At 45.2% G+C, this 137,845-nt stretch overlaps 4 protein-coding genes across 11 annotated transcripts; all 4 read right to left on the reverse strand.

Moving 5' to 3' along the window:
* Positions 1 to 1,200: 1,200 nt before the first annotated feature.
* Positions 1,201 to 64,218, reverse strand: LOC129340250 (von Willebrand factor A domain-containing protein 5A-like). 8 transcript variants are annotated; one of them, XM_054994926.1, is made up of 23 exons: positions 63,904 to 64,122; positions 59,667 to 59,758; positions 59,143 to 59,345; positions 58,063 to 58,285; positions 57,024 to 57,196; positions 55,534 to 55,648; positions 55,220 to 55,398; positions 54,848 to 54,936; positions 53,585 to 53,729; positions 52,845 to 52,924; positions 50,603 to 50,717; positions 49,708 to 49,872; positions 49,438 to 49,541; positions 48,322 to 48,527; positions 46,416 to 46,508; positions 45,324 to 45,365; positions 43,710 to 43,745; positions 40,564 to 40,593; positions 38,993 to 39,034; positions 37,323 to 37,349; positions 36,506 to 36,654; positions 35,980 to 36,103; positions 1,201 to 1,721 (listed from the first exon to the last, which is right to left on the reverse strand). In XM_054994926.1, the coding sequence occupies exons 2-23, from the start codon at positions 59,704 to 59,706 to the stop codon at positions 1,642 to 1,644; spliced, it is 2,460 nt and encodes an 819-aa protein (XP_054850901.1). In that variant the 5' UTR covers positions 59,707 to 59,758; positions 63,904 to 64,122; the 3' UTR covers positions 1,201 to 1,641. The 8 variants fall into 8 exon arrangements, with proteins under 8 accessions (XP_054850901.1, XP_054850906.1, XP_054850900.1 ...); XM_054994931.1 differs by lacking the exon at positions 1,201 to 1,721 and adding an exon at positions 33,776 to 34,729 and having other exon boundaries at positions 64,063 to 64,218; XM_054994925.1 differs by lacking the exon at positions 1,201 to 1,721 and adding an exon at positions 33,776 to 34,729.
* LOC129338447 (von Willebrand factor A domain-containing protein 5A-like) lies at positions 2,236 to 27,943 on the reverse strand. The gene is made up of 17 exons (XM_054992690.1): positions 27,886 to 27,943; positions 27,346 to 27,548; positions 26,264 to 26,486; positions 23,086 to 23,258; positions 21,669 to 21,783; positions 21,355 to 21,533; positions 20,969 to 21,057; positions 19,985 to 20,129; positions 19,443 to 19,522; positions 18,552 to 18,666; positions 17,730 to 17,894; positions 16,584 to 16,726; positions 15,669 to 15,874; positions 7,867 to 7,923; positions 5,243 to 5,394; positions 3,867 to 3,990; positions 2,236 to 2,402 (listed from the first exon to the last, which is right to left on the reverse strand). Exons 1-17 carry the CDS (start codon positions 27,923 to 27,925, stop codon positions 2,236 to 2,238), a joined length of 2,376 nt encoding a protein of 791 aa, XP_054848665.1. The 5' UTR covers positions 27,926 to 27,943.
* Positions 64,219 to 66,609: 2,391 nt separating the features above from the next.
* Positions 66,610 to 88,837, reverse strand: LOC129340252 (von Willebrand factor A domain-containing protein 5A-like). Its single transcript, XM_054994933.1, is given in 18 exon segments — positions 66,610 to 67,117; positions 69,306 to 69,429; positions 69,823 to 70,013; positions 70,582 to 70,662; positions 71,824 to 72,029; positions 72,850 to 72,992; positions 73,128 to 73,292; positions 73,959 to 74,073; positions 74,681 to 74,760; positions 75,198 to 75,342; positions 76,265 to 76,353; positions 76,661 to 76,839; positions 76,971 to 77,085; positions 78,301 to 78,473; positions 79,230 to 79,452; positions 84,056 to 84,258; positions 84,605 to 84,690; positions 88,726 to 88,837. Coding segments are annotated over 17 exon segments (2,352 nt in total). The 5' UTR covers positions 84,645 to 84,690; positions 88,726 to 88,837; the 3' UTR covers positions 66,610 to 67,037.
* Positions 88,838 to 91,661: 2,824 nt separating this feature from the next.
* On the reverse strand, positions 91,662 to 118,879 carry LOC129338612 (von Willebrand factor A domain-containing protein 5A-like). The gene is made up of 19 exons (XM_054992979.1): positions 118,822 to 118,879; positions 115,240 to 115,325; positions 114,706 to 114,908; positions 110,017 to 110,239; positions 108,456 to 108,628; positions 107,105 to 107,219; positions 106,783 to 106,961; positions 105,850 to 105,938; positions 104,697 to 104,841; positions 104,198 to 104,277; positions 102,063 to 102,177; positions 101,316 to 101,480; positions 101,046 to 101,149; positions 100,037 to 100,242; positions 98,057 to 98,167; positions 97,311 to 97,343; positions 96,251 to 96,402; positions 94,471 to 94,594; positions 91,662 to 92,171 (listed from the first exon to the last, which is right to left on the reverse strand). The coding sequence occupies exons 2-19, from the start codon at positions 115,277 to 115,279 to the stop codon at positions 92,092 to 92,094; spliced, it is 2,337 nt and encodes a 778-aa protein (XP_054848954.1). The 5' UTR covers positions 115,280 to 115,325; positions 118,822 to 118,879; the 3' UTR covers positions 91,662 to 92,091.
* Between the last annotated feature and the right edge of the window lie 18,966 nt (positions 118,880 to 137,845).

Genomic DNA, 137,845 nt, shown 5'->3' on the forward strand with positions numbered 1-137,845 from the left:
CGAAAATGGATTGGAAAACATTTTCATAAAAATTTTCTCATGTTGTTTGGCACATATATTGTTGCTAGTGTGTAAATCTTGCCTTCCAGGAACCTGATTTTCAAAACCATGTATCTTCTGTCAGAGTCTCTTAATTCTTCTGTAATATTTGTTTGTACATTTTTTATATAAGCCGCAATTCCTTTTTTAAATGATAAATTCTTAATAAACACACAAATACATTTGAGCGAAAAACAGGAACAAAGCCCCAAAGAATCATGGAAATTGTAACATGATACAACAGGAGGGGTGGACAGTCCTGTGCTTTATCTGCCGTTGTAACTGAGGGCCAAACTACAAGTGACAAATGACACAGGTTGGACACTTGTCAGCTTCCCTCAAGTTTTGATGGGAAATGTAGGCAGCTTGGCAGAATGTTGGACAAGTAACAGTTGAAAAGTCCATTGGACAGCAGTCGGAGAGCCAAGCTGCAAGACCAGGACGCCTACATTCCCCATCAAAACTTGAGGGAAGCTGACAAGTATCCAACCTGTGTCATTCGTCACTTGTAGCTTGGCCCTAAGTCCCTCATGTGAGCTTGTCACTGCTTGCCCCCCACGGCCAAATCTGAGGGGCCTTGAACTCCTCATCCCCCCTGTAGTACACTGGTTGCCCGGGGGGGCTAAGCTCTCTGTGGCCAAATCTCAGGGGGGGCTCAAGCCCTTCACCTCCCGCCCCCCGTAGTTTACATCTATGTACACCAACACACCCACTACAACAATGGCCACTGGCCTAAACATTCTGTCTGCCTGGCTGGAGAGTGGAGAGTCACGTGGCCTTCTAACTGGCACATGCTCCCCCTAGTGGAAGAACTTGAGAACACAACGTAACAACAATGTAAAGGATAAAACTATGCTATGTAGGCCAACAACGTAAGATATAAATGATAGTGTTCATATGCAAACTGCATGAAACTCTTGGGCCCCCTTTGAGCCCCCTCTGGACCCATGGGCCCTGGTGTGATGCACCTGCTGACCCCCCCTCTTATAGGGCCTGTGACGTAAGGTGGTTTTAGACTGGCTTTAATGGTTTTATATCTGTTGAATACCTTTGTTTTATAAAGTTGTTTTTACATTGTTCTTAACCTCCTTGGATCCTGAAATCCTTGAGAAAGACAGGCATATAAAAGCTTTTTTAAAAGATACACTTACACAAATGGAGGAATGTGAATTTTCCATTTTATTTTTCTCTGAGCCATTTGCCACATTATGTGGTCTATTCTTTGGTACACCGAAGAGCAGCTATATAACTTACTTAAGATTTGTTCCCAGTATTGCACCAATGCTAAGCATTTTCTGCTGGAGAGCTTACGAAGTGCAGAGTTTAACTACTAAGCCTGCCACGTAGCAGGTTTACACACAGAGTGCTGAGGAAAGAGGACTCGGGATCATAAGGCACCTCACGGCTGGGGAAGGAGCAGCAGCATCCAGGCATGGGGGAGCTCCAGCAGGGTGGCAAGGAAGACTCTCAGGCACGAGAGTGAGTACCATCCAAGGAATTCAGTCAAGCCCTCCATAAAAGCAGCCAGTTATACGTGGGCAAGACAAAAAGAGACAGGGAAGCAGGAACGCCAGTTTCAGGCACAAGGGAACAGAGAGGAGCTCAGAGACCAAAAGTCTGGGGGCTCACACTGCTGCCCAGCATGGCATTGCCAGTCTTCACACAGTCTGCTAGCCAAGGCCCTACAAGAGACAGAGAAAGAGTTGAGTCTTTTCCCACAAGTACAAACTACTCATATGGCATTTTAGCATCTCTCTGTGAAAAGCCAGAAACATTTCAATGAAGAGAACTAGATCCCCTCCACGTTTAATGCTCTTGGGTGTACAGAAGATCTTATTTCATGTTTCTTATTTAAGAGTGTGGAGCTGCGTGAGTAGGTGTAACTCCTTCAAATATCAAAATAGGACCCCCCCCCATTTTTAACCAATTTAAACAAGAGAGTAGCAAAATACCACGTGTCACAATTTATTTATTTGTTGGATTTACATCCTGTCCTCCCTGCAAATGCGCTCAAAGCGGGTCACAAAATCATAAAACCACCAGTTCAAAAGATATATATACAATACAATAAATTACAGTTTAAAATCATAAAATAATAAAATACCAATGCATATTCTGGGTATGCACAACAGATTTCATTAGATAGCGGAGTGGAACAAAACAGGGAAGGAACCAGCAGGATAGTTCACGAGCTCCTCAATCACTCTCATAGGCCTGGTGGAACATCTCTGTTTTACACACCTGGTAGAACTGTAATAATAAGTCCCGCAGGGCCTGGGTCTCAACTGGGAGCATATTCCACCAGGCCCTGGTTGAGGCCACGGAAATATCTTTGGGGCCAGGGACCACCAGCAGATGTTGATCTACAGAGCGTAATGCCCTCTGGGGAACACACAGGAAGAGACGGTCCCAAAGATATGTAGTTCCCAGTCTGTTAAGGGCCTTAAAAGTTAGCACCAACACCTTGAACTTGACCCAGAATTCATCCGGGAGCCAGTACAGCTGGTGCAGTACAGGCTGAATATGCATCCTAAACAGGGTTCCTGTGAGGCACTGTGGCATTTGGATCGGTTGCAGTTTCTGGGTCAGTTTCCAGGCTAGCCCGATGTAGAGTGAGTTACTGTAGTCCAATCTGGAGGTGACTGTTGCGTGGATCACTGTTGCTAGGTTCCTCTAGAATGGGCAAAGGGGAAGCACAGATGGAGGACCCATCTTCCCTGAATTCATTAGGCTATTGTTTGCCCCTGATATAGCCCAACAATAGCCCAAATATGCTCGCCAGGTATCTGCCACCACCTTTCACTTAGGCAGAGTTTGACAGACCCACTTTTGCCTTTCTCTCACACATCCCTCATTTAGTTAAACACGTAAACGGGCACACTAAGAACGGACACATAAAACCCAGTCTTTTACACCTGAGTGATCTGAGGACAATACAGGTTCTCATTAACACAATCAATTTTTAACTTTATTTGGGGGAAACAGAGTAAGAAAGGGAGTGCATGCAATTATTTGTAGGGGAGAAATTTAAAAAGGAAGGATTTCAGATATATCAGTGATTCCTTTTGGAGGAGAAACCCTGTCCCTCTGTTTGGGGCTTTGGCATTTGCTGTCTTGTTCCTGCTCTTGCACGAGACCCTAGCTTGAAGGACACAACCCCCCCTTTGCCTCCACTCTTGTAAAAATATTTTTAGAGGATACTAGATTGGTACCGAAAAGAAGATTTCAAGAGTTCACAAAGGCTGTACGATTATTTCCAAGAGCATGAAATTAGTCATTTTTAGTCAAGGTTCTTTGCTCACAGGGAACGTTCTCCTCCTGTCTTCTAATTCAAAGAAACAACCCTCTTATTATGAGACCCTCTTAGAAGTCCAGGGCCATAAGGTGCTGCAGATGAGTGGGGAAAGAGAGAGGCAAAAGCAGGGCTCTTTCCCCAGAACTTCTAGGTGCTGGGAAGGGGATGGGGGTCTGTGGAGGAGATGCTACCATCCTGTGTCTGTGTCATAAACAGGGGAGCTGGGCTTAGTTTATGTATGTTTCAGGCATGCATATCTGTCTTGACAAAGCCTTAGATGCTTTAAAAAAAAAACCCTGGATTTTGACAGCCACACAATACTGTCCAGCTTGGCGTGAAGGAGTATTGGGCTATGGTCTGAGAAGCGGTGAAATAGCTGCCCTGCAGAGAACTGGAACCCTCTTTGGGGGTTAGCTGGACCAGAGGCTGCTGTCCGAGTCCCACTCCCCAAACTCCAGCCTCTGCCTTCCCTGTCTCTCCCTCTCTGGTCTCATTCTTGGGATCCCTTCATCCACCTGCTTCAAACTCTCACCTGCGTTTCCTTGAAGCCACCTGAGTGCTTTCGCTTCCAGGAGCTGCCACTCATCACTCTGCTCTGCAGCTTTGGAGTGGAGCCAGAGGATGGCCAGCACGGTTGCCCACACGTTGGGGGTCACCTGGTAAGTTTTGGGAGGAGAGACTGAGTGCTGCCCACACACAGGCCACACGCAGGCCTAACACTTAGCTATGGTCAGGCAAGAAACATGAAGCCATGTTTTCCGATAAAGCACAAATCAAGATGTGAAAACCTGGAATACGCTAACTATGGTTAAGCATTGCCATTGTCACTGTGTAGACTGCAGCAAAGTCAGTTTTTAAAATCTTTCCCCCTTTCTCTCAAACTGAAATCCTGACCTCACTGGAGGTTTGGAAGGCAACAAATAAAGTTCTCCACCCTGAAACCAGGCAAACGGATCCCCAGGAATGCTGAATTGTTAGCAGTCCTACCCCTTCTCCTTACTGAAAGGGTAGCTTATGAGTATGAACTATTATAAGCCCCTTCCTTATGTGCCTTAAGCACATGGCACTGCCTGGCTAGGCAGGACAGATGCCAACCCTGCTGGAGTTGGAAAATTACCAGAAGGTGCGGCAGGCTGACTAGCTGCCCCTCCACGCCCTGGAGAAGCACTTAAGTAAAACAAAGAGGTCTTCCAGGAGTTCCTGCTTTATCTCATCAACACCCTTCCGTACCTTCCTCACCCCTCCTTCCTAATATGGGCTGTTCAGGCACCTGATAAGCCCTTCCCATCTGGCGGTTGCAGGACATCAAGCACTTGTCTCAACTATAGTTCCTCCCAGATATGATCAATCATGCCTTTCTCAATTTATTATTTCACCTTTGGTCAAGGCATCAAGCTATTATTTTGGGGGCAAATGACATAATTCTGCCCCAGGGTACATTTTACACTATAATTGGGCTGCTCCCAGACCTATGTCGTGTGTATGTCCTTGGATCCACTCGCATACCCTCAGACGCATGTCGGAGCCTTCCTGCTGCGAAATGCTGGTGGCTCAAGTTGCTGCCCCCCCACGGACTTTCTCTCATAGACTGGTAAATAATGCCCTATCCTAAACCTCTCCCCCTCTTCCACACTGATTTACTAGTTAGCCTTGAGTGTGTGTTGTGTGTATTCTGTGCAAATGCTCTTTTACTGCTCCCTGTTTGTTGAACACTTGCCGGGTTCATTCACAGAGTTCTCTAAGTTAACAATCCTGATACACATTAGTAGAGATTCCAGTTACCCCACTCACTGCTTCTCCTTGTATATTAATTCCCACAAATTGAAGGGAACCCCCCATTTAGGGTAACAGTTTCCTCTTCTCCGCACACATTCAAATACCAGGCTCTGGCCTTGCCACAGAACTTACCTGGTCAGGTGTTTTGCTAGAGATCTCAGCCTCGCTCAGGCCCAGCAGATCGGCCAGGCTAGAATCAAGGACCCAGGAGCCATCAGCATTCTGAAGAGAGACCAGCCTCAAGAGAGGGGGTTCCTCTTTCTTGGGTGTGGGCAGTTGTTCTTCTGCAGGGGGTGAGAAGGGCAGCTAGAAAAAAATACCAGGTACTGGGTATCCACAAACATCTCCCTTGGCTTTGCAATTTTGTTCTTAGTACTGCCATATCTTATTGCTTATTTGGGGAAATCACCATCTTAACAACCAAGCATGGTCCTAAGGAGAGAAGTGCTTTCTACCTAACTTATGAGGCTCTACATCACAAAGGTTTGGAGGCAACACATTTCCAGGGCAGGAGCTTTCAAGAGTCAAAGGTCCTTTTCACCAGACTCTTGAAAACTCATACCTTGGAAACTGGGTTGGTATCCAAGTTACTACCAGATTGAAATCTTGCTGTTCTATAACAGACTCACAGAGGTGCCCCCCTGAATCAATGCAACAGATCAATAATTTATGGAACTTACTGTTCCATAAAGTGGCATGAGCCACTTATGAATATGGTCTCAGCTAATGTCCTATCAGAAATAACTCTGTCTGTGATGGGAGTCCACATGGTTCATAGTGGTGCTTATAGTGGTGATTATAAATTCCCTCCCTTCTCTCCTTGCACAGGTCACTAATGCTGATTAATAGAGACGTCAGAATGTGGATGGCTGGACTAACTGGGGCTTGTTTCCCTGACAAAGATTCTTAACTACATTTGAATTCTGGATTCTTATCCATGTCACTGAGCAGAATATGAAGCCCATTTATTAGTCCAGGTCAACTTTTGGTAGCTGTGACTTACTCCAGTCTTTAGTCACACAGGAGGAGGAAATGGCACGTGCCTGATTACTACTCTCAATCACGTTCTTGCCTGTCATTAAAAAACAGATTTATAATGAACAATAACAAAGAAGAATAAAAAAACCCTAAAAGATGAAGGTAAAAATACACAGTGGCTAATTATAATCAGAATTGACTTAAGGCTGAGAAGTGAAATAAAGGCAACAAGTGGAATGATCAGGGACCTAACAGTATTTGAAAAATTGATCACACAGCACAAAGAACATCTGCTGGGACAAATGTATAAAATATTATTGCAATCAAATACAAAAGAAGAACAAGTAAAACCACATATGATCAAGTGGATGCAGAATCTTGGGAAAAAATTACTGAGCAACTGTGGGAAACTATATGGACAAAAACTTGAAATTTACAAACAGTCCAATGTTAAAAGAAAATTGATATGTTTTCTGATGGTATATCACATTGAAAGATATAGAAAAAAATGGATAAAAATTATAAGGGAAAACGTTGGAAATATAAATTACGTGACAATACCTTTTATCATATGTGGCAGACCTGTAAAATAACTAAAATATTGGAAAAAATACATGACATCACAAAGGTTTGGATGCAATACTTACTCCAGCCTTTAGTCTTCATGCAAGAAGAGGAGAAGGCATGATAACTACTTTCAGTCACGTTCTTGCCTGTCATGAAAACAGAGATTTGTAATTAACATCTGAGTGCAGTCTAAAAAGGAATCTCTGCGTCCAGAGAAAGCATTCTGAAGTGTTGGAGGCGAACAAGAATGCGCTTGTCTTCAGCTCAAACTTTCCATTCTGTTAGAAGCAGCCCTGGGTTGGCCACTGTGGAGAACAGAATATTGAAGGAAATGGACCTTTGCTCTGATCCAACAGGCAATTCTTATCTTCTAAGGGCTTCATAGGTCAATACTGATGGAACTGGGCCTGGGAGCTTCCAGGAAGCCACTGCAACTGGTATAGAGCAGGAATGACAAGTTCTGCCTTTGCAGTTCCCAAGCGGAGGGACAGTGTGGTGTAGTGGCTAGTGTTAGACTATGATCTGGGAGACCCAGGTTCATATTCCCACTTGGCCATGGAAGCTCACTGGATGATCTTGGGCCAATCCCTCATGCTCAGCCTAACCTACCTCACAAGGTAGTTGTTAGGATAAAATGGAGGAGAGGAGAACAGCTGTTTTGGGTCCCCCACTGGGGAGAAAGACAGGGCATAAATGACACACCTGAAATTCTAAACCCTTCTACTGAAACATGTAAGCTCTTTTCGTAGGTAGCCCCTGAGAGAGCTTTGCAGGTTTCTTACAGAAGCACAGACAATGATTCCCTTCATCCATATGTTGGACAACGACATCCTTGGCTATGCTTTCTACTGATTTTTGTGGGGGAGACATTAAGCCAATGGGCTTTTATTTCTTACTCCTTCCCCTTCAGCCACCTGATGGGTTAAGTTTAATGGCATTGTACAATTTGTATTTTGTCTCAGGCAACAGTTAGACAAACTGACATGATATTATCTAGCTGGTCTTTCAGTTCTTCAAAATACTTCCAATGCATTACCTGAAGAAAGGAACGGAAGAATATGTTGTGTTTCTGTGAAAACAGAAAGAACGAACTCTGCTTCACAGCATTTGCTCTTGCTTTCTCTGAATGTTCCCTTTATGCTGATGTCCGTCCTCACTTTCCGCCACCAGCTTCCTGGGTCAAGGAGAGAAGCACCCTGTTCCACACGTACCCTGACTGGGCTTCTTCAGTTCTGGAACACTGGCCTGGAACTGACCAAAGAGCAGAACTACACGATACAAAATTCACATGAAGGACACGCAAAAGAACTCCGTCTGTCTGGTCTTACCGTCCCGTGTATCTTGCTAACTCGTGTCCGATCTTCTGCTCCCTGCACGTTTACATATATCGCGGCACGAGTAGTCAATACCATAGTCGCCAGTAAGAAGTGGTGATCCTGTTGTGAAGCAGCAGTTGGCTTCTGGCTCTGTGTCCTAAAGCCAACTGCTGCTTCACAACAGGATCACCACTCCTTACTGGCGACTCTATGGTATTGACTACTCGTGCCACGATATATGTAAACGTGCAGGGAGCAGAAGATCGGACACGAGTTAGCAAGATACACGGGACGGTAAGACCAGACAGACCGAGTTCTTTTGCGTGTCCTTCACGTGAATTTTGTATCATGTAGTTCCGCTCTTAGCCATAGCTCCAAAGTGGACCCACAACATTCAGCTCAACCTATGATGTTCAGCAGATATATACATATAATCCTTGAATAATTTCAAAGCTCCATTTTGATGAGTAGGTTTCGAGACCTCACAAATTCCTGGGGGAAAAAAAACTGAGCTAGAAGGTCTTCCATCACTTGTGCGCTCTGCATCTAGCGGTGTGTTGCCCCTGCACATGAACTAGCATGGCTAAGAGCCACCAGAAAAGCTATCTGCCATGAATCCCTTTCTTTTCTGGTATGAGTCATGAGAAGCTAAAATAACTACGACTTAAGGGTTGAGAGAACTGAGAAAAATCTGGCGATTGACAAAGTAATTTCTCTAATCTGCCTCCTCACATGAATTAGATTAAAAATATTTACACAAAGCAACATCTAAAGATTTTAGTAAATGGAATGTTATCCAAGGGAATACAAATTGAAAAAGACCCCTGTTAAGGATGCCCGATATCACCATTACTATTCTCTCATAGGAGGCTTTGGCTGTGAGAATTAGACAAGATACAAGAACAAAACAAGATTTTAAAGTGGATGGGGAAGGTTTTAAAGTGGACAGAGATAAAGAGTTATGCAGATGATGTAGTAGTAATAAATATCAATCCGCAGACACCAATGCTGTATGCTATGAAACACAGAAGAATTTGGATGCCTTTCAGAATATAAGATTAATAAGAAAATGAAAGCAATACTAAAAAATTTAACACAGTAAGAAGTAGAAGTTAAGAAAATTACAGAATGTACAATAATTTCAAATCCAATAAAATATTTGGGAATAAATATGACTGGCCAAAATGACATACTTTTCAGAGAATTATTACAGAACTTGGAAAACCGTACAAGAGGATCTATGGTGGTGAACAAAGTTGAACATTTCATGGTTGGACAGAATTGCAGCAATGAAGATGAATGTATTACTGAAATTGAATTTTTTATTCCAGATGTTAACAATTTATATACAAGAAAAAACTTTGAATGAATAGCAGATACAAATACATAAATTTATTTGGAATGGAAAAAACCAAGAATAAGGTTTCAAGTATTACAAGATGATAAAAATGGGGAAGATTAGGAGCACCAAATATCAAGCAGTCAGATTGGTTTGGATTGCAGATTACGGTGCCAAACCAAAGAACAATAAAACTTGAACAGGCAGATTTAGAAGAAGAAACACTATTATTTATGGACTAAAAAGAACACAAACATAAATTCAGTTAGAAAACAAATATAACCCAATAACAGAAGGATTATTTAAAATCTGGGGAAAATGTCGAAGAAGAATTAGCATCTCCATTAATGTCCCCATTGGAGGCATATTATGATAAAAATGTAAGAAAAAGTAACGACTCAATAACTTATGGCGAAACGAGTAATTCACAAGAAAGAATAAAAACTTGGCAAAACCTAAACGTCGGTGAAAATATACACTGGCTATTATATTCACAACTGACTTCAAGGCTGAGAAACAAAATAAAGGCAACAAGTAGAATAATGGGAGACCCAATAGAATTTGAAAAATTGATCACACAGCACAAAGAACATCTCCTGGGACGAATTTATAAAATATTATTGAAATTGGATACAGAAGAAGAACAAGTAAAACCATGTATGATCAAGTGGATGCAGAATTTGGGGGAAAAAATTATTCGGCAGCAGTGGGAAACTTTATGGACAAAAAACATTAAATTTACAGTCAAATGTTAAAAGAAAATTGGTATAAGATGTTTTTCCAATGGTATCTTACTCCAAAGATAGAGAAAAAATTGATAAAAATTACAAGGGGAAATGTTGGAAATGTAATGAATATGACGGTACCTGTAAAATAGTGAACCTGTAAAATAACTAAAAAATACTGGAAAGAAATACACATCACAAAGGTTTGGATGCAATAGATTTTCAGGGTATGAGCTTTTGAGAGTCAAAGTTCCCTTCATCAGATTCTTGAAAACTCGTATCTTGGAAATTTAGTTAGTCTCCAAGGTGCTACTAGACTGAAATCTTGTTCTTCTACTGCAGACTGAGGTAGCTGCCCGCCTGAATCTATGCAACAAATTGTTAACTTATGGAATTTACTGTTGCAATGTTTAGGGATAGCCATTAGAGGGCTCGGCTATGATTAAAGATTAGAAAAAAGCCACAAAGGCATTAGCTAGCTATAGCTACAGTCTCAGCTAATGTTACATTTAGACATCAGTAATAAATGTCCCTGGTGAGAGCCCACCTGGTTCATAGTGATGCTCATAAATTCCCTCCCTTCTCTCCTTGCACAATGATCATTATCTCCCACTAATGCCGATTAATAGCGACATCAGAATGTGGATGGCTGGACTAATTGGGGCTTGTTTCCCTGACAAGGATTCCTAACTACATTTGAATTCTGGATTCTTATCTATGTCACTGAGCAGAATATGAAGCTCATTTATTAGTCCAGGTCAGCGTTTGGTAGCAGTGACTTACCCCGGTCCTTAGTCTTGATGCCAGAGGAGGAGGAGGAATAATGACTACTTTCAATTACATACTGGCCTGTCATGAAAACACAGATTTGTAATTAACATCTGAGTACAGTCTAAAAGGAATCTCTGTGTTCAGAGAAAGAATTCTGCGATGTTGGAGCCTAACAAGAATGCGCTTGTCTACAGCTCAAACTTTCCATTCTGTTAGAAGCAGCCCTGGGTTGGCCACTGTGGAGAACAGAATATTGAAGGAAATGGACCTTTGCTCTGATCCAACAGGCAATTCTTATCTTCTAAGGGCTTCATAGGTCAATACTGATGGAACTGGGCCTGGGAGCTTCCAGGAAGCCACTGCAACTGGTATAGAGCAGGAATGACAAGTTCTGCCTTTGCAGCTCCCAACTGGAGGGACAGTGTGGTGTAGTGGCTAGAGTGTTAGACTATGATCTGGGAGACTCAGGTTCATATTCCCACTTGGCCATGGATACTCATTGGATGATCTCGGGCCAATCCTTCATTCTCAGTCTAACCAACCTCATAAGGTTGTTGTGAGGATAAAATGGAGGAGAACAACGTAAGCTGCTTTGGGTCCCCCACTGGGGAGAAAGGCAGGGTATAAATGATATACCTGAAATTCTGAACCCTTTTGTTGCAAAACTGAAGCTCTTTTCGTAGGCAGCCCGAGAGAGCTTTGCAGGTTTCTTACAGATGCACAGACAATGACTCTCTTCATCCATATGTTGGACAATGACAACCTTAGTTATGCTTTCTACTTATTTTTGAGGGGAGATGTTAAGCCAATGGGCTTTCATTTCTCACTCCTTCCCCTTCAGCCACCTGATGGGTTATGTTTAATGGCACTGCACAATTTATATTTTCTTTTCTTTCAGCAACAACCAGACACACTGATATGGTATTATCTAGCTGGTCCTTCAGTTCTTCAATATCATTCCAATACATTATCTGAAAAAAGAAAGGGTGGAAGACTATGTCATGTTTCTGTGAAAACAGAAAGAATGAACTCGGCTTCACAGCATTTGCTCTTGCTTTCTCTAAATGTTCCCTTTATGCTGATAAAGGGAACGCAGAGGATGCAGCTTCCTCATTCAAGGAGAGAAGCACCCTGTTCCACAAGTACCCTGACTGGGCTTCTTCAGTTCTGGATCATTGGCCTGGAATTGACCTTGTTTATAGCTCCAAAGTGCTAAACATAATGTTTAGCAGATATCCTACTATATAAAAGCTGAGCAGTATTGGCGACGACTCCCCCCCCCCCTGAGGGGCCTGTGGGTGCTCCTACACTAGGAGCACCATGGCCCGATGACCTGGCAGGGCCGCTGCAGGGCCTTGGGAGGTCCATGCTGGGCCTCTGTGCTGCCTGCAGCAGGCCACTGAGAGGCCGCAGAGCTGGTGGGAAGGCATGGCACACATTTTTCCTAAGGCTCCGCTGCTAGAGCCCATTGTGCTTCTTCTCACAACGGGGTCTGTTGCTAGTATATATATAATCCTAGAATGATTTCACAGCTCTATTTTGATGAGCAGGTTTTGAGACCTCACAAATCTCAAGATTTAAAAAAGAAAACTAAGAGTTGCTGGAAAGCTGTGTTGGTGATATCTTAGAAACAGGAAGAAGAGGTAGTCATTAGTATGGGCTTGGAGATTCTTTGGACATGAACTCCAGGCCTCTGTCTATGGGCTCCACCATACTGTGTTTCATGCTCTATCCCTGGGCATTTACCTCCCTACACTTAATTCCAATAGTTTTTTTTTAACAAAGCACCAGATTTCTCCAGCTAGTCCATTACAGAAACCCCACGCCCAGAAGAAACTCTATAGCAACCCAGATTAAGACTGCAACTGAGTATCCTGATGTTATGATATTTCTCTTGTACCCTGTAACACAGAGGGATGTTCTCACATAAAACTTGGAAGTCTAGAGCCTAGAGGTACTGATCAGAACACCAATTGGATGGTTGCACTGCATCTGTTACCTGAATTGCACATTGCTGAATACATTATGATGGGGGCAGACTCAACTTCATGTCTGTATTGCTTCATAACTTGTGATGTTACTGCATAGGAGCCTGGATTGAGGGGGGAAAAGACAGAGTTAGTGTGACCAGGCAACTGAACTGAAAGCAGCTCCTGGCAGTGGATGCAGGTTAAGCATCACTTTAGATACATGGAACAGAAAAATCCCAAGAGCTCTCAAGGGCTAAGATTCCCCATCACAGGCTAGAGACCTGTCTTCCTGCTACCTTCTGTATGCTGACTGAAGAAAAACATACACAGTTGCTGACTGGATCAAGTCAAGAACTGTGCCGCATTTGGCCTCCAACTCGACCTAGGCAGATGTCCACAGGAAACAGTGGAGAGACTGCCACGGGTAAACACAACCAACACTCAAGGGTATAAAACCCTCCTGTGGTGCAAGTTCAAAATCAATCCACAGAGTCTGCTGTTTAAATTTTAAAGTTCCTATAACAGTACAACAAGATAAAGTGCTCTAGCGCAATAAATATTCATTCACAACTGGATATACCCATCCTTAAATAAATACAGTAACAATCGTAGATTACAATAACGAACATCAAATACATCAATACAGTATCAAGAAATCAGTCTAGCATTATAAGCCTCCTGCTCCCGCTTACCTTATAAGTAGCAAGTCTAATTGTAACCCTTTTCAAGGGCGTCTCTAACATCAAAGAACCTACCATAGAATACACAAACATATTGCCAGCATTTTTTTCATATTTACCAATGAATTTATCGATAGAAAATCTCCATTACAGAGATGTATTACTCACAGAAATTCTCTTTCCTTGAATGTATACACCACCTCTAGAGCTGTTAATGGCCACTCATCATGCCATTCACACTAACTACTCTTGAATTAAGGAGCGCTTGTCAGTTACTGCACCAGGATCCCTTAAAGGGATACTTTCTACTTTGAATGACCTCTTCTTAAAGCGATAACATTGATGCCCTCCTGCTCCCGCTTGCCTTATAAGTAGCAAGTAAGATCTAAGCTCTGATTCAGAACCTTGGGTGTCATTGTGTCTAGCTCAAATATCTAGAAAACTTTCAAAAAGAGTCCAGTAGCACCTTTAAGACTAACCAATTTTATTTTAGCATAAGCTTTCGAGAATCAAGTTCTCTTCTTCAGATGCCTGATACAGAGACTGGTCAAACACAGAAGAGCAGAGGGAACAGGCAATTAGGAGGGGAGGGGGAGGGAGCAATCAAAACATTCCTTTGCTAGTATATGTAAACATCTCCTTTTGGTGTGTGTATCAGTTGGCTTCAAAGGAGTTTGCCCTGTTAGTTTGTAGAAGCCAAACAGCTAGACCATCCAATTCCAATGTAGTATGGGCCTTCGATAACCACAGCTCTCCCTGCCAGATGCATCTGACAAAGAGATCTGTGGATCCCGAAAGCCCACGCCAGGTACCACTGAGCTCCCCCAGACCCCACCTCTGTAAAGGAAATCTGTTACCTGTGGTAATGTGATAACCATTCATAGTCCCTATTCAGTCCCAGCTTGACAGAGTCAAATTTGCATATGAATTCCAGTTCAGCAGCCTCCCGTTGGATTTTGTTTTTGAAAGGTTTCTGTTGAACTACAGCGACCTTTAAGTCTTTGATGGAATGTCCTGGTAGGTTGAAGTGTTCTCCCACTGGTTTCTGGACGTTTCCATTTCTAATGTCAGATTTGTGTCCATTTATTCTTTTGCGTAGAGGTTGGCTGGTTTGTCCAATGTACAGAGCAGAAGGACATTGTTGGCACATGAGGGCATATATCAGATTGGAGGATGAGCAGCTTACAGCTTACAGCTCATCCTCCAATCTGATATATGCCCTCATGTGCCAACAATGTCCTTCTGCTCTGTACATTGGACAAACCAGCCAACCTCTACGCAAAAGAATAAATGGACACAAATCTGACATTAGAAATGGAAACGTCCAGAAACCAGTGGGAGAACACTTCAACCTACCAGGACATTCCATCAAAGACTTAAAGGTCGCTGTAGTTCAACAGAAACCTTTCAAAAACAAAATCCAACGGGAGGCTGCTGAACTGGAATTCATATGCAAATTTGACTCTGTCAAGCTGGGACTGAATAGGGACTATGAATGGTTATCACATTACCACAGGTAACAGATTTCCTTTACAGAGGTGGGGTCTGGGGGAGCTCAGTGGTACCTGGCGTGGGCTTTCGGGATCCACAGATCTCTTTGTCAGATGCATCTGGCAGGGAGAGCTGTGGTTATCGAAGGCCCATACTACATTGGAATTGGATGGTCTAGCTGTTTGGCTTCTACAAACTAACAGGGCAAACTCCTTTGAAGCCAACTGATACACACACCAAAAGGAGATGTTTACATATACTAGCAAAGGAATGTTTTGATTGCTCCCTCCCCCTCCCCTCCTAATTGCCTGTTCCCTCTGCTCTTCTGTGTTTGACCAGTCTCTGTATCAGGCATCTGAAGAAGAGAACTTGATTCTCGAAAGCTTATGCTAAAATAAAATTGGTTAGTCTTAAAGGTGCTACTGGACTCTTTTTGATTTTGCTACCACAGACTAACACGGCTAACTTCTCTGCATCTAGAAAACTTTGTGTTTCAATCATTCCCTCTACGGATTGGGGGATGTGTGAGCTTCGAGTACATACAGGATGGCGAAAGGCAAATCTCATTCTTGTGCTGTTGTAGGAAGTGTGCTACTAAAAAGGCATCCAAATTCTGATTTCTAATTTAATAAAAAGTACATTTGTTTTCTAGAAGGAGGGCTTGGCTCAATCTCCCTTGGTTCAGGTAATGAGCACATCTGTGAACAATGTTTTTACTCACATGCAAGGGGGACATCTCGGTGGATAAGGGGGCCTTGCACTGGCTGGCCCAGGGCTGTGTTCACCCCCACGTAGGCTGTCTGTGAACACACCACCCTGGAGCTCAGGCTCGTCTCCAGAGCCTGGCGCTGCTTTTCTTCATCCTTCTTTCCAGTACCCTCCAGCTCCTGCAACAGGGCTCGAGCTGCCAGGCGATGAACAGGGAGCCTGAAGTCAGAGCAGAAGAGAAACGGAGTGTTTGGCACAGTTTAGGTTGTTGAGAATGAACTGGCAAATGACGTCAGTGGGCATGCCTGGCATGCCCACTGTGCAAAGACTCAGCTAGCAAGACTGATACGGTGTCTGTTCCAATGACGAAATTCTGTACTCTCACTTAAACTCACATTTAGCACATACACTGCTTTCTCATCACTTAGGAAGCTGCTGCAAATGAGTTATTTTGGAAAGTCACCCCCAATGTGGTGAGAATGAGACCTCGCACCCACCCTGGGCCGATTCCCCCAGCCTCCAAGGACACTGAACGGCAGCACTCAGGGTTCTAAACTCAGCTTTAAGAGTATATGAATGTTGGTTGAGGGATTGGTTGAGGAGATGATGAGGGATGGTAGCATACAATGACATCAAATGTGATTGCCGACCTCACTATGGAGTGCTTGAAAAGCATTCTGCTCATTAAAAAAAGGTTTCACAGGAGATTTTTGTTTTCAGTGCTCCTCTGCAAATTGCTAACCTTTCCATCAGAAAAAAACTGCTGTTAAATAAAAAACATAACCACCCCCAGAAATAAGTCCTCAGCAGAAAAAATAGAAAAAACACGCCCCCCCATTACTGTATTGTTCTTCAAGCCTTCACCTCTCTATACCAGGTTCAATTCTTTCTCACTGGCCAATGAGATATGCACAGGAGTGGATCCTACCCATCACTCTCCTGAGCTTGGAGAGGGAACTTCATCGTCTCCGTGAAGGTCTGGTCTTGGAAGATGTACTGGAGCACAACAGCCCCCTCCGAGGCACCAGAGGACTGCAGAGCACAACAGCCCTCTCTTAGGCACCTGAGAAACTGGCAGAGCAGAAAGAAAGGAGGAATACATTCTGGCAGGGCTTTTTTTCTGTGGGAAGTGGTGGGGAAACTCTCACTCGGAGCAGCTCCTGGCAGGAGGTGATGCCCCTGTCACTACATGTGCGTGTGCAAAGCATGAGCTTTGAGCTTTTAAAGCTTCTCTTTCCCCCCTCCCCCCAATGGGAGGGGATAGGAGGAGGTTCCCTCATCTCCTTCCTCCCTCTCCCAGGGGGAGAGGGGAGGGAATCCCCTCCTCTCCCTTTCCATTGGATGAAATAAGTGGCTGGAGCTTCCCCTGGCTTCAGCTGGGAGGGGGGGAATCCCCCTCCTCTCAGCTGAAGTGTAAAGCACGTTTGGGGCTTCCTCAGCTTCAGCTGGAAGGGGGAATCCCCTTGCAGCTGAAGTTTAGTTTGGGGCTTCAGCTGGGAGGAGGGGAATCCCCCTCCTCTCAGCTGAAATTTAAAGCTTGGGGCTTCCCTGGCTTCAGCTGTGAGGGGGGGAATCGGAAACCAATTGCACACCTCTAGGGGACTTCCCCAGGCCAGCTGAAGCAAGCTGGCATGGGGTTGCAAAGGGCCCCTTTCCCCACGGGTTGAGAGGGGAAGGGGCTCTTTAACTTTTAAACCCCTGGCTTCAGCTGGCCCATGGGGACTTCCCCGCAGACCAGCTGAAGTAAGCCAACATGGGATTGCAAAGAGCCCCTTTCCCCGTGGCTTGCAAGCTGAGGGGGACGGGGATCTTTAACTTTTAAACCCCATGGCTTCAGCTGGCCAGTGGGAAAGTCTTGGGCTACATGGGAGAAAACGGAATCAGATGGGCTGGGCCACCAGACACGTGATGACTTTGAAGAGGTGCCGGAATGCCATTCCACCACGTTCCAGCTGAAAAAAAGCCCTGCATTCTGGGAATACAGATGCCAAAAATTCTAAGGCCTCAAAAGATCTGAGGGCTTCCTTGGCCAAGGGAGAGGGATAGGGATGGATAGTCAATGGAGATTGCTTACCTGATGCTGCCCACGGATCTGGGCATAAATGAGGCTGCGCTGTCCTTCGAAGATGACCTTGGGGCTGGGCCCCACAAGGATGGCCTTAAGACTGGAAGGCAAATCCCAATGGAGTGAGATCCCTGTTGCTGATGGCTGCAGGGCCTTCTTCAAAGATTGCAGTGCCTGATGGGAGAAAAAAGGATATAAATGTAAGCAACTGGGTTCCCTGACAAGGAGACTCAGCTTGCACTTTCTAATGCAAGATGCTAACAAATTCAAAAACAGTTTAAAGATAGGGTTGTGTATGCCTTTTGAAACCAGAACAATTGCTGAATAAGACATTCTCGCTCTCTGTTATCCTGAAACTGTACATGGATTGGCTGTCAAGCACCTAGTATTCAACATTCAAGTCCAGTAGCAACTTGAAGACCAATCAGATTTTCTGAATATAAGCTTTCGAGAGTCAAAGCTCCCTTCTTCAGATACCATGCAATAGACACTTAATTTTCAACATAAAAAAGCCAGCAACTATGTTGACTTTTAAACAACAGTACTGAACATCGCCTACAAAAAAAAAATTCCTAGATCTAAATCCTTTGGGCATTAGTAGCTGTTGAAGGTGGAAACAAGCAGGCAAACGGAACAAGAGGAGAGTGCCAAGCCAAAACAGGAAGCCAAGGAGCCATTATGTAGCATGCTCTAAGGAAAGAATGAGAGGTGCCTTGTTTCTTTTAAAAATTTGTAGGTGCTCTTAGAGAAGGGAACCTGGCAAGCTACCCAGAGCTCATGAGGGAGGAGTGCACCCTGTGATGGAGGGGAGGCCAGGCTCCTGGTCCTCACCTTGGCCTGCATGCGTTCCTTGCCCGTGATGAATTCTGCACTGCCCCCGGCTGCTCGAGCAATGCCTTTGATGAGGGCTGTGGAGGCCCCTTCGCCAATGCCAAAGGAGAAGCACCTAGAAGTAAGGGTGCAAAAAACGAAATCCCCCCCAAATGTCTGGGGTTTAAAAAATTTAGTCTCCAATAAGAAGAAAAACCATGTGATACCCTTTTATTTAGTCCCATCACAATCACACACAACATTGCAAGCTTTTAAGTTTTCAAGAACTCTTCAACAGGCTGGATGTTAGAAAAATAAAATGGAAGGGGGTATTTTTGTAGTATGTAGTGACTTGCACACAGTTTTTTTTTAAAGTTTTATTTGAAAAAAGAAATGGAAATGGTAATAGAAAGTGCATAGAAACTTATACAGAATTCAAAATACTACATTTGGGCTACAACAGAAAAGTATATTCAAAATATGTGGCAACTGGTAATACAACTAGCTTATGGGATAATTCTCGTCTCCCTCTTGATTGCTTATGCCTAAAATTTAATATCACAGTTCTTTGTGATTTTGCTTGATCCCACTAAAAGTTTTTTTTTTTTTAAATTTTTTGGATTTTGTTGTGGACTCTTGTAGCTACCTTCCAACTTCTTTTTTATGAATGTTTTTTTTAAAATTAAACTTGTTTTATTCACTGTTGGGTGTTAACACTAAAGCATTAGTTATTCAATTAGATTTTCATTTCCACTACTTTTGATGGGAAACACACTTCCTATATGATTTAGGTTACATTTGATTATCTCTTAATTGATAGAAGTGTCAGGGGTGCAGAGATGAGACAGGGCAGAGAAGGTGATGCACAGGATACAGGGAGAGTGTGGGCGATCTCTTGTCCTTAGTTCCTACCTGTGGGAGCTGCTGTGACGTTGAACTTCGGCAATGACCTCATCTGTGTTAGATACCTCTCCATCTGTGAATACAAACAGCTGAACGAGGGAAAGAGGGAAGTGAGAATGGCAGCTAAAGGAGAACCACTAGGACAGAGGAAGTTTTATCCATTCTCTCTATATCTAGTTCAGCCTTGTGAATAGATATGTGACATCCGTGTCTAGAGTTTATTATGCCAGTTTTCAAACTGGAGTCTACTTCAAGACATTCAAGAACCTGCCTCTGGAAATCAAAGAGTTCTGTCTTGGCAACATGACACCAACCGCCTAGCCCTTGGAATGAACGTTACCATCCCTATCTGTTCCCACTGGCAGAGCCACAGAAGACATTTCTGATTCCAAAGGCAGCTTGGGGAGATGTCAAGATATCTAGCAGCTGTTGGCTGCTCACTACATGGTGGGAATGGCAGACTTAGATAATAAGGAAAATAGGACCTTGTATCCACAGAGTTGTCATCCAGATACATCGTACAGAGGGAAACTGGCTCCTAGTGTCAGTACCTGGCGTGGATGTCCTTTTCGGCCAGCCTGGCTGTAAATGGCCTTCAGTGGTCGTAGAATCTCTGTGCCCCCCAAGTCAGCCTGTAGGTCTTTCACACGCTGGAGACATTCTGACATGGTCTGCTGGGTGTACTCTACGCTCTGCCTGACGAGGGTACAAGAAAGTGTCAGAAAGTCAAGAATACAAAGGACCTGATTTCTACGGGCTTTTAACCATGTTATCTACTCTGCTCCTTGCTGACTCAAGCTGACCCAAACCATTCTTTCACTCTTGAACACCCAAGTCTAGTAACAATCCTCTCCCACTCAAATTCAAGCTGTTAGCAACCTGTTACTGCCAATAAGACGGCATTAACTGTGCAGAACAGGAGAAAGACATGCGGCTCTGAAGAGCCCTGGGAAATGCAGACACTGGAAGAGGGAAAACAATAGTAAGAAGCAAAGGCGCAGAGAATTTCTATGGGCCATGATACACCTTGCAGAAGAAGCAGGCTTGAAGACAAGAATGAAAGGTCATGGTTTGTGCAAAGCCCAAACGGACTTGTTTTCTCTTTTCCTTCTACCACATTTGGTGACCATTATTGTGGTTTTTAACCCTTCCTTTGTCAAAATGATTATTTATTTAAAACGTTCCTGCCAAGAACAGTGAGTGGGAGAATGCCAAACAAAACAAAGGAGTCTTCATCCAGTGGTGGAAGACAAAGTTATATATAGAGAGAAGAATCTTCATTCAGAGGGAATCCCAAAAGTTTGCGGCCAGGGCTGAGAAGGCCCTTTCTTGAGCTGGCACTCACGTAGCCTCAGATGGCAGGGGTACCCAAAACAGGGCTTCCGAAGATGATGGGCGTGGATGAGTACTACTTTATTTTGTCTTGACTGTAGCAGTATCTCCTTTAGATTCAGGAAGGCAAGATGGAAAGAGGAGAGAGTGGAAGGAACAAGGAGTGAAGGAGGCTGACAAGCATACAACACTCTCACACTCACGGATAGAACGAGTCATAGGTGGATCCAAATCTGTAAATGTTGAAGTAGCAGCCCAGGGGGAGGCTCTTTAGCAGCAGAATCAGGGTCTCCTGAGTAGGGGGAGAGGAAAGGTAGCGTCACCTTAGATATCCCAACCAGCCCTTCAGAATTTGGTTTAGTATTATCTCCAGGCTTCCATAGAGCACTTCCTGTCTCCTTGTCACTTGTTTCCTCTCTCATGCAACTAGGCTCCAACAATCTTCTCAAGTTTGCTTCCACATCACAGCATATCCTCCCTGTTTCCACAGATGCTTTCTCTCTCATTCTCTACTCTGCCTCCTTTCTTGTTTAACCAACTCCCACATCACTCTTCCACAGGCTCCAGCATTTAATCTGTTCAAATGTACCTTGGCGCTCTGAATACGCGGTGGTGCATCAGAGCTGTTGTTATCAGTACTGCAATGCATGCTGCAAGACTGATCCAGCAGGAAGATGAACTCCCCGGTGGCATTCAGGCCTGGTTTGGAGGCACATTGCAAGTTGGGGTACAGGGTAACCAGAAGTGCTGGGTCCCCCATCAGGGAGCCTGTTTGGCACAGAAAGAAAGGAGAATCAACAGGTATTTCCATCCTCACCAAGTATTGTGCTGACCGTCACTACCCAGGCCAAAGGTGTCTCCCAGACTCCCTTGCACTTCAGCCCTGGTCCATGGCTTGCCCACCTGGTGCAGCTCCAGGCTTCCCAGCCTCGAGGACTGCACTGGGCTTGTGAACTTCTTCATAATAAATCAGCAGCTCCACATCTCGGTCAAACTGGTGCCCTTCATCCAAGGAGATCTTTGAGGGAGAAAAACAGGAAACAAGATGAAGTACTGGAAGCTGAGAATGGTATCAGTTTCCACAAAAACTCTCATCATTTACTTTTGTATGTACATTTTTAACATTTTGTCACAAGGTCAGTATATCCATACTGCTAGCATACTGTGAGAAATACAATTACATTTTAAAGGTCCTCCAAGACAAAAAGCACTCTCCTAGAGCAGGCTGCTCACTGTGCCTCTGCATGAGTTACTGCTGTGGCCCTGACTTTTTGTAGTCAACCTACACTAATTCTACTTTTTTTCTCTGGACTGGGTGGAACTTGATCACTGAATGTCACCTGTTAAAACATACAACAAAACAATGTGCAGTGAATGGAGCCAACCTCTGCAATTCTGCGTGAGTCACTGTTCTGGGCTTCCCTCCTTTCAATGAGAAGGGATGTCCAGAGTAGAAACTCATGCAGAAACATGGGGATGGGATAGAGGCACTGAAAAATGTATAACGCTTACTCCTATACCAAATAGAGCAGGAGGTCATATAGAGCCCCATAAAGTCCTCAAATAATTCCCAACGTCCCACTACACTTCATAGAGATGATAGACTCATCTCCAGATTTAGGAAAACGAAAGCCTTCCAGTGGCTTCCCCTGTATGACTGAAGATCAGCTGCCCCACCCCTATTTAACTAGCAACAGGTATGGGAAAGGAGCTCATAAAATTCACTTTAAAAACTTTTCCTATTTACATAAAGGGGAACTAGGGAGATGCGGGGAGTGGTGATCAATCCTTGCTTGCCTATGTTTTCTCTTCTTAAAATGTGCTCCTGCATTCCCCACATCACATTTTTTGTTGATGTTTGTGAGATGTGACTCTGCTTTGATATGATACTCTTTACCTAAACATATAGCAGCATTTAGCCCCATGAATTTTGGGTGCATCTTGATGAAACACTGAAAAGGGTGTGTATTTGTGTATAGGGGTGGTTATGCCTGTAAAGCTGCCCTATTTAGTTAGAACAACATGAAGGATTATACTCGGGCCACTATAGAGTGGCACAGTTTTTGGCAAACTCCCTTCTTCCTATTGTCAACAGGGAAAAAAAATCTTGTTATGATTCACAGCTACTGATTTAAGCATCCTCTTGTAGTACCTGCATATATGGATTATAGGTGTTTGTGGCATGTGCCTGTGAACTGCTGAGTTGAAATGTAGATAGCAGCAGCAGGAACAACCTTGGGGCATGGTTTACATGAACTTTCTGTGAAAGAAATAATCCTTCAGAAACAATCTGTAGCATAAATAACCTCAGAAGCCCCACCTGGGCAGCAGTACGGTCTTCTGCTGTGAAGCGAAGGGGCACAAGAGTGCATTTGGATTCCACCCGGTTGATGCCGTGGGAGGACTCCAGTGTGGCACTGAGGCTGAGCGTATACGGAAGCTTTTCCCTGGGCACTCGTGGTATGCCCATGGTGACGGTGTCCCCTTCTGACCCTACAAAGAGACACACAAGTAAGGACACCATTATATGAGAGAGGGGGGACACCCTGTCTTAATACACCAGCATTCCACACTGTGCATCTCTGGTATCAGAGGCAGGAGAAATGGGGTTATTGCAGGTAAATCACAGTCAGACAGAAACACATAGCATGAGGAATGGATGGATTATAGAAGAAGTCAGTCTTTTGTCCAAGTCAACACATGCAACAGGTGGAGAATGGCATCTACCGCCTGAGACAATGTTTTTGAATAGTTTCTATGTAAACAGCTCCTTGTTAGTAAAGAACTATCACATCAGTAGTACGTCCAGTCTGCTTCTTTGTAAGCATATTTTTGATCATCAGGAATTTTGTTACATTCAGGGGAATATAAAAAAAAAAATATTCCCCTCACCTGTAGTCTGAATTAGAATAATCTATTCTAAGGTGTAATTTTTGCACTTATTTTGTTTTCCCTTGTAACATTTTTGCTTATCTTTTATCCACCCTGTAATGGCTTGTTTTTAAAACTTTTAAACCTTATACCTTTGGTCTTGAACCTTAAATTTGGCTCCTCCTCATGTTACCTTGAACTTACATTGCAGGAAGGCTCTGATCCTAATAAACACAGGACTTTGGTGCTCTCTACTTTACTTCAAACTGTTACCTCAAGAACACTACCTGTTTTGTTTTTGTGTGACCTGTATATAGCTGCCTCTCTGACTACCTCAAAAGGCTGGTGCTGCCACCAAAGGCTTTTGCCTTAAATCTCCTTGTTGTAACTTGTAATTTAGGAAGTTTTTGGCAAACCATCCTATTACAAAAAGTCTGCCAAGAAAACGTTGTGATGCGACGTCCCCTCATGGGTCAGTATTGACTCAGTGCTTGCACAGGGGACTATCTTTACCTTTTTTGTTATAACTAATAGCTTGACAGAACAGTCAGAATTTGAGGGTGGCTGCGAGGTAAAAAAGGATCATTTTCTTAAACAAAAGTAGATTTTATTTGTAGGTATATAAGCTTGATGGATGGTTGCAGAGTTCTGATAAGTGTATCGGTTTCAGAATAATTCTTAAACTTGGTGGTTTAAACAGAGTTATCTCTTCTTAAAAGTATTTTCACAGACTCAATCACACAAAATAATTTTTCTGCACATGCCTTCCCTAATAGAATAAACTCCATACAGATTTAGATTCACTCAGGCCTTTCCTCACAGCTTGCCTGACTTAGGGCCAAGCTACACATGACGAATGACACTTGAACGGCAAGTGTATTTCTCCCTGTTCACTTGCCCTCCACTCAATCCACTTGCCATTCAAGTGTCATTCGTCATGTGTAGCTTGGCCCTTAGATTAATCTCTCATTCAGATATACACAGTAGAAAGGTATCTGAAGAAGTGAGCTGTGACTCATGAAAGCTCAAACTCTACCCCAAATTTTGTTACTCTTACAGGTTCTACAGGATTGTTGCTCTTTTCTACTGCTACAGACAGACTAAGGGCCAAGCTACACATGACGAATGACACTTGAACGGCAAGTGTATTTCTCCCTGTTCACTTGCCCTCCACTCAATCCACTTGCCGTTCAAGTGTCATTCGTCATGTGTAGCTTGGCCCTAACATGGCTCCCCATCTTGATCAGACACACACCAATTTTCTCTTTCAGGTGCACACACATTCTGCCTGATTTAGATTGAATAATTTCTCTCTTGGATATACACAGACTGCTCCAGTTGCACACAAAATTTGCCTGTCTTAGGGCCAAGCTACAAGTGACAAATGACACTTGAACGGCAAGTGTATTTCTCCCTGTTCACTTGCCCTCCACTCAATCCACTTGCCGTTCAAGTGTCATTCGTCACTTGTAGTTCTGCTCTTAGACAGAATATCTCAGAACACCACACAGATAAAGATTCTCTCAGAAACACAGCTTCATTGAACTTGGCAGAATAAATTTCTCTCAAGAACACACAGACACTCTCAGGATGCACACAGCTTGCCTCTCTAGAAAAGAATAACAGAAACAGTTAAGACTTCACCCAGATTGCCTGACTGAACTAGAATAAAACCCCTTTCAGGCTTCCACACAAGTCGCCTGCTTTGCCCAGAATGCCCACTTTTTTCTCAACTTTCTGGCTAAAGCTGTAGTTCACTCAGCCCCCTAGGGTACTGCTACTGTCCAATCAGATCACACTAGAGTTGCCAGGTCCAGGTTGAGAAATTCCTGTAGATTTTGGAGGTGGAGCCTGGAAAGAGTGGAGTTTGGAGAGGGGAGGGGCCTCAGTGGGGTATAATACCATAGAGTCTACCCTCCAAAGCAGCCATTTTCTCCATGGGGACTGATCTCTGTGGCCTGGAGATCAGTTGTAATTCTGGGAGATCTCCAGCCACCACCTGGAGGCTGGCAACCCTAGATCACACCCATCCAGCCATCCCCTTTCTTTCCTCAGAGGCCTGTATTTTAACAGTTTTAAAATACCCAAATGAGCAAGCAGAAATAAAATCTTAACTATTTAAAGGCATAAGGGTTTTATGGTTCCACCTCACTCCAGTGCATGTGTACATCAGACCTTAATATATGGATGGATGGCAATCCTGAAGTCTGTCCTGGGAGAACAGGATCTATTTCTCTGTCTAGAAAGGACCTCTCACTCTCTTCCCAGAAAGAGTGGCATATAGACTGAACTGCTTGACAAAGAGCAGGAAAAAGAAGGAGAATGGAAGGTCTCATGCAAGCCAGCTGTGCCAAGATACACACTTGCGTAAATGAATTCTTGGCCTTCAATGCGTCCGTGATGGAATGACAGTTGTCCATAGAAATCAGACCCCTTTGTCCAATTCCCTTGAAACTTGGAGTGGGTGGGTTGTCTTTATGCAGGAGGGGGGACAAGGGTTAGGGTTTCTGATGTGACTTTCTAATATGATAATAATTTCCCCAATATTTTATTAAAATGTTAACTATACTCTTCCTGACTGTCTGATAAAAAATTAAAATGATAATTTTTCAAGTGAACATACGTACCCTGGGGTGTGTAGCGCGGGTTCAGCACAGCAGGCAGGACAAAGCGGACGGCCCCATCAGGTTCTAGAGCCAATGCCTGGACATAGCGCAGCTTCAGTGTGGCCTCCCCATCTGGAGGAAGGTTGCCCAGACTGCAGGTGAAAATGTCACTGGTGTTTGTCTCCCTCTCAAGCAGGAAGGCTTCCCGTCCTTCGCTCAGGGCATCCTCGTATTCCTGCTGTGCCTTTGTAGGAACAGGGAGAGGAGGGAGCATGAGGGGTGAAGAGGGCACAATGCAAGTTGCCTCCCACAGATGCAAAAGAAAATATGCTATTATATGGATGAATATGCTCACCAGAAGATGCTCACCAGGGAAGAGGTTTAACTCTGCTTGTGACATGATGTTTCATGCTGCTCTCATGCCTGAAATGTTTTGCTGGATCATAATTGAGGGATTTTGTTAATAGACATTAGTGAAAATTGATGATGTGGTAGTTGCAACTGTGATGATGGGCTCTTGTTTTAGTATAAGACAGAGGCATATGCTGTCTTCCAGCAACATGGTAAATTAACTTTGGTACTTTACTCTTCTCTACATTTCTGATGAACGTATTTTCCTCTCAGCAATACACTTAATTTTTTTTTTCAGAATATCTACCTTAATCTACTTCACAAATTGTTATGTCATCAGTATGTGTCTCAGGTATCCTCTTTTTTACTTTTTATGTTCATCCTGCTTTTTATAATTTTTTTGTTCTTTTGTTGTTTCATCCTCTCTCTTCTTCACCAAGAACAGCCACAAACCAGGAAGACCTTTCTCCCAGTTCTTCCTACCTGGCCTATTAATCAAATGCTACAGGATTTTCACCCACTGTCATACTAAAGTATTCTGAACATAAACAAAGAGCATAGCAGAATACTTAATAAGCAAGTTAAGTGGAAAAAATTACATTCAGAATGGTTTATTCTGAGCACTACATTTGGGTTTATTGACACAAGACATGGATTGGGGGACTGATCTTACCCAGAGATGTCTCCAGCTCCCCTTTGAAACTAGGCCCCACCCTCCCAAAGATTGCCCATGCTTCCCTGAGCTACTTCACCTGCTTCTTCTCTCGGATCTGGGCTTCAATCCGCGTCCCACCGATCAGGCCCTCAAAGGCATAGACAGCAGCTTCATCATCCAGAGGGAAAACAAAGGTAACTTCCACTGTGGCCTTTTCTTCATTCTTGTACCGAAGCTCAGACACCACATCAGCCACAAAACCTTGGACTGCCACATCCACGGAGATGCTTTGCAAGGGCACTGAGGAAGGGGAAAAACAAAGAAGTAGGTCAACAGTGTCAGCTGAAGACCTGGCCTGGGCAAGGACATGAAACCCGAAGCCCAAAGTTAAGCAGCACAGAGTAGGGGAAAAGCTCCCAGCAGCCAATTACATCAGCTCACCTTCTTTTAGATCAATCTGGCCAGTTGTATTAATACAAGAAAAGTACTTGAAAATCAGATCTACAACTGATTTCAGTCTTTAGTGCCATGTAAAATGTTATCATCTTAAGTGTTAAAAAATTATCCATCAGTAAGTCAGTCACTCACTCGCTCATTCGCACACACACCACCGAATAACTGCATGCAGGTGATTTACCTGGCTCCTGAGACTTCGTGATGAGGCCACAGACTGTCATGTTTAAGTGAGGATCTCTGGAAATGAGGCCGGAATGCAGTTACACACCTCAGCTGGGCAAAAAAAAAAATGAATTTCTGTTTTTATTATTTATTTAGTTCCCTTAATCTGCTAGCCCCTCATGCACTTGAAGGTCAGAGATGGGGGAGGGGGCGTCAAGGAGAAAAACAGAACTGGGGAGCGAATCCTCACTTCCTGGGGTAATGGGAGCCATCACGGGTCTCTCTTTCACTTTAAGTTGCGAGACACAGACAAGCATCTAGGGTTCCCAGGTGCCTGCAGGTGGCGGGCAAACTCCCAGGGATTTGCCCCCTCATCCGCCAATCACCCAGTGATCGATGGGAGGGGATAAGCTCCTGGAGCTTGCCCATCACTGGCAGGCACTTCAGGAGCGCACACTGTGCACACGCTCCCAGCCGGTGCATCCATGTCACTTCCGGAAGTGACGTTGTCATGCTGCCCCTGGGAGCATTCCTGCACTTTGTTTGGGCCCAGTTTAGGCACCAAACGGGCTGAATCAGCCCCGTGCGGGGCGTGGGAGCACTTGCACAGCCAGCATAGTGATGTCACTTCCAGAAGTGACATCATCACGCTGGCTCTGGGGCATGCGCGCAAAGGATGGTCTTGTACAGCACACAAGGTAAGTGCCAGGGACTCCATCCGTTCGACGGGAGGTGAGGGGTACGTGGCAACCCTAAGCCCTACTGGCTATTAATTGAGAAGTCAGCCTTGCAAGGTAGTAAGATACCTGCAGGTTGAGTTCCACAAAACTCTCATTTGGTAGCTGTAGCCAAAATAGGCCAAGGATACTGGACATAGCCTGAAGCCCCAAACCCAAATAGCATCACATAAGTATAATTAATAAAGTTTAATGTGCAAAATATTACCATTATAGAAATGTGCAAGACAGGAAAGAAAATAGTAAACGTGAATGACTACCCTAATATACTACACAAGTTTTAGTCCTCTGACACTGATGTTACTATGTCAGACTAAAAGCACAAGAATACAAGTAGAACTTCCAGTCCAAACTTCACAGATAGAGTCCTGGACTGATACCTATCCTGGTAGTTAGTGGCACTGGCAGGTATCCACCAGAGCCACATGCAGCAGCCAAGGGAAGGAAGAAGAGTACAAACTAGAGTGAAGACCATTGCTTTATTGCCATGCTTCCTCCAATATGGCTTCATCTTGCTTGATCCACCGATGAGCACTGCTAGCCTTGTGAACACATTCCTCTGCAGCTGGCACGAATTCAGAAGCAGAACAACTGGCCCAGGATCCCTTGTGCTAATGAGATGGAACATGAGTGCAAAACTCCCTCTTGGCTCTTGAAGCTCTCTGATGATGCACCTGTGCCTCACTTCCATCCCATCCTGATCTCTCTGGGAACTGCAAAGTCACAGTGACTGCGGTTTTCCAAAGATGGGCCTTCTGCAAGTTAACTAGGCCCCAAAAAGCCTGAACCCAAGATTTGACAAAGCCAGGAAATGGACTAGGCAAGGCCAGTTAGCTTTGTGTTCACACTTCACCATGGTCGTTTCCAGGGGCGGCGCGCCTATTGAGGCCAGGTAGGCGGTGGCCGCAGGCGCGGGGTGCCGGAGGGAGTGCTGGAAGAGGCGCAGGGGGCGAGAGCGCGCCCCCCAAAGCAGAAGCCTCCTATTCCTCCCAACCCGTGCCACCGCCGCCGCCAGCACAAGCCCCCGGCCGGGCGCAGCCACCGCGGGCAGGCATCTGCTGCGGCGGAGGCAACCGAGCGGGAGAGCTCGGAGGCCGCCCGCCGCAGCGATCGGGCCGGCAGCGGCACGTGCGCTCCCGTGATGATGTCACGCATGATGTCATCACGCAGGCAGGTGCGCGCGTGCTCGTGCGCGCGGGGGGGGGGGGCGCTTGGCTGGCAAACCCTAGCGCCGCCCCTACTCACCTTCATCCAGAACGCTGTGGAATGTCACAAAAAACCCACAGAAGATAGTGTCTTCTTGCTCAACATTTGTGCGATGTCTAGGATTGGATCTTTTTCAAATGCCAAAGCTGTTCTTCCACTTTAAGCAGCTAATACTGCTTCTATTTACCATGTGTTGGACTGCGGATGCTTAAAAGCAGAAACTTCCAGAGCCATTTTTTCTGGGATGATTTGTCTGGAATAGATATTCTGAGAATGGTTTTCACAAGTATGGGTTAGAAGCCATGTTCTATGCAATGCACTTAACTGAAAGAAAAGGAGAACCTGGGCCATCATTTAGCACTCATTATGATTATACAACTGTGCGCTCAGAACCTTGGTTAAAGCCAACCGAGCTGCCAGGATTGTGTCAAGAGAGTCCAAAATTGTTTTCCCTAACATTACTGATGATTCCAACATTTAGAAAATGTTAATTGAGTAGGCTAGAAGAGGACAGCTGGAATAAGGCACGATTTCTGCATTCTGCGGGGAGCCATCTTCTGGAATGCTACAGGTACACCACTCTTTCCATGCAGCAAAAGGTTCCCGAATAAGAAGTATTTCCCAGCAAGAACACAGCAAGCCAACCGACTTTGAACAAATATTACTTCTCAAGTGCAGATAATAAGCTGATGCTTTCCATAAAGTGACAGACACAGGCCAAGCCCAAAGGCTTACAATGAAAGAGGCCAAACGCACAAGAGAGGGGGCTGAGGAGAAAATACGTCAGGCAGGAGACCTGCGTAAGAAGGGGAGAATGAAATGGGGAGTTTTTAAACAAGCATTTCAAGGGAAGAAGCCAGCTACAATCTAGAAAGCAGAGAGTTCCAATGGCAAGAGAGCAGCCATGGAGAAGGGGCAGAGCTGTTTTGGGGGCAGAACTGTGGGTTTCTTGAGGGAAAGGGCCAAGAAAATGAGAAGGGGAAGAGCCAAGAAAATGAGAAGGGAGAGGAAAAGAATGAAGGCATCTGGACTGGCTCTCAAAAGAATATAAATCGAACACCCCTTTGCTTTATGATTTCAGATGTTTTTTTTTAAAATATATATATGGGGCTTCCAAAGAATTCAGGTGGGCAGAATATTTTCAGCCCACAAATGTGAGCTTCGTAACAGAGACGTGCAAGCCAGCCATCCCTCCTTAGGCGTGCAGGGCAGGGGGAAACCCCCATTCCCTACTGCACAAGAGAAACGCAGAGGTGCTTCTGTAGCATTGCTCTTGAAACTTGAGATTTCCTATGGATAGCTGAGTCCTCTCTACCTGGGGAGTTTTGCTTCCAGTGTCCAGAAAATGCTTAATATCTGTAATCCTGCCAGCTCTTTTCCTTCTCGGCTCCAGGGCGCAAGGCTCCACCTCCAGTTCTGCTGGGGGACAAAGCGCTATTCTATCATCAGACTGAAGAAGTGGCTCCTAAAACATCTCCCTTTGAGCTCTGACTCATACAAGCTTGATGCTGGGATAAATGGTGTTAATCTCCGAGGGGTCACTGGACGTCTTTCTTATTTCCCTGCCCTCAGATTTTTAAAATGTGAGCCTCAGGTCAGCCCCAAAATCTGTCTGCTGAGAAGTTTCAAGATGGCCAATGTATAAAATAGAGGGTCTTTCTTTCTGCATCCCAACAGCTGCAGTCAGATCTGCCAGAGCAAACAAGACTTAGAGATCTGATGACCTGTTGGTGGTTTCCTTTCCCACGATCTGTTTATGGGGTGGGGGTGGGGGAATTACAGACAGAAGAGGGAGGATCATCAGGACAACAAGGGAAATTAATGTCTACTAATGGTGCACCAAGATCCCAGAACGAAGAAAAAGGTGAGGCTGTGTGGAACGGAACGAGGCGGTGGCAGTACCATTTGGCATGTGGCCAGAATTAGTTTGGGTTAAAAGGGGTGGGAGGCACCGAGTTATACTTTGGTTGCTAGCTCTGGGTTGGGAAATCTCTGGAGATTTTTTGGGGGGGGCAGGTTGAATTTGGGCAGGGCAGGAGACAGGAGGGACCTCAACCGGGTGTAATACCAGAGAGCCCACCCTGGAAAACAGCAATTTTCTCCAGGGGAACTGGTATGTGTAGACTAGAAATCAATTGTAATTCAGGGAAATCTGAAGGCCCCACCTGGAGGTCGGCAGCCCTAGAACTCCAAGCAATAGAGCCGAATTTAGGGATAAACTACGGCAGAAAAATGCAATTTAGGGAGCCGCAATATGCCAAGCATCTAAAAAAAGGAGTTACATTTTTCGAAGCTCCCAACCAAGACCTGCGAGCGAACTAAAGTATTTGTTTAATGGGCAGGGCCGACAGGGCTCTTAAATCGACAGAGTACGGAGCATCATCATGTCATAGGCCGGCCCTGGAAGAGAAGGCACAGATTGGCGGTGTCTCTTACCGGATGCAACTGCGTCGTACAATTTATCGGGATGATCCAGGTTACGCTTGGATTCGCCGTTAAGCTCCGATCTCTAACGGGGCGCAGCTGCGGGGCTGTTTAAAAGCGAGCCCGGAACATTAACAATGTAACCGCACCACGTGGAAAGATGCACCATACCCGAGACTCTCCGAGGCAGCCTGTTGCTCCCTCCCGCAGCTGCGGGCTGAATCTCAAGCAAAGCTTCCTCACCCCCACCCCTGCCAGGACGCCTCGGAAAATTCCTCGCTGGTCACCGTTCAGCTGGATCCGTTGGGCTGAGCCTGCATTGCGCACATGGAAATGTCAGGCGCGCCTTTCTTCTTATGCTCCGCCCCGCAGAGCCCAGAGAAATTCTTCGGAGAACCGCAGAGCCTTTCATGCGGGCTGGGCTGAGCTGAGCCGCAGAACGGCTTGTGCATGCGAGAAGGAAGCTGGAGCTTTTGGTCGTGTGTCCTGACTGGGGGCGTGTGCGTGCACTTTGTGCGCTCTAGAAGAGCTGGCTTCAGAGCGCGACTCCTCGCAGCATCAGCCTAGTACAGAAAGCAGTTTCTGTGTTGTTCATTATGTCAGTCTCGGAATTGTGTATGCTCCGCGTTAGCATTTCTTCTACTCTGCATTCGATTTCTGCTGATTTTAAAACCTTTGCAATTTTGCATTTGTATACCCTGCTGCATTGTTCATTGAAACGTCTTTGAAATTGATTGGAGTGACAAGCGCAGCGCTGTTTAATCCTAAAAACGTAAATAAATAATCACTTCTGCTATCTGGCGCTCACCTCATTTTCTGCTCACAGAAGACCATTTTTTCAGCTTTATTTAACATAAATGTAATACTTTAGGTTTTGTTTCAGATTGCTGAAATCCTAGCCGTTATTTATTAGATGTCTCATCCTGTTTGATTTGCATTCATTTACAGTGTATTTTGCCTTGAGCCTCAGTGAGAAATGGGGACTATGAATACAATAAATAAAAATAAATTGAGTGGCTGTTTATTCTTTTTAAGTACAAATAAAATCTATTGCTTGCTGCCAAAGGCTGGTAAATCTTAAATTAAAAATGTATAAAATGCAAGAGTTAACAAGGGAACAATAGAAAGAGCTTAGATGAAAATTAATAATCAGAAAATAAAGCTATCAGGGTCCCTAAAACTCAGATCGGGCCTCAACAAATTAGGACAAATTTGCATAGCAAGTGCAGACAAGGATGACTTGGAAGTGAACATCAGCTATGAGAAAAATAATGTTCTCCACCTGCGGTCATATTGATTAGTTGTGTTACTCCTGTGTCCTGTCATGGCTAACAGTGCAATTCCATGTGAAATTACGCCAGTCTAAGCATAATGAAATGCGCTTAGATTGGAGTAAGTTTGCACAGGATTGCACTGTTAGCCAGGAGTAACCTAAGTAACTGTGCACAAGATTACAGTCCCAGCTCTGCTGAACATACTGCAATACTGTGGCTCATATGCTCAGCACCCTTCATGGATTCCCAATTCTGGTTCCAAATCAAGGTGCTGTTTGCTTTAAAGCCCTCCGCGCCTTGGGGATTGTATACTTCATTCTTCTCAGCTGGGTATGTCAGTACCCTCCCCTACCCTGGGCACATTCGGCCAGTCTGGGCTCGAGCTATTTCAGTGGCTGACCTGTGGAATGCCCTCCTGGAAGATGTCAGGAGAGCCCCTCCCCTCCTAACAAGGCTGGGAAACTGAGAAGTTTGGGAGAACTTTTAGGGCAGCCTGACCCTTGGCAGAGGGAGTATATACCCACACATAAATGACATAAGGCGGTTTTAGACTGGCGTTAATGGTTTCATATCTCTTGTATACAATGTTTGTTTTATAAAGTTGTTTTTACATTGTCCTTAACCTCCTTGGATCCTGAAATCCTTGAGAAAAAGACAGGCATATAAAGTTTTTTTTTTAAAAAAAGATACACTTACACAAATGGAGGGGTGTGAATTTTCCATGTTATTTTTCTCTGAGCCATTTGCCACATTATATGGTCTATTCTTTGGTACACAGAAAAGAAGCTATACAACTCGCTTAAGATTAGGCTCCGTATTACACCAAAGCCAAGCATTTTCTACTGGAGAGCTTATGAAAGGCAGAGTTTGACTTATTGACTACTTAGCCTGCCACGTAGCAGGTTTACACACAGAGTGCTGAGGAAAGAGGACTCGGGATCATAAGGCACCTCACGGCTGGGGAAGGAGCAGCAGCATCCAGGCATGGGGGAGCTCCAGCAGGGTGGCAAGGAAGACTCTCAGGCACGAGAGTGAGTACCATCCAAGGAATTCAGTCAAGCCCTCCATAAAAGCAGCTGGTTATATGAAAAGAGACAGGGAAGCAGGAGCTCCAGTTCAAGGCATAAGGAACAGAGAGGAGCTCAGAGACCAAAAGTGTGGGGGCTCACACTGCTGCCCAGCATGGCATTGCCAGTCTTCACGCAGTCCGCTAGCCAAGGCCCTACAAGAGAAAGAGGAAGAGTTGAGAGTCTTTTGCCACAAGCACCAACTACCCAGATGGCATTTTAGCATCTCTGTGGGAGGGTTCTGCCTGACACTTTTCAGTGAAGAGAACTAGATCCCCTTGAGGCTTAATGCTCTTCTGTGCAGAAGATCTTTTTAGTTTCTTAATTAAGTGTATGGAGCTCTAGCACAGGAGAGTCGGAGCACCTCTTTCAAATGTCCAAAAAGGAAGGGGGGGGGGAGAATCATTTTAAAACAATGAAAAAGAGTTACAAATTACCAGGTGCCACGTTGCCTCGAGAAAGGGCAGTGGGGAAACCAAGCTGGAGGTCCCAGCTTCCCTGAATCCATGAAGCTATTCTTTGAAAAAATAGCCCACACCTGATCATTAGCTATCTGTCACCATCTGTCCCTTTGAGATTTCAGGCAGAGTTTGACAAGCCCACTCGCCCCTCCCCCAATTTTGTTTAATATGCAGCCTGGATCCCTAAGAGTTGGGACACAGAAAACCCAGTCTTTTACATGCAAGTGATCAGAAGACAACCTAGGTTCTCATAACACAATAAATTTTACTTTATTTTGGGGGAAACAAGAATAGGAAAGTAAAGTGTATGCAATTACTTGCAGGGGAGAAATTTTAAAAAAGAAGGCTTTCAGATATAGGGGAGAATACAAAACAGGTAGATGCCACAGAAAGCTAACGGAACCTGACTAAACTGGTGCCCTATGTTAATGGCTTACAGTGCACAGGTCCAGAATCTTCTTCTCTTGTTTGCTCCTGGGAAAGGCAACAGTAACTCTCCCGTCAGAATTTTACAGGCACAGCTTCTAGCAAGGCTGGGTGCTCTGCCCCTGCTCTGGCTGAGGCTAAGCCAATCAGCAACACTCTGGGGGGGTGTCAGTGGATGAGATGCACCCATCCAGTATCTGCATCATATACAGAGGAGTTGGTTATAGTTGTATGTTTCAGGCATGCATAATGTATGTCTTGATGAAGCCTTAGTTGCTTAAAAAGAAAGCACCTTGGATAAATGCATAATACAGTCCAGCTTGGCCTTAAAGAATACTGGGCTATGGTCTGAGAAGGGGTGAAATAGCCATCCCTGGAGAACCAGAATCCTCTCTGGGTGTTATCTGGACCAGAGCCTGCTGTCTGGGTCCCTCTCCCCAAACTCCAGCCTCTGCCCCCCCTCCCCCTCTCTGGTCCCATTCTCGGGATCCCTTCACCCACCTGCTGCAAACTCTCACCTGCATTTCCTTGAAGCCACCTGAGTGCTTTCGCTTCCAGGAGCTGCCACTCATCACTCTGCTCTGAAGCCTTGGAGTGCAGCCAGAGGATGGCCAGCACGGTTGCCCACACATTGGGGGTCACCTGGTGTTGGGGTGGGGAGAGAAGGAAAACACTGAGTCCTGCCCACTCACAGGCCTTATATGGGCCCAACACTTAACCACAGTCAGGCAAGAAATATGAAGCCATGTCTTCAGACTGAGCACAAATCAAGATGTGAATCTCTGGTATGTATTGACTGTGGTTAAGCATTACCATTGTCACTGAATAGACTGCATTAAGTCAGTTTTGTTAGCTTTCCCCTTTTCTCTGGAACCAAAAACTTAACTCCACTTTGGAATCAGAACCAAAGGCAACAGACTTGGTTAGGCTTAACATTTATTTTATTCTCCACCCTGAAACCGAGCATATGGATCCCCAGGACTGCGGTTTCCCCACCCAGGCACACATTCAAATGCCAGGCTCTGGTCTTGCCACAGAACTTACCTGGCCAGGTGCCTTGCTGGAGATCTCAGTCTCACTCAGGCCCAGAAGATCGGCCAGGCCAGAATCGAGGACCCAGGAGCCAGCAGCATTCTGCAGAGAGACCAGCCTCAAGAGAGGGGGTTCCTCTTTCTTGGGTGTGGGCGCTTCTTCTGCAGGGGGTGAGAAGGCCAGCTGAAAAAATTACCAGGTAATGAGTATCCACAAACACTTCCCTTGAGTTTGCTTATTTGGGGAAATCTTCATCTTAACAGCCAAGCATAATCCTAAGGAGAGAAGGGCTTTCTACCAAACATATGAGGTTCCACATCACAAAGGTTTGGATACAACACATTTCCAGGGTATGAGCTTTAGAAAGTCAAAGCTCCCTTCATTAGACTCTTGAAAACTCATACCTTGGAAATCACGTTGGTCTACAAGGTGCTACTGGGGGAAAAGGCAGGGTATAAATGACATAAATGAAATTCTGAACTGTTCTATTGAAACAATTACACTGTTTTCATAGGCAGCCCTTGAGAGAGCTTTGCAGGTTTTTTACAGAAGCACAGGTGATGATTCCATTCATCCATGCACTGAATTGCATCCTTAGCTATATTTTCTACCAGTTTTTGTGGGAGAGATGTTAAGCCAATGGGTTTTATTTCTCCTTCCTCTTTCTCCACTCCCCTGATGAATTAAGTTTAATGACATTGCACAACTTATATTTTATTTCCTCTCAGGCAACTGCCACATCAACTGATTTGGTAGTATCTAACCGCTCCATCAAGTTCTTCAAGATACTTCCTATACATGACCTGTCAAAATCCTTCTGATACATTACCGTAGAAACTGCACGCGTCAAATGTATCTGTGAAAACAGAAAGAATAGATTCAACTTCATAGCATTTGTCCTTACGTTCTTTGAATGTTTCCTTGAGGCTGATGTTCCTCCTCGCTTTCTGCAATCAGCTTCCTGAATGGTGGGGTTGCCAGGGACCAACCCAGAGGATGAGGTTGTGAGGGGGCACGTGGGGTTATATATGTCTGCAAAACTTACCTGGCACACATGCTCTGGAGCACTTTCATGTTGCGCCAGGAATGATGTCATTCCTGGCACAACGCAGAAGTGAAGGGTTGCGTGCAGAGTCAATTTGATAAAAAATAGCCCACAAACTAGTGTTGGAGACCATTTTTAATCAAATCAGCCCCACATGGGAGCCTTCGCTTCCTTGTTGTGCCAGGAATGACGTCATTCCTGGCACAATAAGGAAGTGCTCTGGAGCACACTGTTGGGCTCTCAGACCCGTTTCTGCACCTTTTCACCCTGCTGGCTGGTAAGTGGTAGCAGGGGACAGAAGCTGAGAGAGAGGGACCCCCAGCCCCCACGGGGGGAATCATGGGATCCCTACAGAATGGTCAGCACATGACTGTGGTTGTGAGGTAAAAAAGGGATCTTTCCCCCCTTAAACAAAAGTAGCATTTATTTGTAACTACATACATGTGATGGTTGCAGAGTTTTGAAAAGCATAATGGTTTCAGAATAATTTTTAAGCTTGGTGGTTTCAAAGTCAGTTATATATTCATATTCACAGTCTCAGTCATACAATGTAATTTTCCATATTGGTCTTCACTGACAGAATAAACCATTTTCACATCCACACAGGCCTTTGCATACACCTTACTTGACCTAAATAGAATAATCTCTCTCTCAGATATGAACAGACTATACCTAGAAAGAATAATTTCTCTCTCAGATATATACAGACTGCCTCAGGAGCACACATAGCTTGCCTGATTTAGCCAGAATTCTTTCTCTCAGAACAACCTCATACTAACATACACAAAGGATGACGGAAAAACTTTCCCTCAGCACTGATGAAAAAACTCCAGTTCACTCTGCCTCCAAAGGTACAACTACTGACCAATCCATTCACTCATCCAGCCCCCACCTTCTTTCAGAGAGGCCTATGTTTAAACTTACAGCAACTATTTGTTTAAAAAAACCCACATTATCAAGCAGAAATAAATCACAAATTACGTGCATTACATGCAAAACATTACAGACACCAACTCCAGCCCTCTTTCTGTTGGACCCTATTGGCTAAACATCTCCCACCACAATGTGTCTCATGCTCTATCCCTGGGTGTTTACCTCCCCACTCTCATCTCAAATGTCTCCTCACAAAATATTGGATTTCCTCAACCACTTCCCTACAGAAACTCCACTACTAGAAGAAACTCTACGTGAGTTGAACTGCATGTCCAGCTTTGCTTTCTACCCATTTTCATGGGAGACATTTAGCCAATAGGCTTTTATTTATCACTCCTTCCCCATCAACCACTCTCTAGTCACCTGATGGATTAATGTTTAACAGCATTGCACAATTTATATTTTATTTTTTCTCAGGGAACTCTCCATCAGATACACTGATATGGTTTTATCTAGCTGATCCATCAGTTCTTCAACCTTCCTTGTCCCCTCCATGTGTCAAAATCTGTCTGATACATTACCTAAAGGAGGGCCTGCGAATCCACTACCCAGTGCTCCGAGTCCTGACAAAACAGAAAGAACAGATTCAACTTCATAGCATTTGTTCTTGGTTTTTTTAAAAGTTCACTTTATGCTGATGTCTCTCCTTCCTTTCCACAACCAGCTTTCTGGTTCAAGGAACAAAGCACCCTGTTCCACGTGTACCCTGAGTTGGCTTCTCCAGTTCTGGATCATTGACCTAGAACTGACCTTGACCTAGAACTGACCTTGGCCATAGCCCCAAAGTGGACTCACAACACTCAGCAGGACCCATGATGTTTAGCAGATATATGACACAATCCTAGAATGATTTCAAAGCTCCTTTTTGATGAGCAGGTTTTGAGATCTCACACATCCCAAGATCCCACTCCAGGCCTCTGTCTATCAGGCCCACTACACTGTAGCCCCTTATGCACCTGGGACATAACTGTTTGTTGTCCCTGAAGTCAAGCTGAAAATCATGGAATCAGCTTCTATGGGGTCGTTTGCACCTCTCATGTTTGGTCCATAGGACGCCCGTCCTATTTATCATATTTGGGAAGTGCCTTTCCAGGTGGTTCTCAGGTTGAGAACTGGAGGGCAGGGAGGGCGGAACGGATGATGACAACCTTCCTGCCCGCAACAAAGAGGTAGCTTTTAAAAACTTTCTCTTTGCAACCTGTGGATGGAAATGGGGTGAAATTGACCGGCCTCCTCTACTTAGCTAGGAGAAATTGACCGAAGTTCAGTCAATTTCAGGTGTATGGTCTCTGCAAAAAAGAATGAAAAGGGCACTTCCCCCTTCATGCTTTCAAACCAGTTATTCATCGATCCTGTGCTGGGATTAACTTAAAAAAAAAAAGAGAGAGAGAGAAAAGAGGATGGGAAATGAAATGGAGGAGGGAGGGAACGGCTGGATAGACAAGAGTAGCTAATCACAATGAAGTGGGCTGGCAGGCAACAGGAGAGAAGAGGATGGAACACCCAAAAACGGAATTAGGAGTGTGCACAGGGAAACAGCAGACCGCAAAGGAGATTTCTTGAAAAAGTCGGGGTATAAGCGCTCCCAGGAAAACTGCAGAAAAGCCGCATAGTGGCTGGAGTGTCTACTCTGGGCAGCAAACATGGTGCAGATGGTCATGAAAAAAACACTGCAGTATGGGAACTGAACCAGCGAAAGGGACCCATGCAGACTTGGCTTGTGTCTCATGACCTATCCCTCTCTGTTTACCTCCCCACTCTCATTTCAAACGTTTCCACAAAATATGAGAGTTCCTCAACATGTCCACTACAGAAACCTCACTACCAGAAAAAAACTGCATGAGTTGAACTGCACCCCTAGCTATATTTTCTACCAGTTTGGGTGGGAGATGTTAAGCCAATGGGTTTTATTTCTCACTCCTTCCTCTTTCTCCAGTCCCGATGAATTATGTTTAATGACATTGCACAACTTATATTTTATTTCCTCTCAAGCAAAAGCCAGGACAACTGATATGGTAGTATCTAACTGCTCCATCAGGTTCTTCAAAATACTTCCTATACATGACCTGTCAAAATCCTTCTGATACATTACCATAGCACATGTCTACATCACCAAATGAGTCTGTGAAAACAGAAAGAATGGATTCAGCTTCATAGCACTTGTCCTTACTTCCTCTGAATGTTTCCTTGAGGCTGATGTTCCTCCTTGCTTTCTGCAACCAGCTTCCCGGGTCAAGGAAAGGAGCACCCTGTTCCACATGTACCCTGACTGGACTTCTTCCGGTTCTGGATCATTTATTTATTTATTTATTTTATCATATTTATATTCCGCCCTCCCCGCAAGCAGGCTCAGGGCGGATAACAACCGGTAGGCTCAATTACAAGAAATCAACTCCAATTAAAAAATGTGCATAATTTATCAAGTGCAAAAGTGCAACGTGCAATCTATCTAATATATGTACAATGAATAATCAATAAATATGTACAAATTCATGCAACATTTATTCCAAATCCGCAATCCATGTACAGCAAGAAAATTTTTCAATTTTAGTGCTCACATGAGCAGCAATTAAACAGAGTGCAATGTATCAAAGGAATACAAGGGATACAGGCAGATGTTGATGTGATGAACCTAGATGGTACAAGGTAAGCGATCACCAGTCCCATATAGGGTATGAACACCAAGGGGCAATGAGCCGACGGGTAGATGCAGGGCAAAATTTCAAGTTCCCGTTTCGCACGTCTTCTTCTTGGGCAAATATCTGGTGAGCTAAAGAAATGTACAAAAGACTAAATACAATTCCTATGACACCCATCAAAAACATCATACATGGTATATAACAATTACTCACACACTGATCATCTGCACTCTTGCACTCCAAGTACTCCCTGCACTGCCAAGGATACAGACTAGGACTAACTCCACCTCATTTACTATTTATTGATTATTCATTGTACATATATTAGATAGATTGCACGTTGCACTTGATAAATTATGCACATTTTTTAATTGGAGTTGATTTCTTGTAATTGAGCCTACCGGTTGGTTTACTTGCTAGTCTTTGGCATGCCGGTTGTATCCTTGTTGTTGTTTTGTTTAGCTCAGGGCGGATAACAGCATTAAAAACATTTAAAACATTTCATTAAACATTATCATAAAACATTAAAAGCATTATTAACTTGTTTACTGATAGAATCTGTATACTTCTTTCTCCAAGCAGTTTGCAACAGATAAGACAACTGTTCAACAGCACTAGTGACAAATGTCAGGCTCAAAGTGGGGGCAGATGTCCTCTCCCTAATCCTCCAGGTTTTCTTCCCCCACTGCTGCTGTGGCTCTTGGCAGAAGATATCAACTGCTCCCAGTTTGCACATTTCCCAGTGGTCTGCCTTTGTAGGGATGGAGATTCCTTTCCGACAAATATTCTTGAATGAACCAGCCCCCAATGAATTAACTTATCCATCAGTTCCTCAAATGCATTCTTTATGCAACAAATTTTCACATGGGGAAAATGACCCGTGCACATTGTTGTATGCTTAGACACGTTGTTTCAGAAGTAACACTGAAGAATGCCCAGGGGGAAAACACTGAGAATGTGTTGAAAACAGTGAAATTATAACAAATACTGATCTTTTCAATTAAGACTGGAACTGGCCTGGAACTGACCTCAGCCATAACTCCAAAGCGAACTCACAACACTCAACGCAACCTATGATGTTTTGCAAGCATATATAACCTTAGAATGATTTCAAAGCTCCATTTTGATGAGCAGGTTTTAAAACCTCATACATCCCAAGATTTAAAAAAAGAAAACTAAGAGATGCTGAAAGCTGAGCAGGAAATATCTTAGTCAGTTTGGTGTAGTAGTTAAGAGCGCGGGACTCTAATCTGGAGAGCCGGGTTTGATTCCCCACTCCACCGCTTGAAGCCAGCTGGGTGACCTTGGGTAGGTCACAGCTCTCTGGAGCTCTCTCAGCCCCACCCACCTCACAGGGCGTTTTGTTGTGGGGATAATAATGGCATACTTTGTAAAATGCTCTGAGTGGGCATTAAGTTGTCCTGAAGGGCGGTATATAAATCAAATGTTATTATATTATTATTATTATAAATGGTCCTTAGAAAAGAGAAAGGGGAAGAAGAGGTACTCAGCAGAAAGGGGATGGAGACTGTCTGGACAGAAACTCCAGGCCTCTGTCTATCGGGCCCACTACACTGTAGCCCCTTATGCACCTGGGACATAACTGTTTGTTGTCCCTGAAGTCAAGCTAAAAATCATGGAATCAGCTTGTATGGGGTCATTTGCACCTCTCATGTTTGGTCCACGGGCCCCCCTTCCTCCCTCGAAAGGTTTTTGTTGCCACCAAAGGCTGTTACCTTAGACCTCCTTAGTTTAACTTGTAATATAGGAAGACTTGTTCTAGACAGTTGTTTGACAGAATGGCGGGGTTGCCAGGGCCCAACGCAGAGGATGAGGTTGTGAGGGAGCACATGGGGTTACATATGTCTGCAAAACTTACCTAGCACACATGCTCTGGAGCACCTTCATGTTGCACCAGGAATGATGTCATTCCTGGCACAACGCAGAAGTGAAGGGTTGCATGCAGAGTCAATTTGATAAAAAATAGCCCACAAACTAGTGTTGGAGACCATTTTTAATCAAATCAGCCCCACATGGGAGCCTTCGCTTCCTTGTTGTGCCAGGAATTATGTCATTCCCGGCATAATAAGGAAGTGCTCTGGAGCGCACTGTCGGGGTCTCAGACCCATTTGCTACACCTTTTCATCCTGCCGGCTGGTAAGTGGTGGCAGGGGACAGAAGCTGAGAGAGAGGGACCCCCAGCCCCCAGAATGGTCAGCACATGACTGTGGTTGTGAGGTAAAAAAGGGATCTTTTTTCCCTTAAACAAAAGTAGCATTTATTTGTAAGTCCATACATGTGATGGTTGCAGAATTTTGAAAAGCATAATGGTTTCAGAATAATTTTTAAGCTTGGTGGTTTCAAAGTCAGTTATATATTCATATTCACAGTCTCAGTCATACAATGTAATTTTCCATATTGGTCTTCGCTGACAGAATAAACCATTTTCACATCCACACAGGCCTTTGCATACACCTTACTTGACCTAAATAGAATAATCTCTCTCTCAGATATGAACAGACTATACCTAGAAAGAATAATTTCTCTCTCAGATATATACAGACTGCCTCAGGTGCACACATAGCTTCTGATACATTACCATTTAAACAGCACATGTCTACATCACCAAATGAGTCTGTGAAAACAGAAAGAACGGATTCAGCTTCATAGCACTTGCCCTTACTTCCTCTGAATGTTTCCTTGAGGCTGATGTTCCTCCTCCTTTTCCGCAACCAGCTTCCTGGGTCAAGGAAAGGAGCACCCTGTTCCACATGTACCCTGACTGGGCTTCTTCCGTTCTGGATCAATGGCCTGGAACTGACCTCAGCCATAACTCCAAAGTGAACTCACAACACAAATGAAGGACTGTATGGTTAAACGGGCTAAAAACTTTGGATATAATATCCATATGGAGCAATGGGAGAAAATGTGGAATTATGGTCTAAAATTTACATTATGTTGTAACTTGAAAGACAACTTCTATAAAATGATGTATAGGTAGTACGTGACCCCACAAATACTAGCAAAGATGTATAAGGGGATGTCAAACAAATGTTGGAAGTACCAAAGAAATGAGAATTCCTTCTACCATATGTGGTGGCCCTGCCCGGTTGCTAAAAAGTATTGGAAACAAATACATCTAATAATGCAAAAAACATTAAAGACCAACCTGCAACTAAAGCCAGAGAGGTGTCTGTTGAGTTTAGTGGATATTTCAATAGAAAATGAATTTGGAATTTTGATTAGATACAAGACAACGGCGGCAAGAATAATTTATGCACAATATTGGAAATTGAATAAATTGCCAACAGTAGATGATTGGTTAATAACGATGTTGGAGATTGTGGAAATGGCAAAATTAATGGAACTGCTGAGGGAGAAAACAACAGCAAATTTTGTGGAGATCGGGAAACCTTTCATGGACTTTCTGTATATAAAAGAGAAGTCATAACTAATGATCTGTGGATTTGAAAATTAGAGTTATAAGGTTGGCAACAAATGATAGGCTGAAGCAAGCGGAAAAAATGCAGATATATTCGCAGTAAAGTCGAAGTTTTATGTGTAGTTAAGATATGGGTATTACGGATGAGTTATTAAGTAATAAGAAAAAAAATTCTGTAAAATGTTTAAATGGTATGTCTCCCTCTATGTTCTTGTTTATATGTTTGTTTGTATGTTTTTGTCTTTCAATGTGAACCTTTGGTTGCCATTTGCGGTAATAAAATAAAATTAAAATTAAAAAAAAAAGGAACACCCAAAAATGGAATTAAGAGTGTGCATAGGGAAACAGCAGACCGCAAAGCAGATTTCTTGAAAAAGTCAGGCTCCCAGGAAAACTATCCCTCTGTTTACCTCCCCACTCTCATTTCAAACTTTTCATCAAAATATGAAATTTCCTCAACATGTCCACTACAGAAGCCTCACCACCAGAAAAAAAACTCTGCATAAGTTGAACTGCACCCCGAGTTATGCTTTCTACCAGTTTTTTGTGGAAAAGACGTTTAGCCAAGGCGCTTTTGTTTCTCACTCCTTTCCCATCAGCCCCTCCTAGTCACCTGATGGATTAATGTTTAACAGCATTGCACAATTTATATTTTATTCTCTCTCAGGCAACTCTCAGTCAGATACACTGATACAGTTTTATCTAGCTGGTCCATCAATTCTTCAACCTTCCCTGTTCCCTCCATGTGTCAAAATCTGTCTAATACATTACCTAAAGGAGGGCTTGGGAATACACTACCCGGTGCTCCGAATCCTGACAAAACAGAAAGAACAGATTCAACTTCATAGCATTTGTTCTTGGTTTCTTTGAAAGGTCACTTTATGCTGATGTCTCTCCTTCCTTTCCGCAACCAGCTTTCTGGTTCAAGGAAAGAAGCACACAGTTCCAGGTGTATCCTGATGTCAATTTGCAACATGTATGATTGGACATGTGGTGAAATTGACCAGCCTCCTCTACTTAGGTGAAATTCACTGAAGGTCAGTCAATTTCAGTTGTATGGTCTCTGCAAAAAGAATGAAAAGGGCACTTCCCCCTGCATACTTTCAAACCAGCGATTCATCAATCCTGTGCTGGGCTTAATATTAAAAAATGAAAAAAACACTGCAGTATGGGAACTGAACTGGCGAAAGGGACCCATGCAGACTCGGCTTGTGTCTTATGATCTATCCCTCTCTGTTTACCTCCCCACTCTCATTTCAAACGTTTCCTCAAAATATGAGATTTCCTCAACATGTCCACTACAGAAACCTCACTACCAGAAAGAAAGGGACCCATGCAGACTCGGCTTGTGTCTTATGATCTATCCCTCTCTGTTTACCTCCCCACTCTCATTTCAAACGTCTCCTCAAAATATGAGATTTCCTCAACATGTCCACCACAGAAACCTCACTACCAGAAAGAAACTCTACATGTGTTAAAAACAAATGTGTTGTTTTTAATGAACATGAATTTTTAATTGTATTTTTAATATGTTGTTATCCACCCTGAGTCCACTCACAGGGAGGGCGGAATACAAATTGGAAATAAATAAATAAAATACATGAGTTGAACTGCACATGTAGTTATGCTTTCTACGAGTTTTTGTGTGAGAAACGTTTAGCCAATGAGTGTTTATTTCTCACTCCTTTCCTGTCAGCCCTCCTCTAGTCACCTCATGGATTAACGTTTAACAGCACTGCACAATTTATATTTTATTTTCTCTCACGCAACTCTCAATGAGATACTCTGATACAGTTTTATCTAGCTGGTCCATCAATTCTTCAACCTTCCCTGTCCCCTCCATGGGTCCTTCTGATACATTACCTGAATTAAAACTCATGATTGGAATACCAAGGGGGGTTGTACTCCTCCTGTTACCTGAATGGCATATCTGTGAATTTATTGTGATCATGGAGTCTAGATTGAAGAGGAAAAGACAGGGTTAGAGTAACCAGGCAATTTACTATTATTTATCACATTTGTGTACTGCTGTTTCCCCCACTGAGCTGAAAGCAGAATAGATACTGGCAGCTGATGCAAGCGAAGCATCTCCCCATCATCCCAGATGGACGAGACAGAAAAATTCAAAGTGTTCTAAAGGACTAAGGCTTCCCAGCAAAAGCCAGAGCCCACTTCCTGCTACCTTCCATATGAAGAAATGCATACCCATTAGCTGACTGGATCTAGTCAAGGTCATTTGGCCCCCAACTTTACCTAGGCAGATGTTCCTGGGAAACACAAACTGTGCTGGGAACTGCGCCACGCTGAGAGCGAGTTTGGTGTAGTGGTTAAGAGCACAGGACTCTTAATCTGGAGAGCTGGGTTTGATTCCCCCCTCCTCCACTTGAAGCCATCTGGGTGACTTTGGGCTAGTCACAGCTCTCTGGAGCTCTCTCAGCCCCACCCACCTCACAGGGTGTTTTGTTGTGGGGATAATAATGACATACTTTGCAAACCGCTCTGAGTGGGCATTAAGTTGTCCTGAAGGGCGGTATATAAATTGAATGTTGTTGTTGTTGTTGTTATTATTGTTATTATTCGACCACCTGTGCCCAGCATCTAGCATGCAGAGGCATGGAGATCACATGGCTAGTAGCTAGCAGTTAAGCTATCTTTCATGCATTCCTTTCCCCTCCCCTCCCCTCTCTTCCCCACATGAAAGCTTCAGGAGCCAATGCTGCTGAACAGCAGAAATAATTATGACTGAAGGGATGAATGGGCTGAGAAAAATTTGGCTATTGACAAAGTAATTTTTCTAATCTTCTTCCTCAGCTGATTGTCTTGTGTAAGTGGCTGCCCTCTTCCACTGCTGGCAGGGGAACACACACACTTTACACGGTGTATGCTGAGTGGGCAGTTGCTTCAAGCATTACAACTGTGGTGCTGAACACCACACAGCAGCTGCTGGAGCTCCCTTTGGTCTTCACAGAGACATTCAAAACAGCTGCCCATGAAAACCACAAAATGTCCTCAGTGAATGAGACACCATCAAGCAGCCACATGCAGCATCCAATAAGAAAACACTGGCAAACTTTCTAATAACTAGCTGACGATACGTCAGCAACCTAAAGGGTCTTCCTGAGACTCCCCACCAGCCGCTTAAGGTTGGCCCTAAGTATATAGGCAATATCTGAAATAGGCAGAAATAGATGAATGGAAGTGGCTTCCCATGAGGAGCTCAGCATGTTGGCTGCCAGAGGCTCCAGGTACGTTGCATATTCAACATGCAGGGCTTGAGGATAGCTGGCCCCCTGCTGTTAACCCAGCTTGAGCCATCATGGCACTCAGCAATCTGTGGAACTCCCTTCCTCTTAAGACTCGCCTGGTGTTGACTGTACTCTCTTTTAGGAGCCAGAAGAAAATATTCCTTTTCCCAAGCTTTTAATGAGGGCAAGGTAATCTTCTAAACTGCTTTGATAATCTGCTCAAGTCTGTTTTATGAGATCCTTTAGAAAGCTGTTAAAACTTTTTATGTTGGCTGCTTTTTTCAATGCTGGACTAATAGATCAAAACATCAGTTTTGATCTATTAGCCCAGCATTAGCCCAAACATTGATCTATGTTTGTTAAGTAAATAATGGTTCAGTTGAAAGTTGCCTCAAACAGGTCTCCTGGAGAGGTGGCAAAGAAATATTCTAAATCAATAATAAAAAGTACATTTGCTTTCTAGAAAACAGGGCTCAGCTCAATCTCCCTTGGTTCAGCTCATGAGCACTTCTGTGAGCACTCACATGCAAGGGGGACATCTCGGTGGATAAGGGGGCCTTGCAATGGCTGGCCCAGCGCTGTGTTCAGCCCCACGTAGGCTGTCTGTGAACACACCACCCCGGAGCTCAGGCTCGTCTCCAGAGCCTGGCGCCGCTTTACTTCATCCTTCTCTCCAGTACCCTCCAGCTCCTGCAACAGGGCTTGAGCCGCCAGTCGATGTACAGGGAGCCTGCAGAGAGAGCAGAAGTGAAATTATGTGTCTGGCACCATTTATATAAATTCCATGGCTGGAGAGAAAATAGAACCCCCTTCAAACCACCACAGAAGATTTTCTGCCCACGTTTGCTAAAATCAGTCCTGCAAGTGGGTTGTTGAGAAAGGACCGGCAAGTGAAGTCACCAGTTACGCCTGGCCAATTGGTACAAAAGACTCACTAGTGAGACTGATGCGGTGTCTGTTCCAAATGTAGAATTCTGCATTCTTAGGCCCACATTCAGCACCCCAAATGTGGCGAGAATGAGACCTACTACCCACCCTGGGCCTATTCTCTCAGCCTCCAAGGACACTGAACGGCAGCACTCGGGGTTCAAAATTCAGCTTTATGAATACATGAATGCATTACATAGATACTGGTTCAGGAGATGATGAGGGATGGTAGCATTTTCCACTCAAGTAATTATGTCAGCTTGACAATGGCATCAAATGCGATTTCTCACCTCACTATGGAGTGCTTGAAAAGCATTTCACTCATGAGAAAAAAGGTTTCATGGGAGGTTTCTGTTTTCAAAACTCCTCCCAAAATTGCTAAACCTTCTGTTAAATAAAAAACAACAAAAATTTAAAAAGTTAGAAGAAAAATTGGGGAAAAAATCTTCTCTGAAAAAATTGGAGAACAAACCCCAGCCCCCCTATTACTGTATTTTCCTTCAAGCCATCACATTTCTGTACCAGGTTCAATTCCATCTCATTGGCTAAAATAAAAAGTAAAAGAAGAAAAAAAACGAACAAAAATCTTCAGGGAAAATATGGAAAACACAATTCCCCCTCCCTGCCAATTATTGTACCATTTTCTTCAATCCATCACATTTCTGTACCAGGTTCAATTCCATCTCATTGGCCAACAAGAGAGGATATTCTACCTGTCACTCTCTTGAGCCTGGAGGGGGAACATCATTGTCTCTGTGAAGGTCTGGTCTTGGAAGATGTACTGGAGCACAACAGTCCCCTCTGAGGCACCTGAGGACTGCAGAGGAAAAGAAATGGCAGAGCAGAAAGGAAGGAGGAATACAGTCTGGGAATACAGATGCCCAAAGGACTAAGGCCTCAAAAGGCCATCAGGCTCCCTTGGCCAAGGGAGATGGACAGGGATGCATGGTCAATAGCTGGGGATCTTGGTGGAGGTCACTTGCCTGATGCTGCCCACGGATCTGGGCATAGATGAGGCTGCGCTGCCCTTCGAAGATGACCTGGGGGCCAGACCCCACGAGCACGGCCTCAAGACCGGAAGGCAAATCCCAGCGGAGTGAGATTCCTGTTGCTGCTGGCTGCAGGGCCTTCTTTAATGACTGCAGCGCCTGAAGGAAGAAAACAGGCATAACACTTGAAAGGTGTAAGGTAGACAGCAGGGTGCCCTGACAAAGAAAGAGACTCAGTATGCACTCTCTAAGACAAGTTCCTAACAAACTGGAAAAGAATTTTAAGATGGGGTTGTGTATACCTTTTGAAACCAGAACAATTGCTGAATAAGACATTCTCTCTCTGTCATCCTGAAACTGTAGGTAGATTGGCTGTTTAGCACCTACCATGCAACATTCAAGTCCAGCAGCACCTTGAAGACCAACAAGATTTTCAGAGTATAAGCTTTCTAGAGTCAAAGCTCCCTTCGTCAGCTACAATGCAACAGCCACTCAATTTGCATGCTTCTCATGAAGAAATGGTAGAGCATTCTCTTTCCTCCCAATTGTGTTGTCTTCTAACAACAGTATTAAAAGTCTTCTACAAAAAAAATCCTAGATCTAAATCATTTGGGCTTTACTAGATATTGAAGGCGGAACAAACAGTCTAGTGGAACAAGAAGAGGAGAGGGCCAAGCTAGAACATGAAGCCAAGGAAACATTACCTAGCAGGCTCTGAGGAAGGAGTGAAAGACAGAGTGCCTCATTTCATTAAAAAGTCAGTTGGACTGGGATAGCCCAAAGATGGTATGTGCTCTTAGACAGACAAGAGAGCCTGGCAAGCTACCCAGAGCTCAGGGGAGAGGAGTCCAGCCCATGACGGAGGAGACACCAGGCTCCTGGTCCTCACCTTGGCCTGCATGCGTTCCTTGCCTGTGATGAATTCTGCACTGCCCCCGGCTGCTCGAGCGATGCCTTTGATGAGGGCTGTGGAGGCTCCTTCGCCAATGCCAAAGGAGAAGCATCTAGCAGTAAGGGTGCAAAAAAAAAAAAAGCATGTGTGTGTAAAAATTTGTGTCCAAGAAGAACAACCATGCAATAACATTTATTTGCTCCTATCACAGTCACAGAGAACAGTGTGCAAGCTTTTGAGTTCTCCAGAGCTCTTCATCAGGCTGGATAAAATAACATAAGGGACAGAGTATTTTTGTAGCATCCAGTGAGATTTAGTGATATCAAAAGCTTGCACACAGTTCTTTGTGATTTTGCTGATCCTAATAATGGTATGTTGTGGTTTTTACTTTTGGATTTTGTTTTCAACTACTACACCTGCCTCCACCTTCTCTTTTTCTTATCAATATTTTCCCTTCTAAGTTTTCTTCGTTGTTGGGTATTTGCATTACACAACAAAGAAAGTGAGTTATGGCAAAAAGCCAACAGAAGTAATCAGAACTCCCCCTTGCTTGAGAACTGTACTTTTGATGTTATAATTTCAATCTGCCTTTATTAAGAACTGTGTATTTACTATCCAATATTCTATCGTGATTTGTATTAATAGTTAGTTATGCGAGGTTCTTCTGATTATTTTGTTGGGTATTAACATTACAGCATTAGTAATTCAATTTGATGTTCATTTCCACTGGTTCTGATAGGAAATAACCCTTCCACATAGGCGTGGGTGATTTTTCTTTCATTCTGGATACAAGCAAAACACCTAGGGTGGGCGAGGGAAGGCGAAGCATATTTTAAACAAAACCAGAGTGAGGAATTGCCAGGAGTTCAACCTTTCTCCTACCTTAAATGAATGCACTCAGTCCATTTCAGCACTATTCCTTCTAGCCCATATGAGGACTAGTATCTCACAGCTCAGCTGGCAGTAAAATGCTTTAAACCATACAATATACTAAGTGAAGGTTCAGGGTTTACTTCTTGTCATGTTCACATTCAATTTCTTTAAAAAGATGCTCCTGTTTTAGCCATATATAGGTGGACTTGTGCATAAATATACAGGGATCACCCACCTAACTCTGAACTGTTTTCTCTGCCTGCCTCACTGCCAGGACATTAACCCAGTCCAAATTCTACAGGTTTTTCTTAAGTAAAATTGAGAGGTTGAGAGCTCTCAGATCCTTGTTCATTATAGATATCTTAAGTCTAGTTGAGCCATATACTCAGTGTTAATGCTGCTTGATTATCATTCATGGAACAGCAGTTGGACATAGTGGCTATGCCCTCTTCTGTCAAGGTGCCCACCTGCAAACAGCAAAGAGAAGTAAAACATCTGCATCAATTTATTTGCTGTCTGAAATTTGATTCCCCTTTTTCACAGCCTGGCCTGCCTGTCAAAGGATACAAGCAAAATACTTACTTCTAAGCATGGCAGCTTCTGGAACAGATAACAAACTAGCTCAGTCCGCAGGACCCACTCCTTTACAGAACCCCACCCTATCCACTTCCTTGGGTAGTCAAGCTACTTCCTACACAGTACAGTGATTGGTCAGACAGTACAGTGATTGGTGTTTGGGCACAATATTTCTGCCAAGCAAAACAATCCTCTTCCATGGGAAATTCTGCTAACTCTTCTGGTTGGAGATGCCCCTGTCATATAGACCATCTTCTCATATGCTGCTCCGCCCACGAACAGCACAAATGAAAGTGCCAATGAAATACACAGAGATCTGGAGAGTCCAGAATATTCCCAACTGTTCTTAATTTTTTCTTGTGGATTATCTGACAAAAGAATATATACTTAAAAACATTACATATACTTTATTATTTATGATACCCTGTTTTTGATAGCTCAGGCAAGCCAAACCTTGCCAGATCTCAGAAGCTGAGTAGGGTCAGCTTTGGTTAGTAATTGATGCCCTGGGAAGACCAGAGTTGCTACGCAGAGGCAGGCAATGTCAAACCACCTCTGTTAGTCTTTGGCCTTGAAAACCCCAACAGGCATCACCATAAGTCAGCTGCGACTTGACAGCATTCTTCACAACCATTATTTATGATAACAGATAAAAGAATGGCCATGATTTTGGCTACTTTTGAATACCTATTAACTGAAAAAGTGTTAGGGGAGGGAGATGAAACTAGGGCAGAGGAGGTGATGCAAAAGACACAGGGAGTGTGTGCGATCTCTTGTTCTTAGTTCCTACCTGTGGGAGCTGCCATGATGTTGAACTTCTGCAATGACCTCCTCTGTGTTAGATACCTCTCCATCTGTGAACACAAATAGCTGAACGAGAGAGAGAGAGACAGGGATGTGAGAATGGCAGCTAAAGGAGACCCACTAGGACAGAGGAAGTTTTATACATTCTCTCTCTGTCTAGTTCAGTCTTGTGAATAGATGTGTGATGTCAACACCACAAGTATGTTATACCAATAGTTTAAATCCACTAAAATACAGTCAAGACTCGGCCTCTGGAAATAAAAGAGTTCTGATTTGGCAACAAGACATCAACTATCTAGACCTTGGAATGAACAATACCATCACCATCTGTTCCCACTGGCAGGACCATGGTAGAAAGGTTTCCGATTGCAAAGGTAGTCTGAGGAGATGTCAAGATACTCAGCAGCTGTTGCCTGCTTGTTTATATCGTGGGAACGGCAGACTTAGAGCCAAGCTACAAGTGATGCCTTACACAGGTTGGACACTTGTCAGCCTCCCTCAAGTTTTGATGGGAAATGTAGGCATCCTGGTTTTACAGCTTGGCTCTCCATTACAGCTGCAAGACCAGGATGCCTACATTTCCCATCAAAACTTGAGGGAAGCTGACAAGTGTCCAACCTGTGTAAGGCGTCACTTGTAGCTTAGCTGTGAGATAACAAGAGGAAAGGGGCACTGTATCTTTAAAACTGTCACATAGATATTGGCTCCTAATGGAGTTTGCAGTACCTGGCATGGATGGCCTTCTCGACAAGCTTGGCTGTAAATGGCCTTCAGTGGTTGTAGAATCTCTGTGCCCCCCAAGTCAGCCTGTAGGTCCTTCACACGCTGGAGAGATTCCGACATGGTCTGCTGTGTGTACTCTACACTCTGCCTGAAGAGGGTACAAGGAAGTGCCAGAAAGTCAAGAATGCAGAGGCCCTGCTTTCTGAGGGATTTTAACGACATTATTTACTCTGCTGCTTGTGGTATTCGGGATTTGAACAAAGGGACTATTCTTTCACTCTCCAACACCCTAGTCTAGTCACAATCCTCTCCCACTCAAATTCAAGCCAATAGTGATCAGTTTCTGCCAGTAAGAAGGGATTAACTGTACAAACCAGAGGAAAGATATTGTTGCCCAGAAGAGAATGAGAAAGTCAGGCACGGGGCCAGAAACGAAGGCCATTTACAGCCAGGTTTGCTGAGAAGGATATTGTCAGGTACTGCTACCCGGAGCCAATTTCCCTCTGTACGATATGTTTAGATAATGGCTTTGAGGATATATGGTCCCATTGCCCGTATTAGGTAAGTCTGCCATTCCTACCATAGAAGAGAGTTTTTATGGGTCATGATATACCTTGCAAAAGAAGCAGGCTTGAGGACAAGAGTGAACGGTTATGGTTTGTGCAAAGCCCAGACTGACTAATCTTGTCTTTTCTTTCCACCACATTTGGTGACCATTTTTGTGGTTTTTAAACTTTCCTTTGTCAAAACGATGACTTATTATTTTATTTATTTAAAATATTTCTATCCAGCCTTTCAACCCAAATAGGATCTTCATTAAATATAAACATTTCACTAAACATAAACATTAAAGCAGCATTTAAAATAAAGTGTACATGAAATATTTAAACCATTCAACGAAACATATAAACACGCAGACACGTAACTCCACAACCAGGGAGGATGGCCAATGACAGTTAGTGGGAGAATGCCAAACAAAATTAAGACAATGATGGTGGAAGACAATGATACAGAGAGGAGGAGGAATCTCCATAGGGAGGAAATTCCAAAGTTTTGGGGCCACAGCCAAAAAGGTCCTTTCTTGGGTTGCTTGGGTTGTCTAGTCTCAGATGGCAGGGGCACCCATAATGGAGTGGATGAGTTCTGTTACTTTGTTTTTTGTGGACTGTAGCAGTACCTCCTTTCCAACTCCTTTCCTTTAGATTCAGGGAGGCGACATGAAAAAGGAAAGGAAAAGGGAGTGAAGGACAGCACTCTCACACTCACAGGTAGAACGAGTTATAGGTGGATCCAAAGCCGTAAATGTTGAAATAACAGCCCAGCGGGAGGCTCTTTAGCAGCAGAATCAGGGTCTCCTGAGGAGGGGGAGAGGAAAGGTAGCATCACCCTAAAGGTCCTTCTGAATTTGGTTCAGTATTATCTCCATGCTTCCACAGAGCACTTCCTGTCTCCTTGCCACTTGTTTCCTCCCCCATGCAACGATGCTCTAACAATCTTTTCCATTTGCTTCCACATAACAGCATATCCTCCATGTTTCCACAGTTGCTTTCTCATTCTCTACCTCTTTCCTTGTTCAACCAACCCCTACATCACCTTTTCTCTTCCAGAGGCTCCAGCATTTAATCTGTTCAAATGTACCTTGGCGCTCTGAATACGTGGTGGTGCATCAGAGCTGCTGGAATCAGTGCTGCAACCCATGCTGCCAGACCGATCCAGCAGGAAGATGAACTCCCCGGTGGCATTCAGGCCTGGTTTGGAGGCACAGCGCAAGCTGGGGTACATGGTGACCAGAAGTGCTGGGTCCCCCATCAAGGAGCCTGTTTGGCACAGAAAGAAAGGAGAATCAACAGGTATTTCCATCTTCACCAAGTACTGTGCGGACCTTCCCTATCAAGGCCACAGGCGTCTCCCAGAATCCCTTGCACTTCAGCCCTGGTCCATGGCTTGCCCACCTGGTGCAGCTCCAGGCTTCCCAGCCTCGAGGACTGCACTGGGCTTGTGAACATCCTCATAATAAATCAACAGCTCCACATCTCGGTCAAACTGGTGCCCTTCAGCCAAGGAGACCTTTGGGGAAGGAAAACAAGAAATAACAAGAAGGACTGGAGCTGGGAAACATATCAGTTTCTGCAGGAACTCTCATCACCTACTTTTACATCTGTTTTTACCATTTTTCCACAAAGTCAGTATTGGATAGTCTTATACTCTTTGTCTGGACAGAACTGCTAGTATTCTATGAGAGAAAAAATAATTTGCATCTTAAAGGTCCTCCAAGACAAAAAAACACTCTTCATGGAGAATGCTGCTTGCCATGTCTCTGCATGAGTCACTGGTCTGGCCTTGACTTTTTGCAATCAACCTCTACTAATTCTACTCTCTTTCTCTGGACTGGGTGGAACTTGATCACAGAATGAAACCTGTTAAAAATACACAACAAAACAATGTGCAGTGACATGAGCCAACCTCTGCAGTTCTGCACGAGTCACTGTTCTGGGCTTCCCTCCTTTCAATGTCCAGATTAGAAACTCATGCAGAAAGGGGGGTGGGGTAAGAACCATTGAAAAATTGATAATGCTTATTCCTATACCAAGAATGTCAAACAAAAGCAGCCGGAGTCATATAGAGCCTCATGGAGCCCCCAAATAATTTCCAACACCCCATAACACTTCATAGAGATTACGGATCCATCTGTATATTTAGGAAAACTATGCTTAGTAAAGCCTTTCAGTGGTTCCCCCTGAATGTCTGAATATCAGCTTCTCCCCCATATTATTTAATTAGCAGCAGGTATGGGAAAGGAGATCAGAAAATTCACTTTAAAATGCTTTGCCATTTATGTAAAGGGGAACTGTGGCAATACGGGGCGTCCTGATCAATCCCTGCTTGCCTATGTTTTCTCTTCTTAAAATGGGCCCCTACATTTTCTCACTTCCTCACATTTTTGTTGATGTTTGTGCGCTGTCACTCAGCTTTGCTATGATACTCTTTGCCTAACCATATAGCAAAAACTCCATGAATTTTGGATGCATTGTGGGATCAGCATGGTGAAACACTTAAAAGGGTGTGTATGTGTGCATGCGAGTGGGTGGGTGGAATATGCCTGTAGAATTGCACTTGCTATTTAGTCACAACACAGTGCAGGATTATACTCGGGTCACCACAGAGTGGTACAGTTTTTGGCAAACTCCCTTCTTATTGTCAACAGGGAAAAAAATCTTGTTATGATTCAGAGCTACTAATTAAACATCCTCTTGTAGTACCTACATCTGGATTATAGGTCTTTGTATCATGTGCCTGTGAACTGCTGAGTTAAAATGCAGGTTTAAATAGCTGCAGTAACATTTTTGGTGCAGGGTTTACATGAATTTTCTGGAGGAGGGGGGAATCACCCTTCTTCAGAAACAACTCCCAGCATAAATGGTCAGTTCCGTAGAAGCCCCACCTGGGCAGCAGTACGGTCTTCTGCTGTGAAGCGAAGGGGCGCAAGGGTGCATTTGGATTCCACCCGGTTGATGCCGTGGGAGGACTCCAGTGTGGCACAGAGGCTGAGTGTATACGGAAGCTTTCCCCTGGGCACTCGTGGTATGCCCATGGTGACGGTGTCCCCTTCTGATCCTATACAGAGACACACAGGTAAAGCCACCCAAATATGACAGGGGGGGACCCTATCTTAATACACCAGCAGTCCACACTGTGCATTTCTGGTTTCAGAGGCAGAAGAAATGGAGTTATTGCAGGTAAATCATAGACAGACAGAAACACATAGCACATGGACTGGATGGATCATAGACGAAATCTCTCTTTTGTTCAAGTCAACACATGCAACAGGTGGAGAATGGCATCTGCCACTTGAGACAATGTTTTTGAATGGTTTTAATATAAACAGTTCCAATCCAATAAAGAACTATGACCTCGGTAATATGTTCAGTCCACTTTTTTGTGAGCATGTGGCTTATCATCAGCCATTTTTGTATGAACAGGGGAATAGTAAAAAATATGATCCCCCCCTCCAGTAGTCTGAATTGGAATATTATATTCTAAGGGTTTTGTGTTTCCATCTCACTCCACTGCATGAATACATCAGGCCTTAACATATAAACTAATGGCAACCTTGAAGTCTGTCCTGGAATCTCTCTCTCTCTTCCTAGAAAGATTTTCATGTAGATCAAACCACACGACAAAGAAGAGGAAAATGAAGATCTCATCCAAGCCAACTGTGCTAAGATACACAGTTGTGTTCACAAATTTTTGGGCATCAATATGTCTGTGGTGAAATAAGACTTGTCTATTAAACTGTACCTTTTTTTCCAATTCTGTTGCAACCTGGGGGGATGGATGCATCTTTGCTCAGGAAGGAGGTTTCCCTGATACAAGTTCCTTATATAATAACAACTCTTCCAATATTTTATTAAAATGATAACTGTGCCCTTCCTGACTGTCAGACAAGGAATTAAAATATTTTTGGAACTGAACATACGTACCCTGGGGTGTGTAGCGCGGGTTCAGCACAGCAGGCAGGACAAAGCGGACGGCCCCATCAGGCTCGGGAGCCAATGCCTGGACATAGCGCAGCTTCAGTGTGGCCTCCCCGTCGGGAGGAAGGTTGCCCAGACTGCAGGTGAAAATGTCACTGGTGTTTGTCTCCCTCTCAAGCAGGAAGGCTCCCCGTCCTTCGCTCAGGGCATCCTCGTATTCTTGCTGTGCCTTTGTAGGAACAGGGAAAGGAGGGAGCATTAGAGATGCAGGAGGCATGGTGCAGGTTGACTTCCACAGATGCAAAAGAAAGTGTGCTATTATACCAGTGAATATGCTGTCTATAGGGAATGCTTTGAAAGAGGATGCTCACCATGGAAGAGGTTGAACTCTGCTTGTGACAAGAAGACGTTTCATGCTGTTCTCACACCTGAAATGTTTTCCTGAACTGTAGTTGAGGGATTTTGATAATAGATAAGAGTCAAAACTGATGATGCAGGCGTTGTGATCCTGATGATGGGCTCTTGTTTTAGTATAAGGTAGAGGCCCTTTACTCTTCTCTAAATTTCTGATGAGCTTATTTTCCTCTCAACAATACATTTAATTTCTTTCGCAAAATGCCTACCTTAATCCACTTCACAAATTGCTATGTCATATGTATGTGTCTCAGGTATCCCCCTTTTTTGCTTTTGGCATTCTCTTGCATTTTATAATTTTTTTGTTGTTTCATCCTCTCTCTTCTTCACCAAGAACAGCCACAAACTAGCCCAGGAAGACCTTTCCCTCTCCCTTGACCTTTCTCCCAGTTCTTCCTACCTATCCTATTAATCAAATGCTACAGGATTTTTACCCACTTTCATACTCAAGTATTCTGAAAATATACAAACAGCATAGTAGAATGCTTAATAAACTAGTAAAGTGGAAAAAAATTACATTCAGAATGGTTTATTTTGTGCACCACATTTGGGTTTATTGACACAAGATATGGATTGGGGGGACTGATCTTACTCAAGAGAAGTCTCCAGCTCCCCTTTGAAACTAGGCCCCACATTTCCAAAGATTCCCCATGCTTCCTTGAGCCCCTTCACCTGCTTCTTCTCTCGGATCTGGGCTTCAATCCGTGTCCCACCGATCAGGCCCTCAAAGGCATAGACAGCAGCTTCATCATCCAGAGGGAAAACAAAGGTAACTTCCACTGTGGCCTTTTCTTCATTCTTGTACCGAAGCTCAGACACCACATCAGCCACAAAACCTTGGACCGCCACATCCACGGAGATGCTTTGCAAGGGCACTGGGGAAGGTAAAAACAAAGTAGGTCCACAGTGTCAGCTGAAGACGTGGCCTGGGCAAGGACACGAAACCCGAAGCCCAAAGTTGAAAGTTAAGCAGCACAGAGTAGGGGAAAAGCTCTTAGCAGCCAACCACATCAGCTCTGTATCCTTCATACTAAGCTGGCCACTGGTATTAATAAAAAAAGTACTTGAAAATCAGATCTAAAACTGATTTTAGTCTTTACTGCCATGTAAAATGTTAATGTTCTTAGCTTTAAAAAATTATCAGTTGTTAATTCTCTCACATGTCCACTCTGAAAAACCACATGCAGGTGATTTACCTGGCTCCTGAGACTTTGTGATGAGGCCAATGACTGCCATGTGTAAGTGAGGATCTCTGGAGATGAGGCTGGAATGTAGCAACACACCACAGCTGGGGGAAAAAAACCGGATTTCTGTTTTTATTATTAGTTAGAGGCATTGAAAGAGCTTGAAAGCCTGAATCGAATAAAAACTTTCTCTGCTTCTGCTAATCTGCTAGCCCCTCAATATGGCTTTGTGTTCACATTTCACCATGACTAGAACTGGATCTGCTTCAAATTCCACAGTTGTTTTTTCTGTTTAAACAGTTAATTCTGCTTCTGTGTGTCAGCCCCGGGGCGCAGAGTGGTAAGCTGCAGTACTGCAGTCCAAGCTCTGCTCACGACCTGAGTTCGATCCTGGTGGAAGCCGTATTCAGATAACCGGCTCAAGGTTGACTCAGCCCTCCATCCTTCCAAGGTCAGTAAAATGAATACCCAGTTTCCTGGAGGTAAAGTGTAGATGACTGGGGAAGGCAAATGGCAAACCACCCCGTAAAAAGTCTGCTAAGAAAATGTCGTGATGTGATGTCCCCCATGGGTCAGTAATGATTCGGTGCTCGCACAGGGGACTACCTACCTTTGTGTGTCAGACAATGGATGCTTAAAAACAAGCTGCCAGAGCCATTTTCTCTGGGATGATTTCTCTGGAATAGGTACTTCTGAGAATGGTCTATGGAAGTTGCTAACCTGAAACTAGGTCTTTGAGAGAAAATGGCTGAACTTAAGTTCAGGACTGTAAGTGCTGGAAGGTTTGTGGCCTAGTTCAGAAATGTGTTTGCAGAGCTGATTGAAAACACCTGTGAAGCAATCTCTCCATTCTCCAGAGATTTGACCTTGGAGAGACTGTTCTCAGAGAGCTCTGTGTTGACTCCCTAGTTTTTCATACAGCTGTAATGCCAATTAGTAGCTTAGCGTGTTGCCAGGGACCACCCCCCTCTCCTGTTGTGGGGCCTGCCATGAACTGTGTCAGTTTCCTGCATTGCTGTTTTAAAGCTCCACCAAAGACTCTGTTTAGGGGCAGCATTGCCCGTGCCTATTTCCTGTTCTCTCTACTGCAACGGACTGTACCATCTGTGCTTGTTTCCTGCCTCCGTGGATACCTGCCTCACTTGGGCCCAAAGCCAAGCCACTAGCAGCACAGTGCCAGCCGGAGGGACTCCCCACGAGCCTGGCCAGGCACCCCCTGATCAGCTCCCATGGAGAGCCTCTTGTAGGACGGTCACTGGGTCTGCCCTTGCCACCAGGCAGTCTGCTAGCAAGCCCAAGCCGTGCTAAGGCAGAAGCCATGCTCCCAGGCAGCCAAAAGGCCAACATGAACAGTTCACTCTGAGAAGCCATTTTGTGAACACATGCCTGTCACAGCCTCGCCCTGCTATGCATATCTTGGAAGCCGCCCTGGAATGGAAGCTAAGTGCCAGCTGTCCCAAACACCTAATGGACGCATCTCAATACAACCTCTACATTCCAGAGCTGATGCCATCAAGACAACTCCAGCTTCCTGGAAGATACAATCAACCCACCCGGCACTCCCCTCCCCTCCTTTGTCCCCTCTTCCCGAGGTGTCACAATCATATATTCAGATCCTAAAGTGACCCATTAAGGATAGTTGTAGACCCATTAAGCCTTTGTTTCCCCTGTGAGAACCACAGGGAAAGGCACCCACCTCAGGGTACGTTTTTGGGTACTTAAGCAGGCTTTCCCTGCCATGCGGTGCGCGCACCATTCCTATCTTGGACCCTGACCATCTCTGCATGTCTAGTGCAGGCATTAGATACCGCCACGCTTTGCTGCTACATCTTTATTCCATGCTGTGAGCAGGTGAGTATCGCCCCGTTCCGTCAATCTCAAGTGGGCTGTCCTGCTAATGCAAACGGCTCTATTTTTCCTACTCTTTATTTACTAGTTCTTGTGTGTACCTTGCTTGTGTGTGTTATTGTAGGCATACACAACATTATTAGTAAAACACGTTTTATCTTTATTAGTCTTGCCTCCTGATTGCACGAGTAATCTGGAAGAGGGACTCTGGTATAGCTGGTTAAGATTCACACTAATTAAAACCCAGACTGCAAGCTAATTCCCCCATAAAACAGCAGTTCTGGTAACAAGCCCTGATTGGTTCATGAGTTGCTGGGTGAAAAGATGGCTGTTCAGCCATTCTATCACTTCCGTGTGTCCTAATGCTGAACCAACTAGGCAAGAGAGCGGGCTTGCTTTCTAACGGGTGAGATATGCAGCAATGGAAATCACTTAGAGTTGGTAGCTACCTCTCAAAGCAATTTTAATATGTAGCAACAATAGGATTTCCTAATACTTGTTGTCTGAGTAAGAGCACATCATGCTTTTGGAGACTCTCCTTAACTAATAAACTTATCTTTTACTAAGCTGACTCTGGAATTCATGTCTTGTGCACTGGTGCATCCAGAAATGAACCCTGAGATGGGAAAGCCTGGCCTTTGGGAAATTGAGAGCTTTTGGTCTCACAAACAAGGGAATGTGTCCTGCCTGCCTGGTTGCTGGAGTGGCTGTGATCAGTGCCCAGAGTTGGGAGGTGAGGTAAGTCCCCTATAGATGGTTTTCACTAGTATGGGTTAGAAGCCTCATTCCATGCAATGCACTTAACACAAAGAAAAGGGACAGACAGGCCGTCATTTAGCACTTGTGATGAATATGCAATTGAGCATGCAGAAGCCCAGTTAAAGTACAACAAGGTGCCAGGATTGTGCTGTCAAGAGATGCTGAAATTGTTTCCCCTCGCATTAGCGAGAGTCCAACATTTAGAAAATACTGACTGAGAGGGCTACAAGAGGATGGCTGGAACAAGGCAGGATTTCTGCCTTCTGTGGGGGAGCTGTTTTCTGGAATGCTACAGATACACAACTGTATTCTTGCCTCTCTAAGCAACAAAAAGTTCCTGAGGAAGAATTTCATAGAAAGAACACAACAAACCAACCAGCTTTGCCCAATACTATTTCTCAAGAGTGGGTAATAAGTCGAAGCTTTCCATAAAACAACAGACATAGACTGTGACCAAAGACTTGCAATGAAAGAGGCCAAAAACACAAGAGAGGGGGCCGGGGAGAAAAAAGGCCAGGCAGGAAACCTGTGTAAGAATGAGGTGCGGAGTTTTTAAACAGACATTTCAAGGGAAGGAGCCAGATACAAGCTAGAGAGCAGAGACCTCCAATGGCAAGGGAGCAGCCAGGGAGAAAGGGGGTGATGGTTGAACAAGAGGGGGCAGAATTTGGGGTTTACTGAGAAGGGAAATTGGAAGAGCTGAGACAGTGAGAAGGGGAATAAAGAGAGAAGATGGCTGGGATGAAAAGAAAGGAGGCAGCTGGACTGAATCTCAAAAAAATATAAGCCTCCTTTTGTTTTATGACTTCATATGATCTTATATATACACAGAGCTTCCCAAAAATTCATGCCTGCAGAATAGCCTCAGCCCACAAAACCGAACTTTGTAACGGAGCAGTGCAGTCACCCCTGCTTCACCTGCAGGGCAGGGAAAACCCTGACATGGGAACAGCCCATTCCATGTTGCACAAGAGGAGCACAGATGTGCTCCTCAAGCATTTCTCTTGAAGCCTGCAGTGTTAATGGCTGTGTCCTATATACCTGAGTTGCCAACTCCAGGTTGGGGAATTCCTGGAAAAGTGGGGGTGGAGCTTCTGAGTATAACGCCACACAGTCCATCCCCCAAAGTAACCATTTTCTCCAGGAGAAACTCTCTCTGTGGCTGGGATGTTAGTTGTAATTCCAGGAGATCCCCAGGCTCCACCTGGAGGTTGGCAACCCTACTTTCTAGCTCTGGGTAGAGTAATTCCTGGAGATCTGGGGGTGGAGGTTTGGGGAGGGGAAGGACCTCAGCAAGGAATAACGTCACAGAGTCCGCCCTGCAAAACAGCCATTTTCTCTAGGAGAACTGATTTCTGTCGTCCAGAGATCAGTTGCAATCCCGGAAATTTCCAGGCTCCCCCTGGAAGTTGCAATAGTTGCAATGGAGGAAATCAGAGCCGGATTTAGGGATATACTACTGCCGGAAAATGCACAATATGGCAAGCCTCTAAAAAAAGTTAAATCTTTCCAAGCTCACAAACAAAAGACCAGCAAGAAGGACTGCGAGCGAAATAAAGCATCCCTTTAAACAGAGTACAGAGCATCATCCTGTCATAAACCGAACCTGGATAGGAGGCGCAAATAGGCGGCGGTCTCTTACCGGATGCAGCCGCGCTGTGTAGTTTACCAGGATGACCCAGACTACGCTTGGAGACCCCGTTTTGCTCCGATCGCTAACGGGGCGCAGCTCCACTGCTGTTTAAAAGCGGGTCCGGGACATTAACAATGTAACCGAGCGACAAGGAAAGGATCGCCTTACCCAAGACGCTCCGAGGCAGCCTGTTGCTTCCGCTTGCAACTGCGAGATGAATAGAAAGCGCATCTTCCCCCGCTCCTTCCCGTGGAGTTCCCCTTAACGCCACCCCGCCAGGGAGCAGCAGCAAATTCCTCACTGATCACCGTACAGGTTGACTGGTGGGCTGAGCCCGAGCTGGGGTGAGCCGCAGAACAAACCCAGCCCCTGCGAGAAGGAAGGCGGCTCTTTCACTTGTGTGTCTTGAATGGGCGTGCGCGTTGTGTGGTCCAGGCACAGGCGGTTTAAGAGGGAAACTCCGTTACTTCTCCCATTATCAGCCTTCTACTGAAAACAGCCTCTGTGTTTAATATGTCAGTCCTGGAATTACTTATGCTCCGCTTTAGCACTGCGATTTTAAACCTTTACAAATTTGCATTTGTATACTCTGCTGCATTGTTCAATGAAATGTCTTTGAAATGGACTGGCCTGACTCACATTGTGTAATCCTTCGGAAAAACGTAAATAAATGAATAATCGCCTGTTACCCGGCTCTCACCTCGTTTTCTACTCACGGAAGACCATTTTCTGTCTTATTTAACACAAGTTTAATACTTTAGACTTCGTTTCAGATTGCTGAAATCCTAGTCGTGTTGTTTGTTAGAGGTCTTGTCCTGTTTGATTTGCATTCATTTACACACTGTCTTCTTCCCTGAGCCTCCGTGAGAAAAGGGAACTATGAATACAGTAATAAAAATAAACCCAGTGGCTGTTTGTTGTTTTTAAGTACGAATAAAATGTATTGCCTGTGGCCAAAGGCTGGTCAATCTTAAATATCAGATGCAAGAGTTAACAAGGGGACAGTAAGAAGAGCTTAATGGAAATTAATAAGGAGAAAATAAAGCTATCCAGGCCCCCAAACTCAGATCAGGCTGCAACAAAGGAGGACCGGAATTTTCATAGCAAGTGCAGACAAGGATGGCTTGCAACTGGAACAGGCAGGTCAACATCAGCTAGAAGAGAAATCATGTTGTCTGCATGTGGACCTGCGTCATATTGACTAGTTGTGTTACTCCTGTGTCTTGTCATAGCAAACAGTGCAATCCCATATGAAGTTATGCCAATCTAGGCACATTGAAATTAATAGGTTTAGACTAGGGTAAGTTTGCGCAGGAGTGCACTGTGGATCTTCCATTAGGGGGCAGTGGAGATGGAAAAATCCATTTAAAAAATTAGATTTATCAGTAATGTCTCAGAGCCAAGCTACAAGTGATGCCTTACACAGGTTGGACACTTGTCAGCTTCCCTCGATGGGAAATGTAGGCGTCCTGGTTTTACAGCTTCGCTCTCCATTACAGCTGCAAGACCAGGATGCCTGCATTTCCCATCAAAACATGAGGGAAGCTGACAAGTGTCCAACTTATGTAAGGCGTCACTTGTAGCTTGGCTCCAAGTTGTCCTTATTGCTTCAATCTACAAAATTGCTTCAAACTGTAAAAAGGGGAACAGCTGCAGACTGATCTGTTCTAAAAGGTCAGAATACTTCCTGTTTTGCAGATACAGGAGTTAAAATGGTCTTAAGAGCAAAACCACCAGAAACAGCAAGAGCAGTACATCCTGGCTCAAAACAAGTTTTTGACCCAGTTTTATTGTATGCTAAAGAGATGCTCAGAGGATGTTAGAAACGTAAAGTGTTACAGAAAATTCCACAGTTGAGAAGCTTAATAGGCATGTACAAGAATGTTGTTTACTGAACTGTATAAAAGGCGCAAGGACCTGCCTTTAGACAGGTTTGGAGACTTTTCAGATGACTGAGCTCTTTGTTTCATAAAATAAACTTTGCACCGTGCAATTTAATTGGCTCAAGAGTCGCATCAAGGAAACTCATAGGAAACTTTTGCAACAGTGGATTTTGTCCAAGTTCTAGAAAATCTATTTTGTGCCCAGGACATTTCTGTTACCTCTGCTTTTCTTCCCCAAACCCTCCTCACCTGCTTCAGCTCTACCACCACCTTCCTTGTACAGACACCTTTATACACTTTTGAGGCTTTAATCCTGTGCAGTTACCTGGAAGTAACCTCTGTGGAACACACTGCAACCCTGCGGCTCCTATTCTGAGTTCTCCTCCTGGGCTGCCAGTTAGTTTCTGGTTCTAAATCTAGGCGGTGTTGCTTTGCTTTAAAGACATCCCTGTCTTGGGGATCACATAGCTGAAGGATTGTCTCTCCTGGCTTCATTCTTCCCAGCTGGTGTGTCAGTCCCCCCGCCCCCCGCACATTCAGCCAGTCTGGGCTTGAGATTTTTCAGTGGCCACCTTATACCTCTGTAAGGCCACCTGGAAGAGACAGCCGTTCAGGAGAACTTTTGAGGCAGCCTGAACCTCAGCAGAGGGAGTATATACCCACACATGGATGACATAAGGTGATTTTAGACTGGCCTTAATGTTTTTATATCTGTTGTATACAATGTTAGTTTTATAAAGTTATTTTTACATTGTTCTTAACCTCCTTGGATCCTAAGATCCTTAAGAGAAGGCAGGCACATTTAAAAAAAAATACACTTAAACAAATGGAGAGAGGTGAATTTTCCATTTTATTTTTCTCGGAGCCATTTGCCACATTATGTGGTCTATTCTTTGGTACGCAGAAGAGCAGCTTTATAACTTGCTTAAGATTTGTTCCCAGTATTGCACCAATGCTAAGCATTTTCTGCTGGAGAGCTTACAAAGTGCAGAGTTTGATTACTAAGCCTGCTATGTAGCAGGTTTACACAGAGAGTGCTGGGGAAAGAGGACTCGGGATCATAAGGCACATCATGGCTGGGGAAGGAGCAGCAGCATCCATGCATGGGAGAGCCCCAGCCTAGTGGAGAGGAAGACTCTCAGGCACGAGAATGAGTACCATCCAAGGAATTCAGTCAAGCCCTCATAAAAGCAGCTGGTTATATGAAAAGAGACAGGGAAGCAGGAGCTCCAGTTCAAGGCACAAGGAACAGAGAGGAGCTCAGAGACCAAAAGTCTGGGGGCTCACACTGCTGCCCAGCACGGCATTGCCAGTCTTCACACAGTCTGCTAGCTGAGACCCTACAAGAGAAAGAGGAAGAGTTGAGAGTCTTTTGCCACAAGCACAAGGTACTCAGATGGCTCTTAGCAGGTCTCAGATACTTTTCAATGGACAGCATCCCCTCCGGGTTTAATGCTCTTGTGTGCAGGAGATTTTCTTCCTGTTTTCTTATTTAAGGGCATGGAACTCTAGCAAAGGAGAGTGGGAGCAACTCTTTCAAACATTCAACAAGAAAAAAAACATATTTAAACCATCTAAACAAGTGATTAACAAAATACCAGATGTCACATTTCCTCAAGAAAGGGTAGGGGAGAAACAAAGATGGAGGGCCCAGCTTCCCCAAAGACATTAGGCTATTGTTTGCCCCTGAAACAATAGCCCAAATATCCTCACCAGGTATTCTGCCACTACCCATCACTTTGAGATCTCAGGCAGAATTTGACAGCCTCTCTTTTGCCTCTCTCTCTCATACCCCTCATTTAGTTTAACACGCAGCTTGGCTCACTAAGAGCTGGCATATATAAAACAGAGTCCTTTGCAAGCGAGTGATCCGAGGACAACCTAGGTTTTCTTAACACAATAAATTTTAACTTTATCTGGAGTATACCAGAGGAAGAAAAGGAAGATGAATATAATTGCAGGGGAGAAATTATTTAAAAAAGGAGGATTTCAGATACAGCAGAGAATGCAAAAACAGGTGGATGCCACAAAAAGCTGATGCGAGCTGACTAAACCAGTGCCCTGAGTTAATGGCTTTCAGATCCTGAGTCATAAGGAACTCCTCTTTCATTGCTTGCTCCTGGGAAAGGCAACCGCAACTCTTGCTCTATACCTCTTCTGGCCAGTGTTAAGCCAATCAGCGGTGACTTTTGGAGGAGAAACCCTGTCCCTCTCTCCGAGGCTCTGGTATTTGCTGCTGTGTTCCTGCTCTTGCTAGAGACCCTGCCAGAAGAGTAACCCCTGCCCCCACTCTTGTAAAAATATCTTTAGAGGGTACTAGATTTGTACACAAAGATTTCAAGAGTTCATAGAGGTTGTACAATTATTTTCAAGGGCTTGAAAGTAATTAATTTTAGCCAAGGGACCTTGGTTCTTGGCTCCCAGGAGACATTTCCCTCCTATCTTCAAATTCAAGGAAATGATCCTCTAATTCAGGGCTCATTTCGAGGGGGAACGCACAGGAACGCAGTTCCGGCAGTTCCCCAAAGAGGTCACATGTCAGGTGGCCCCACCCGCCTAACTCTCGGCCATTTTGGGCCCGTTTTAGCCTGGATTGGGGCCTCTGACGGGTGGTGGATCGCTCTCCCGTTCATCAGTGGCTTGATCCTGACCGTTTGGGGCCCCCTTTCAGCCATTTTTAGCCCCTTTTTGCCATTTTGGGCCCAATTTCGGCCTTGAATGCCAGGATTGGGTCCAAAACAGCCAGAATAGGTGATGTCAGGGGGTGCGGCATATGCAAATCAGTTATACTAATGACACACTTCCAGTGATGGCAAGAGGCGTGGCATATGCTAATGAGTTATACTAATAAGTTCTTCCAGCTCTTTTTCTACGAAATGACCCCTGCTCTTATTCTAAAACCCTTTTAGGCATTCAGGGTCATAGGATGCCAAAGGATATAAAGGGAATAGCAGTGGGCCTCCCCCTTGCAAACCCAGAGTTTGAAATGCTTTAAGTGAGGCAAGGTAGCCACAGGTATGGGGAGTGGACCACTAGGCAATACCAGACAGTGAGGGTATGGCAATCAAGTAGGGATAGAGAGAAGTAAATGCAGGGCTCTTTTTCCTCGGAACTTCTAGGTGCCCAAAGGGGGAAGGGAGGGTCTGTAGAGGAGATGCTACCATCCTGTGACCATAGCATATACAGAGGGTTTGGTTTTAAGTTAGTTTATGTATGTTTCAGGCATGCACAACTGTCTTGGCAAAGCCTTAGATGCCTAAAAAAACAACCCTAGATTTTGACGTAACCACATAATACTGCCCAGCTTTGTGTGAAGGAGTGTGAGAGCAACTCCTTCAAACTTTCAAAAAACTTTGGTCTGAGAAGTGGTGAAATAGCCATCCCTGGAGAACCAGAATCCTCTCTGGGTGTTATCTGGACCAGAGCCTGCTGTCTGGGTCCCTCTCCCCAAACTCCAGCTGCTGCCCCCCCTCCCCCTCTCTGGTCCCATTCTCGGGATCCCTTCATCCACCTGCTGCAAACTCTCACCTGTGTTTCCCTGAAGCCACTTGAGCGCTTTCGCTTCCAGGAGCTGCCACTCATCACTCTGCTCTACAGCCTTGGAGTGCAGCCAGAGGATGGCCAGCACGGTTGCCCACACGTTGGGGGTCACCTGGTGTATGTGGGGGGAAGAGAGACACTAAGTCCTGCCCACTCACAAGCTCCATACAGACCCCAAAATTAACCGTCATCAAGCAAGCAATATGAAGCCACGTCTTCATACTGAGAGAAAATCAAGGTGTGAATATCTGGAATGTATTGACTATGTTTAAGCATTACCATTGTCACTGAGTAGACCACAGTTAAGCTAATTTTCTTATTTCTGGAACTGAAATCCGGACTTCATTCTTAGGTTGGAATCAGAACCGAAGGCAATAACCCCGGTTAGGCTTAATGTTCTTTTTGTTCTCCACCCAGAAACCAAGCAAATGGATACCCAGGACTGCTGTTTCCCCACCTAGGCACATGTCCAAATGCTAGGCTTTGGCCTTGCCACAGAATTTACCTGGTCAGGTGTCTTACTAGAGATCTGGGCCTCACTCAGGCCCAGAAGATCGGCCAGGCCAGAATCGAGGGCCCAGGAGCCATCAGCATTCTGCAGAGAGACCAGCCTCAAGAGAAGGGGTTCCTCTTTCTTCAGGGTAGGCACTTCTCCTGATAAATTACGCAAAGAACAATTTGCAGGAGGCAGTCTTCCTGTGAAAACAGAAAGAATGGATTCAGCTTCTCAGCATTTGACCTTACTTTCTCTGAATGTTCCCTTTATGCTGATATCCTCCTTGCTTTCCTCAACCAGCTTCCTGGTTCAAGGAAAGAAGCAGCCTCTTCCACATGTACCCTGACTAGGCTTCTTCAGTTGCTGAAAGCTGAGCTGATGATATTTTAGGCAAGAGAAAAGGGAAGATGAAGTACTCAGTAGAAGGAGGATGGAGAGTCTTCAGACACAAACTCCAGGCCTCTATCTATGGGACCCACCACACAGTGCCTCATGCTGTATTTGTGTGTATTTAACTCCCCACTCTCATTTCAAATGTTCTCTCAAAACACCAGATTTCCCCAATCTGTCCACTACAGAAAGCGCACCACCAGAAGAAACTCTACGGCAACCCAATTCAAGATTGAAACTGAGTATCCTAATGTATGTCATTTCTCTTGCGTCCCTTTTCATACTGGGATGTTATCACATAAAAGTAGAATGTTTGGAGCCTGGGCGTTCTGTTCAGAATACAAATAGGATCTCTGGTGGTTGCGCTGCTTCTGTTACCTTTTCGTTCTGTCACTGCCATCATGCATTTGACTTGACGTCTGCATCGCATCTTAAGTTGTGGCATTGCTGCACCATAGTCTAGATTGAGGGCGGGGGGGCGGGGGGAGACAGGGTTAGAGCGACCAGGCAATTTTTAAAAAAAAATTATCATATTTGTATCCTGCTGTTTTCTCCACTGAGCTGAAAGCAGAATAGATCTTAGCAGCTTGTGCAGGTTAAGCATCACCCCAGATATATGGGAAAGAAAATTCCAAGTGCTTTCAAGGACTAAGATTCCCTAACAAAGGCCAGAGGCCCAGCTTCCTGCTACCTTCTGTATGCTGACTGAAGAAAAGCATATACCTTTGCTGAATGGATCAAGTCAAGGTCCTGTGCTGCATTTGGCCTCCAGCTCTACCTAGGCAGATGTCCCTGGGTAACAAAAACTGAGCTGGAACGGATTCCGTCACTTGTGTGCCCAGCATCTAGCATGCTGAGGTATGTTGTCCCTGTACATGGAGGCACCATGGCTAATAGCCACCAGTAAAGCTGTCTGCCATGAATTCCTTTTCTATCGTTCCTTTCCCCCATCAAAGCTCCATGAGACAACACTCTTGAGCAACAAAAATAATGACAACTTAAGGGATGACAGGACTGAGAAGAGTTTGGCCACTGACAAAGTAATTTGAGATTCCTCACCAGCTGCTTAAGTATATAGACAATATGTGAAACAGATGTATGGAAGCGGCTTCACATGAGGAGCTCAGCATGTTGGCTGCATGAGGCTCCAGGTACATTATATATTCAACATGAAGGACATGAGGATAGGTGGCTCCTCTTTGCCCCCTTCTGTTAACCCAGCATGAGCCATCATGGCACTCAGCAATCTGTGGAACTCCCTTCCTCTTAAGACTGGCCTGGTATTGACTGTACTCTCTTTTAGGTGCCAGCAGAAAACATTCTTTTTTGCCTGGGCTTTTAATGGGGGCAGGGTGATCTTCTAAGCTGCTCTGACAGTCTGCTCCAGTCTGTCAAATGAGATCCTTCTTAATGCTGCTAATACTTTACACTGTACTTAGATTCTGCCCGTTTGTTGTGGAAACTGTAATTCAGTTGTAAGTTGCCTCAAACAGGTCTCCTGGAGAGGCAGCACAGAAATGTTCTAAATCAATAATAAGCTGGCTTTCTAGATGGAAGGGCTCGGCTTAATCTCCCTTGGTTCAGCTCATGAGCACTTCTGTGACCAACGTTCTCACTCACGTGCATGGGGGACATCTCGGTGGATAAGGGGGCCTTGCACTGGCTGGCCCAGCGCTGTGTTCACCCCCACATAGGCTGTCTGTGAACACACCACCCCGGAGCTCAGGCTCGTCTCCAGAGCCTGGCGCCACTTTTCTTCATCCTTCTCTCCAGTACCCTCCAGCTCCTGCAACAGGGCTTGAGCCGCCAGTCGATGCACAGGGAGCCTGCAGAGAGAGCAGAAGTGAAATTATGTGTCTGGCACCATTTATATTAATTCCATGGCTGGAAAGAAAATAGAACCCCCTTCAAACCACCACAGAAGATTTTCTGTCCACGTTTGCTAAAATCAGACCTAGAAGTGGGTTGATGGGAATGGATGGGCAATTGAAGCCACTAGTCACAGCTGGCCAATTTATACAAAGATTGACTAGCGAGACTGATGTGGGGTCTGTTCCAAATGTAGAATTCTGAATTCTTAGACCCACATTTAGCACATTCACCACTCGCTGGTGACAAATGTGGCGAGAATGAGACCTACTACCCACCCTGGGCCTTTTCTCTCAGCCTCCAAGGACACAGAACAGCAGCACTCTGGTTCAAAACTCACCTTTGCAAATACGTGAATGTATAACGTAGAGATTGGCTGAGGACATGATTTGGGATTCTAGCATTCTGGGATTCTGCCATTTCACTCAAGTAATTCAAGTAATTACACTCAGACAGATAATAACATCAAATGTGCTTTCTCACCTCACTAGGGAGTGCTTGAAAAGCATCTCACTCATTAGAAATATATATTTAACAAGTGGTTTTTGTTTTCAGTGCTCACCCCAAAATTGCTAACATTTTGGACAGAAGAAAACTGCTGTTAAATAAAAAGCAAACAAACAAAAAACCTGAAAAAAAGTATTCAGTGAAAATCTGGAAAAACACAAGTGCCCCCCTCCTCCATTGTTTTATTTTTCTTCAAGCCTTCACCTCTCAATACCAGGTTCAAGTCCATCTCGATGGCCAATGAGAGGGGACAAAGAAGGAGTGTCTTACCTGTCACTCTCCTGAGCTTGGAGAGGGAACTTCATCGTCTCCGTGAAGGTCTGGTCTTGGAAGATGTACTGGAGCACAACAGCCCCCTCCGAGGCACCTGAGGCCTCCAGAGCACAACAACCCTCTCTTAGGCACTTGAGAAACTGGCAGAGCAGAAAGAAAGGAGGAATACATTCTGGGAATACAGATGCCCAAAAGTCTTAAGGCCTCAAGAGGTCTGAGGGCTTCCTTGGCCAAGGGAGAGCCATAGGGATGGATTGTCAATGGAGATTGCTTACCTGATGCTGCCCACGGATCTGGGCATAAATGAGGCTGCGCTGTCCTTCGAAGATGACCTTGGGGCTGGGCCCCACAAGGATGGCCTTAAGACTGGAAGGCAAATCCCAATGGAGTGAGATCCCTGTTGCTGATGGCTGCAGGGCCTTCTTCAAAGATTGCAGTGCCTGATGGGAGAAAAAAAGATATAAATGTAAGCAACTGAGTTCCTTGACAAGGAGACTCAGCTTGCACTTTCTAATGCAAGATGCTAACAAATTCAAAAATAGTTTAAAGATAGGGTTGTGTATGCTTTTTGAAACCAGAACAATTGCTGAATAAGACATTCCCTCTCTCTGTTATCCTGAAACTGTACATGGATTGGCTGTCAAGCACCTAGCATGCAACATTCAAGTCCAGTAGCACCATGAAGACCAACCAGATTTTCTGAATATAAGCTTTCGAGAGTCAAAGCTCCCTTCATCAGATACCATGCAACAGACACTTAATTAGCATGCTTTCAACAGGAAAAAAGCCAACAAGTATGTTGAATTTTAAGCAACAGTACTAAACATCGCCTGCAAAAAAAATTTCCTAGATCTAAATTCTTTGGGCATTACTAGCTGTTCAAGGTGGAAACAAGCAGGCAAGGGGAACAAGATGAGAGTGTCAAGTGAAAACAGCAAGCCAAGGAGCCATTATGGAGCATGCTGTAAGGATAGACTGAGACATGCCTTGCTTCATTTAAAAGTTTGTAGGTGCTCTTAGATAAGGGAGCCTTTCAAGCTACCCAGATCCCAGGGGAGAGAAGTCCAGCCTATGACGGAGGGGATGCCAGGCGCCTTGGTCCTCACCTTGGCCTGCATGCGTTCCTTGCCCGTGATGAATTCTGCACTGCCCCCGGCTGCTCGAGCGATGCCTTTGATGAGGGCTGTGGAGGCCCCTTCGCCAATGCCAAAGGAGAAGCACCTAGAAGTAAGGGTGCAACCCCCCCAAAAACCTCTGGAGTTTTATACATTTAGTATCCAACAAGAGGAAAAACCATGTGATACCCTTTTATTCAGTCCCATCACAATCAGTCCCATCACAACCACACACAATAATGTGCAAGATTTGAAGTTCTCCAGAATTCTTCAACAGGCTGGCTGTCAGAAAAATAAAATGGAGGGGGATATTTTTGTAGCGTGCAATGTGATGTAGAGAAATAAAAATCTTGCACACAGTTCTTTGTGATTTTTGTTGACCTCACTAAAAGGTATTATGTGGGGTTTTTTTCCCTTTTGGATTTTGTTATAGACTGAAGCAGCTACCTTCAACTTTTTTTTATGAATGCTTTTTCTTTTTATTAAACTTGTTTTCTTCACTGTTGGGTATATTAAGATTACAGCATTAATTATTCAATTTGATTTTCATTTCCACTAGTTTTGATGGGAAACACACTTCTTATATGATTTAGGTTACATTTGGCTATTTATTAACTGATAGAAGTGTCAGAGGTGCAGAGATTAGACTACGGCAGAGAAGGAGATGCAAAGAATACAGGGTGAGTGTGTGATCTCTTGTTCTTAGTTCCTACCTGTGGGAGCTGCTGTGACATCGTACTTCTTCAGTGACCTTATCAGTGTTAGATACTTCTCCATCTGTGAACACAAATAGCTGAACGAGAGAGCAAGAGCAAGAGAGAGAGGGGGGGATGTGAGAATTCTCTCTATATCTAGTTCAGCCTTGTGAATAGATCTGTGACATTAGCGCCTAGAGTTTATTATGCCAGTTTTCAAACTGGAGCCCACTTAAAGACAATCAAGAAACTGCCTCTGGAAATCAAAGAGTTCTGTTTTGGCAACAAGATGCCAACTGCCTAGCCTTTGGAATGAATGTTACCATCCCTATCTGTTCCCACTGGCAGAGCCACAGAAGACATTTCTGATTCCAAAGGCAGCTTGGGGAGATATCAAGATATTCAGCAGCTGTTGACCAGTTGCTTGAATGGTGGGAATGGGAGACTTAGATAATAAGGGCAATAAGACCTTGTTCCTTCAAAGTTGTCATCCAGATACATAGTACAGAGGGAAACTGGCTCCTAGTGGCAGTACCTGGCGTGGATGTCCTTCTCGATAAGCCTGGCTGTAAATGGCCTTCAGTGGTTGTAGAATCTAAATGCCCCCCAAGTCAGCCTGTAGGTCTTTCACACGCTGGAGAGATTCCGACATGGTCTGCTGGGTGTATTCTACGCTCTGCCTGATGAGGGTACAAGAAAGTGTCAGAAAGTCAAGAATGCAAAGGACCTGCTTTCTGAGGGCTTTTAACCACATTATCTACTCTTTGTAAACTGCTCTGAGTGAGTGTTAAGTCATCCTGAAGGGCTTTATATGAATTGAATGTTGTTTTTGTTGTTGTTGCCCTTGCTCTCTTCAAGACTTGTACCAGCTGACCCAAACCATTCTTTCACTCTTTCACCCTAGTCTAACAACAATCCTCTCCCATTCAAATTCAAGCTGTTAGCAACCTGTTACTGCCAATAAGACGGCATTAACTGTGCAGAACAGGAGAAAGACATGCGGCTCTGAAGAGCCCTGGGAAATGCAGACACTGGAAGAGGGAAAACAATAGTAAGAAGCAAAGGCGCAGAGAATTTCTATGGGCCATGATACACCTTGCAGAAGAAGCAGGCTTGTAGACAAGAATGAAAGGTCATGGTTTGTGCAAAGCCCAAACGGACTTGTTTTCTCTTTTCCTTCTACCACATTTGGTGACCATTATTGTGGTTTTTAACCCTTCCTTTGTCAAAATGATTATTTATTACTTTATTGATTTAAAACATTCCTGCTAAGAACAGTGAGTGGGAGAATGCCAAACAAAACAAAGAAGCCTTCATTCAGTCATGGAAGACAATGATATATATATAGAGAGAGGAGTCTTCATTTGGAAGGAATCCCAAAAGTTTGGGGCCAGGGCTGAGAAGGCCCTCATGTAGCCTCAGATGGCAGGGATACCCCAAACAAGGCTTCCGAAGATGACAGGTGTGGATGAGTACTATTTTATTTTTTCTTGACTGTAGCAGTATCTCCTTTAGATTCAGGAAGGCAAGATGGAAAGAGGAGAGAGTGGAAGGAACAACGAGTGAAGGAGGCTAACAAGCATACAACACTCTCACACTCACGGATAGAACGAGTCATAGGTGGATCCAAAGCCGTAAATGTTGAAGTAGCAGCCCAGGGGGAGGCTCTTTAGCAGCAGAATCAGGGTCTCCTGAGTAGGGGGAGAGGAAAGGTAGCATCACCTTAGATATCCCAACCAGCCCTTTAGAATTTGGTTGAGTTTTATCTCCAGGCTTCCACAGAGCACTTCCTGTCTCCTTGTCACTTGTTTCCTCTCTCATGCAACTAGGCTCCAACAATCTCCTCAGTTTGCTTCCACATCACAGTATATCCTCCATGTTTCCACAGATGCTTTCTCTCTCATTCTCTACTCTGCATCCTTCCTTGTTTAACCAACTCCCACATCACTTCACTTTCCCTCTTCCAGAGGCTCCAGCATTTAATCCATTTAAATGTACCTTGGCGCTCTGAATACGTGGTGGTGCATCAGAGCTGCTGGAATCAGTGCTGCAACCCATGCTGCCAGACCGATTCAACAGGAAGATGAACTCCCCGGTGGCATTCAGGCCTGGTTTGGAGGCACAGCGCAAGCTGGGGTACATGGTGACCAGAAGTGCTGGGTCCCCCATCAGGGAGCCTGTTTGGCACAGAAAGAAAGGAGAATCAACAGGTATTTCCACACCAAGTATTATGCTGACCGTCACTACCCAGGCCAAAGGTGTCTCCCAGAATCCCTTGCACTTCAGCCCTGGTCCATGGCTTGCCCACCTGGTGCAGCTCCAGGCTTCCCAGCCTCGAGGACTGCACTGGGCTTGTGAACTTCCTCATAATAAATCAACAGCTCCACATCTCGGTCAAACTGGTGCCCTTCAGACAAGGAGATCTTTGGGGGAGAAAAACATGAAACCGAATGAAGCACTGGAGCTGGGAAACACATCAATTTCCACAGCAACTTTCACCATTTACTTTCGTATGTACATTTTTAACATTTTGCCACGAGGTCAGTATTGGATATTTCCATACTGCAAGCATATTGTGAGAAACACAATAATTGCATTTAAAAGGTACGCCAAGATAAAAAACATTCTCCTAGAGAAGGCTACTCACAGTGCCTTTGCATGCGTCACTGCTGCGGCCCTGACTTTTTGTGGCCAACCTACATTAATTCTACTCTTTTTCTCTGGGCTGGGAGGAGCTTGATCACAGAATGACACCTGTGCAAAACATTCAACAAAACAATGTGCAGTGAATGGAGCCAACCTCTGCAATTCTGCGTGAGTCACTGTTCTGGGCTTCCCTCCTTTCAATGAGAAGGGATGTCCAGAGTAGAAACTCATGCAGAAACATGGGGATGGGAAAGAGGCATTGAAAAATGTATAAAGCTTACTCCTATACCAAGCATGTCAAACAAGGGAGAAGGGGGTCATATAGAGCTCCATAAAGTCCCCAAATAATTCCCAACATCCCACTACACTTCATAGAGATGACTGACCCATATCCAGATTTAGGAAAACTAAATCCTTCCAGTGGCTTCCCCTGTATGCCTGAAGATCACTTTACAGTATTTAATTGGCAGCAGGAATGGGAAAAGAGCTCAGAAAATTCACTTTAAAATGCTTTCCCATTTATGTAAAACAGGGAAAATCTTGTTATGATTCGTAGCTTCCTATTTAAGCATCCCCAGGTAGTACCAGCATCTGGATTACAAGTGTTTGTGGCATATGCCTTTGAACTGCTGAGTTGAAGGGGGGAGGGTGAAATATGCCAGAAGAATTGCCCTTTTCTGTTTAGTCACAACACAGTGCAGAATTCCACAGAGTGGTACAGTTTTTGGCAAACTCCCTTCTTCCTATTGTCAACAGGGAAAAAAAATCTTGTTATGATTCATAGCTGCTAATTAAGCATCCTCTTGTGGTACCTGCATATAAGGATTATAGGTGTTTGTAGCATTTGCCTGTGAACTGCTGAACTGAAATGCAGGCTTAAACAGTTGCAGTAACAGTTTTAGGGAAGAGTTTACACGAATTTTCTGTGAAAGAAATAGCCCTTCTTCAGAAACAACCCCCAGCATAAATGGTCAGTTCCGCAGAAGCCCCACCTGGGCAGCAGTACGGTCTTCTGCTGTGAAGCGAAGGGGCACAAGGGTGCATTTGGATTCCACCCGGTTGATGCCGTTGGAGGACTCCAGTGTGGCGCTGAGGCTGAGCGTATACGGAAGCTCTCCCCTGGGCACTCGGGGTATGCCCTTGGTGACGGTGTCCCCTTCTGACCCTACAGAGAGACACACAAGTAAGGACACCATTATATGAGAGAGGGGGGACACCCTGTCTTAATACATGAACAGTCCACACTGTGCATCTCTGGTATCAGAGGCAGGAAAAAAGGGTTATTGCAGGTAAGTCACAGTCAGACAGAAACACATAGCACAAGGAATGGATAGAGTCTATATAAGGACTTTCTTTTAGCCTGGTCAACATGTGCAACAGTTGTGCAATGGCATCTAGCACTTGAGATAATATTTCTGAATGGTTTCTATGTAAACAGCTTCTTGCCTCTAAAGAATTATCGCATTAGTAATAACATACCGGCTGATGGCAATTCTGAAGTGTCTCCTGGGAGAACAGGATATATGTCTCTTTCTAAAAATGATCTCTCTCTCTCTCTCTCTCTCTCTGCCTGGAAAGATTAGCATGTAGATGTAAACACTTGACAAAGAATACGAAAAGGAATGAAAGTGGAAGATCTCAATCCAGTCAGCTGTGGCAAGATACACAGCTGTGTTAACAAAATTTTGGGCCTCAATGTGTCCATGGTGGAATGACAGCTGTCCATTAAATTGTACTTTTTCTCCAATTCCCTTACAACTTGTGGGTAGGCGGGCCGGTCTTTGCTCAGGAGGGAGGTTTCCCCAATATGAGTGTCTGATATGATAATAATTTTCCCAATATGTTTTTAAAAAGATAGCCATGCCCTTCCTGATTTTTGATAGGGAATTAAAGTGATATTTTTTGAAGTGAACATACGAACCCTGGGGTGTGTAGCGCGGGTTCAGCACAGCAGGCAGGACAAAGCGGACGGCCCCATCAGGCTCGGGAGCCAATGCCTGGACATAGCGCAGCTTCAGCGTGGCCTCCCCATCGGGAGGAAGGTTGCCCAGGCTGCAGGTGAAAATGTCACTGGTGTTTGTCTCCCTCTCAAGCAGGAAGGCTCCCCGTCCTTCGCTCAGGGCATCCTCGTATTCCTGCTGTGCCTGTGTTGGAACAGGGAGAGGAGGGAGCATTAGGAGTGCAGGGGGTACAAAAGAAAGTGTGCTATTATGTTGGTGAATATGCTGTCTATAGGAAATGCTTTGAAAGAAGATGCTCACCAGGGAAGAGGTTAAATCTGCTTGTGCCAAGATGTTCCATGCTGTTCTCACACCTGGAATGTTTTGCTGAACCATAGTTGAGGGACTTTGATAATAGACTTCGGTCAAGGATGTGGTGGTTGCGACTCTGATGATGGGTTCTTGTTTAAGTACAAGGTAAGAACATAAGAACATAAGAACATAAGCAAAGCCATGTTGGATCAGGCCAGTGGCCCATCCAGTCCAACATTCTGTCACACACAGTGGCTAGAAATCCAGTGCCATCTAAAGGACTGTCAGTGAGGCCAGGACACCAGAAGCCCTCCCACTGCCTTCCTTCCAGCACCAAGACAACAGAGCACCACCTCCCCACAAAGAGAATACCATCTATCTCCTGTGGCTAATAGCCACTGATGGACCTCTGCTCCATATATTTGTCCAGTCCCCTCTTGAAGCTGGCAATGCTTGTAGCTGCCACCACCTCCTGTGGCAACGAATTCCATGTGTTTATCACCCTTTGTGTAAAGTAGTATTTTCTTCTATCTGTTCTAACCCGACTGCTCAATAATTTCATAGAGTGCCCACGAGTTCTTGTATTGTGAGAAAGGGAGAAAAACACATCTTTCTCGACCTTCTCTAACCCGTGCATTATCTTGTAAACCTCTATCATGTCTCCCCTCAGTCGTCTTTTCTCCAGGCTAAAGAGCCCCAAGCGCCTCAATCTTTCCTCATAGGGAAAGTGTTCCAACCCTTTAATCATTTTAGTTGCCCTTCTCTGTACTTTTTCCAGTGCTATGATATCTTTTTTAAGGTGTGGCGACCAGAACTGTACACAGTACTCCAAGGTAGAGGCATATGCTGTCCTCCAGCAACATGACAAAGTAACTCTGCCTCTTTACTCTTTTCTACTTTTCTGACCAGCTTATTTTCCTCTCAGTAATATATTTAATTGCTTCTACAATGCCTACTTTAAGCTACTTCACATATTGACACATGCACGTATGTGTCTCAGGTATCCTTTTTTGCTTTTGACATTCCCCTGCTTTTTATAATTTTTTGCTTTTTGAATATAAGCCAGCTTCCCTCTCCCAGCCATTTCCATACTAATACACAATGTTTATACATTGCCATTTTCACTGTCAATATGCCCACACAGTATCCATTTTTCTACAGTCCATTTTAGATATATCTGACTCTTCTTTCTGTCCTAAACTGTTATCAGCTGTGTCTTAATTTGAATAGTACTAAAGATAATGTACCTTATTTTTATTGTCATCCCCTTCTAATTTAAAAAAAAAATTCTGAAGACAACTTTGATTTATATTTTGATATAGCCATATCCCTTCAATATCATTTTATCTAACTGCCTGGAGTGTGGATCAAAAAACTTTCATATGTAAGTTTTTAAAATACATCAATTCTAATCAAGTTATGTTGTCTCAGGTGCCATTTTATCCCCCTCTCCCTTTCAGTGGAAGCTCCAGTATTCTGGAGCATCCTCTCCAAACAGGGCCCCAATGCTGTCAGCCTTCCATAAGCAATGTCAGGGCGTTCCTTTTAGACTCTGAATTTTATTTCATAAACAGCATGTTCTCTTAAGGGAAAACTGCATAGCTGTTTTCTTGTTGGTTTTAATTGTTAATTGTCTGTCACCTGTGGGTCTCATTTTTTGTATGCCACCTTGAGGTTGTGGAGAAAGGTAGCTTATGAAATTTGTATTTGACAAAACACACAAACAAACAGGGACGAGGTGGGGGTGGGGGGGGGGGGAAGAGAAGCATTGAAATGTAATGTTGTGTACTTGGGGAGTGTTTTGGACAGGACTGGTCCCAGCTCTGCCTCTCCTCAGAAACAGCCAATGAGAGAAGGCAGAAAGCTGGGATAGAGACAGTTGGAGTCCATTGGGATTAGATTTAGAGAGGTAGAAGGGTTTTAGACACTGCTAAGGGAGGCAGTTCTGTTAACCTGCTCTGTTACATAGTAATCATTCCCCGTTCAGTTACAATATATATGTTTTGAAAACATTCACTCTTACGTTCTTGTAAATAAAAGTTCATTTTTAATTTCTGTTTTAAAACTGGCGGGCATAAAGTTGTTGCTTGAGAGAAAGTAAAGCACACACACAAACCTCAAACATTGTGGGCAAATATATATAACATAGAGACAGCAAAAAAAGCTACAGTAAACTCTAAGTTTCCTTTCCCCAATAACCCTGGGCAGTAGCTGGGTGATGGGGAGTGAATATAGGGATTCGGCTGCCTGTCTGGTGGAGCTTCTGGAAGAGGAGAGAGAGAGAGAGGACCCTGTGAGGATTTGGGTCCGGGCTCTCTGCCTGGAAATGGAAGGGTAGACAGGTTATGACTGGACATAAGTGCTTGGGAAGCGTCCAAAACTGTGAAGGGAGGTTCCTGGTGGGTGGCGGTGTGTAAGGGTGTGTGTTACAGGAAGTAAAAGTAATTAATCTGTTTTGTTATTGCTCAGACATCCAAGATGGCTTAGAACAGTAGTTGTTAATCTTTAATTAGCGACAGCTCTAGTATAATTTTTGATTATATTGCAGTAATAATATACAGGACCTCAAAAGTCTTATCAAATCAGCAACAGCATCAGTACTTAAAATTCACTAGAATATTTTTGACTGTACACAACGAGGAACATGTACTTGATTCTTTGAGGAAGCGTATATAAGCACAAAGCATACTAGATTTTCATCCTCTCTCTTCTTCCTCAAGCACAAGCATAACTAGGCTAGGAAGCCCTTTCCCACTCCCTTGACTTTTCTCCCAATTCTTTTTACCTGACCGATTAATCAAATATTACATGATTTTCACCCTGTTTCATATTCAAGTATTCTAAACATATACAAACAGGGCAGCAGAATACTTAATAAGCAAGTTATGGAAAAAATTACATCAGCAATGGTTTATTCTGAGCACATTTGGATTTATTGACAGAAGATATGGACTGGGGGGACTGATCTTACCCAAGAGAAGTCTCCAGCTCCCCTCTGAAACTCAGCTCCTGTTACCGAGCAGCCCCCCTCTCCCTGCCTGAGACCAACCACAAACTGCCTTCCCTTGAGTTCTACACTAAAAGACTGCCTTGCATGTGTGCCTCTAATACACGTGTCAGTTTCATATCTGATGCTGTCACAGACTGTGGCCATTTCCACACACGTTGAATAATGCACTTTCAATGCACCTTCGCAATCCTTTTGAAGTGGATTTTTTGTTCCACACATGGAAAATCAGTTTCAAATGTTCACTAAAGAGTATTGAAAGTGGATTATCCAACGTGTGTGGAAGCAGCCTGTGTCAGTTTCCTAGACGAATACATTCAGAACCCTTACGTGGCACTGCCCTGCTCAAGCTTATATCTGGACTCTCCTGTGTGATGTTGCCCTGTTACCAACCACGGACTGTGTCTTAAACGCTGCTCCCTTGCCTGCCATGAGAGCTTGCCTCACCCTGGGCCCCAGCCACGCTGTCAGCAGACAGATGCCAGCCAGGGGAAACCTTCCGCGAAAATGGCCAGGCACTCCCTGGCCAGCTCCTGCCGGGAGCCTCCCGTGGGCTGGTTGCCCTCACTGCCAGACAGTCTGCTGGTAAGCCCTAGCCGTGCCCAGACGATCGCCATGTTCTCAGACAGCCAGGAAACTGAGGGAAGCTGCCTGCTTTGGGAAGCCATTTCGAAGAAGCGAGCGGACCATGTACACAACGAGAGAATCCCGCTCTCCTCTGCATATCTTAACACCTACCTGGGATGGAGATTGATCATCAGTCAGCCAGGGCAATCAACAAATGCACATCAAAGCCACCTTTGCACTCCAGACGTGAAGTAACACAGGATGACCCTGGGAACGAGCAAACTGCCCGGATCTCCTTCCCTCCCCTGTCCCCTCTCCCAAAGGGTGTCATAATATATCAATTAGGCTTCAAATATTGTCCAAACAAGGTTGTTCCGATGGCCCCAAATCCTTTTGATTTAAGTCATGAGAACCACTGACAGGGGCGCCAGTCCCTGGGTGCTTTGAAGGTATATAAGCTAGCCCCTCGAATCCGAGGGCGCGCGTGTCATTCCTGTCCTAACTTCTGTGTTCCCCCTCTACCCGGGGTCTTGGTGCAGGCACTGGATCCCCCCTTCGCTGCTGAGATCTCTATTCCTCTCCAGGAAGGTGAGCATGTCCCAATTCATCGCGATATCCTGCTCATGCATCAGTCTCTAATTGTCCTACTCTGTATTTCTTAGCTCTTGTATGCAATCTTGTATGTGTGTGTAAGCTCAGGCATACGCCACACTATTAGAAAATACACGTTATTGATTGAATAATTGTAGTCTGCCTCTTTGTCACAGAGATTTCTGGAGGGCAGGACCTTGGTATAGCTGGCTAGATCCGCACTAAATTTAGTTCTGGACTGCTAAGCTAACTCCCCATCTTAATAACAGAGCAGTTCCAGTAACACCCCACCCTCCCAAAGATTGCCCATGCTTCCCTGAGTTACTTCACCTGTTTCTTCTCTCGGATTTGGGCCTCAATCCGTGTCCCACCGATCAGGCCCTCAAAGGCATAGACAGCAGCTTCATCATCCAGAGGGAAAACAAAGGTAACTTCCACTGCGGCCTTTTCTTCATTCTTGTATCGAAGCTCAGACACCACATCAGCCACAAAACCTTGGACCGCCACATCCACGGAGATGCTTTGCAAGGGCACTGGAGCAAAGAAACAGCAAACAAGTACAGTTAACACTGTTAGCTCAAAACTTGGCCTTGGCAAGACCTGGGTAAGGACAGGAAACCCTGAGCCCAAAGTTCAATGCTCAGCAGCACAGGGTGGGGGAACCACTCTCGGCAGGCAGCCAAGTCAGCTCTGCTTCCTTCTTCATACTAAGCTAGCCAGATGGGTTTGTACCCAAAATTTCCTGAAAATCAGATCCACAACTGATTTGAATTTTTACCACCATATAAAATGCTACTGTTCTAAGCTTTATAAGTTTATCAATCACTCTTTCTCTCTCACACACATACACATGTGAATAACCACATATTGGTGATTTACCTGGCTCCCGAGACTTCGTGATGAGGCCACAGACTGTCATATTTAGTCGAGGATCTCTGGAGAAAAGGCTGAAATGCACACCCCAGCTGGGAAAAAAATGAAAGAGAAAGAGAACGAGAGAGAGAGAAGAATTTCTATTTTCATTTTTGGTTAGCAGGATTAAAATAGCTTGAAAGCCTGAACCTATTAAAAATGTTCTGCCATTCTGCTAATCTGCCACCCCTTCATACTGTCCAGACCTCCCTGTCCCACAGGAAACTTGGAGTGGGGGTCAAGGAGCAAAACACTCATAACTGGAGCCAAGGGATGAGTCCTCAGTTTCAAGGGAAATGGGAGCCACCACTGGTCTCTTTACCTAACTCTCAGCTGCGAGACTGAGAAACAGGCCTCCAGTCTTACCAGGAATTAACCAAGAAGTCAGCCCTGCAAGGTAGACTGCCTTCAGTTTGACCTCCACAAAATAATGAACTGGTAACTGGTAGCCAAATTGACCAGAGTACTCGTTTACACTGAAGCCCCCAAACCCATGTAACACCACAGAAGTATATTTAAGTTCATTAAAGAAATAAAGAAATATACAAAGCAGGAAAGAAAATATTAAACTGGAATAACTACCCTAACATACTACACAAGCTTTAGTTCTCTGACACTGACGTTACCATGTCAGCCTAAAAGTACAAGAGTCCAAGCAGAACTTCACAGTCCAAACACCACACACAGAGTCCTGGACTGACACCTATCCCGGTAGTTAGTGGCACGGGCAGGTATCCACCACAGCCACATGCACTGGCCAAGGAAGGAAGAAGAGTACAAACTAGAGTGAAGACCATCGCTTTATTGCCATGCTGCCTGCAATATGGCCTGATCCTGACTGATCATCCAATGAGCATTGCTAAGTCTTGTGACTACATCCCTCTGCAGCTGGCACGTATTCAGAATTCGAGCAACTCACCCCACACCCCGGATCCCTTGCACTAATGAGATGGCATGTGAGTGCAAAACTCCCTCTCAGCTCTCGGCCTTGAAGCTCTTGATCATGCACCTATACCTCACTTCCATCCCATCCTTATCTCTCTGGGAACTGCAAAATCAGACTGACTATTTTCTAGAAATTGGCCTTCTGCAAGATAACTAGGCCATAAAAGCCTGAGTCAAAGATTTGGAAAAGCCAAGAAATGAAATAGGCAAAGCCAGTTTCTTGACACATACAGCTTTGCATTCACATTTCACCATGACTAGAATTCCATAGTTGTTTTCCAGTTTACAGTGCAATCCTAAGCAGAGTTACACCAGTCTAAGCCCATTCATTTCAGTGGGCTTAGACCGGTGTAACTCTGCTTAGGATTGCTCTGTCAAAGTAGCTAATTCCGCTCCTTTTACCATGTCTCAGACACTGGATGCTTAAAAACAGAGACTTTTAGAGCCATTTTCTCTGGGATTATTAATCTGGAATAGATACTTCTGAGGATGGTTTTCATTAGTTTGGGTTAGAAGCCACATTCCAATATAATTCCTCAAGTGCAGATAATAAGTTGAGGCTTTCCATAAGTCAACATACAGGCCTTGCCCAAAGACTTAGAACGAAAGAGGCCAAACACACAGGAGAGGGGGCTGAGGAGAAAAAAGGCCAGGCAGGAGGCCTGTGTAAGAACAGAAGAACAAAGCACGGAATTTTTAAACAGGAATTTAAGGGGAAGAGCTGGATAAAAGCTAGAAAGCAGAGACCTCCAAGTGCCAGGGAGAAAGGGGGCAATGGTTGAAGAACTGGGACAGAATTTACTGAGGAGAAGCAAACTGGAAGAGCCAAGAGAGTGAGAAGAGGCATAGAGAAGATAGCTGGAAGGAAAAGAGTGAAGGTACCTAGACTGGATCTCAAAAGAATATGAACAGAACACCTGTTTTTGGTTTGTTTTTTGTGATTTCCCATGAACTGCTGTCCTCTTTACTTGGAAGTATGGTTGCCAACTCCAGGCTGGAAAATTCCTTGAGACTTAGGAGTGGAACATGTGGAGGGTGGTGCATGGGGAGAGGAGGAACCTCAGAGGAGTATAATGCCATAGAGTCCACCCTCCAAAGTAGCCATTTCCTCCTGGGGAAATGATCTAGGTGTCCTGGAATCAGTTGTGATTCCTGGAATCAGTTGTGATTCCAGGAGATCTGCAGGTTCCACCTGGAGGCTGGCAACTCTACACCAGAGGGAGTTTTGCTTTTTCAAAAGCGTCCAGGAACAGGAAGAATGTCTGTAATCCTGCCTGCTCTTTCCTTTCTTGGCTCTGGGGTGCCAGGCTCCACCTCCCGTTCTGCTGGGGGACAAATTGCTATTGCATCATGAGATTGAAGAAATGGCCCCTGATAAAAAAAACATCTCCTTTTCAGCTCTAAATCACAAATGCTGATGCTGGAATAAATGGTGTTCATCTCTGTGATCCCACTGGACACCTTTCCCTGCCCTCAGTCCCACCCCCACTCCGCTTAAAACCACAGTGCAGCCTCAAAATGAGCCTGCTGTGAAGTTTCAAGAGGGCCTGGGATTGTCAGTGCACAAAGCAGAGGGTTTCTCTCTCTGCACCCAAACAGCTGCAGCCAGAGTTGCCAGTGCAAACAAGGCTTGGAGATCAGATGACCTGTGGGTGGTTTCCTGGCAGAATCCCCCCCCTTTCCCAGCATCTGTTTTTAGAAATTAAAGTGGGGGGGGGGTGGACAGGAGTAGCATGAGGATCAGGGCTAAAGGAGGGAAATTAGTCTCTTCTAATGGGGCACCAAGATCCCAAAATGGGGGAAAGGGTGTGGCTGTGCAGAATGGAATGAGGCAGTGGCACCAGCTGGCAAATGGTCAGAATTAGTGTTGGTTTAACAGGGTGGGAGGTGCCAAATATTCTGGGGTTGCCAGCTCTGGGTTGGAAAAGAAATCCCTGGGGAATTATTTTGCAGGGGGGACACTGGTTTGGGAGGGACCTCAGCAGGGTATAACGTCTTATAGTCCACCCTACAAAGCGACATTTTTCTCCACGCGAACTGATCTCTGTCATCCGGAGATCAAATGCAATTCTAGGTGACTGCCAGGCCCCACCTGGAGGTGAAACAAAAGCGAGGCACCTTCACCCACAACAGGTATACAAAAGAGTAGAGTACTACAAGTGAAGGAAACAAAATAAACTTAACTTAGTACACAATGAGATAATTCAATTATTGTAATGAAACTTGCTCATGCACAGAAGTCATAATAAACAATAAAGCCAACATTGCAACAACTCCAGCTGTTGTTGTAACACAACAAAGTCCTTATGGTCACAGTAATTCACAAAGGTAAAGTCCACATAAGGTGAACATCCCACAGGGAAGTCTCCAAGGAAAATAACCATCAAGTCTGTATGATTCCCACTTGGGTTGAGAGGAGGAAAGGCATAACTCTGGAACTGCATGATTGCTGCTTGCCCACGCTCTTGATAAAGATCCCGAAACAGGAGTTTAGCTGCCCTGTTGAACGTCTGGTGGCTGCTATTCCGTGGCAAGTTTGGCAGTCTGACCCTGGACCCTCCCATTGGGGAGGTGGTCTCCAAGACATACCCAAGGAGACCACTGTGGGACAAGAAGAGGAAGTTTCTATACAGAGTGAAAGACTTTGGGTTTTGGACTGTGGGACTCGTGCCTGATTTTTTGACTATATAAGCACCTGGCACTTTAAGGGTATGATATTCTGTATGTCAATTGTGGAAAGTTTTGAGTTGCTATCTGGTGCTCATTAAGGTTTTGTTGGTCGTGTAGACTTAATCCATTGTAGGTTCTTTATTGTTAATCAGATTACTACACGGGGTGCCCTTTGCATTTGGGTTATTGTTTATTATGACTTACACTTTGAATCCATTTAGGTTTTCCCACCTGAAGGTGGGCAAGAGGAGCAATCAGAGCCGGATTCAGGGATAAACTACTGCTGTAAAAAGCAATTTAGGGAGTCTCGGTAGGAAAAGCTCCTAAAAGACCAGCAGGAAGGCCGGAGCATAACAAGGCCTTTTAAAGGACAGGCCTGACAGAGCCCCTAAAGCGACAGATTATACAGAGAGCATCATCATGTCATAAGCAAGACCTGGAAGAGGAGACGCAAATGGGCGGGGGTCTCTTACCGGGTGCAACCGCGCGGCGTGGTTTACCTTGGATGATCCCCGCTACACATGGAGTAAACTGTTTGCTCTAATCTCTAACGGGGCGCAGCTCCGGGGCTGTTTAAAAGTGAGACCGCAATATTAACAATGGAGTCGCAGGACAAGGAAAAGATCGCTTTACCCGAGACCTCCGAGGCAGCTTCTTGCTCCTTCCAGCGGCTGCGGGACTGAATCGAAAGCGGAGTTTCCCCCGCCCGGTCTCCAAGAGTTCCCCTTATCCCCACCCTCGCCAGGAAGCCTCAGCAAATTCCTCACTGATCGCCATTCACATCGACCCGTTGGGTCGAGCCTGCATCGCGCGCATAGAAATGTCAGGACAGGAGTGCTTTTAGTATTACGATCCGCCTCGCAGAGCCTTTCTAGCGGGCCAGGTTGAGCGGCAAAACAAACCAACACCAAAAGATTGTGCCTGAGAGAAGGAAGTGGGCTCCTTCGATTGTGTGTCCTGAATGGGCTTGTGTGTGCACGTTGTGATATCCCGGCAGAGCTGCTTTAACAGCAAGGTGCCGTTATGTCTCTGCTGAAAACGGTTTCTGTGTTCAATATGTCAGTCTTGGACTTGCTCACGCTGCGTTTCCTGCTTTTCTTCAACATTGTAATGGATTTCTGCCGATTTTAAATCTTTGCAAATTTGCATTTATTGTACCCTTTCACATTGTTTATTGAAATAGCTTTGAAAGAGGTTGTACTGACACTACGTAATCCACTTTATCTCTCAGTGAGAATGGCTGACTGTAACCAAAATAAACAAAAAACGCTTCTACAGAATTTCGCATCTGCTAGGGGCAACTAAAATGTCACAAACCAGATCCCCATTAAGCTTTCCCAATGCGTCATTTTAAATGGGGATGAAATTCAGAAGGGATACTTTTTAACAATACTTTTTCCTTTTCAGTGTGCTGTTTCCGATTATGGCCAGGACTGTTGTTAACGCCGGGTAGATTCTTACACTTTTCCTCCTGCTTTTCCTCCAGGGAACTCAGAACAGGGTAGATGGGTCTCCCTTCCTCCATAGTGGGTTGGATTGCAAGAATATGATCGGCCCAGCCTCACCTGGTGAACTTTATAGTGCGTTTGAATTCAGGTGCCTCCAGATCCAGGCCAAAAGTCTTAGGAAGGGAACTGTAGCACTCTCTGCTGTATGCATTATCCAGAATTGTTTCATGTTTAATGCTTTATGCTTTGTTTCAGACTGCTGTAATCCTAGTCCTAGTTTCAGATTGCTGTAGTAACCCATTGTTTATTTAATAGCTCATCCTATTTGATTTTTATTAACATTGTATCATCTGCCTTGAGCCTCAATGGAAAAGGGGACTATAAATACAATAAATAAAAAATAAAACCTAGTGGTATTGTATTATATTAAGTATTGTGTATTGCTTGTGGCCGAAGGCTTGTACTATCTGAAATTAAAAATACCTAAAATGCAATACTTAAGAAGCAAACAGCAATGAAAACAGGTTAGAGAAAAATTGAGATGGAGAAAATAAAGCTATCCAGGTCCAAAACCTTGGATCAGGTTGCAATAAATCAGGACTGGAATTTTCATAGCCAGTGCAAGCAAGGATGGCTTGCTTTACCAATTTTATTTAAACTATAAACAAACAAAAAATACAACAATCTTAAAAACCCCACACTGATAATACAAACATAAAATAAACAAGACAAACAGCTATCAGAAAAATTTGACAAAAACTAAACTACAAATTGAGTTCCAATTTTCTCTGCAACAACTATGTATCGTTTTCAGTCTTACTTATTCTGTTAAACAGCCTTTTTTTCTATTGTTCATAATTCTTAATCCAGAAATCAACAAATTATCTATTTCCTGTAAAAAGTCTATAAATGGTTTCTATTCAGCCAAAAATGTAGATGTCTTTTCTCTAATCAGTGAAGCTAGTTTTGCCATTGACGCAAACTCCAAAACTTTTATCCACCATTCCTCCATTGTAGGCAATGTTGGTGTTTTCCATTTTTATGTATACAATACTCTTGCTACCATGATCATATATAAGAAAAAGGATGGATTGCAGCAAGTACCATGTAGGTCAACATCAGCGAGAAGAAAAATGATGTTCTAAACCTGTGGACCTGGGCCATATTGACTAGTTGTTACTCCTGCGTCTTGCCATAGCTAACAATAAAGTTATGCCAGTCTCATCTTACTGAAATGGGCTTAGACTGGAGTATGTTCGCACAGGATTGCACTGTAGATCTTGCATTGCAGGGCAGTGGGTTTTGTCCAAGCTCCAGAAAACTCTTCTATGTTGTGCCCAGAACATTTATGCTACCTCAGCTTCTATTTCCAACCTCTGCCCTGCTACAGATCTACCCTCTCCCCCTTTTATAGAGCCAACTTTACAAACCTTCAGCTTTGATCCTACGGAGTTACTTGAGAGTGACCTCTGTTGGAACACACTGCAATCCTTCAGCTTCTTTTCCGAGTTCCCTTGATGGGCAACCAATTCATTTCTGGTTCCAAATCAAGGGGCTGTTGCTTTGCTTTAAAGCAATCCCTGTCCTGAAGATCACATACTTGAAAGATTGCCTCCCCTTACATGTATAGCTGCTTCATTCTTCCCAGCTGGGTCTGTAGTATTTCGCTGCCCCCCCCCCCACAGACCCAAGACCCATTCAGCAAGCCTGGGTCACTCCATACCTCTGGAATGGCCTCCTGGCACAGAAGTTTTAGGGTAGTCTGAACCTGGGCAGAATGACGTAGCACATTAACGGCACTCGGTGATTTTAGACGGACTTTCATGGTTTTTGTATCTGTTGTCTATAATGTTTGTTTCATAAAATTATTTTTACTTTGTTCTTAACCTCCTTGGATCCTGAGATGCTTAGGAGAAAGACAGGAATAGATTTTTTTTAAAAAAAAAACACTTAACAAATGGCAGGATGTGAGATTTCCACTTTATTTTTCACTCAGCCATTTGCCACATTATGTGGATTACTCTTTGGTAGACAGAAGAGCTATATAACTCGCTTAAGATTTATTCTCCGTATTGTGCCAATGCCAAGCATTTACAACCAGAGAGCTCACAAAGGACAGAGTTTGACTACTAAGCCTGCTATGTAGCAGGTTTACAGAGAGAAAAAGGACTCAGGACCACAAGGCACCTCATGGCTGGGGAAGGAGCAGCAGCATCCAGGCATGGGAGAGCCCCAGCCCAGTGGAGAGGAAGACTCTCAGGCACGAAAATGAGTACTATCCAAGGAATTCAGTCAAGCCCTCCATAAAAGCAGCCCGTTATACGTGGGCAGGATGAAAAGAGACAGGGAAGCAGGAGCTCCAGTTTAAGGCACAAGGGAACAGAGAGGAGCTCAGAGACCAAAAGTCTGGGGGCTCACAGTGCTGCCCAGCACGGCATTGCCAGTCTTCACGCAGTCCGCTAGCCGAGACCCTACAACAGACAGAGAAAGCAGTGAGAGTCTTTTGCCACAAGCACAAGGTACTGAGATGGCACTTTAGCATCTCTCAGGTGTGGTTCTGCTAGACATTTTTCAATGAAGAGAACTAGATCCTCTCCAGGCTTAATGTTCTTCTGTGCAGAAGATCTTCTTTCTAGCTTCTTAATTAAGGGTATGGAGATCTAGCACAGGAGAATGGAAGCAACTCTTTCAAACATTCAAAAATATTTTTAATACAATCTAAACAAGGGATTCACAAAATACCAGGTATCACACTTCCTCAAGAAAAGGCAGGGAGAAACAAAGATGGAGGGTCCCATTTCCCCGAAGCCATTAGACTAGTGTTTGCCCCTGAAACAATAGCCCAAATATCCTCACTAGTTATCTGCCACTACCTGTCACTTTGAGATCTCAAGCAGTATTTGATAGGCCACTTCTGCCTCCCACCCCACGTTTTGTTAAACATACAGTCTGGCTCACTAAGAGATGGTATACATAAACTCCAGCCTTTTATACACGAGTGATCTGAGGACAACCGAGGTTCTCTTAACACTATAAATTTTAACTTTATTTGGGGGAAACCAGAGGAAGAAAAGGAAGATATATATAATCACTTGCAAGGGAGAAGTTTTTTTAAAAAAGGAAGGATTTTAGATACAGCAGAAAATGCAAAAGAGGTGGATGCCACAAAAAGCTAATGCAAACGGACGAAAACTGGAGCCCTGGGTTAATGGCTTTCAGATCTTGAGCCACGTTGGCCTGGCATGGGCCTGTTTCATAAGGAACTCCTCTTTCATTGCTTGCTCCTGGGAAAGGCAACAGCAACTCGCCCTTCAGAATTTTAGTCATACCCGCTTGCTCTATACCTCTTCTGGCCGGTGTTAAGCCAATTAGTGGTGACTTTTGGAGGAGAAACCCTATCCCTCTCTCTAGGGTTTTGATATTTGCAGTCTTGTTCCTGCTCTTGCTAGAAACTGCCTGAAGAGCATCCCCCTCCACCTCCACTCTTGTAAAAATATCTTTAGACGGTACTAGATATGTACACAAAGAAGATTTCAAGAATTCACAGAAGTTGTACAATTATTTTCAAGGGCTTGAAAGTAGTCTTTTTAAGCCAAGGGACGTTGGTTCTTTGCTCCTAGGATACAATCCCCTCCCTTCTTCAAGTTCAAGGAAATGACCCTCTTATTCCAAGACCCTCTTAGAAGTCCAGGGCCAAAAGATACCATAGGATGTATGGAGAATAGCACTGGGACACTGCCAATCTCCCGCAAGAATTAAAAATGCATAAAGTGAGGCTCACCTAGTGAAGCAACCTCCGTCTCCCGCCTCTCCCACTATGTCCCCCACAGGGACTTGCGCTCTGTGGACAAGCAGCTCCTGGTGGCCCCCACCCATGGGACATTCGTCTGGCCTCAAGCAGGGTGGAGCACACTCCTGATTCAGATTTGGCCCCTGCAGGACCTGTTACAGTTCCACAGGGCTTGCAAAATAGAGATGTTCCGCTGGGCCTTTGGCTGAGAACCAGCGAATTGTCCCCTTCCTGTTTGTCACATCCCGTACTCCGCTGGGAGTTGCCCAGGGCTGTGCCCCAGCTATGTCCATGTTTTTTAAAAGATATTTATTATAGGCTAAGTTGATCATAGCACTAGTTGGTTTTATACTGTTTTTATGGTTTTTAGATATGTGTACGGTTTTAATTGTATAATGTAGGTTGTTAGCCGCCCTGAGCCCACTTATGGGGAGGGCGGGGTATAAATTTGATAAAACAAACGCGGGTTTCCAGAGGCCAGGTAGCCACACGTATGAGGAATAGACCACTAGGCAAAGCAGAGACTGCAAGGGCATTGCAGACAAGTGGGGCAGGAGAGAAGGAAATTCAGAGCTCTCTTTCCTCAAAACTTTTAGGTGCTGAAAGGCTGTACATGTGGGTGGGGGTTAGGGGATGAGATGCACCCATCCAGTATCTGCATCGTATACAGATGAGTTGGTTTTAGTTGTATGTTTCAGGCCTGCATATTGTATGTCTTGATGAAGTCTTAGATGCTTAAAAAGAAAACACCTTAGGTGAATGCATAATACAGTCTAGCTTGGCCTGAAGGAGCATTGGGTTCTGGTCTGAGAAAGGGTGAAATAGCCACCCCTGGAGAACTGGATCATCCTCTGGTGGGTTAGCTGGACCGGAAGCTGCTGTTTGGGTCCCTTTCTCCAAAGTCCAGCCTCTGCCTCCCCACTCTCTCCCTCTCTGGTTCCATTCTCGGGATTCTTCATCCACCTGCTGCAAACTCTCACCTGCGTTTCCTTGAAGCCACCTGAGTGCTTTCGCTTCCAGGAGCTGCCACTCATCACTCTGCTCTGCCGCCTTGGAGTGCAGCCAGAGGATGGCCAGCACAGTTGCCCACACAGTGGGGGTCACCTGGTATGTGTGGGAGGAAGAGAGAGACTGGGTCCAGCACACTCACAGACCTGGGCCCTTCCACATGTTCCAATTTTTTTGAGTTTCCCCTGTCCCAAAGCCACATTTTCCCGATCCGCTTGGAGAACTCACTTTCACATGCATCGTTCTCATGCATGTTTTGTCATGAAAAAAAGTCTGTGTATTGTTACAAATGACATTGGCGCATTCCCACCCAACTTTCCTTTTTTTTTTTAAATAGCACATTCAGGATTGCACTACACCGTTGTCCTGTCTTTCAGTTTCTGTAGAAACTGGGCATGCATAGCACTCCATTCTCTACCACTCATTTCCCACTCAAAGTTTTAAATACAAGTGTGTAATAAATATGCAAACAGTAGAGTAGTGCGATTGCGCGATTCTGTATCTTACTATATAAAAGGCAAACTGTGTTACCCGCACCTCACTCCTTATCCCCGCAGAGGCAGAGTATACAGGGATAAAAAGAGAGTGGGGGAAAAATGGTTTGCCTCCCTGTCGCCTCCAGAGACCTGGAAGGGCCCAGCATGACAGTGGGAAGGCTCAGCGTGGTAGTGAGGCCCTCCCAAGGTCCCACAGCTGTGGGGGACAGGGCTCCTTGCTGCCTCTGTGGGGCCTTGGGAGGGCTGCGCACAAGCCAAGCAGCAGCCGAGAGGCCGGAGGAAGAGGGAGCCCCTGATCTCTTTCACGACCCCCCCCCCTCAACTGATGCTATGGGTGGAGGCACGGGGTGTGTGTGTGTGGAAGTGCTGCTAGGGCCCATTGTATTTTCCCAAACAATGGGCCTTATTGCTAGTCTAAAATAAAATCAGAAATGGCATTCCATTCTCAATGTTGATCCTAGACTGACAGTCTGATTGCTGAGTGATCCAATGCAGCAAGCACTGCAGTAGGATTCCCTTTATATATGTAGATATCGTAAACACGCAAGGACCATTAAAACGTTTTTTTTAAAGTTAAAAAGGGGGGGGGGAGGAATTATGCATCGCACATGTGAGCCAGACGCATGTGTGATGTTTAAAGGAGGAGTAATGGCGAGAGGAGGGTTTGGAGACTGGAGGGAGGGTTCTTCTGAAGCGCAAAAATGCCTCCACATGCATTGATACAGTAGGTAATCACGCGGAAAACCTGCATCGAAAATGAAAATGGACTAAAACAGGTCTCACAAAAAATGCTTAAAAGCCGAAATCATCCTGATCTGCTTGCTCGTGGGAAACGATGGTGTGTGTAATGAGTGAAATAATCCCCCTGAGTTTTGTTGGCAGGCTGTCCCATTAAGGACGAGTGGAAGCGACCCTGGTAGAGGCCCAACACTAACCATGGTCAGGCAAGGAATAGGAAGCTGTGTTTTCAGACTGAGTGCAAATCAACTCTGGAATGTACTGATTATAGTTAAGCATCACCATCATCACTGAGAAGACAGCAGTTAAGTCAGTTTTCTTATCTTTCCCCTTTGTTCTGGAACTGAAATCCTGACCTCACTGGAGGTTTGGAATCAGAACTGAAGGCAGTAACTTGGGTTAGGCTTAACATTTTTTCCCTCCACCCTGAAATGAAGCAAATGGATCCCCAGGACTCCTCCCTGCACCTCCAGGCACAAGTGCAATTGCTAGGTTTTGGACTTGCTATAGAACTTACCTGGCCAGGTGCCTTGCTAGAGATCTCAGCCTCGCTCAGGCCCAGAAGATCGGCCAGGCCAGAATCGAGGACCCAGGAGCCATCAGCATTCTGCAGAGAGACCAGCCTCAAGAGAGGGGGTTCCTCTTTCTTTGGAGTGAGCACTTCTGCTTCTGCAGGGGGCAAGAAGGGCAGCCATAAAAACGACTAGGTAATGGGGTATCCACAAACCTCTCCCTCGGCTGTGTGATTTTGTTCTTAGTACTGCCATACTTTATTGTTTATTTGGGGAAATTTCCATCTTAACAGCCAAGCATGATATGAGGCTCTACATCACAACGGATGCAACATATTGTTAACTTATGGATCTTACTGTTGCAGTGTTGGGTGATGGCCCCTAAGAGGGTTTGGCTCAGATTAGGACAAAAACCATAAAGCCATTAGCTGGCTAACTATTTCTTCAGTCTTAAGTCAGCTAATGCTCTACTAAGACGCAGCTAGTAAGTCTTTGTCTGTGATGGGAGCACACCTGGTTCACAGTCATGCTCATAAATTCCCTCCTCTCCCTGCACAGTAATTGTTATGTCCAAATAATGCCACTTAATAGCAAAATCAGAATGTGCATGCCTGAGTAACGAGAATTCATAACTACATTTAAACTCTGGTTTCTTATCCATGTCACTGAGTAGGATACGAAGCCCGGGACAGTTTCTGACAGCTGCAAATTACTCCAGTCTTTAGTTTTCATGTAGGAGGAGGAGAAGGCACGTGCCTGATTACTACTCTCAATCACAGTCTTTCCTGGCATGAAATCACAGATTTGTAATTAATGTCTGAATGTAGTCGAATAAGAATCTCTGTGTTTGGAGAAAGATGTTGGAGATTAACAGTAATGCCGCAGTATTACACTCCAGTAGTACCTTAGAGTCCAACAAGATTTTCAGGGTGTCAGTTTTTAAGTATCAGAACTCCTTTCTTCAGACACCTGAAGAAGGAAGCTCTGACTCTTGAAAACTTACACCCTGAAAATGGTATTATCTAGCTGGTTTATCGGTTCTTCAAAATCCTTCCAGTACATTACCTGAAAAAAGGCACTGATCACTATCCAGTGTTGCTGTGAAAACAGAAAGAACAGCTTCAGCTTCATAGCATTTGTCGTTACTTTCTCTGAATGTTCCCATTATACAGATGTTCCTCCTTGTTTTCTGCAACCAGCTTCCTAGTTCAGCTTCCTGACGGGGATCCTTCATTTCTGGTCTGGATCACTGACCTGGAATTGTCTTTGACCATAGCTTCAAAGTGGACTCACAACACTCAGTTCAACCCATGATGTTTAGCAGATATATACATCTCATCCTAGAATGATTTCAAAGCTCCAATTTGATGAGCAGGTTTTGAGACCTCACACATCCCAAGATTTAAAAAAGGAAACTAAGAATGGCTGAAAGCTCTGCCGCTGCTATCTTAGAAAAGGAAAGGGGAAGAAGAGGTAGTCACTACTAGAAAGGGGGTGGAGATTCTTCAGACACAGACTCCAGGCCTCTGTCTATGGGACCCACCACACAGTGTCTCGTGCTCTATCTGTGGGTGTTCACCTCCCCGCTCTCATTTCAAATCTTCTCTCTCAAAAGACCAGATTTCCCCAATCTGTCCACTACAGAAGCCCCACCTCCAGAAAAAACTCTACAGCAACCCAATTCAAGACTGAAACTGAGTATCCTAATGTATGTTACTTCTAGTCTTTTCACATAAAACTAGAAAGTCTGGACCCTGGATGTTTTGTTTAGAATGCAACAGGCTCTCAGATGGTTGCACTGCTTCTGTTACCTGACTTGCATTTCACCGAAAACATCATGATGGGGGCACTCTGAGCAGCAGAGCATGGGGCTGCTCGTCTGCATCGCTTTTTCATAACTTGTGGCATTGCTGCACTATAGTCTAGATTGAGGAGGAAAAGAGAGTGTTAGAGCAACCAGGCAATTTTTTTATTTATCACATTTGTATCCTGCTGTTTTCCCTACTGAGCCCAAAGCAGAATAGATCCTGGCAGCTTGTGCAAGTTAAGCAGAACCCCAGATACACAGCACAGAAAAATCCCAAGCGCTCTCAAGGACTAAGATTCCCCATCCAAGCCTCAAGGCTTGTCTTCCTGCTACCTTCTGTATGGTGACTGAAGAAAAGCATACACATTTGTTGATTCGATCAAGTCAAGTCCATACGGCCTCCAACTCTACCTAGGCAGACGTCCCTGGGAAACAAAAATTGAGCTGGAAGGTGTTCCGTCACTTGTGTGCCCAGCATCTAGCATGCAGAGGTATGGCCCTCGCAGGGCTAACAACCAGCAGTTAAGCAATCTTCCATTCGTTCTGTTCCTTTCCTGCCCCACCTATCGAAGCTCCAGGATTTCACGCTTTTGAGCAACAAAAATAATTATGACAGGACTGAGAAAAATCTGGCCATTGATAAAGTAATTCCTCTTATCTGCTTCCTCAGATGATTGTCCTGTGTATGTGGCCACCTCATTCCAGTGCTGGCAGGGACACCCACCCACTTTATACGGCATCCGCACCAGCAGTTGTTTTATGCATTACAGGTGTGGCACTGAACACCATAGAGCAGTTGCTTGAGCTCCTCAAGGAGACATGCAAGGCAGCTGACCATGAAAACCACAAAATGCCGTCAAAGACACTATGACACACCATCAACCAACCATATCAAATAAAACAACACTGGCAGGCTTTCTATTAACAGGCTGACAGTTCTGTGGATACTAGAGGATTGTGCAATATGTGAGATGCTGTTTTAATGAATTGTATACTGATGTTTTTATATTTCTTATGCTACCCAGTTGATTTTATATTACTATTTTAATATGCTCTGAGGCCGCTTACAGGGTGAGTGGAGTAGAAGTCTAAGTAAATAAATCAATAAAAATAATAAAGGGTTTTCCTGAGATTCTCCAGCAGCTGCTTAAAGTTGGCCTTAAGTATATATACAATAGGTGAAACAGGCAGAAATAGATGTATGGAAGTGGCTTCCCATGAGGATGGTTGTTGTGGGTTTTCCGGGCTGTATTGCCGTGGTCTTGGCATTGTAGTTCCTGACGTTTCGCCAGCAGCTGTGGCTGGCATCTTCAGAGGTGTAGCACCAAAAGACAGAGATCTCTCAGTGTCACTCAGTGTCTCTGTCTTTTGGTGCTACACCTCTGAAGATGCCAGCCACAGCTGCTGGCGAAACGTCAGGAACTACAATGCCAAGACCACGGCAATACAGCCCGGAAAACCCACAACAACCATCGTTCTCCGACCATGAAAGCCTTCGACAATACATTTCCCGTGAGGAGCTCAGCATGTTGGCTGCCTGAGGCTCCAGGTACATCGCATATTCAGCATGCAGGGCATGAGGATAGCTGGCACCTCCTTGCTCCCCTGCTGTTAACCCAGCATGAGCCATCATAGTACTCAGCGATTTGTGAAACCTTCTCTTGAGGTTCTCCTGGTGTTGACTCTACTCTCTTTTTGCCTGGGCTTTTAATGGGGGCAGGGTGATCTTCTAAGCTGCTCTGAGAGTCTGCTCCAGCCTGTCAAATGAGATCCTTCTTAATGCTGGTAATGCTTTACACTGTACTTAGATTCTGCCTGTCTGTTGTGGAAACTGTAGTTGTAAGTTGCCTCAAACAGGTCTCCTGGAGAGGCAGCACAGAAATGTTCTAAATCCGTAATAAGTTGGCTTTCTAGAAGGAAGGGCTCAGCTCAATCTCCCTTGGTTCAGCTCATGAGCACATCTGTGACCAATGTTTTTACTCACATGCATGGGGGACATCTCGGTGGATAAGGGGGCCTTGCACTGGCTGGCCCAGGGCTGTGTTCACCCCCACATAGGCTGTCTGTGAACACACCACCCCGGAGCTCAGGCTCGTCTCCAGAGCCTGGCGCTGCTTTTCTTCATCCTTCTCTCCAGTACCGTCCAGCTCCTGCAACAGGGCTTGAGCCGCCAGTCGATGAACAGGGAGCCTGGAGAGAGAGCAAAAGTGAAATTATGTGTCTGGCACCGTTTATATAAATCCCATGCCTGGAAAGCCCCCTCCAAACCACCACAGAAGATTTTCTGTCCACGTTTGCTAAAAATCAGACCTGGAAGTGGGTTGATGAGAATGGATTGGCAAAGACTTATTAGCAAGACTGATGCAGGGTCTGTTCCAAATACAGAATTCTGAGCTCTGTTTTAGATCCACACTTAGGACATTCATTGCGCGATACTCTCTAGGGCACCTGCTGCACACGAATGGATTCCGAAAGTCACCCCAAATGTGGTGAGAATGAGACCTGGTGCCAACCCTGGGCCTATTCTCGGAGCTTCCAATGACTATTAAAGGCTGCACTTTACATGAATGTATTACGTAGAGATTGGCTGAGGACATGAATTGGGATTCAACCATTCTGGGATTCTGCCATTCCCGTCAAGTAATTATGTCAGAAGCAGACTGGCAACGACATCAAATGTGATTTCTCACCTCACTATGGACTGCTTGAAAAGCATCTCACTCATTAGAAAAATATTTCACAAGAGGTTTTTGTTTTCAGTGCTCACCCCAAAATTATTAATCTTTCCACCAGAAAAAAAACCCTGCTGTTATATAAAGAACATAAATCAAAAAAGAAAAGAAACTGGAAAAAGTATTCAGTGAAACTCTGGAAAAACACAAGTGCCCCCCGCTCCATTACTGTATTTTCCTTCAAGCCTTCACCTCTCTATACCAAGTTCAAGTCCATCTCGATGGCCAATGAGAGGGGACATACAAAGGAGAGTGTCCTACCTGTCGCGCTCCTGAGCTTGGAGGGGGAACTTCATTGTGTCCGTGAAGGTCTGGTCTTGGAAGATGTACTGGAGCACAACAGCCCCCTCTGAGGCACCTGAGGACTGCAGAGGAAAAGAAATGGCAGAGCAGAAAGGAAGGAGGAATACAGTCTGGGAATACAGATGCCCAAAGGACTAAGGCCTCAAAAGCCCATCAGGCTCCCTTGGCCAAGGGAGATGGACAGGGATGCATGGTCAATAGTTGGGGATCCTGGTGGAGGTCACTTGCCTGATGCTGCCCACGGATCTGGGCATAGATGAGGCTGCGCTGCCCTTCGAAGATGACCTGGGGGCCAGACCCCACGAGCACGGCCTCGAGACCGGAAGGCAAATCCCAGCGGAGTGAGATTCCTGTTGCTACTGGCTGCAGGGCCTTCTTTAATGACTGCAGCGCCTGAAGGAAGAAAACAGGCATAACACTTGAAAGGTGTAAGGTAGACAGCAGGGTGCCCTGACAAAGAAAGAGACTCAGTATGCACTCTCTAAGACAAGTTCCTAACAAACTGGAAAGGAGTTTTAAGTTAAGATTGTATATGCCTTTTGAAACCAGAACAATGTCTGAATAAGACTTGCTCTTCCTGTTATCCTGAGACAGTACATGGATGGGCTCTTAAGCACCTAGCATGCAACATTCAAGTCTGGTTGTCTTCTAGCAACTGTATTAAATGTCTCCTACAAAAAAAATCCTAGATCTAAATCATTTGGGCATTACTAGATATTGAAGGTGGAACAAACAGTGGAACAAGAAGAGGAGAGGGCCAAGCTAGAACATGAAGCCAAGGAGACATTACCTAGCAGGTTCTGAGGAAGGAGTGAAAGACAGAGTGCCTCATTTCATTAAAAAGTCAGTTGGACTGGGATAGCCCAAAGATGGTATGTGCTCTTAGACAGACAAGAGAGCCTGGCAAGCTAAACAGAGCTCAGGAGAGAGGAGTCCAGCCCATGACGGAGGAGACACCAGGCTCCTGGTCCTCACCTTGGCCTGCATGCGTTCCTTGCCCGTGATGAATTCTGCACTGCCCCCGGCTGCTCGAGCGATGCCTTTGATGAGGGCTGTGGAGGCCCCTTCGCCAATGCCAAAGGAGAAGCATCTAGCAGTAAGGGTGCAAAAAAAAAAGGTATGTGTGCGTGTAAAAATTTGTGTCCAAGAAGAACAATCACGCAATAACTTTTATTTGCTCCCATCACAATCACACAGAACAGTGTGCAAGCTTTTGAGTTCTCCAGAGCTCTTCATCAGGCTGGTTAAATAACAAAGGGAGAGAGTATTTTTGTCAAATCAAAAAGAGTCCAGTAGCACCTTTAAGACTAACCAACTGTATTGTAGCATAAGCTTTCGAGAATCACAGTTCTCTTCATCAGATGCGAACTGTATTTTTGTAGTATCAGTTTCTTTAAAAAGATGCCTCCGTTTTAGCCATAAATAGGTGGACTTGTGCATAAATATGCAGGGATCACCCCGTCAAGCTTGGAATCATTTTCTCCACCTGCCTCACTGCCAGGACATGGACCCAGTCCAAATTCTCCAGGCTGCTTTTAAATAAAATTGAGGGTGATAAGAGTTCTCAGAACCTCATTCATTACAGATCTCTCATGTCTAGTTGGGCCTTAAGAACACAGTGTTAATGCTGCCTGCTTATCATTCATGGAACAGGGGCTGGACAAAGCCACTATGCCCTCTTCTGTCAAGGTGCCCACTTGCAAACAGCAGGGCAAAGCAAAACATGTGGCCGATGTGCTTTGTGTAAACTAATGATAGAGGGGAAGGAGATCATTGTCAAGGAACGGAAATTGATGGTTAAACATTTTGCATCATGTTACACATCAGGTGTGGTATATTTGCTTGAATGCCCTTGTGCTATTGCAAAGGGAAGCTTTTTGGATTGTCTTTCTGCAGACGGTTAAACCGCACGGCCTCAATACGGAACTGTCATTGAACTGCTTTTTATAATCAGTTATGTTTCTTTAAAGTTTTTGATTGAATAATGAGGATGTGATTTAAACCTCGGATGGAGTGATTGGCTACACGCAGTAGAAGATACAGCTGCTGTAGCTTGGATACTGGAGACACATGCGTCCATGTTAAATACTGTTTGAAATAATTTATTTTGTGGGAATATAACAGGTCAGTTCCAATTGAGGCAGTGTAAAATATTTATGTGATGGAAATTACATATTAACATAAGAATGTTACTTTTTTACAGTTATAAACCACGCCCCTGACGAAGGGGACGAAATCTGTTTGTAGCCGGCCCCAGATTGGGCATGGCACTTTCTGTTCAGTGTATTCTTCAAATTGATCTTATATGAGAAGACTTTGCGAAGACTCATCTACATACCGTGATTAAAGAACATACAGACGATAGACATTCTGGACATCTTTATTGACTGTATATGAGTAGAGTGTATAATTTTTTCAGTAGTTGTAATCGAAAATACTTTATTATAATAACGTAAGAACTGTTTAATTCAATACTGTTTCCCGCGAGAATTTTTCTCTCTCTCCTTTTCGCTGGTATAATTAGCGGGAATTGCCTCCGTTTTTCCCCCTCACTTGCAAACAGCAGGGCAAAGCAAAACATGTGCATCTATTTACTTGCTGTCTGAAACTTGATTCCCTTTTTCCACATGCCTGTCAAAGGACACAAACAAAATACCTTCTTCTGCTCATGGCAGCTACTGCGCTAGATTACAAGCTAGCTCAGTCAACAGGACCCACTCCTTTACAGAACCCCACCCCACTTCCCTTGGAAAGTCAGACTACTTCTTAGACCAGCCCGATCTCGTCAGAACTCAGAATCTAAGCAGGGCCAGCCTTCATTAGTTATTGAATGGGAGATTCCCAAGGAAGACCAAGGTTGCTATGCAGAGGCAGGCAATGGTAAACCACCTTTGTTAGTCTTCTGCGCTGGTAACCCCAGCAGGGGGTGTCATAAATCAGCTATGACTTGATGGCATTCTCCACCACCATTATGGGCATGATTTGGGTTAAATTTGATTACTTATTAATTGAGAAAAGTGCTATGGAAGGAGAGATGAGATTAGGGAAAAAGAAGGTGATGCAAAGAAGGATACAGGGCGAGCGTGTGATCTCTTTTTCTTAGTTCCTACCTGTGGGAGCTGCTGTGACGTCGAACTTCTGCAATGACTTCATCTGTGTTAGATACCTCTCCATCTGTGAACACAAATAGCTGAAAGAGAGAAAAATGTGAGACTGGCTACTAAATGAGACTAACTAGCACAAACAAGTATTATCCATTCTCTCTATATCTAGTTCAGCCTTGTGAAGAGATGTGTGACGTCAGCGCTTAGAGCGTATAATGCCGATTTTCAAACTGGAGCCCACTTAAAGACACTCAAGAACTTGCCTCTGGAAATCAAAAAAGTTCTGTTTCGGCAACATGACACCAACTACCTAGCCCTTGGAATGAACATTACCATCCTCATCTTTTCACACTGGCAGGACTACAGAAGAGAGGATTCTGATTCCAAAGGCAGATGACAAGATATTCAGCAGCTGTTGGCTGCTCGTTTATATGGTGGGAAGGGCAGACTTAGGTAACAAGAGAAATGGAACTCGGTATCCTCAAATCTATCATGTTTGTAGTACCTGACGAGGATGTCCTTCTCGACCAGCCTGGCTGTAAATGGCCTTCAGAGGCTCCAGAATCTCTGTGCCCCCCAAGTCAGCCTCTAGGTCCTTCATGCGCTGGAGAGATTCCGACATGGTCTGCTGGGTGTACTCTACGCTCTGCCTGATGGGGGTACAAGGAAGTGCCAGAAAATCAAGAATGCAGAGGACCTGCTTTCTGAAGGTTTTTAACCACACTATCTACTCTGCTCCTTGGAGGGCTCCAGACTTGTACCAGCTGACCTAAACTGTTCTTTCATCCCCCAACATTCTAGTCTAGTAACTACCCTCTCCCACTCAAATTCAAGCCAATAATGATCAGTTTCTGCCAGTAAGAAGGGATTAACGGTACAGAACAGAGGAAAGATATTACTATCCAGCAGAGAACAAGAAAGCCATGTGTGGTGCCAGAAGTGCTTAGCTGGGAAGAGGAAGACAAATGAAAGTAGTAAAAGTCAAGGGGCCATGGTATGCCTTGGAAAGGAAGCAGGCTTGAGTGAAAAGTTGTGATTTTTGCAAATCCCAGACTGACTTGTCCTCCCTTTTCTTTCTGCCATGTTTGGTGACCATTTGTTTGGTTTTTAACTTTTCTCTTGTCAAAACTATTATTTATTATTGTATTTATTTAAAACATTCCTATGCAGCCTTTCCAACCAAATAGGGTCTCCAAGGTGAGGAATGTAAAACATTTTAACATTAAAGCAGCATAAAGTGTACAGAAAAAGTTTAAACAAGTCAATGAAATCAATATACACAGAAATACACATCACAACCAGGGAGGGCAGCCAGTTAGTGAGAGAATGCCAAACCAAACAAAGAAGCCTTCATCTACTGGTGGAAGATAATGATAGAGAGAGAAGGAGGAATCTCTATAGGGAGGAAATTCCAAAATTTTGGGGCCACAGCTGAGAAGGTCCTTTCTTGGGTTGCCGCTCGTCTACTCTCAGATGGCGGGGGCACCCATAACAGAGCCTCTGAAGATGAAGAGTGGATGAGTACTATTATTTGTTTTTTGTGGACTGTAGCAGTACCTCCTTTCCACTTCCTTTCCTTTAGATGGAAGGACAGAGGAGAGAGTGGAAGGAACAAGGAATGAAGGAGGCTGACAAGCATACAACACTCTCACACTCACGGGTAGAACGAGTCATAGGAGGATCCAAAGCCGTAAATGTTGAAGTAGCAGCCCAGAGGAAGGCTCTTTAACAGAAGAATCAGGGTCTCCTGAGTAGGGGGAGAGGAAAGGTAGCGTCACCCTAGATGTCCCAACATGGCCTTCTGATTTTTTTACAAAAAAATTATTAATGTAAAAGCATAAAAAATAAAAAAGCATACAGGAGAGAAAAAAGAAAGACTACAACGCTGGCTACAAAAACACTATTGAAAAATATATACATAGGTATCTATAAAAGATTTCCAAATATCTAAACAGAAGTCCATGCAGAGTTGATAAGTCTATAAGGTCTCCAATTCAGTGATTTATAGCAGTTGGGCTTTTGTCTTCCCAATGCTGACATGTAAGTCTTTTAGCAGCTGTAAGGGAATGGAGGGTCCATTTCAGTCAAACATTGGTGAGATTACAAGAGACATGCAAGTAGTTTAACAGTGCATTAACATCCTCAAAAATAAATGAGTTTTCTAACATGCAATTAATATGACTAATAACTTCCTCCCCAAAGGGCCGAATGACTAAACATGACCAAAGCATTTGCTTGAGAGATGTGTTTTGTGAATTACACCCTTCTGAATTTGGTTGAGCTTTATCCCCATCCTTCCACAGAGCACTTCCTGTCTCCTTGTCACTGTTTCCTCCCCCGCACAACTATACTCCAGCAATCTTCTGAGTTTGGTTCCACATCACAGCATATCCTCCCTGTTTCCACAGCAGCTTCCTCATCCTCTGCTTCTTTCCTTGTTTAACCAACCCCCACATCACCTTCCCTCTTCCAGAGGCTCCACAGATGCTTCCTTTCTCATTCTCTATTCTCCCTCCTTCCTTGTTTAACCAACCCCCACACATCATCTTCCCTCTTTCAGACAGTCCAGTATTTAATCTGTTCAAATGTACCTTGGCGCTCTGAATACGTGGTGGTGCATCCGAGCTGTTGTAATCAGTGCTGCAATCCATGCTGCCAGACCGATCCAACAGGAAGATGAACTCCCCGGTGGTATTCAGGCCTGGTTTGGAGGCACAGCGCAAGCTGGGGTACAGGGTAACCAGAAGGGCTGGGTTCCCCATCAGGGAGCCTGTTTGGCACAGAAAGAAAGGAGAATCAACAGGCACTTCCGTCCCACGTTCCTCACCAAGTACTGTGCGGACCTTCCCTATCCAGGCCAAAGGTGTCTCCCAGACTCCCTTGCACTTCAGCCCTGGTCCATGGCTTGCCCACCTGGTGCAGCTCCAGGCTTCCCAGCCTCGAGGACTGCACTGGGCTTGTGAACTTCTTCATAATAAATCAGCAGCTCCACATCTCGGTCAAACTGGTGCCCTTCAGCCAAGGAGACCTTTGGGGAAGAAAAACAAGAATTAGAATGAAGCATTGGAGGCTGGGAAAGATATCAGTTTCCACAAGAACACTCATCATTTAATTTTGTATGTACATTTTTAGCATTTTGCCGCAAGGTCTATATTGGATGACCAGGTGAGCCTGATGTTGTCAGAGCTCAAAAGCTAAGCTGGGTCGACCTTGCTTAGTAACTGGATGGGAGACCTCCAGTGAAGACCAGGGTTGCAGAGGCAGGCCATGGCAAACCACCTCTGTTAGTCCCTCGCCATGGAAACCCTGCCATGGGTCGCCATCAGTCAGCAATGACTTGAGGGCACTCTCCACCACCACCAGTACTGGATATTCCTATACTCTTTGTCTGGACAGAACTGCTTGGTACTGTAAGAAATCCATTAATTATATTTTAACGTGCCTCTGATACCAGAAAGTACTCTCCTGGAGAAGGCTGCTCACTGTGCCTCTGCATGAGTCCCTGCTCTGGTCTCGACTCTGTGCAGTCAACCTCCACTAATTCTACTCTCTTTCTCTGGACTGTGTGGAACTTGATCACTAAATGACACCTGTAAAAAATACACAACAATACAATGTGCTGTGAGTGGAGCCCCCTGCTTTAATTCTGCATGAGTCACTGTTCTGGGCTTCCTGATTCAATAAGAAGGCATGAAGGCAATAGAAACTCATGAAAAAAGGGGGTGGGCTAAGACCCATTGAAAAATTGGTAATACTTATTCCTATGCCAAGGATGTCAAATGAAAGCACCATGAATCATATAGAGCCTCTTGGAGCTCCCAAGTAATTTCCGACACCCTACAACACTTCATAGAGATTACTGATCCATCTGCAGATTTAGAAAAACTATGCTTAGTAAAGCCTTTCAGTGGTTTTCGCTGTATGACTGGATATCAGCTCCCCCCCCCTCCCAGTATTTAATTGGCAGCGAGTATAGAAGAGGAGCTCAGAAAATTCCCTTTAAAATGCTTTCCCATTTACGTAAAACAGGGGAAAAAATCTTGTTATGATTCACAGCTTCTAATTTAAGCATCCTCTTGTGGTACCTGCATATAAGGATTATAGGTGTTTGTGCATTTGCCTGTGTACTGCTGAACTGAAATGCAGGCTTAAACAGCTGCAGCAAGAATTTTGGGACAGGGTTTACACGAATTTTCTGTGAAAGAAATAGCCCTTCTTCAGAAACAACTCCCAGCATAAATGGTCAGTTCTGCGGAAGCCCCACCTGGGCAGCAGTACGGTCTTCTGCTGTGAAGCGAAGGGGCACAAGGGTGCATTTGGATTCCACCCGGTTGATGCCGTGGGAGGACTCCAGTGTGGCGCTGAGGCTGAGCGTATACGGAAGCTCTCCCCTGGGCACTCGGAGTATGCCCTTGGTGACGGTGTCCCCTTCTGACCCTACAGAGAGACACACAAGTAAGGACACCATTATATGAGAGAGGGGGGACACCTTGTCTTAATACACCAACAGTCCACACTGTGCATCTCTGGTATCAGAGGCAGGAGAAATGTGGTTATTGCAGGTAAATCACAGTCAGACAGAAACACATAGCACAAGGAATGGATGGAGTCTATATAAGGACTTTCTTTTAGCGTGGTCAGCATGTGCAACAGTTGTGGAATTGTACCTGTCACTTGAGACAATGTTTTTGAATGGTTTCTACATAAACAGTTTCTTGCCAGTAAAGAATTATCACATTAGTAATAACATACAGACTGATGGCAATCCTGAAGTGTCTCCTGGGAGAACAGGATATGTCTCTTTCTCTCTCTCTCTGCCTGGAAAGATTAGCATGTAGATGTAAGCACTTGACAAAGGCCGTCGTCACACGGGCCTTTATTTAGCGCTAAAATGGCGCTATTTCCCGGCAAACACCCACCTTATTCCAACACTGTAGCGATTTTCTCTCTTCTGCTTTGTGCTTGATAGTCGCGCTATTTTGTGCCTCAGTGTGAATGCCTCACATCGATGTATTTCGCCTCGCAATGTCCTATGCCCTCCCTTCAATCCCAGAATCCATTTCTTCCTGCGACTCCCCTTTTTTTATTTTATTATGTCCTTATAACGCCATAACGACATAACACAATGTGAACTTTCTGCTGAAGTAAAAACGACTCAATTGCCATGGCAGAGTCTTCAGCGATGGGGATCACATCAGACAGGGAGTTTTCTGCGGGCAAAGGGCTATTTATATAATTTCAAAGTTGGGAAAACAAAAGGGTCGTAATGTTTTGCTCTATCAGAATGTTTATATGCAGTTATTCCGTTATAGCGGAATTAAACGCCAGAATAAAAAAAAAATAAAAGGGGGGAGGAGCTGCTTCTGCGTGGTTAGAGAGAACAGAACGGAGCGCTTTGGTGTGGACAGCTGGCGGCGCGAAGAGCCGTTAGGTGACCCAAAGAAACGTTACTGTGCCGATAACAGGTAGGACGCTATATGCTGTAAATTTAACGGAAGAGATGTCCGTGTGACGACGGCCAAAGAATACGAAAAAAAATGAAAATGGACGATCTCAACCAAGTCACCTGAGGCAAGATACACAGCTGTGTTAACAAACTGTTTGGCTTCAATGTGTCCATGGTGGAATGAGAGTTGTCCATTAAACCGTATCTTTTTCTCTGATTCCCTTACAACTTGGGGAGGGGGGTGTCCTTGCTCGGTAGGGAGGTTTCCCCGATATGAGTTTCTGATATAACTCCCAATCTGTTATTAAAATGATAGCCATGCCCTTCCTAATTTTTGATAGGGAATTAAAGTGATAATTTTTCAAGTGAACATACGTACCCTGGGGTGTGTAGCGCGGGTTCAGCACAGCAGGCAGGACAAAGCGGACGGCCCCATCAGGCTCGGGAGCCAATGCCTGGACATAGCGCAGCTTCAGTGTGGCCTCCCCATCTGGAGGAAGGTTGCCCAGGCTGCAGATGAAAATGTCACTGGTGTTTGTCTCCCTCTCAAGCAGGAAGGCTTCCCGTCCTTCGCTCAGGGCATCCTCGTATTCCTGCTGTGCCTGTGTTGGAACAGGGACAGGAGGGAGCATTAGGAGTGCAGGGGGTACAAAAGGAAGTGTGCTATTATATTGGTGAATATGCTGTCTATAGGAAATGCTTTGAAAGAAGATGCTCACCAGGGAAGAGGTTAAATCTGCTTGTGCCAAGATGTTCCATGCTGTTCTCATACCTGGAATGTTTTGCTGAGTAGTTGAGGGATTTTGATAATAGACATTAGTCAAAACTGATGATGTGGTGGTTGTGACTCTGATGATGGGCTCTTGTTTTATTATAAGGTAGAGGCATTTGCTGTCCTCCAGCAACATGACAAATTAACTCTGGCTCTTTTCTGCATTTCTGACCAGCTAATTTTCCTCTCAGCAATACATTTAATTTCTTTTACAATGCCTACCTTAATCTACTTCGCATATTGACATGTGTACACGTATGTGTCTCAGTTATCCTTTTTGGCTTTTGACATTCCCCTGCTTTTTATAATGTTTGGCTATTTGGATATAAGCCACCCTCTCTGTCTCAACTATTCCCATGCTAATATACAATTTTTCTACACAGCTGTTTTCACTGTCAGAATGCCAACACAGTATCCGTTTTCCTGCAGTCCGTTTTAGATATATGTCACTCCACTCTTTCTGTCCTGAACTGTTCCCAGCTGTGTCTTATTTGAATAATACTAAAGATAATTTACCTTATCTTTATTGCTATCCCTTTTTAATTTTTTTGAAAAATTCTGAACACAATTTTGACTTATACTTTGATATAGCCATCTCCCTTCAGTATCATTATATCTAACTGCAAATGAGAGTACAGATCAAAAAACTTTTGTATGTTTTAAAATAAGTTAATTCTAATCAAATTGTATTGTCTCGGGTGCCATTTCACCCCCTCCCCCTTTCGATGGCACTTCCAGTATTCTGAAGCATTCTCCCCAAGAAGACAAAGAGGCCCCTATGCTGTCAGCCTTCAATAAGCAGTAACAGGCCATTCCTTTTAGACTCTGAATTTTATTCCATGAACAGTATGTTCTTTTAAGGGAAAATTGCATAGCTGTTTCCTTTTTGGCTTTAATCGTTAATTGTCTGTCACCTGTAAGTCAGAGTTTTTGTATGCCACCTTGAGGCTGTGGAGAAAGGCAGCTTATAAAACTTTTTATATGACAAAAGAAACAAACTAGGGAGAGGGGCAGAGCATTCAAATGTAATGCTGTGTACTTAGGGAGTGTGCTAGACAGGACTGGTCCCAGGTCCACCTGTCCTCAGAAACAGCCAATGAGAGAAGGCAGAATGCTGGGCTGGAGACAGTTGGAGTCCATTGGAAGGAGAGTTAGAGAGGAAGGGAGAAGGATTTTAGACACTGCTAAGGGAAGTAGTTCTGTTAACCTGTTCTGTTAATTAGTTCTGTTACATAGTAGTCATTCCCTGTTTAGTTACAATATGTACGAGTTTTGAAAACATTCACTCCTATGTTCTATCTTGTAAATAAAAGTATTTTTTTGTTTCTGTTTTAAACCTCACCGGCATAAAGTTGTAGGCTGAGGGAAATTAAAGTACACACATAAACCATAAACACTCTGGTCATGACCAATGGGCCAATATATCTAAAATAAATTTTGACAGCATATGTAAGTGAAAGTAACTTCCCTTTCCCTAATAACCCTGGGCAGTAGCTGGGTGAGGGGAAGTGAATATAGGAAACTAGTAACAAAGCCTGTTGTGGGAAAAAAATACAATGGGCTCTAGAAAGGGGAGAGTGGGCAGGCAGGCACTGCCTCCTCCTTCGTGACTGATCCTGGCTGGGTGAAGGGAGGGGGGTGGGCATTGCTACCTGCTCCACTACTGATTAGGGGTGTGCAGGGCCAGGTCGCTTTGGGTTTCTTGCTTCGGGTTTCCCCAAATTGGGGAAAAATACAGGAATACCATAATTCCAAAGTGGCGAATTATGGTATTTTACTCACTTTGGTATGCTCCGTAAATATTCGGAGCATACTGACGCGAGTTCCCCACCCCCACCTCCCACCCCCCGGGGCAACCCCTCCACCACCACCCACTTGCCTTGCGCTGGAGGGAGGGGGGGATCAGCTGAGCAGTGGTGTCGTTCAGTGGTGGTGACCGCGGCAGCTGCGGCATTCTGTGATGGCCACGTCATCGTAGCTTGGCCTTGGCAGCTGCTGCCACAGCACCATAATTCAGCGGCGGCCGCGGTGGTGTTGCTCGGCCGCGGCGGCAGCCACTACAACAGTGTCGCTCGGTGGTGGTGGCGTTGCTGCTGCTTGGCGGTGGCTGTGGTGTTACTCAGTGGCAGCCGGGCGCTCAGCGGCGGGCACGGCGGCCTGGAGCTAGGCCGGCTCCTCTGCCACTGCACCGCCTCCTCAACCACTCCGTGAGCAGCAGGGAGGGTCGGAGCCACCGCTGACTGTGGAGCCAAGGTAAGTGTGGGTGGGTGGCTGTTTTTGATGGTGTTTAAAGGGCCCCGCTGCTGCTTGCAAGCAGCAGCGGGGGCCTTTAAACTAAGCCCCGAAGCTTTCCGAGGCATTTCAAATGCCTACTACAACCACTGATCCCAGCCCGGTGCTGGGATCAGTAGTAGGTGCCCACCCCTACTACTGATCCCAGCCTGGTGAAGGGAGGGGGGCATTGCTTCCTGCTCGCAGAAATTGCTGAATGACTATAGAATTTGGTTGTTGTGGGTTTTCCAGGCTGTATAGCCGTGGTCTTGGCATTGTAGTTCCTGACGTTTCGCCAGCAGCTGTGGCTGGCATCTTCAGAGGTGTAGCACCAAAAGACAGAGATCTCTCAGTGTCACAGTATAGCCTTCGACTATAGAATTTGATAGTAATTATATTCATCATTGTATTTATTGAAAATTGTTAAAGAATTTGATTGTATTTATTGTTGTATTTATAGATACTATGATTAATGTGCACTATCCCTTTAAATGAGCTCCGATGGGGATTGTGTATGTGATACAGATGTATCAAGAGTTTATAGATTTTCATCCGTATAGCACTTGCACTTTATATTATTGTTGTCAATTAGAGTGGATGAATGTATTTTTGAGTATTGTGTTAATTATGGGAACATTTAATGTTTTCTTGGCTTGGCTACTCCTGATCCTGGCTGGGTAAAGGAGGGCAAGCATAGCCTCCTGCTCCATGTCTGATCCCATCTGGGTAAAGGAAGGCGGCTGGCATTGCCACTTCCTCTGCTGTTGATTCCTACCAGGTGAGGGGAGGGCAGGCATTGCCTCCTGCTCCATGGCTGATCCCACCTGGGGTGAAGACAGGGGGCGGGCATTACCACCTGCTCCGCTCCTGATCCTAGCTGGATGAAGATGGGTGGCCGGCATTGCCACCTGCTCTGCTACTGATCCCAGCTAGATGAAGGCGGGGGCAGACATTGCTGCTTGCTCTGTGCCTGATCCCAGCCTGGTCTTCCCACTGTGGTGCGCTCTCAGAAGGAAGGGCTGCCTCTTCTGGGCTTCCCTCCATGGCAGCGCCCTCTGGAGGTGCACCAGGGTGGGAAGTGAGTTGTCTGGAACACGGTTAGCCTTTTATACAGTAGAATAGCTGCCTGTGTGGTGGAGCCTCTGGAAGAGGAGAGAGAACCCTGTGAGGATTTGGGTCCAGGCTCTCTGCCTGGAAATTGAAGGTTAGATGGGTTATGACAGGACATAAGTCCCAGGGAAGCCTCCAAACCTGTGAAGGGAGGTTTCTGGTGGGTGGCGGTGCTTAAGGGGGGTGGTCACAGAGATTAATTATAATTAATCTGTTTTTTCATTGCTCAGACATCCAAGATGACTTACAGTGAAATCCTAAGCACAGTCACTCCAGTCTAAGCTCATTGAAATCAATGGGCTTAGATTGGCGTAAATCTGTTTGGGATTTCACTGTTAACAGTAGTTGTTAATCTTCAATCAGCTACAGCTCTATTACTGTAATGTTTTTATTATATTGGAATAATAATATATAGGACCTCAAAAGTCTTATCAAATCAGCAACAGCACCAGTACTTCAAATTCACTAAAATATTTTTGATTGTCTGTAACAAGGAACGTGTACTTTATTTTTAAAGATTCTTTGAAGAAGAGCATATAAGCACAAAGCATACTAGATTTTCATCTTCTCTCTTCTTCCTCAAGTAGTCAAAAGCTTGACCAGGAAGACTTTCCCCACCTCCTTGACCTTCTCCTAGTTCTTCCTACCTGGCCTATTAATCAAATGCTACAGGATTTTCTCCCACTTTCATACTCAAGTATTCTGAATATATTCAAACAGGGCAGAAGAATACATAGTAAGAAAGTTCCTGAAAAGAATACATTCAGAATGGTTTATTTTGAGCACCACATTTGGGTTTATTGACACAAGGCATGGATTGGGGGACTGATCTTACCCAAGAGAAGTCTCCAGCTCCCCTTTGAAACTAGGCCCCACCCTCCCAAAGATTGCCCATGCTTCCCTGAGCTACTTCACCTGCTTCTTCTCTCGGATCCGGGCTTCAATCCGTGTCCCACCGATCAGGCCCTCAAAGGCATAGACAGCAGCTTCATCATCCAGAGGGAAAACAAAGGTAACTTCCACTGCGGCCTTTTCTTCATTCTTGTACCGAAGCTCAGACACCACATCAGCCACAAAACCTTGGACCGCCACATCCACGGAGATGCTTTGCAAGGGCACTGGAGCGAAGAAACAGCAAACAAGTAAAGTCATCAGTGTCAGCTCAAAACCTGGCCTGGGCAAGGACAAGAAACCCTGAGCCCAAAGTTTAACGTTAAGCAGTACAGGGTGGGGAAACCACTCTCAACTGCCAGCCAAGTCACCTCTGCTTCCTTCTTCATACTAAACTAGCCAGACAGATTACTACCAAAAATTAACTGAAAATCAGGTCTACAACTGATTTGAGTTTTTACCACCATATAAAATGCTACTGTTCTAAGCTTTATAAATTTATCAATCACTCTCTCACACACACATACACATCTGAATAACCACATATTGGTGATTTACCTGGCTCTTGAGACTTCGTGATGAGGCCACAGACTGTCATATTTAGTCGAGGATCTCTGGAGAAAAGGCTGAAATGCACACCCCAGCTGGGCAAGAAAATTAAATAAATCTGTTTTTTATTTTTGGTTAGAGGGATTGAAAGAGCTTGAAAGCCAGAACCTAATAAAAACTCTCCAGTTCTGCTAACTTACTATCTGCTTATACTGTCCAGAACTCCCTGTCCCACAGGAAGCTTGGAGTAGGGGGTCAAGGAGCAAAATACCCCAAACTGTGTGTGCATGTGTGTGTGTGTGACTCCTCAGTTCCCAGGGTAACAGGATCCACCACTGGTCTCTTTACCCAACTCTCAGCTGCGAGACTAAAAAATAAGCCTCTAGCCCTACCAGGTATTAATGAAGAACTCAGCCCTGCAAGGTAGGCTGCCTGCAGGTGGACCTCCACAAAATAATTACCTGGTAACTGGTAGCCAAATTGGCCAAAGTACTGGTTTAGACTGAAGCCCCCAAACCCATGTAACACCACAGAAGGCATATGATGTTCATTTAAAAAATGTGCAAAAAATTACAAATATAGAAATGTAGAAAGCAGGAAAGAAAATAATAAACCTGAATAACTACCCTAACATACTACACAGGTTTTGGTCCTCTGACACTGATGTTATCATGTCTGACTAAAAGCACAAGAGTCCAAGCAGAACATCACAGTCCAAACTTCACAGACAGTCCTGGACTGACACCTATCCTGGTAGTCAGGTCCAGAGCACAAGAAAAACTTGTAGTGTATTCACCAGAGTCACATGTTGTAGCCAAGAGAAGGAGTACAAACTAGAGTGAAGACCATCGCTTTATTGCCATGCTGCCTGCAATATGGTCTGATCCTGACTGATCATCCAATGAGCATTGCTAAGTCTTGTGACTACATCCCTCTGCAGCTGGCACGTATTCAGAATTCGAGCAACTCACCCCACACCCCGGATCCCTTGCACTAATGAGATGGCATGTGAGTGCAAAACTCCCTCGCAGCTCTCAGCCTTGAAGCTCTTGATCATGCACCTATACCTCACTTCCATCCCATCCTGATCTCTCTGGGAACTGCAAAGTTAGAGTGACTGTAATTTTCCAGAGATGGGCCTTCTGCAAGATAACTAGGCCCCAAAAGCCAGAGCCAAAGATTTGAAAAAGCCAAGAAATGAAATAGGCAAAGCCAGTTTCTTGACATATACAGCTTTGTGTTCTTATTTCATCATGACTAGAATTTCAAAGTTGTTTTTCCAGTTTAAGCAGCTAATTCTGCTCCTATTTACCAAGTCTCAGACACTGGATGCTTAAAAGCGGAGACATCCAGAGCCATTTTCTCTGGGATTGTTAATCTGGAATAGATACTTCCGAGGGTGGTTTTCATTAGTTTGGATTAGAAGCCACGTTCTAAAGTAATTTCTCAAGTGCGGATAATAAATTGAGGCTTTCCATAAAGCAACATAGAGGGCTTATCCAAAGACTTACAATGAAAGAGGTCAAACACACAAGGGAGGCATCTGAGGAGAGAAAAGGCCGGGAAGGAGACCTGTGTAAGAATGGCAGAATGAAGCATGGAATTTTTTAAACAGGGATTTCAAGGGAAAGAGACAGGTAAGAGCTAGAAAACAGAGACCTCAAAAGGCAAGGGAGCAGCCAGGGAGAAAGGGGGCGATGGCTGAAGAAGAGGGGGCAGAATTTTGGGTTTACTGAGGAGAAGCAAACTGGAAGGGCCAAGAGAGTGAGAAGCAGCATAAAGAGAGGAAATAGCTGGGAGGAAAAAAGTGAAGGTACCTCAACTAGATCTTTAAAAAATATAAACAGAACTCTCCTTGTTGGTTTGCTTTTTTGTGATTTCCCATGAACTGCTGCATCCTCTCTACCTGGAAGTATGGTTGCCAACTCCAGGCTGGAAAATTCCTGGAGACTTAGGAGTGGAGCATGTGGAGGGTGGTGCATGGGGAGAGGAGGAACCTCAGAGGAATATAATGCCATAAGAGTCCACCCTCCAAAGTAGCCATTTCTTCCTGGGGAAATGATCTCGGTGGCCTGGAATCAGTTGTAATTCCAGGAGATCTGCAGGTTCCACCTGGAGGCTGGCAACTCTACCCCAGAGGGAGTTTTGCTTCTTCAAAAGTGTCCAGGAGCAGGAAGAACGTCTGTAATCCTGCCTGCTCTTTCCTTTCTTGGCTCTGGGGTGCCAGGCTCCACCTCCCGTTCTGCTGGGGGACAAATTGCTGTTGCATCATGAGATTGAAGAAGTGGCCCCTGATGAAAAACATCTCCCTTTGAGCTCTAAATCACAAATGCTGATGCTGGAATAAATGGTGTTCATCTCTGAGGTGCCACTGAGCACTTTCATTTCCCTGCCCTCAGGTTTTTAAAAATCTGAGCCACAGTGCAGCCTCAAAATCAGCTTGCTGTCAAGTTTCAAGAGGGCCTGGGATAGTCAGTGCACAAAGCAGAGGGTTTCTCTCTCTGCACCCAAACAGCTGCAGCCAGAGTTGCCAGTGCAAAGAAGGCTTGGAGATCAGATGACCTGTGGGTGGTTTCCTGGCAGAATCCCCCCCCCTTTCCCAGCATCTGTTTTTAGAAATTAAAGTGGAGGGGGGGGTGGACAGGAGTAGCATGAGGATCAGGGCTAAAGGAGGGAAATTAGTCTCTTCTAATGGGGCACCAAGATCCCAAAATGGGAGAAAGGGTGTGGCTGTGCAGAATGGAATGAGGCAGTGGCACCAGCTGGCAAACGGTCAGAATTAGTGTTGTTTTAACAGGGTGGGAGGTGCAAAAGTATTCTGAGGTTGCCAGCTCTGGGTTGGAAAAGAAATCCTTGGGGAATTATTTTGCGGGGGGTGGCACAGGGGAGGGGAGGGCTCAGTGCGGTATAACGCTATACAGTCCACCCTGCAAGTCAGCCCTTTTCTCCTTCGTCGGGAGATCAAGTGCAATTCTAGGTGACGCCAGGCCCCACCTGGAAGTGGGCAAGAGGCGCAATAAGAGCCGGATTCAGGGATAAACTATTGCTGTAAAAAGCAATTTAGGGATCACAACATGAAAAGCGTCTGGAAAAAAAGGCTCAATCTTCCAAGCCCACAGTTCCAGTCAATTGCTGGCAGAACCAAGGGACCAGCAAGGCCTGCGAGCGTAACAAAGCATTCTTTTCATTAGACAGGGCCGATAGGGCTTCTAAATCGACAGATCATTTAGAGCATCATCATGTTATAAGCCGGACCTGGGGTGGAAAGGCAGGATCTGTAGGGCAGAGAGACCTCCACGGGGTATAACGCCGTACTATCCACCTCCAAAGAAGCCATTTCCTCCGGGGAAACTGACCTCTGTCGTTTGGAGATCCGTTATAATTCCTGGAGATCGCCAGGCACCTCTACTGGCTGGGGTGGGGTTCTCTTAGAGGAGGCAACCGCCCTGCGTAGTTTACCTGGATGATCCACGCTACGCTTGGAATAAACTGTTTTTCTCTAATCCCTAACGGGGCACAGCTCCTGGGCTGTTTACAACGGGGACTGGAACATTATCAACGTAACCGCACGACAAAAAAGGATCGCCTTACCCGAGACGCTCCGAGGCACCTTGTTGCTCCTTCCAACGACTGCGGGGCTGAATCGAAAGCGGAGTTTTCCCCGCCCGGTCTCCAGGAGTTCCCCTTAGCCCCACCCCCTCTAGGGAGCATCGGCAAATTCCTCACTGATCACCATTGAGATTGACTCGTTGGGATGAGCCTGCATTGCGCGCGTGGAAATGTCAGGAGTGCCTTTAGTATTACGCTCCGCCCCGCAGAGTCCGGAGAAATTCTTCGGAAAACCGCAGAGCCTTTCATGCTGGCTGAGCCGCAGATCAAACCCGCCCGGAGGGATTATGCATGCGAGAAGGAAGACGGATCCTTCGATTGTGTGTCCTGAATGGGCGTGCGCGTTGTCCGCTCCAGCCAGAGCTGCTTTAAGAGCGAGACTGTAATTTCTCCCACCATCAGCCTTCTGCTGAAAACAGTTTCTATGTTTAATATGTCAGTCTGGGAATTGCTTACGCTGCGTTTCCTGCTTTTGTTCAACTTTGTACTGGATTTCTGCCGATTCTTTGCAAATTTGCATTTATTGTGCCCTGTTACATTGTTTATTAAAATCTCTTTGAAATGGACTGTACTGATCGCTATGTAATCCGCATTGAGTCGAAAGGCGGACTATAAACAAAAATAAATACATACACTCACATCTACAGAATTTCTCATCTGCTGGAAGCAACTGAAATCTGTCCTAAGCAAATTCTCCATTAAGCTTCCCCAATGCATCAATTTAAAAGGGGGATGAGATTCAGAATTGGTACTTTTTAACAATACTCTCTCCTTTTCAAGGTACTATTTCCGGTTGTGGCCAGGAATTTTGGTAACACCCAGTGGGTTCTCTTACAATTTTCCTCCTCCTTTTTCCTCCAAGGAACTCAGAACAGCCAAGGTGGGTGTCCTTTTTCATAGCAGGGATTTCAAGAATGTGATTGTCCCAGCCTCACTAGGTGAGTTTCATAGCTGAATTTGGTGTCCAGATCCAGATCAAAACATACACTCTGAAAATATTGTTGGTTGCTAAGGTGTCACTAGACTCAAATCCTGCTATGGAAGGGAACTGTAGCACTATCTGTATTGCATGTATTATCTGTTTGCTCTATGTATGATCCTGTTCTCAGTGCATTGGTTTCTACTCATAAGACCATTTTTCTGTACTGTTTAATGCAACATAACATTAGGATTTGTTTCCGATAGTCTCATTGTTTATTAAATGTTTCATCCTGTTTGATTTGCATTGATTTACACTGTGTAATTGGTCTTGGGCCTCGGCAAAAAAGGGGTCAGTAAATACTAAATAAAAATATACCCAGTGGTTGTTTGTTTTTTAAAAGTAGGAATACAACTTACTACTTGAGGCCAGAGGCTGGTGCAATCTTATATCAAATTTAAAAATACGTAAAGTACAAGGGTTAACAGGTGAACAATGATAAAACAGATTAGATGAAAATTAATAAGGAGAATATAAAGCTACCCTGGCCCAAAAACTCAAATCAGGCTGGAATACATTAGGTCTGTGGATCTGGGTCATGGTTATTAGTTGTGCTATTCCTGCATCTTGCTTTAGCTAACAGTGCAATCCTATGTGAAATTAATGGGCTTAGACTGGTGTAACTGCGCGGGATTGCCGAGTAAATCTTGCATTGGGGAGCAGTGGTTTTTGTCCAAGCTCTAACAAATCCTTCTATTTTGTGTCTAGGATATTTGTACTAGCTCTGCTTCACTTTAACAACTTTGGTAAATGGCAACAGATGCTCAGGCGTGATGATGCTATGACAGGCTAGAAATGCCAGAAGAGGCCAAAGATACTTCCAGTTATTTCTAGATGCTGTCATATGGAATTCACTACAAATAACTGAACTCTTATTTCTAGCCCCCACCATCACCCCTGTTCAGTTATTGCGAATTCTGAGAATGAGTGAAGGCAAAGTATTGCTTCTAAGAATGACTAGAGGTGATTTGGAAACAATGATCACCGCCTCTGTACACATACATTTTCCTTCTGTGGAACCCTGCTGTGCAAACTTCGGCCAGTCACACTCTCAGTGCCACAAACCCATGTCCAGCTCAGGCTTAGGCTGACCTTCCCCTACCCTGAGGTAAAACGTCTCCTCTTTAAGCCTGTGAAGCTGCAAACTGGGCTAGGAAGCCTCTAGTAGCGTGGTTGATGTTAAGCTTCAACTTTCCTTCTTGTCCGACACTTACAGATTATTAAAAATGGTTACCTAGCCAAGTCTTAGTAGGGAACAGATTAGGGGTTTGCGCCACCCTTTAGCAGAAACTGGCACACAAGTCTTGGGGAGGTTCAAAAGGTAACAAGGTTTATTTATAGAAGGTTAATTTCAAAAGGCAGGCAGGTGTTTGAACTGAAGAAACAAAGGTTTTGAACTTCACTGGTGTGAGGCACAAAACACTTGGTGTAACACTAGGTTGCTGGCTTCTTTCAGAGGCTGATACTGCTTCACAGATGTTACACTTTATATACTCAAACACAAACACAGCATGACTTTCCCTCCTCTCTTGACCTTAAGGGTGCTCCACTGAGACAAACCCTTCCTAGATACTGGGCAGGCATTATAGTTATGAGCTATAACCCTGTTCCTGGCACTGAAGGGGAGACTCCTCTCTACCCACTTCCTTGGCCCTCTATAATTCCCAGATCTCTTGAGTCTCAGGGCCTCGCTACACGAGACGAACGGCACGTGAAATGAGCAAGTAGACACGAGAACGGACTTACAGACTATACACGCGCCAGCGCTGCCACACTGCAGTTGATCCAGTGCGTGGTTTTGCACTTGTTTTTTTTTTTAGGTCTTCCAAGACGCAGAAGCAGCCTCGTATGTGCCTTGATAATGTGTGGAAGAGACAGTTCTTTCAATTGGTCACTAGGTGGAGCTCTTGGGGAAAAAACATTTCAGTGACTGCAATAGTTGTTCGGAATATGCTGTCCTGTCCCGGCCGAAAGACTAGTAATAAAATTTTTTACTTCATGTCCACCGCATGCTGTAGGCGGGGAAAAAATGCATATGCTTCTTTCACTTCACTCTTGTTGTTGCCCCCTCCCTTGCCCACAGATCAGCTGGCCCGCAGGTGAGCGGGGGCTGCCACGGAACACAGTTCCCCCCCCCCACCCCGCCCTGCAGGAGGGTAGAGAGAAGGCCAGAACTGAGCCGCAAAGGGCATGCTGCCCGCCGTCCTCCCAAGCCCTGCTCGAGCTGGGAGCGAAGGCTGGGCCATGTGCCGCCTCCCAAAGCTCCAGACGAGTGGGGAAGGAGAAGGAGGGCGATCAGCCCTCCGCCCCCCACAGCCCTGCTCGAACTGGGCGTGGAGAGCGAAGGCTGAGCCGCCCTCTGCTCTCCGCAACCCCAGCCGAGTTGGGAAGGAGAAGGAAGGCGAGCCACCTGCCGTCCTCCCAAGCCCTGCTTGAGCTGGGCACAGGGAGCGAAGGCTGAGCCGCCGGCCGCTCGCCACAGCCCCAGCCGAGTTGGGAAGGAGAAAGAAGGCGAGCCACCTGCCGTCCTCCCAAGCCCTGCTTGAGCTGGGCGCAGAGAGCGAAGGCGGAGCCACCCGCCGCTCTCCGCAGCCCCAGCCGAGTTGGGAAGGAGAAGGAAAGTGAGCCACCTGCTGTCCTCCCAAGCCCTGCTTGAGCTGGGCGCAGAGAGCGAAGGCTGAGCCGCCCGCCGCTCTCCGCAGCCCCAGCCGAGTTGGGAAGGAGAAGGAAGGCGAGCCATCTGCCGTCCTCCCAAGCCCTGCTTGAGCTGGGCGCAGAGAGCGAAGGCTGAGCCGCCCGCCGCTCTCCGCAGCCCCAGCCGAGTTGGGAAGGAGAAGGAAGGCGAGCCACCTGCCGTCCTCCCAAGCCCTGCCGAATACACGTGCTCCTTTCTTATTGTTATACACGTGAAAATATGATTCCTGCCACTTGCTCCTTCCCGTGCCGTTCTTCTCGTGTAGCGAGGCCCTAAGTAGGAGTTGGTGCTGGTTTTCCCCACTTTAGTCATAGGCAGGGATCATTTCGTAGAAAAAGAGCTGGAGGGACTCATTAACATAAGTCGTTAGCATATGCCACACCCTTGGCATCACCTATCCTGGCTGTTTTGGACCCAATCCTGGCCATTCAGCCAGGATCTAAACTCCCCTCTGTCTGGAGATCAGGAGGATCTTGCTCTTCAACTGCAGATCAACATGGTAACCCACCTGTAATTTTGGTTACAGTCACAAACAAGGATAATCATTGTGGCTATTGCTTCATCTAATATTATTGCATCTCTTTCAGTAGGATGCAGGACTGCTCATTCAGTCTTTTAACTATTGTTAATTTTCACAATTGCAACAACGTAAATAAGGGGTTGGGGAAGGGATCAAGCAAGTGCACCTCTAGTGTGTTTATATTTCTTGGATTGTTTCATGAGATTTGCTGCCACCTGGTGTCCATAGTATGGAAAGCATAGCATCCCAGATTCAGGAGTTGTTGGAACTTGCTTGCAAGTGCACTTATTCAGCTGCGAACTGGAAGTGGAAAAGAAGATAAAATTAACATATCTGGCTTTAAAAGATGAGATAGCTAGTTACATAATGGCTATATGAAAGATGAAGCTGGCCTTTTTGAGTTCCCAGCCTAGAGGACTGTATGTTTGTCTGGACCCCGCAGTGTGTCTACTGAACACACAGCCACATAAGCCTTATTCACAAGTTACAGTGAATGCACATGCAGTTTATAGACAGTGCATGCATGATTTTTAAAATACATGTGTCAAGTCATTCTTATGGTACATTCAGCACATTTACAGCTGACCATAACATTGATCCAGGTACTGGTCTCTGGTTTCATCTGTAAAGTGAATGCACATTGGCTCTTTCTTACAATCAAATATGCGCACATATAGGCATGAGTTCACTGTAACATGAACATACATGAGTTCACTGTAACGTGAACAGCGCTGTAGGGAACTAGAGACACCAGAACCCTTGTTTATTCCACTATCTGGCACCACTTGGAGTTTTAAAATACATAATATTAATATTGGACAAATGTATTAACATTGGGCAGACTACTCCAAGCTCAGTCACCCCATAGCTTGCTGAATTCATTATTTATAATGGTAGTTAGAATACTGAATGTGTAGTTCTGCCTCTGCTAAAAGAGTTGCAGCAATACCTGAGGATGCAACAGCAACAGCAATCATCTTTTGTTGGTAAGCTGTAGGCAAAATTAGATTTATAACAAAATGCTCAGCCTCCCTTCCCGATGGAGACCCAAAGTGGCTTATATACTGGTAGTTCTGTCCTCCGTTCTGTTTTCCTCACAACTAAAACTGTGAGGCAAGTAAAAGTGAGACAGTGCGATAGGCCCAAGTTTACCCAGTAAGCTTTTATGACCAAGGTGGGATTCGATCTTGGGTCTCCTAGATCCTAGTCAGACACTCTGATCATGAATCCTTCTTGTCTGTGCTGCCTTTGTCCACAGTTGGGACCCAAAGGAGCTTACATTGTCATCCTTTCCTGCATTTCATCCTCACAACCACAACCCTGTCAGGTAGGTGTGGCTGAGACTGTGGGACTGGCCCAAGCTTCCACGACCAAGGTGAGATTCAAAATGGCATCTCCTTGATCTTAGTCCAACAGAGAGCCAGTTTGGTGTAGTGGAACTCTAATCTGGAGAACCAGGTTTGATTCCCCACTCCGCCGCTTGAGCCAACTGGATGACCTTGGGGTGTCACAGCTCTCCGGAGCTCGCTCAGCCCTACCCATCTCACAGGGTGATTATTATTGTGGAGATAATAATAACATACTTTGTAAACCACTCTGAGTGGGTGTTAAGTTGTCCTGAAGGGCGATATATAAATCCAAAAGGCTCTAATGCTTCAGAAAAGTTGTTAGAAGTCATTAAACCTCCTTTGCTGTTTTATGGTGCTGAATATTTTCCAGCATCCCTGTCTGTGCTGCCTGCACTTTTCTGGCTTCTTATGAGTAAACCATTGTATCCACCAGGGTTTTTTTTCTGGGAAAAATAGTGGTGGAGCTCAGGAGCTCACAATGATGTCACTTTGGGTCAACTGGAACAAGAGGGGAGTTTTTTAAAGTTTAAATCGCCCTTGGCGAAAATGGTCACATGGCCATATCCTTGTTTGTGACTGAAGCCAAAATTTCAGGTTGATCTGCAGTTGAAGAGCAAGATCCTCCTGATCTCCAGACAGAGGGGAGTTTAGATTGCCCTCCGCGCCGCTCTGTTTGTTGGATGGGCACAAGCCATGATGAACTAAGCTTTCCTCTAGGGTCTCCATCTTGTCCACGAGACAGGGGACAACGGAGAGAAGGACCAACTAGGAGATTTAAGATATTCCTACTGCAAGTAAAGCTATCCTGTCATGAATTAAACATCATTTACGAAGTAGGGATAGAAGACTGCATGTTTTCATCTTTTCTTTGTTCCCTTCCTTAGCTGGAAAGCTCGAACAGAATGAGTATACTATTTGATACCATTATTGAATATCCTTATATTTTGAACTCGCCAAGTCTAGTCTCTGGAAACTTACTATACCTATTTGGTCTTCTTTCTGAAGTATGGTCACAGGGAGGGGCATCGGAGAAGCTTGGCAATCCTGGAGCCCATTAGTGCTAAATTGTGAAGTAGTGATAGATCACCTCTGCCCATGCTTGTACATATATGGAAACAGTGGCCGAATCCACACTTCCTTTTTGTTTCCGCGCTTTTTTCACAAGCAGTGCACTGTTCATACAGATACTCGCACGCTTTCCCATTCTGCATGTTCCCCGCCATCACCGCCCCACAATTGCGCCTTCCTTCCAAACCACGTGATAGTCGCGGAAATCCGTTTTCTCACTGCCTTTTTTTTTTGCACAGTGCTGAAAGGTCGGTATACCGGTAAACCAACTGTAGTGAGCAGCGGTTTGCACGGGAAAAGAAACTGTCACCAAAGCATGTGCATGTCACACGGGGACTGTTTCCCTACTGTGTCCTGCCATTTTTAAGAGCCAAGCCGAGCAATCCTGTATTTCCTACAATGATCGTCTCCAGTAAACGGCAGGTGCGGAAAACAAATATATTCCTGAAAGCTTAGGACGCAGGTGGGAGATTCTACCATGTGTGAAAGACAGAGTGCATCATCTCGTGGTGTCACGTGGCTGTGCTGCGAAGCATGCCAACCACAATCTGAGCCATCATCACAAATATCACACTCTGAGCATCCATGTTGTTAACTACTAAAAGCAGAAAACCACTCTGAACAGCAGAATTTCCAGACAATGCCTTTAATGTGACAATCTAATTTCAAATTTGCCCGCCATACCAACCAACCAATTCTTAGAAAGTGGTCTGTGACGAGCAAAAAGTGAGCCAATCAAAGATGAGGGGGAGGGTACATTGCCATTTCTTAAAAGTTGGAATATCGGTATACCGGAAAATTGACCTTTTTTTTAAAAAAAAGGGGAAGTGACGTGCGCCGTCAACTCTGACGGCGGAGGATGGAACCGCCCACTGTAACGCTTTACTCAGTGGCGTGTGGAGAAATGATTGCGCCATGAAGACGCACTGGAAGGGTGAATGTGATGATGCACAGCATGGTAGCGGAATGAACCCGATTGCCACGACTGCACAAGATAAGCAGATTGTGAGTGAGTGTGGATTCGGCCAGTGTTTTGTCACCATGCAGAGGGGAAAATGCATCACCATAGGATTGCACTGTTAGTCCACCAAGGTCAGCATTGCCTGCTCAGGCTGGCAACAGCTCTCTGGGGTCTAAGGCAGACATTTTTCACATCACCCGCTTTTGAATTCTTTTAACTGGAGATGCCAGTATTGAACCTGGGACATTCTGCACATAAAGCTGATGTTCTACCCCTGAGCCATCATGGCCCTACTATTGAAAAGCCAATCATATGAGGTTGAACGCTCTGTGACTTTAAATATGTGGTCAGTTATTACGATTTGAACATGTTACAGAAGAAGAAGAAAAATTCTTACGGAGGTTTATGAATCATTTTCAGCGTAGGCTGCTCCACGAAAGAGGGGGAGTCTTGAAACAAGAAGATGTGACTGACCAGGTCACCAATGATAACATCACCAGGCTGATAAAATCCGTGAGAAATGGAGGTGGTGGTGGTGGTGGTCAGCTTATACGTTGCAATTAATAGAAAATTTCTTGCATATGGTAGGAAACAGCATAACAAACAGCAATAGTGCTGTCATTGCTGCCTTGTTAATGAAGCTTGGCCTTAAGATACAAATCCATACGATTCCATCTGCAGGTTTATCTGGTTGCATCATTTTTTTTACAGTCTCCCTTGAATGGCAGATGATTCTGTTGGATTTAATGTCAACACGAATCTTTCTCTGCACCCCTGTCTTAGAGTTAACTGTGTTGCTACTCTTTATCCTACATGAAAATCTCTTCCAAGGGGTAGCCATGCAATTCAACTGCAGCAAAAATAAACAGAGGCCACAAGATTCCTTTTTGGGCTTGTCCCTCAGAGTCTCTGGAAAGCACATTCCTTTCACATTCTCATCCTGGGATTAATACTCTGTTGTTTTGTCCCCTGTGCGGGTTTCCTTTAAAAAGTCAGAATGCAACTGTACAGGTACAGGAGTACATAAGGTTTTCTTTATGTGCAAAAAAACCCCAGGAAAATTCTCAGACCCCCCCTCCGCACCCCCCCTCCAGTACTGATTAGCAGTAGGACTAGCGGCAGTGGAGGACACAGTTCCATGGCCAGTTAGAAGAGCCCTGTATAAGTGTATACTTGTGTATTAAAAAATTCCTACTTTATGAGATAGAATTTTTCTCATTGTGAAGTCTAAACTGTGTAATCTTGGAAGGAAGAAGAGCCTTGGTGAAAAGTTTTTTAAAGTATTTTTTTCTATAAAAGTATGGAAGTAATGAATGTGAGGAAATATAACCTAACATATAAAAGGAAAATGTATACACAAAAGATTAACAGAATCCTACTTCTCCCTACTTTGCTGATATCATTATGTTGGGTTTTTATAGCATCTTTCAGGACTCATATTGTTGATCTAGTTTGTAGCCTCTAAAAATCCACTGGGGAGTAAAAAGGAAAGCATTCATTTTGGCAAATAATGGTCGAACCCTCTTCCAGTGGACTGGCCTCTGCTGAGGTATTACATGTAACAAGGTAACTAGAACGTTTATTCTCCTGAAATCAAAGCCAAAAAGTATTTTTCCTTCCAGAAATACTTGGAGAAAGTAGCACATGGCCAACCATGGATGGATCTGTGTGCTATATCTACACCTCAACAAACCATAAAATATGCCAAGAAAATTAAAATATACTGGGGTGACCATGGAATATTTACATGGGTAAAAACTGCATCCCATGAGGTTTGGGTTTTTTCCTAAGTTTATTTACCTTATGGTGTGTTGTGAGAATAGGATGATTATTAGGAGAATAACTTGATTATTTTCCATTAGTTTAATCAGAGAAAATTGTGTTATGATTATAATTCAATGGCAATGGTCACCTTGAATGATATTTATAATATAGGGACAGAGGTCAGTTGGTCTTGTCACTGGAAGAGAGCAGATATATTCATGTTGTGTAGTGGAACAGTTCTTTATGGAACATGCTTAAGGCCAGAATATATAATCAATTCCAGCTCCAGACTTTCTTGGATAACTCTAGCACTCTGTACCCTTTCCAATCTGGATTCAGACCAGGGGCGGGACAGAGATGGCACTAGTAGCATTAGATGATCTCCATCTGAACATAGACAAATGCCATGCCTCCTTATTGCTGCTCCTGAATCTATCTGCAGCCTTTGATACAGTAGACCATGCCATCCCAGTTGAGGCATTTAGACTGGATTAAATTGTTTCTCATGGAACAGACTCAAAGGGTTGCTGTTGGAGATCAGCTATCTCCAGAATGGGAGCTATCTTGTGGGGTTCTGCAAGGTGCAACCTTAGCGCTCCCATGTTATTCAACCTCTGCATAAAGCTTTTAGGAGAACTTATTCGCAGCTATGGAGTTGAATGTCATCAATATGCAGATGACACTCGACTCCATATCTTGCTATCCAGGTCCCTACTAGGGGTGTGCAAGGAAAAAACTTTAGGCTTTCTTGTTTCGGCATTAGCCGAAACAAGAATCTCTATCGTTAAAGCCGAAAGCCGAAACAAGAATCTCTTTCGGCTTTCGGCTTTTTCTATGGGAAAATGCCTCCGTCTTCCAGGACGCCTGGAGGAGGCATTTTCCCACCGAATAAGCCCAAAATTGGTGGGGACCTTCCCCTAACCCATCTCTAACAACCACCCAAGTTTCAGACAGATTGGACTTTGGGGGGCCATGTTATGGCCCCCCAAAGCAGGTCCCCCATCCTCCCATAAGAAAGCGAAGGAGCAGCATATTGTTAGCATGCTGCTGCTCATCTTCTTCATTATTTCCTATGGGGAAAAATGAAGAAGCAGGCTTCCTTTGCCAGGGGTGGCATTTTGCATGCAAAATGCCCCCTTACCCTCAGGGGCCCTTCTCCCACCCCTCCTCCCACCCCCCACCAAGGCTCAGCCTGCTCCCACTTGGGGGGGCCATTTCATGGCCTCCCCAAGTAGGTGCTCTCATCTCTACCACTGACAGCTGGGGGAGGCTTGTCTTGCCAGGGGTGGCATTTTGCATGCAAAATGCCCCCCTACCCTCTGGGGCCCTTCTCCCACCTTTCCTCCCACCCCCCACCAAGGCTCAGAGTGCTCCCACTTGGGGGGGGCATTTCATGGCCTCCCCAAGTAGGTGCTCTCAGCCCCCAAAGTCCACCCCTCACAGCCCCACACAAACCCAATTCCCCCCCAGCTGCCACACACAGACCCAAATCCTCCACTCAGCCCCTCTCAGACCCAAATCAACCCCCACCTGCCCCACACCCACCATAACCCCAGGAACAGGCTGGCCTGCCCTCCCCTTTTGGGAACCCCTAAACTCTCTTCCCCAGAGCAATTCCGCACAGACAAGGGGTGCCACAATGGAGGCAGTGCCAAATCGTCCCTGGGAAAGAGCACCTGCCCTGGCACACAGACAACCACCCCCCTGACCCCCCCACCACCTGCAGAGAAGGCTGGCCAGCCTGCCCCATTGTTCCCTATGCTGGGAACCAACCTCCCATCAAAGAAGGGAACACAGGCACAATGATTAAGTTTAAAAAAACTTTATTTTATCATTTTCAAATTACAAGTGGTCAACAAATCACAACATATTACACTTATTGTCCCCCACAGCACAACACAACACAATTAACTACACATCAGAGAATCTTAAAAACAATTTTTCTTTTGAAATGGACAAACAGTAAAGTTTTGAACATTTCCACAGGTTACATAGTAAGCGGGCACAACAGGGCATGGAAACAGAAGCCCACACTAGACAAGATGATCATAACTACCAGCCTAATACAACTCTCCCTCCATAACATGACTTAATGGGGGGGAACCACTGCAACAAAATCCCCCCCCAACCCTCTGGGGCCCTTCTCCCACCCTTCCTACCACCCCCCACCACATGCATTCCTTGACAATCAAGAAATCTGGAGTTAACTATAATGTGCATGTCAGTCCCTCAAAGACAGAAGCAATATGGAGTTAATGACCCATTTGATTTCCACAACTTCAGACACAATTAGGGATCCGTTTCCCCTTGGTGGGGGATCCCCCACTCTCACCTATCGCCCCCTGTCACTGCTTACCTGGCTGGAAGGGGGAAAGTCAGGGAATGAGCCTTCAAGGTACGCTCCTGGGGCTGCTGCCGTGATGTCACTGATGTCATCTGGCTGCCCTGAGAGTATTCCTGTGCTTTGCAGTGGGCTGATTTGGGCCCTACAGGCCAAAGCAGGATCACTTGTGGCCCAAATCTGCCTGCTGTGAATTGTGTGTGCTCCCCAGCCTTGTGTGATGATCACATCACTTCCTAGAACAGACATCATCATGCCAGAGCATTGCCATGAAATGATCATGCGTGTGTGAACAGACCCTAAGTATCCTCTAGGCTTCAGTGATGGTATAGTATGTCAGTAATGTTTTCACACACATTATAGAGGGAGAGAGACAGAGAAGGGGGGAGGCACTGAACCTAGATTATTTCGTCTATTTTACTGTCCCCTTCCAAAGCCAGGGTGGCATTGGCACAATGCCCCCCTCCCCCCGGCCAGAGCCTTAGTAACAGTATGCATTGACAGGCCCATGCACCATAGTCCTTTTTGAGACCCAGCCAAGTTGTGTGCCTTTTGGAGAAAAATGTTCAAGTTGCTGGTGGGGGTATGAACAATTTTTAGATATCCACTGTAGTGCAATGGCTAGAGTGTTGGTCTAGAATCTGGCAGACTCTGATTCTGTGCCTTGTAGGCTTGATGGATGTTCTTGGCTCAGCCTAAGTAAACAATTGTGTTGTGTTTTCCAGAGGCAGTCTAGGTGATTTTGGGGCCCTGGACAAATGTTCTGGACGGGGCCCCAGAACCAGTGCCGCCCCACCACTGGCTCCTTGCCAAGGCCAAGCAATTTGGTCACCTAGGCCCCAGATAGAGTGGGCTGGAGTGCGTTGTCTCCCTCCACCCCCCTCCACCCCCTCCAACTACTAAGAAGGCCATCGGTGGATGAAGTCACTCCCAATGTGGGGCATGGAGCAGCTGTCTATTGTTAGCCTGGTTGTGATGAGGGTAAAACAAATCAAGGGAGAACAACAATGTGTAAACCACTATAGGTTCCCATGGGGGAGAAAACCAGGGCATAAGATAAACCTTTAATTTGGTGGGGAGGGGGTATATACATTTTATGTGTATGTGTCTGTATGTTTTATGCATTCAAATCACTTATGGTGTACTTTAGAATTATTGAGCTCCAAAATATCCCAAAAACCTTGTCCATGTATTGCAAACCGAAGTCAATCTACCACATCTAGGGTATTCTTCTTTTCCCTACTGCCTTCGATTTTTCCTAGCATTATTGTCTTTTCTAGTGAACCTTGTCTTCTCATGATGTGACATAAGCACTATCATTATATGATATCTTCAAGGGAGAAAGCAGGCCTGATTTGGTCTGGAAGCCACTTACATGTCTTTTTCGGAGTCCATGGTACATGTAAATTAAAACTTTCTTCCTACTTCACAGTATGAATGCATTTTCTTCCTATGAGCTTTGTCTAAATTTTACTGTACTGATACTGCTCGTTTGGCCAAAAGGCCTGCCCTTGAGCAATGCCACATTAAATACCTCATAATAAAAATATGTTTTGAAAACCATTTAATAGTGTCTTTAAGTGCCATACGCTGATTTAAAAAACATAAGCTAAATGTTTGGGTACACAACCAGATATGTGAATGACTGAAATGCAGCCCAATCCCACTGCCACTTAAAATCCATTTTTGATGGAGGTCTGGATTGACTTACATTGGTGTCATTGAGCTTGGAATCAGGAACCTGGAAGTGTTCCATGGGGGCTACAACTTTCATGCCAAGGCTAAGAGGGTTGAAACGGGATCTCTCTGGGGTGGCAAACTCTGGCCTTGGAAGTTACTGGCAATTTGGGGGTGGGACTTGTGGAAAGGGAAATCTGAGTAGGGATCTCCCCCAGAATCCATGGTCCACATTTGCCCTCTAGAGATTGCCCTTGGAAGCAGCCAGTTTCTCTAGGGAACTACTCTCTCTAACCTGAACTCCAAGCCCAACCAGGAGTTTGGCAGCCCTAGGAAAATTTCTGAAAAAGATGGCAAAGGAGGGCCAGCAACTGATAGAGGCATGGAAGCCCACACCAGGACAGTAGCAGGGGCCTACTTGGGCACAAAGGACTACCGGTGCTCTCATCCCCCATAGTCCACTCCTTACAGCCCCACACAAACCCAGTTCCCCCACCCCAGCTGCCACACACAGACCCAAATCCTCCACTCAGCCCCTCTCAGACCCAAATCAACCCCCACCTGCCCCACACCCACCATAACCCCAGGAACAGGCTGGCCTGCCCTCCCCTTTTGGGAACCCCTAAACTCTCTTCCCCAGGGCAATTCCGCACAGACCACGGGTGCCACAATGGTGGCAGTGCCAAATCGTCCCTGGGAAAGAGCACCTGCCCTGGCACACAGACAACCACCCCCCTGACCCCCCCACCACCTGCAGAGAAGGCTGGCCAGCCTGCCCCATTGTTCCCTATGCTGGGAACCAACCTCCCATCAAAGAAGGGAACACAGACACACAATGATTAAGTTTAAAAAAAACTTTATTTTATCATTTTCAAATTACAAGTGGTCAACAAATCACAACATATTACACTTATTGTCCCCCACAGCACAACACAACACAATTAACTACACATCAGAGAATCTTAAAAACAATTTTTCTTTTGAAATGGACAAACAGTAAAGTTTTGAAGATATCCACAGGTTGCATAGTAAGCGGGCACAACAGGGCATGGAAACAGAAGCCCACACTAGACAAGATGATCATAACTACCAGCCTAATACAACTCTCCCTCCATAAAATGACTTAATGGGGGGGAACCACTGCAACAGGGTCCAGCAGAACCTATGTCATTTCCTGTGGCTATGCTTTCAGTTCAGACACAAAAAGCTGAACTGGGCACTTCCAAGGCACTGGACACTGGTATTTCTGGAGCAGTTCTGCAGAGGTCTCCCCCCACCCCCACACCAGCCTCAGAATTTACATAGGAACATCTGCGAGAGATCATCATTGGCCGGTGCCCATCCACCACTCTTCCCGCATCACCCGACCATGCAAACCCAACATTAACATCAACAATTTTTTTTATGGATTTTTTCTTTTTTTAAACGTGAACAGTCCATCAACTCAGAAAACACAGAATAACATTTTTTTGGGTTTTTTTTTTAAACATGAACATTCCATCAACTTTGAAAAACCATAATCACAACATTTTTTTGGGTTTTTTTCTTTTTTTTACATGAACAGAACATCAACTTTGAAAAACCATAATCACAACATTTTTTTGGGTTTTTTTCTTTTTTTTACATGAACAGAACATCAACTTTGAAAAACCATAATCACAACATTTTTTTGGGTTTTTTTCTTTTTTTTACATGAACAGAACATCAACTTTTAAAAAACAGTACAACAATTCTTCTTCATTTTTTTTTACAAAGATTTCAGCTGATAAAAACATTTTAAACATTCACTGCAGGATCTGATATTTTCCCATTCCCTAATCCCCACCTAAGCAATCCCTGTCTAACCTGTTCCTCCCTCCAGTAGCAATCCATGTTTCTGGGGCATTATTTTTCAGAATAAGTTTGGTCCCACAGGGTCTGTCTCAGTGATGGGAGATGTTTTGAATACCCTGGGGGGGGGGGCTTTCAAATTGCTGGGAGTTTTCCCTTTGCCACTGGTTCCTAACCACCCTCCCTCTACTGGCTGGTTTTAACTGTATATACAGGGTTTTATACAGGGGAGAGCGTGATTCCAAAGGATTGGACTCACAGAGGATGCAGGCCACAAGTTGGGCTCACCTCAGTCACTCTGGAAGTCCAGTCCTGAGAAATCGAAGAGGCGAGAGTTGACCTTCAGGAAGGTCAACTGCTCGACTCTCCATGGGAGAAGGCGAGTGCGATGTGGGCCGACAATGTCGCCCGCATGTGAAAAGACGCGCTCGCTCTCCACGCTCGTCGGAGGGCATGAGAGCAGCCGCTGCGCCTCGAGGGAGAGGTCCGGCCAGACCGACTCCTTCCTGGCCCAGTAGCTGAGCAGATTGGTGGAGAGCGACTCGCAGGGCTCCGCGAGGTAGTCCCTGACCATCGCCTCCGCCGGATCCTCTCTCACGGTCCTCATGACCCCAGAGGGGACGAGGGCCCACCGGAGCATCTCCATCTCCATCGGCACTCCGGTGGTGGCCGCGGGGGGGGGGGGGCTGCGCAGAGGGGGCGTCAGAGGGACCCGCACGGCAGGGCCCCTCTTGCGTCCCCCCTGTCGACAGGCCTCCCCTCTTGGCCTGCCTTCGCCTCACCCAAGAGCAGAGCCCGTCTCTGGCTTGGGTGAGGTTCCCGTCCCGCTCGGCGAAAGTGCCCTTTATGCGCGGGTCACACACGGTCGCCAACATGTATGACTCTTCCTTAGTGAGAGGAGTTAGCCTGGCAGCAATGCCAAGCTGCAGCCTTCTCACTAATGCGCGCACCGCTGGAACAAGGTCAGCACGGGGCGCGACCCGGTCTGCAAGGGTGGCCAGATTCCTCTGGAGTGTGTGCACCAGGGGAATGACCAGACCAAGGGTCGCTGTGTCTGACGAGACCGCCACAGTGAAGTCCTTGAAGGGCTTCAGGACCTCCACTGTCTGGGTGATGGTGAGCCAATCCTCCCGGCTGAACTCACCCACCTGACTCGCACCGCGGTTCTCGGAGAGCCATGCGTGGAGTGCGGCCTGCTGCTCCACCAAGCGCTCAAGCATGGCGCAGGTGGAGTTCCAGCGAGTGCTAACGTCAGTGATCAGAGCGTGCTCTGGCACACCTGTCCTGACCTGTGTCTGGCGCAGTTCGTGCGTGGCCTTCACGCTGCGCGAGAAGTGACCCGTGAGCCTCCGACATTTCTGGATAAGTAACTGGAGTTCACGGGTCCGGGTATCCAAGGGTTCCTTCGAGGAGCCCAACCCCAGCGCATCTCTCACCACTAGGTGAAGCTTGTGAGCCACACAGTAGACGCACTCTCGGCTCACTAGATGCGCCTCTGTCCTCATGTTCTTGCCACCGTCCGTCACCATGCATCCCACGGTGGCGGGTCCCTGGCCTATCCACTCGTCCAACTGTCTTCGCAAGGTGGCAGCGATGTTCTCCGCCGTGTGGGACACGTCGAGCACCTCAGCGTGAAGCAAGGCCTTGCAGTAGCCAGCCTGGCGGTCTCCCATCCTTCCCTGTCTAGCTGTGCTAGGCACCTCCCCCCGGCCCCCAACCAGAACCGACTCGGATTCCCACCAGTGAGCAGTAAGCGAGAGGTACGTTTGCTGCACACTTGGGCAGGTCCAGATGTCCGATGTGAAGTGCACAGTTCTCCCGGCAACCCGGGACAGCTGTGCCTTCACATGATCCCTGGCAGCCCTGTAAAACGAGGGCACCACCGATCTGCTCAACGTCGTGCGAGCAGGGACGGCGTACCAGGGAAAGCAATCTCGGAGCAGCCCTGAGAAGCCGAAGTCTTCAACTATGGAATACGGTTGTCCATCCACTGCTATCATATTGACGATGTGGCGCGTGATGCGCCGGCTCGCCCTCCGGATCCCCTCTCTGGGCACACTAGCGCCCTGCATACCAAGCATCTCCGGGAGAGAGGCTTGGCGTCCCTTTCCTGCAGGTACCCTTAGGGGGAGAGCACCAGAGGAGCCTGCCTCCTTCTGGCTAGCTGGCGGCCGTGCGGCGCCACTCGAACCCTCCTCCCGAAGAAGCACCGCCTGGTGGTGCCTCTTCATATGGTACCTCAACCCAGATGTAGTAAGATGCCGCACATCTTTGCCACGGCTGACGCGCCGCCTACAATGCAGGCACAGGGCTGCTCGGGGATTCTCCGTTGTCTGGAAGTGCTTCCAGATTTCGGAGGAAAAGGGCATCCCACGCTTCCCAGGAGAAGCGCTTTCTGGATCACCCTCAGGCACCTCCTGTGAGGTGCTCTGGCCGGACACACCGTGTCCCACTCTCGGCCGGGCAGGTGGGGATGGACGAGGCTGAAGGGGCAGAGATGTGGGCTCTTCCACCACAGTCTCTGCCTCTTCCTCCCGCATCCTCTCCTCCTGCACAGCCATGAGAGGCCTGCTGCTGGCCTCAGAGGAAACTGGGGTGGACCGCCCCAGGGGGGGTCTCACGGGCAGTTCCTCCAACATCCTCTGGGTTCCTGGGGTGAGCGGGAGCGCAGGGAAAGTCATGTGCTCCGCGCCCATCCCAGGAGACACCACATGCTGCCCCTCCTCCAGCAGCTGGCTCGCAACCACTGGAGGAGGAGGAGCCTCAGCAGCAGGCCCCCGCCCAGTGCCAGCACCTGCCTCACGCCTCTGGGTTGGGGGTGGCCCTCCAGCAGCTGCCTCAGGAAAGAGAGTCTTGCGAACCCTCTTCCTGTCACCAGAAGCCAGGCTGGTGAATGGCAGCAGCGCAGGGGAGGGCCTCCTCCGCTCAGATGGGGGGGCTGCCGCAGCAGTCCCCCTCCCCCTCCCCTCCTCCCCTCTAGATTTCTCCCTAGCCTTTCCCCCGGGGCCCCTCTCTGCTTTCCTCTCTGACATACTTTCCCCTCCCGAAATCTACCCTAACTAATCAGAAAAGATTTGGAAAACAAAGGTCAACTTTGTTTTCAAGACCTAACTAACCTGCTCTAAATCTGTGCTTCTAGTGGCTCTGTGACTTGGAGATGAACAATCAAGTGCCTTTTTAAGCAAACCTATTTATGTCAGGGAACCTGAGCCTGCCAATCAACCAAATTCCTCTGGAATTGAGCTGGCCCTAAACCCCAATAACAGGTGACAAAGCCTTAAACACTCACACACTAGTATGCCCGGGCCGGCCTGGCACCACCACGGGTGCCAGAGATGGGCAGTGGAACCCTAGTTATGGGGGCACTAATGGGAAGCCTATTGACAGCTATTACAAATTTATATATATATATATATATATATATATATATATATATATAATTCAAACCTAACACTCACTCACTAATGCTTTCCCTGCTGAGTCCCTATTTAGTTTTTTTAAAAAAACTAGGCTTGGTTTCCCTAATAATTATGTTGAGGGCAATTATCCACTGATCACCTACCAACTGGCCTACCTACCTAAGAGACACTATTTAGCGGGAACAATGTATCTGTGGTATGTCGGTGTGGGGTGTGGATGTGGTGTTCTGAAGATGAGCCTCCCCCCTCCCAAGCTAGCAAGAACCCACCCCCAAGCCCACCCAAATATGAACCCGGACTCGCTCACTAACACCAGTCCTGCAGTCCAGCGATGTTCAGGCGATCTTGCAGCTGGTCCTCCTCTCCTCCGCGATGCTGTCAAGAAAATTGGAAATGTTAACAG

Source organism: Eublepharis macularius, chromosome 12 (assembly GCF_028583425.1).
Source record: "Eublepharis macularius isolate TG4126 chromosome 12, MPM_Emac_v1.0, whole genome shotgun sequence".
Lineage (NCBI taxonomy): Eukaryota > Metazoa > Chordata > Lepidosauria > Squamata > Eublepharidae > Eublepharis > Eublepharis macularius.

What these genes read in the sequence shown, in the direction of transcription:
- LOC129338447 (XM_054992690.1), bottom strand. Translation starts at nt 27,925, where the DNA reads ATGACAGTCTGTGGCCTCATCACGAAGTCTCAGGAGCCAG. An exon ending in AAGACCGTACTGCTGCCCAG is followed by an intron (nt 21,784 to 23,085) that starts GTGGGGCTTCTG and finishes TCTCCCTCAAAG; the next exon opens with ATCTCCTTGGATGAAGGGCA. An exon ending in ACTGAAGAAGCCCAGTCAGG is followed by an intron (nt 5,395 to 7,866) that starts GTACGTGTGGAA and finishes CACCCCCTGCAG; the next exon opens with AAGAACAACTGCCCACACCC.
- LOC129340250 (XM_054994926.1), bottom strand. Translation starts at nt 59,706, where the DNA reads ATGGCAGTCATTGGCCTCATCACAAAGTCTCAGGAGCCAG. An exon ending in TGATGTAGACATGTGCTATG is followed by an intron (nt 39,035 to 40,563) that starts GTAATGTATCAG and finishes CTGTTTTGTCAG; the next exon opens with GACTCGGAGCACTGGGTAGT. An exon ending in ATTCGCAGGCCCTCCTTTAG is followed by an intron (nt 37,350 to 38,992) that starts GTAATGTATCAG and finishes CTGTTTTCACAG; the next exon opens with ATACATTTGACGCGTGCAGT.
- LOC129338612 (XM_054992979.1), bottom strand. Translation starts at nt 115,279, where the DNA reads ATGACAGTCTGTGGCCTCATCACGAAGTCTCAAGAGCCAG. An exon ending in AGGAACGCATGCAGGCCAAG is followed by an intron (nt 101,481 to 102,062) that starts GTGAGGACCAGG and finishes TTCTTCCTTCAG; the next exon opens with GCGCTGCAGTCATTAAAGAA. An exon ending in TGATCAGTGCCTTTTTTCAG is followed by an intron (nt 96,403 to 97,310) that starts GTAATGTACTGG and finishes TGCCCCCTGCAG; the next exon opens with AAGCAGAAGTGCTCACTCCA.